The following is a 143,525-nucleotide window of genomic DNA, read 5'->3' on the forward strand; positions in this document are numbered from 1 at the left end:
AAATCATTAGTGATTATTTAAAATCAATCCTTGAAAGGGATTGATGTCTATCAGAAAAGAAAGTGAAATCATATTCCTCTACGTTTCTTTCTCGCCAAATATCTCTCAGTTCAAAGTCATCCATCATGTCAAAAAAAGGTTTGGGTAGCTTTGCTCACATCTTGGTATTTGGGCGAGAAGTCTTCTTATCTCTCTTAGTGTCTATCACGCCATTCCAGTCACCCAATAGTATACAAGACCTATAGTCCCACTGTACTAATTTGGCATGAAGATTTCTATAGAATCCGTCTTGCTGTTGATTAGGAGCATAAATTCCCAAAAGTAATGTCTTTTTCCCTTCTAGGATTAGATCTAACGCGATATATCTTCCAAAGGGATCTGCTTCAATTAATTCAGCTTTCATGTCTTTTCTTAAGTATACAACTATACCATTTTTCTTTTCCATAGCAGAAGCTACAAAATGTTGACCAAGTTTTGAGTTAATCAGATATTTTTGATCAGTTGATTTGATATGAGTTTCTTGCAAACAAATTATATCATTCTTAAACTGTTTAAGATAGTGAAATATTTTCTTTCTCTTCTGTGGAGAATTCAATCCATTGACATTCCATGTTAAGATCTTAGTTGTCATCTTTGATTAGCTGAAGCTTTTTTAGAGCTTCCTGCATGTCCTGTTTAACCTTTGGCCTAGCTCTTCCCACTGCTTCCAGACTTGTTGCTGTAGCTCTTTGATCGATGGCCGGTGATTGTTGAGGTTGTTGCCTTTTAGCTTGTTTCTCCATTCATCTAGTAATCATATGGCTAGGTCTTTGTTCCATAACACCTTGCACTTCTAGGAGAGAGAGATGCTCCATCTTATCTGATAGTTGTGTAGTTTGCTGTCTGTCCTGTCCTTCTTGTGGTCTTTCTCCAGGTCCAGATGATGCAGGATGCCCAACCTTCAAAATATTATGGTAAAAATCTCGGGCTTTCCATACAGAGTTGAGACGATATCTTTGCCTATCAAATGTAAGTATAATACCAAATGGTGTGTCCCATCTGTACTGTATCTGACGGTTTCTAAGCTCTTCGACTAAAAAAGCGTAGTCTCTCCTGGCTCTTAACATTTGAGGTGGTATCTCTTTCAAAACAGTCAGGTCTTGACTGCCAATTTGGAGCTTAGTGTTATAAGACTCTTGTAGTATCATGTTTCTGAGCTCTCTTGTAGTGAAGTATATAACGATGTCTCGAGAAAGCTGTTTCTGCTTTGCCACCCAGGAGTTAACGCGATAAACTTTGTTGATTTGCTAGTCGATCTTAGTCCCCGGTCTTCCAACCAGACGGTCAAAAGCTTCTGATAGAATCTGTTTCAGGTTCTCCTGTTTCTCTTCACGCAGCCCCCTTACTCTTAATGCCAGTTCCATTTGTCTATACTGTATCATAATAATTTCTTTTTCAGCATTTTCAACTTTTTGTTGCACCACCTCTGTTTTCGATGTCAAGTTGGTATTAGCTTCATTAAGATCCTCTAGACTATCTTCAATTCTGGAAACATGTTCTGTCAATACAGTTACATGTCCCAGCATTTCATCTTTAATTTTAACAACCCTCGCATCAATTTTATCATACAACTCCTGTTTAAGTTCTTTTATTTCCTCTTTTATTTCTTCTTTTCCCTCCTGTTTTATCTCCTGTTTTATCTCCTCTTTAAAGTCTCTAAGTTTATCTTCCATTTTAATTGTCTGAGCGTTGAGAACCTCGCTTAATTCCTTCAAGAAGAATTCTTTCGTTAGCAAGTCTCCAGCAGGGGGCGTAGGGAGCAGGGGCTGCGACTTTGTGCTAGGTATTGGGGATGTGCTTCTGGGAGTAGAGGGGGGGGCTTCAAGTTAGGATTTGGTTTTGAGGCCATTCCAAGTTTTATCTTCAAGCAGTTAATAAAACTCTACTGGCCGACTGTGCAGCTATGGGAAGAGATGCTGAATTTCTCCCTTTGTTTTGAAGTTTGAGTCTTGGCAAGGCTTTACAAAGGAATAAGCATTGTGACAAGACAGTTCAGCAGATTCATCACCATTTAAGTATCTCCAGGTAAGCAAAATTAATGAGAGAAAGGAAGTCTTGTAAAAATGAAACTAATTAATAAGTTTCTGCTGGCCGATTGTGAGGCAGGGTAATAAATCACTCCTCTCTCCTTTGAAATTTTAAAGTTCTGTAGAGTTTAACAAGGAAATTAAGAAAATAATCATTGTTACAGAAGAATCCAGCCGGCTCGGCACCATTTTAAAAGCCTCTAAATAAATAGATTTTCAGAAAAAGATCTTGTAAAAAAAATGAAGCTAGGATTTGGATAAACAATTAATGTCCTCGTAAACGGGCTCAGCTCGTATTAAAATCAAATAAATCAATCTGTGAACAGAGTGGGATAAATCTTACTTTGCACTGCGCAAGGCAGTTTGAAGTTCCCAGCACAGATGCCGTTCTGCCTCGGGCTGGCCCCCTCTCTCTGCAGACACAGAAGCTGCAAAAATCGAAGGGCATTTGCCAGCAAAACTATATCTTCTTCCCTTCTTAGCTTAGAAGAAGCTAAGATCAATGTAGAGATGTTATTAACTTTTTTTTTCATTTCTTTTTTCTCAACATATTTTAGACTGTGTTTGTTAAAAATCTATACCGTGTATGGGCTCTGGAAAGTCCGGGGGGGGGGAAAGAGGTGGGGGGTTGGGGGAGGGGGGGAGGGAGGGATATATACTACGTTAGATACGATGTGTTAGATTTCAATGTAATGTGACTTCGCATGTATACTATTTTTCTTTAATTTCTCTGTAAAAATAGGATAAGTTAAGTACATTGACATATAGTGGAAATACACCAAGGGGAGGAGGAGTGGGATAGAAGAAAGATGGGTAGAGAGGGATGGGAGAGAGGGTGGGAGGGAAGGTGAGAAGGAAGGGAGGGAGTGGATCGGGAGAGAGGAGTGCTAGAGGGAAGTAGGCTAGAGGGGGATGATGGAGGGAAGATAGAAAGTAGGAGTGGGGTGGAAGAAAGAGGTGTATGGAGAGTGGAAGAGGTATATTGGGTTTCTATTTTTTGAGGTATTGTTGTAAGTAAGTAAGTAAGTAAGATCTTTATTACGGTCAAAGACCAGCAATATACATTTGTCTTTACACTATATTAAAAATACTAACATTAAAATATAATTAAAAGTATTTACATTAAAAGTGGATAATAACATTATGGTCCAAAGATTGTTAAAGGTATGTCCAGATAATTGGTACAAGATGGTACTATACTGTAGCCAATTTTTTTCTTTTTTTCTGGGGTATTGTTGACAAGAGGAATTGCTGCGATTATTGTTTAATGTTGTATGGTGTTGGCTATGCACAGTATATATGTGAGTGTATGAAAATGAAAAAATGGAAAATAAAAAACATTATCTCCGAAAAGAAGCTTGGGAAATTTTGAAAAATGAGATTACAAAAGCTCAGTCTAGCACAATATCAATGAAGAAGAAAGATAACAGCTCCCAAAAGAAACCAGCATGGCTGCATAAAGAACTCTTTGACAAATTGAAAGTCAAAAAAGATAAGTATAAAAAGTGGAAAGAGGGGGAAATAACTAAGGCAGAATATCAGCAAATAGCCCGAGCCTGTAAAGATGAAATGAGGAAAGCTAAGGCTTACAATGAAGAAGCTTGCCACAAAAGTAAAAAATAACAAAAAAAGCTTCTTCCAACATGTTAAAAACCAGAAAAAGGTTAAGGAAACAATTGGTCCATTGCTGGGAGAAAGTGACAAGAAGGTGGCAAGCAACAGGGAGAAAGCAGACCTATTTAACTTATTTTTTTGCATCTGTCTTTACACAAAGGGATAGAACAGTCAAAAATAGCACCACAAAAATCAGATTAGGAACACAAGTTGAAATAGGGATGAAAATGATATGTGAGCACCTCTCTACCCTAGACGAGTTCAAATCACCAGGACTGGATGAATTACACCCCAGGGTTCTGAAGGAACTGGCAGACGAGATCTTAGAACCACTGAACGATATCTTTCAGATATCCTGGAGCACCAGGGAACTGCCAGAGGACTGGAAAAGAGCTGATGTGGTTCCCATCTTCAAAAAAGGAAAAAAAATAGATCCAGGAAACTACAGACCAGGAAAGATTCTGGAAAAGATAATCAAGCAGCGCCTAGAAGTAAACAAAACAGCCAAAAGCCAACATGGGTTTGTCAAAAACAAATCATGCCAGACTAATCTTATTGCATTCTTTGACAAAGTGACAAAATTAGTGGACCAGAGGAATGCCGTCGATATAGTTTACTTGGACTTCAGTAAGGGATTTGATAAGGTAGACCATAACCTACTACTAGATAAAGTAGAAGAATATGGGTTAGACAGCATCACCACCAGATGGATTCGTAACTGGCTGACCAACTGCACTCAACGTGTAGTCCTCAATGGAACTGCATCTACATGGAGGGAAGTATGCAGTGGAGTACCCCAAGGCTCTGTTTTGGGCCCAGTACTCTTCAACATCTTCATCAATGATTTGGATGAGGGAATAAATGGGGAACTCATCAAATTTGCAGATGACACCAAGCTGGCAGGAATAGCCAACACTCCAGAAGATAGGCTTAAGACACAGAAGGATCTTGACAAACTTGAACATTAGGCACTATCTAACAAAATGAAATTCAATGGTGAAAAAAGTAAGGTTCTACACTTAGGCAAGAAAAACGAAATGCACAGGTACAGTATAGATGGTATCTTGCTCAATAGTAGTAACTGTGAGAGGGATCTTGGAGTCCTAGTGGACAACCATTTAAATATGAGCCAGCAGTGTGCAGCAGCTGCCAAAAAAGCCAACACAGTTCTAGACTACATAAACAGAGGGATAGAATCAAGATCACGTGAAGTGTTAATACCACTTTATAATGTCTTGGTAAGGCCACACTTGGAATACTGCATTCAGTTTTGGTCACTATGATGTAGAAAAGATGTGGAGACTCTAGAAAGAGTGCAGAGAAGAGCAACAAAGACGATTAGGGGACTGGAGGACAAAACATATGAAGAACGGTTGCAGGAACTGGTCATGTCTGATAAAAAGAAGGACTAGGGGAGACATGAAAATAGTGTTCCAATATCTCAGGGGCTGTCACAAAGAAGAGGGAGTGCTCTAAAACACCTGAGGGTAAAACAAGAAGCAATGGGTGGAAACTAATCAAGGAAAGAAGCAACTTAGAACTGAGGAGAAATTTCCTGACAGTTAAGAACAATAAATCAGTGGAACAACTTTCCTCCAGAAGGACAACACTGGAAGTCTTTCAACACTGGAAGTCTTTAAGAAACACTGGAAATCTCCAACACTGGAAGTCTTTAAGAAAATGTTGAATACCTGTGTTTTGTTCTTTCTTCCTGCCTTGTCCTTTGTCATTTTTGTCTTTTTTTTTTGTTCTATTTTTTTTTTTTTTTTTTTTTTTTTTTTTTTGCTTTTTCTTTTTGCTTTTTTCTTTTCCCACTGGTGTGGGCAGGTATTGTTCAAGATTATTACTTGTATTAATATTTTTAAATAATAATTACAGTCAAATGAAAATGGATATATAATAATGCTTAAGTTAATATGAGTTATGTTTGTTGACAGTGGAGGATCTGTAATCGATTGATACATTTTCTACAGATGTAAAGAAAGATGCTGTACTTGTTTCAATTAAAATTAAAAAAACATTTATTATAAAAAAAAAGAAAATGTTGGATAGCCATTTGTCTGAAATGGTATAGGGTTTCCTGCCTAGGCAGAGGGTTGGACTAGAAGACCTCCAAGGTCCCTTCCAACTCAGCTATTGTATTGTATTGTATTGTAAGTGATACTTCATTTAAACAATGGCAGATGGAGATCTCTAATTTTATATTGCAAGGGGTAAAACCAAGAATTAAATATAAATTATTCCAAGACCTAAGGAACAAGGAGGTTGGGTTAACCAAATTTGTAATTGTACTTTGATGCTTGTTGTTTTGTCTGGCAAAAAGAGTGGTTGTCTCTCCAAATTAAGAGGTTACTTGAGCTAGAGGGCCATGAATTAAGATTTTGAAGGCAAAACTATTTATGATATGATATGCTTAGGGAATGATATAAAGGCAACAATTTGGGAAATATAAAGAAGAGCTTTTCATCATTTATGGTGGGCATGTCACAGAGCAAAGAAATGTTGGAGTAAGATACACATCTTAATAGAAGATAGTTTATTTTAGGCTTAATGGATAAAGAACTTTTAAAAAATAAAACAGATGTTATATATGTTGATGGAGGCAGGAATACTTTGTGAGCAAAAATGGAAGAATATTTTCATTCCCACAATGGAAGAATGGCTGCAAAACCTGATGGAGTTAGCAGAGATGGGTAAATTGGCTGCTTTGATTAAAAAAAAGAACAGGAATAATTTTGTTTGTATGTGCAAACTGCTTTTGGACTCTGTTGTTGAGATAGAGAAAAAATATTGTTTGATTTTGGGTTCTGTAGATTAGATATGTTTGTTGTTATAAAAGTGGCTAGTTTATGTTATCTTATGAAAGTAAATAGTTGAGGTTTTATGTTAGCACCTTATTCTAGTGCACCAAAAGGAGTCAGAATTCAATGCTTTTCTTTTCCTCGCTCCCCCTTTTCCTCCCTTCTACCATTATTTTCATTTTTCTTTGCACTTCTATAGCTTATATTTTGATCAATTAATAATTTTTTGTGAACAAAAACCCCAAATTCTTAGCACTGCAAAGAGTTTCTGTGAAATATATCTGGAAGTGATGGGGATAGATTATACAATTGTAGATATATGCATTCAGAGAAAAATAGAAATAAACAAACCTACAAACATATATATTTGGAAAATCTATGTGTTTTCAGCCCAAAAAGTATTCCAAAATTGTTACAGTCAAACCTTTCAATACTTTCAGAGATGTGGGGGCCTTAACTGATGAAATGATGCCTAAAGGTTCTGCAAGATTTGAAACAACCGTTTTGCCCATGAAAGTCCTGAGATCTAAGTAAGGGCAGAAAATACTTTCCACAACTACTCTGTTGACATTCCCATTGAAGCAGGCCTCACTTACTGACTGCATTTGGGACTTGCACGTGTCACTAATCAGCCTGATCGTGAAGCATGATGTCACCTGTAAAAGGCACTGTAAAAGCCAACTAAAAAGATCAATAGGACCTTTTTAGTTGAACCTGATTAATACATGGATGGGGCACCAATAGGAAATATCCTGCTTGTTGGCTAGACGTGGAAGTAAAAAAATCCAAAAGACACAGTGGCAGATCAGTCCGATATTATTGCCAAGAAAACATAACAGGGTCCATAACAGAACAAAAGAGTTGAAATTGGAAATCTTCCAGTCTACAGAAGAGGAGGCCGAGGGGTGAAATGATAGAGGTCTTCCAATATCTGAGGGGCTGCCACAAAGAAGAGGGGCTCAACCTCTTCTCCAGAGCACCTGAAGGCAGAACAAGAAGCAATGGATGGAAACGAATCAGGCAGAGAAGCAACCCAGAAACAAGGAAACGTTTCCTGACTGTGAGAACAATTAACCGGTTTGCCTGCAGAAGTTGTGGATGCTCCATCACTGGAGGCTTTCAGGAAGAGACTGGACAGCCATGTGACTGAAATGTAAAAGGTCTCCTGCTGGAGCAGGGGGCTGGACTAGATGACCTCAAAGATCCCCCCCCCCCCCAGCTATTATTCCACATTCTATCTAGTTGCTTCTCTGCTTCCAGGCCGTGGAGGGAACCAAACAGCCTGAGTGGCTCCCGGATTCTCCTCCCACCAGCCCCCAACTCACCTCCCAGCTGCTGCTTCGAACCTCGGAAGAGCCTCTCTATACGCTACTCTCCCTTCTCTTCCGTGTGTGTTTTGGATGAGAAAGTTCCTCTGTGCTTTTCTTTTTCGTCCTTTCTAGCCATACAGTACTCGATGGTTTTAACTCCTTTAAGGTCAACCGGAGAGGCCGCTATTGTACTGTTCGCTTTCCAGTCACAGATGCTGCCATCTCCTGACAGGAGGCTGAAAAACAGGCTTGTCCTATCTAACTATTGCATTGGCCAGCTCCTCTCACTTATTATGTGCTATCAGTCATGTTCAGACTCCTAGCAACCTACATTCGCAGCTGAGTCAAGAGAAATATAATAAGTACTGAAAAACTGCTATCACATCACTCCGCTCCTTCTCTCTGTTACCCAATTCCTACAACTGTTCATCGTATGTTTTACCCTCCAGTTCCCTTCATGACTTTGTTCTTCTTCTCTGCACTCTTTCTGCAGCCTAAACACTTTTGTATTCTGGTGACCAAAACTGGATGCAGGGTTCAAAGTGTAGCCTTACTACAGTATAACACAGTACTAACACTTTATATGATCTTGATACCATCCCTGTGATGTTGCAGAGGAGGACTGAATTGACTTTTTCGGCAATTACAGCGCACTGTGATTGTTTCTAGGTCCCAGACACAATTTCTGCTCTTGAGCCAAGTACAACCTCTTCTATAGATGTGCATTTAGATTTTCTTGCCTAAGTGTAAGTTCCTCCCCATTGAATTGCATTTTACTGGAAAGGGCCCAGTGCTCACATGTGTCAAGATCCTTCTGTATCTTGGGCTTATCCTCTAAAGCAGTGAGGGCAGACCTTTTCAGGGACGTGACCCAGAACAGAAGCTGCCAAGTGGGCATGCAAGCACCGGGAAATGAACTTCCTGTTTCTGACACACGCATGTGCACCAGCCAGCTTGTCTTCCAGTTACTGGCGTGCATGCGTGCACAACAATCAGCTGACCATTGCACATGCACAAAACAGAAACCAGAAGACCAGCACTTCCAGTTTCTGGGACTGCCACACACGTTAAGAAAAGCTGATTGTCACATGTGCACGTGTGCCAGAAATCCAGAAGAGAAATGGGCGATGCTGCATGTGCCAGCCGACATGGTTCCACATTCGGGCACATGTGCTATAGGCTTGTCATTACGGGTCTAAAGTATTGGCTGTTCCCCACAACTGGGTGTCACCTGCAAATTTGATGAGTTCTCTTCCAATCTCTTCATCTAAGTCATGTTTGAACAAACTGGATATACTAGATGAGGCATTCAAGCTGTTGTCCCAAACATCCTTTTCAAAATGCAACTGATGGGGTGCCGGTGGCCTTTTGCCAGCTGGACAGATATGTAGCAGGGGGGATGCCAGTGATGTTTGTCACCGAGCTGATAGAAATGCAGATGGGGGCACACATAGTGACCGGGTTTCATCATAGCACTGGGTATGGTATCCCCAATGGCAATCCTTCCAGTGCAAAACGATAGGGCTACCCAGTTGGATGTATGCCCCAAGAAGTGTGAGGCCCCCAGATATGTAAAGCTAGCCCATGTGGTATTGGTCCAGGATGCAGGGCAAGAAATGGGATGCATCAGAGAATGGTGGAAGAGTTCATTGGCAGCCGCTGGTTCGGGACACTGCTATCTACATAAAATCTGTCTAGCAGCTATTTGACATGGTGGCAGGAGACGTGCCTGTCTTTGGGTGATGATGTCGGGGAATGGAGCTATTCCACCACCCCTGGCAGTCAAACAATAGAGCTGCTTTGGGAACGGTTTGGTGAGGCCAGTTTTTCTGACGTTAGGTCCTGACAGCATGGGGAGTTGGGGGAGGAGGCAGCAGCCACACTGAGGGCCCTGTTGCAGTTCAGTCAACAGCAGGTGGGTCCACCCACCTAGTTCTGCTTGGCCAGCCTGAAACTCCGGCTAGACGATGGTCATGGCATATCTCAGGAGACCCAAGTGGTGAGGGGACCATGACCAGCCCCCTCTTTGACAGAGTTCGGCAAAGACCTGGCCAAAACCAAGGTGAGGCAACTAGACTTGTGGAGAGTGGACACCAATGGATGCCCCCTTGGCCAGCCGGCCCCACATCTGGAATAGCAGTAAGTAATGCCTAGAGGAGCTGACCAGATCCCATTGGGTCCAGGGTGGCCTCTGGGCAGAGGTAGGATTCAGCTGGTTCAGATCGGTTCAGGCAAACCAGTTGTTTAAATTCTGCCCAGTTCGGTGAACCAGCTAATCCCACCATTGGCTGGCCCTGCCCCCACCCATGTTTGTGGTCTAGAAAACAGCCAAAAATGGCCCAAAAAATTTCCCAGAAGCAGTCTGAAAAATGACCTCAAAACCAGCCTGAAAAATGATCTGAAAAACAGTCTGAAAATTGGTCCTAAAAAACAGCCCAAAACAGTCCAAATATGGCGAAGAAACCCTCCCAGAAACAGCCTGGAAAATGCCCCCCAAATAGCCCCAAACCATCCAATAAACCACCTTGGAAATGGCCCAGAAGACAGCTGAAAGAGTCCCAAAATTCAGCCCCCAAAATGGCCCAAGAAACACCCCAAAATGAGCCAAAACCCACCTCGGAAACAGCTTGAAAATTGGCCAAAAACGTTCCAAAATTTGGCCTGACAACAGCCTGAAAATGCCCCAGCAAATGCCCCAGAAATGCCCATAAAAATTGCTCAAGACACGGACAAAACAGCACAAATAAATGACCCCAAAAACAGACTGTAAATGGCCTGAGAAATGGGCAAAAATGGCCCAAAGAACATCGCAGAAACTGCCTAAAAAACAACCAACCCCCCCCCACTCAAAATGTCCACAAAAATACCACAGAAACTGCCTAAAAACAACCCCCCAAAAAATAGCCAAAAATGGCCCAAAACAGCTCAAAAGCAGCCCAAACAGTTCAAAAGACAGCCTGAAAGTGGCCTGAAAAACTGATGGAAGCGTTTGGGATTATGAGCGCACAGAAATGAATCCCTTGGTGAGCCTGAGCTCTTCCCAAGAAGCTTCCATAGGGAGCACAGCCACTTCTTAAGAGATTCCTCACCATGGTTTGGAAACTGCTGGTTGGCTGGAGAAGGTTGAAGGAGATGTGGACTCTACAGATTTGGAGTGAACAGATTTGATGTGTGATGAACAGACTTTGACAGGAAGTTGGTTGTCACTGGGAAATGGACTTGCCATATCCAACTGGAAAACTATTTGAACTAGACTGTGGTGAAAATGGATCGACAACAAAGGTTTATGATTTTGAGGAATAAAACACAATAGTTGTTTTATTGTTCTCAACCAAAATATTAAGAAAAAGTTTTATTCATTAAAATCAAACAAAGATATTTCATCCCTGACAGATCAGAGACAATTATTATGGTGATTTATGGTAAATAAAAAGCCATTCTGAACTTTATACAAATTAAAACAAAACTAGATTGTTAATGCTTTGATGTTTTAACTTTGCTGTTGGTATACTTGTTAAGTACTTTTTTAATTCTGCTTTGCAAGGAGAGAAAACTAATATTGTTCCAATATATTCATGAATAATCAACTGGGGTGGATAACCCACCACCCAAAAGCCTTTTTGAGCAATTCCACAATTTCTGAGCAACCTTTATCAAGCAAGAATTTCCACTTTATTCTCTCCATCTACTGGTCTGAAGAAACCTTCTCTGGACCCAGCCATTTTGAGCAACTATCATCCAGTCTCCAACCTGCCCTTTGTAGGGAAGGTTGTTGAGAAAGTGGTGGCCTCTCAACTCCGACGGTCCTTGGATGAAACCGGTTATCTGGATTCCTTTCAGTCGGGTTTCAGGCCTGGTTACAGCACGGAAACTGCTTTGGTCACGCTGATTGATGATCTCTAGCGAGCCAGGGATAGGGGTCACCCCTCTATCCTTGTGCTCCTTGACCTCTCAGCGGCCTTCGATACCATCGACCATGGTATCCTTCTGCGACGGTTGCGAGAGGTGGGTGTGGGAGGCACCGTTCTTCGATGGTTCTCCTCCTACCTCTCGGACAGGTCGCAGTCGGTGTTGGTTGGAGGGCAGAGATCGACCCCTAGGCCCCTTAACTATGGGGTGCTGCAGGGTTTGGTCCTGTCCCCCCTTCTATTTAACATCTACATGAAGCCACTGGGTGAGATCATATGCCGGCACGGGATTAAATACCACCAATATGCGGACGATACGCAGTTGTACCTGTCTGCCCCGTGCCAACTCAGTGAAGCGGTTGAAGTGATGTGCCAGTGCCTGGAAGCTGTCAGGGTCTGGATGGGCATGAACAAGCTTGGACTCAATCCCGACAAGACCGAGTGGCTATTGATGTTCCCTCCCAAAGATTGGCCAAGTATTCCATCTCTCAGGCTGGGGGGTGAAATTATACGCCCCTCAGACAGGGTTCGCAATTTGGGAGTCCTCCTGGATCCACAGCTGACTTTAGAACATCTTTTGTCGGCTGTGACCTGGGGGACATTTGCCCAGGTTCGCCTGGTGCACCAATTGCGACCCTACCTGGATCAGGAGGCGCTTCAGATAGTCACTCACGCCCTTGTGACCTCAAGACTGGATTACTGTAATGCACTCTACATGGGGCTGCCCTTGAAGAGTGTTCGAAGACTTCAGCTAGTCCAGAACGCAGCCACGCGAGCGATTGTGGGTGCACCCAGGTACACCCACATTACACCTATGCTCCGCAAGCTGCACTGGCTACCCATTAGTCTCCAGACCCGCTTCAAGGTGCTGGTCGTTACCTATAAAGCCCTACATTCATCGGACCTGGGTACCTGAGAGACCGCCTCCTGCCGATTACCTCCCATAGACCGATTAGATCTCACAGGTTAGGTCTTCTCCGGATTCCATCTGCCAGCCAATGTCGGCTGGCGACTCCCCGGGGGAGAGCCTTCTCTGTTGCAGCTCCAGCCCTTTGGAACGACCTCCCCGTGGAGATCGGGACCCTTACTACCCTCCCGGCTTTCCGCAAAGCCACTAAGTTCTGGCTGCTCCAGCAGGCCGGGGGGCTTTTGAAATATTCAGCCCCACGGTAACTGTGAATGTTGTGTATTTTAAAGTGTTGTTTTGTTTATTTATCCCCCTCCCTTGTTTATTGTAAGCCGCCCAGAGTCCTTCGGGAGTGGGCAGCATACAAGACCAATAAACAACATCAACATGGTCTAAATCTGAGATGTGTCAGAGTTTAAAGAGTCGATTTCTCATTTACACTCTCAATGGGAGATCAGGAATGAAATTCAAGCTTTCTCTAAATTCATTAACTTTTGCCTCCTGTGGATTTTTTTGTGTGCAATAAGGGAAGATTTATACCTGAAGTAACATCAACAGACTGGACTTTGGAAAGCTCTCTCCCATGTGAGTCCTCTGGTGTTTTACAAGGATTGAATTAAAACGGAAACTTTTCCCACAATCAGGACATCCAAAGGGTTTCACTTCTATGGTGTCTTGCGAATGGCCATTTCTAATTAATTTTTCCCACAGTCAGGGCATTCAAAGTGTTTCTTGGGGGTCCTCTGCTGTAACACCATATTGGAATTCTGACTGACATATTTGCCAAAAACAGGACACTAACATGGTTACTCCCCTGTGTGAGTCCTCTGGTGTATCATCATGTTGGAATTCTGACTGAAACTTTTGCCACAAACAGGACACTCATATGGTTTCTCTCCTGTGTGAGTCCTCTGGTGTATCATCATGTTGGAATTCTGACTGAAACTTTTGCCACAAACAGGACACTCATATGGTTTCTCTCCTGTGTGAGTCCTCTGGTGTGTCACCAGGCTGGAAGTATGACTAAAATTTTTCCCACAGACAGGACATTCAAAAGGTTTATCTCCTGTGTGGATCCTTTGGTGACTTGTGAGCTGGAATTTTCTAATGAAACTTTTCCCACAATCAGGACATTCAAAGTGTTTCCCTCCTGTGTGAGTCCTCTGATGTATCTCCAGGTTGGAACTTTGACTGAAACGTTTTTCATAATAAGGGCATTCAAAGTGTTTCTCTGCTGTATGTGTCTTCTGGTGTGTTACCAGGCTGGAATTATGACTGAAACGTTTGTCACAATCAGGACATTCAAAGGGTTTCTCTCCTGTGTGAGACCTCTGGTGTGTCACGAGGTAGTAATTTTTAATGAAACGTTTTCCACAAACTGAACATTCAAATGGTTTCTCTCCTGTATGAATCCTCTGGTGTATCACCAGGCGACAATTGTGACTAAAACTTTTACCACAGAAAGGGCATTCAAAAGGTTTGTCTCCTGTGTGTGTCTTCTGGTGACTCGTGAGCTGAAATTTTTTAATGAAACTTTCACCACAATATGGACACTGATATGATTTCTCTCCTGTATGAATCCTCTGGTGTTTTACCAGGTTGGAATTGTCACTGAAACTTTTCCCACAAACTGGACATTCATACGGTTTCTCTCCTATGTGAGTCCTCTGGTGTGTCATTAGGTGGGAATTGTGACTGAAGCTTTTGCCACAAAGAGCACATTCAAATGGTTTCTCTCCTGTGTGAGTCCTCTGGTGTATCACCAGCTGGGAATTCTGATCAAAACTTTTATCACAAAGAGAACATTCAAACAATTTCTCTCCTGTGTGAGACCGCCGGTGTATCACCAGCTGGGAATTCTGATCAAAACTTTTCCCACAAAGAGCACATTCAAACGGTTTCTCTCCTGTATGAATCCTCTGGTGAATCATGAGCTGGGATTTCTTAATGAAACATTTCCCACAATCAGAACATTGATAGGGTTTCTCTCCTGTGTGAGTTCTCTGGTGGTCCACGAGGTGGGATTTCTGACTGAAACTTTTCCCACAATCAGGACATTCAAATGGTTTCTCTCCTGTGTGAATCCTCTGGTGTTTCAGCAAGTTGGAATTCAAACTGAAACATTTACCACAATTAGGACATTCAAAGGGTTTCTCTCCTGTGTGAGTCCTTTGGTGAATCACCATGTTGGAATTCTTACTGAAACATTTCCCACAATCAGGACATTCAAAGGGTTTCTCTCCTGTGTGAGTCCTCTGGTGTGTCACTAGATCGGAATTCCGACTGAAACATTGCCCACAATTAGGACACTCATATGATTTCTTTTTTCTATGCATCTTCTAGCATATCACCAGTCCAGAGTTTTGACCGAAACTTTACCCACAATCAGAGCATTCAAAGGGTTTGCCACTGGTGTGAGTTCTCTAATATGTCACCAAGTTGCCATTCTCACTATACTGGGAGCATTTGTATGGCTTCTCTCCTACGTCATAATTGTCATATATGTGAATTAGCTGTCAAGCATCCAAATATAAAACATATTACCATGGGGATGCTGCAATAGTCATAAGTGCAAAAAATGGTCATAAGTCAGTTTTTTTCAGTGGCATTGAACTTCGAACAATTACTAAACTACTGTACGTTGAGAACTACCTGCAATGTATCCTTGTGTTCTGCGTACTCTACTATTTCCAGTTCAAAATCTCTTCTTGATTACCTGTTGGGGAAGAAGGAGAATTTTGTGGGTTTCTGAAGGAAATGGAAAATATTTTGTTGATTTGCTTTCCTTTTTAACGTTGCTTGTTATTCTCAGTTGTCCGGAGTTCTCTTAGAGGCATCTTCTTTGTCTGTAAGATTCAAAGAAAAGTATAGCTTTCATTGTTTATTAAATGGTTGCAGAAGACATAAAAAAAAGAAAAAAGAAAACCATATCCATTAAAGGTAAAAAGGAAATATTAAGCAAGATCCAAGTTCACATTTCGGTTTTGGTTTTGGTTTATTTATATGCCGCTGTATTCCCAGCGGGACTCAGGGCGGCACACAAACCCAAGGGGGGAAAGGGAAACACAAAAACTACAAATACAAGCATTTAAAAATAACCAACAGACACACAATCGAGAGGGGAAGGGAACTCATTAACCCCAGGCCTGCCGACACAGCCAGGTTTTAACGGCTTTTCGGAAGGCCTGGAGAGAGGCGAGGGTCCGAATCTCTGCGGGGAGTTCGTTCCAAAGGGCCGGAGCTGCCACAGAGGAGGCCCTCCCCCGGGTAGTAGCCAGATGGCATTGGCTGGTAGGCGGAACCCTACCCGGAGGAGGCCAGCCCTGTGTGATCTAATGGGTCTTTGGGAGGTAGTTGGCAGCAGGCGGTCTCTCAAGTACCCAGATCCAATACCATGAAGGGCTTTATAAGTGACGACTAGCACCTTGAAGCGTATCCGGAGACCAATCGGTAACCAGTGCAGCTCGCGGAGGATAGGTGTAACGTGGGTGTACCGAGGTGCACCCACAATCAATCGCGCGGCTGCATTCTGGACGAGCTGAAGTCTCCGAATGCTCTTCAAGGGCTGCCCCATGTAGAGCGCATTGCAGTAGTCCAGTCTTGAGGTCACGAGGGCATGAGTGACTGTTGCGAGTGCCTCCCGGTCCAGGTAGGGACGTTAAATGCAGCACTGCAGGCTACTGCTAGATCAGCAGGTTAGCGGTTCAAATCTCACCGGCTCAGGGTTGACTCAGCCTTCCATCCTTCCGAGGTGGGTAAAATGAGGACCCAGATTGTTGGGGGCAATATGCTGACTCTCTGTAAACCGCTTAGAGAGGCCTGAAAGGCCTATGAAGCGGTATATAAGTCTACTGCTAAGTCTACTGCTATTGCAATTGGTGCACCAGGCGAACCTGGGCAAATGCCCCCCTGGTCGCAGCCGACAAATGATGTTCTAGGGTCAGCTGTGGGTCCAGGAGGACTCCCAAATTGCGAACCCTGTCTGAGGGGCGTAGAATTTCACTCCCCCAGCCTGAGTGATGGAATACTAACCAAGTTTTGGGAGGGAAACACAACAGCCACTCGGTCTTGTCTGGATTGAGCGCAAGCTTGTTAACCCCCATCCAGACCCTGACAGCCTCCAGGCACTGCCACATCATGTCAACCGCTTCACTGAGTTGGCACGGGGCGGACAGATACAACTGGGTATCATCCGCGTATTGATGGTATTTTATCCCGTGCCGTCGAATGATCTCACCCAGCAGCTTCATGTAGGTGTTAAACAGGAGGGGGGATAGGACCAAACCCTGCATTCAACCGTGAATACAGATTCTTAGTACAGCAATTATTGGATAGAATCGCTGTAATTAAGATGAATACAACATATAACAGAATAATAGAGTTGGAAGGGACCTTCTAGTCCAACCCGCTGCTCTATCATTTCAGAAATGGCTGTCGAATCTCTTTTTGAAAGCCTCCAGTGATGGAGCACCCAAAATGTCTGAAGGCAAGCTATTCCATTGGTTGATTGCTGTAATCGTTAGGAATTTTCTCTTTAGTTCTAGTTTGCTTCTCTGTTTGGTTAGTTTCCATCCATTGTTTCTTTTGATACTTTGGAAAATAGTTTGACTTTTCTTTGTCTTTATAGGAGCCCATCAAATATTGGAACACTGCTGTCCTGTCTCAGCTAGTCCTTCTCATGAGCTCGTACACATACCTAATTCCTGTAACCAATACAATACAATACAATACAGTATAGTACAGTACAATACAATACAACAGCAGAGTTGGAAGGGACCTTGGAGGTCTTCTAGTCCAACCCCCTGCCTAGGCAAGAAACCCTATACTGTTTCAGATAAATGGCTATCCAACATCTTCTTAAAGACTTCCAGTGTTGGGGCATTCACAACTTCACCATTCTTTGTATGTTTTAGCCTCCAGCACCCTAATTATCAAAGATGCATTTTCTGTTTCAGATTTTACTAATACTTGTAAGTGATACTCCATTTAAACAATGGCAGTTGTAGATCTCTATGTTTACGGTATATTGCAAAGGGGGTGGGTGGGAAACAAGAATTAAATATAAATTATTACAAGACAGTAAGGAAAGAGGAAGTTGGGTTTTCTAGATTTCAAACTGTACTTCGTTGTTTTGCCTGGCAAAAAGAATGGGTGACTCTCCAAATTAAGGGGTTACTTGAGCTAGATGACCATGAATTAGGATTTTGATGGCGCAACTATTTATGCCATGATATAGTTGGGGAATGATATAATGGCAATGAATTTTGGAAATGTAAAGAACTTTTTATCATTTATAGCAATAACCCTTAGACCAGTGTTTCTCAACCTTGGCGACTTTAAGTCCTGTGGACTTCAACTCCCAGAATTCCCCAGCCAGCTGGGGAATTCTGGGAGTTGAAGTCCACAGGACTTAAAGTCGCCAAGGTTGAGAAACACTGCCTTAGACTGATATACCGCTTCATAGTGCATTACAGCTCTCTCTAAGCACTCTACAGAGTCAGCATATTGCCCCCAATAATCTGGGTCCTCATTTTACTGACTTTGGAAGGATGGAAGCTGAGTCACCCTTGAACCTGGTGAGATTCAAACTACCAAATGGCAGACAGCTGGCAGTCAACAAAAGTAACCCACTGTACTGCATTCTAACCACTGCGCCACCGTGGCTCTTTATGGTGGACATGTGACAAATATTGGGGGAAAAAATACAGAAGACTATTAAGGTGAATATAAAGATAAAACCAGTTATGTTTTTTTAGGCTAAATAAATAAAGAACGTCAAAAATGGACTTCTGTATTTTATATTTTGATTAATTAATAAAAGTTTTTTTGGGGGGAGGACATTCTTAGCACTTCAAAGTTATGATGAAAAATATTTGGAAGTGTTGGGGATAGATTATACAATTGTAGATATATGCAGAGAGAGAAAAATAGAAATAAACAAATCTACAAAATTATATATCTGGAAAATCCATGTTTTCAGCCTGAAAAAATGTCCCAATATGGTTTGTCAAACCTTCTGACCTAACTTTAGACATATGTGTCTATTACTGATGAAATGATTCCTGAAGCCTCTGAAAGATTTGAAGCATCCATTTTGCCTATGGAGGTCCTGAGCTCCAGAGCACAAAATACTTTCAACAACCACTCTAGTTACATTCCTATTGAAGTAGCCTCACTGACTGCATTTGGGACTGGCATCTGTGCCACTAAGCAGCCTGATCATGAAGCATGATATCATGTGACAGCGCCAACTTACATCTGGTCCACTGCAGTTGTGGGTTATTAAAGACAATTTCACCTGACTTTGGCCTGCAACCTCCTGCCAGCACCCCCACTGATTTTGCTTGGGTGAAGCCAGTTGGGAAGGTCACAAATGAGGATCAGGCTTGTGGGATCGCCACAACCGTCATAAAAGTGCAGCGGTTGGTAGAACCCAAATTGGTGCAACTCCTTTTCCTGCATATTCATAACCACAGGAACTGCTGACTTGTTCAGGTGACTGAAGAAGTGTTAGGAGGACCACAGATTTCTGGACCATGTCTGCAGCTGCTTTTACAGTGCCATAGTAAAAGACACCATAAAAGCCAAATAAAAAGGTCAATAGGACCTTTTTAGTTGAACCTGGTTAATACATGGATGGGGCACCAATAGGAAATATCCTGCTTGTTGGCTAGACGTGGAACTAAAAAAAATCAAAAAGACATAGTAGTAGAGTTGTCCAATATTATTGCCATGACAGCATAACCGGGTCAATATATACTAAGAGAGAAGATATGAAACGCAGCAAACATATTTGGGGGTTTGAGGCAAAAACATACAAAGATCCTTGCAGGAATTGGGTATCTCTAGTCTATGGAATAGGACGGGTGAAATGATAGCGGTATTCCAATATCTGAGGGGCTGCCACAAAGAAGAGGGCCTCAACCTCTTCTCCAGAGCATCTGATGGCAGAACAAGAAGCAATGGATGGAAACGAATCAAGGAGAGAAGCAACATAGAAACAAGGAGACGTTTCCTGACTGTGAGAACAATTAAGCGGTTTGCCTGCAGAAGTTGTGGATGCTCCATCACTGGAGGCTTTCAGGAAGAGACTGGACAGCCATGTGCCTTAAATGTAAAAGGTCTCCCGCTGGAGCTAGAGGCTAGACTCGATGACCTCAAAGATCCCTTCTGTTATTCCATATTTTAGTCGCTTCTCTGCTTCCACCCTGTGGAGGGAACCAAACAGCCTGAGTTGCTCCCGAATTCTTCTCCCACCTGCCCTCAACTCACCTGCCAGGTCTCCCTTTGACCCTGGAAAGAGGCGTGAGACCCTCTCTGCACGGCACCCTCCCCCCCCTCCCCGTGAGTAATCCGGAAGAGGAAGTTTCTCTGTGCTTCTCCTGCTTCCATTCTTTCTCACAATACAGTACTCAATGGTTTTAACTCCTTGAAGTTCAACCAGAAAGGCCGCTATTCTTCTGCTGGCCTTCCAGTCACAGATGCCGCCTGACAGGAGGCCAAAAAAACAGACTTGTCCCATCTTTAACAATGGCATTGGCCGGAGCTTCTCACTGATTATGTGCTATCAGTCATGTTCAGACTCCTGGCATCCTATCTTTGCAGTTGAGCCAAGTGAAATATAATAAGTACTGCTATCACATCACTCCGGTCTTTCTCTCTGTTACCCACTTCCTACAATTGTTCATCGTATGTTTTACCCTCCAGTTCCCTACATGACTTTGTGTACTTGTGACGCTTGTGAAGATTAGCTGCATGCTGAGCAAGTTCATGAACTTCTTACAAAGTTAGAGTTGGAAGGGACCAAGTCTCAAAGCAAAAGACCCAACTGCATCACATGAAATGTGTGTAAATGTTTTTGTTCTCTGCACTCTTTCCAGAGTCTGAATACCTTTTTTGTATCTTGGCGACCAAAACTGGATGCAGTATCCAAAGTGTAGTCTTCTTACCAACACAGCGTAACACATACTAACACTTAGTGTGATTGTGACACTATCCCTGGGATGCTGCAGGACTGAATTGACTTTTTTGCCAGTGACATGACATCACACTACTAACTAGCTCATATGTGAATGTTTCTAGGTCCCTGTCACTGTTATTGTTCTTGAGCCAGGTACAACCTCTTCTATAGAATAGATGTGCATTTAGCTTTTCTTGCCTAAGGGTAAGACCTAACTTTTCTCACCACTGAATTGCATTTTACTGGAAAGAGCCCAGTGATCACATGTGTCAAGATCCTTCTGTATCTTGGGCTTACCCTCTAAAGCACAGGTGTCAAACTTGATTGCATCATGTGATGTATTTTACTTTGTGGAGCTGAGGTGGGTGTGGCCTACACATGACACATCCAGTTTGTAGACTTCCAGTTTGACACCACTGTAAAGTGTTGGCTATTCCCCACAAGTGGGTGTCATCTGTAAATTTGATGAGTTCTCTTCCAATCTCTTCATCTAAGTCATGTTTGAACAAACTGGATATTCTAGCACTCAAGCTGCTGTCCCAAAGATGCTTTTCAAAACCCACATTTTGCAGGAGTAGAGTTCCACAATTACCAGCAAGGTGTCAACAGAAATCCTGAGGGCTGTGTGCTTCTCCCAAGACTTGTCTTCCTGAGACTCCAAACAGTAGGGAGCTTCAATTAGCAACCAAATAGAGGTGCCAACAGGTACAGAGATGAAAATAAGTAACAGCTGATTGAAACTTCCCTAAGCACCAAACAGGTAAATATGTTGCTGCCAATCAAACAGGAAGGAAACACTGTACCTTATGCCTTCCCCTTGATTTTCAAGATCCCCCTCCATGAAAAATCTCTGAAAATTACTGCAAATGCTGATAGTGATAGCAGTTAGGGTGCATGAAATGCCCTCATTTAGGCTGGCATTGAGATGTAGAGTTGTGGTGTCCAATGTCTCCTGTGCCTAATCCAAGAATTTTTTTCAGCTCTGACCAGATGCAGATTAACAGCTGTTGGCAAGAAATATAAATCCTTCCATTCCTCACTATCCTGTCAGAGCTGAAGAAGCTCCTTGGGGGAGAAGCAAAATGTCTTCAAATGAAAAAACAAGGAAGTCCAGTTGCCTCCTGAAAAAGCACCTTCAGGACAACATAGAAGTCGATGTAGGCAGCAGATCTCTCTGTGCTTCAGCATTGTTACAGATAGTGGCCAGCCCCACTGCTACCTGGAAGGAGATATATATGGACCTTATTATGGAGCTGCCGGAGGGTGCCAGAATCACTGATTTGGGTCAATACAGACTTATTTTCTAAGCAAGCCTACTTTCTGGTGTGTCCTAGGATCCCAATAAGATGTTTGTGTACAAAGCTTAGGGTAGGAATAATGTTTGTGTTTGTCTCTTCATAGGATTAATCCTTCTGGAGGGTTGGCATGTTATGGTTGATTTGCAGCCTGCTCACAACCGGACAACAATAACAGGAGGGAGGAGGGAAGGCATTGAATGTAAGGGTGGTTTGGGAGGGGAAATCTGGCATGCAAATGTGCCATCTGGAAGCCCAAGACAGTTCCAGCCCCAAGGTCATCAGCTCTGGGAAACATCCAAGGAAGGCAGATCGGTCTCAAAACAACACAAGTGCAACTGACTGATGTACGAAGGGCAGCGGGAGATCCAGAGGGGAAAAGAGGAATTTATCTTATGATTTTCACGTGCAAAATGTTAGAACGGCAAAAGCGAGCAAGAGCTCAGCCCAGCCGAGGCGAACTTGCCAAGAGGAAGAGGTACCTGCCTGAAAAGGAGAGGCAGTGGTTGAATTGGCGGGGGCATAGTGGAAGCCACCTTGGACTTCTGGAGGAAAGATATAAAATAAATCTAACAAACAAAGAACGTTTAGTACTTCAGGGTTGTTAGGATTGGTGCAGGATCTGTTGATACAATTATCTTTCTATGGTCCTTTGGGCTACAGTATTGCGACTACAGGGCAGAAGCGCGGGTGTGCAATCCGGGCTCTGCAATTTCCCACGGGCCCCGCCGTGCCTGGGGGTGTTTTTTGGGGTTGCAGCTGGTTACTCCTCTCCCCCTTATCCCAAGCCAGGGTCGGGTGAATCTCCTTCCCTCCCACCCCACTTGCCCAGTCCAGCACCTTTGCCTGAATTTTTTCCTATCTCCCCCCCTTTCCTTCCCATTGTTCTCTCCCCCCCCTCCCACTCGCCCATCAGATTTATAAACACAGACGTGGCCTCCGGGATGCAAAGTTGAATGCTTCGATTCCTTCTAGGAAACTTAGGGCTTTTCCACACCCTAAATCCTCCAGCGGTCTATTTGTGGGAATTTTTCCCCTCTCTTCCCACCACTCCCTTTCCTCCACCGGAGTTGCCAAAAATTTAGCCGTTTCGGCGAGTGTATGGCTTGGTAGTGGTGGGGAGGTCATGTGACTGAGTGCATGAGTGATGTCAAGTTGGCCACACCCACTCAGTCACATGCCCACTAGCCACGCCCACAGAACCGGTAGTAAACAAATTTTAAAACCCACCACTGGAGGAGAGGTCCAACACAATCAGACTTGCAAGATTGTCTTATCATTCAGTCTCAATAAAAAAAGTGTTAGTGTCTTCCTGTAGAGTTTATTTCTTGGTCTGGTCTATCCTGTGGAGCTGACACTGAGAGCCCTTTCCTCACTGGAACTTTATGTCATGAAGGGTGCCCCCATTCCTAGTCCAGCAATACCTTCACCCCTAAAGCACACTAGATGGCAAGTCTGCCATTTTGGCTAGCTGTCTTGCTAGCGTCCTGCCATCAAAAGTCTAGGCCAGAGGAATGCAGGGACAAATGGGCAATAAACCTGTATGATGTTGTGTGCAGTGACATGCGGTGAGGTTTATGGCTGGTGAGGCACTGACACAGTGGTGGGTTTAAAGTTTTTTTAGACTTGTGGACTTCAACTCCCAGAATTCCACAGCCAGGCATGCCCAGTTCTGATTTAAAGCGACAGCATTTGTTTTTCTCCTTTGCGAAAGAAGTTTCCTTTTTTCATTGTCTTTTTCTTCTCCCTTCCCCTCTTCCCTCCCTCTCTACCTCCCTTCCCCCCCCCTCTCTCTCTCTCTCACACACACACACCAGAAGTTGGATTGGACTATCTCTCCTACTCTCTTCCCTCTCTCATTCACTCTCAAACACACACACACACACAAGTTGGATTGGTTATCTTTTCCACCGGCTTGAAAGCAGCTCCTCCGCCATCCCCCGCATTCCCCTGCTGCCTTCCCCAACACCTCCACCATTGCAAATGCAACCTGATGTCTGGGTGGGAACTGCCTGAAAGGCAATAAAGCTCAACCACTCACTTCCTGCTGGCAGTCTGGGGTGAGAGGAGAGGCAGAGAACAATGTTCCCTCTAATTTTTTTTCAGTGTGAGCGGAAAAGTATAGTGTTTGAGCGGCACATTTTCATGCCTGAGCACCTGAATTTTTTTCACAGATGTCACCTAAGACAACAACGAAATCAGTATTATTTGAAACTCAAAGTTATGTTTATTCAAGGTACCCGCTTAATTAAAAGTGTTATATAATATCAGTATCACTTAACAACGGTCCTGCTTAGCAACCAAAATGTTGGCTCAGAAACTCTGGCATTGAAGCGTGCAAGTCTTAAAGCTGTCAAGTTACAAGACCCTTGCACCCCTAGCCCTTTAGGAAAAAAACCCCAGGGGTCTTCAAACCTGACAGCTTTAAGCCTTGTGGACTTCAACTCCCAGAATTCCTCCTCCAGTCATGTTGCAGCAACGTCATCTGCGTGGATCTGCTCCATCTTCGGTTTTTTCACAGGAGGCAGGGCTGCTGCTGAAGATGCCAACGAGCTCCCGCCGCCACTAGAATATGCATTTGTTTAGCATGACATAGAATAGTCTTTCAACCAGAAGTATGGAATAAAAGAGAGACTGATAAATATTAAAAAAAATAAAACCAAAAAGCAGCTATTTATTTGAGTTCTAGATAAACATTTAGTTCAGAAGAGATTAGAATAGAACAGAGAAAGAATAGAATATAGAGAATACAATAGAAATAGAATTGGAAGGGACCTTGGAGGTCTTCTAGTCCAACTCCCTGCTTAGGCAGGAAACCCTACACCACTTAAGACAAATGGCTATCCCACATCTTCTTAAAGACTTCCAGTGTTGGGGCATTCACAACTTCTGGAGGCAAGCTGTTCCGTTAATTGTTTTAACTGTTAGGAATTTTCTCCTTAGTTCTAAGTTTCTTCTCTCCTTGATTAGTTTCCACCCATTGCTTCTTGTCCTGCCCTCAGGTGCTTTGGAGAATAGCTTGACTCCCTCTTTTTTTGTGGCAACCCCTGAGATATTGGAAGACTGCTATCATGTCTCCCCAATTCCTTCTTTTCATTATACCCAGTTCTTGCAACCATTCTTCATATGTTTTAGCCTCCAGTCCCCTAATCATAGAATAGAATGACAGAAGGGACCTTGGAGGTCTTCTAGTCCAACCCCCTGCCTAGGCAGGAAACCCTACACTACTTAAGACAAACGGTTATCCAAAATCTTCTTTAAAACTTCCAGTGTTGGAGCATTCCCAACTTCTGGAGGCAAGTTGGTCCATTGGTTAATTGTTCTCACTGTCAGGAAATTTATCCTTAGTTCTAGGTTGCTTCTCTCCTTGATTAGTTTCCATCCATTGCTTCTTGTCCAGCCTTCAGGTGCCTTGGAGAATAGTTTGACTCCCTCTTCTTTGGAGCAACCCTGGGCCCTGAGATATTGGAAGACTGCTATCATGTCTCCCCTAGTCCTTCTTTTCATCAAACTTTTCCATTTTTTTCCTTATATTCTTTTCCATTTCAACATTGTCTTTGTTCCTTCCATTCTTTCTTCCTTCTTTCAATCCTTCCAATATTTTTTCCTTCATTCCCTTGTCTGTTTCAATATTAAGTACATTTCTTCCTTTCTTCCTATACGTCTTTCCATTTTCTTCCTTATATTATCTTTTCTGTTTCAACAGTCTTTGTTTCTTTCTTTCTTCCTTCCTTCCTTCCTTCCCTTCCTATACTTCTTCTTTCATTCATTATATTTTCTTTTCCATTTCAATATTAAGTGTAATTCTTTGTTCCTCCTTCCTTCTTTCAATCCTTCCAATACTTTTTCCTTCATTCTCTTTTCCTTCAATATTAAGTGCAATTCCTTCCTTCCTTCCTTCCTTCCTTCCTTCCTTCCTTCCTTCCTTCCTTCCTTCCTTCCTTCCTTCCTTCCTAAGTTATTTCCATTTTCTTCCTTATATAATATTTTCTGTTTCAACATAAAGTGCCTTCCTTCCTTCCCTCCCTCCCATCCCTTTCTTTATGTTTTCTTCATGCTTTCTTTTCTTTTTCCTCTGCTCTTTTTAAATCCCCCCCCTTCTTCTCCTCCTCTACATTTAGGTTGGATTAGTTTGTACAACGGTCATCAAACTTCTGAAGTAAAAATAAATAAATAAATCATATTTAAGAAGAAGAAGAAAAAGGAAGACGTTTTTAGTTAAGTCAAACGTTTTAATAAAAGTTTCATCTTTTAAGATTTGTCCAACACATCCAATTGTAACCTTAACAGTAAAGAATATCACCCCAGCTGCTAAAGGTTCAACCAGTCTGAGAACCATTGAAAAGACAACAGTGCAAAATCCAAAAGACACAACTTCCTCACCGCCATTGCTTTGGTACCAAATCTTTGAGGAAGGGGCTCCAGAAAGAAGGAGGAGGAGGAGGGAACCAAAGAGAGCTTTTACCGAGCCTGCGCCCCACAGCCAGGACCGTCCTTGCGCCCCTCAAGCCGCGTTTCTTCCCGCAAAGCCCTTCGGGCAACCCGAGAGTTCCGCTTGACGCCAGAAGGGCTTTGCCTTGGCGTCAAGCGGAACTCTCGGGTTGCCCGAAGGGCTTTGCGGGAAGAAACGCGGCTTGAGGGGCGCAAGGACGGTCCTGGCTGTGGGGCGCAGACTCGGTAAAAGCTCTCTTTGGTTCCCTCCTCCTCCCCCTCCTTCCACAGTCTGTGTGACGCTGCCACCAGGCTGAGAGCTGCCGCTGAAACAAGTTTGGGGAGGTCCTTTGCAGGCAGCCAGTTCTAGCCACCTGCAAAGGACTTCCCCACGTTTGCTTTGAAAGAAACCTCTGCGCGGGAGTTAGAAACCTCTGCACGGGGGTTTCTTGCCATGTGCGCGGCCGCGCGGCTGCGCACCTTAGAGGGAACAGTGGCAGAGAAGCTGGCAGGGAGCCGCTCTGAGCCTTCCAAAAGAGGCTGGGGGAAAATGTGTGTGCTACAGCATGGCTCTTTGCCTGGCTTCCTGCCTCCTCCTGTGGTCTCCTCAGTGTTTGCTTGTGCTCTCCCTCCTCAAGTATAGTTTGATTGCAGGCGGAGCATCGTTGCCTTTTCAAACTTGTAATCAGTGAAGCTGGGCTGGATTTTTATATAATTTTATCCAGCTGTGTGTGTCAGAGAGAGAAATGGGCCTGGGGAGGAAGTCACTACACTTGGGGAGGGAGAGCACCAGCGAGACCATAGGAGGCAGGAAGCCAGGCAAAGAGCCAGGCTGTAGCACAATGTTCCTCTAATTTTTTTTCAGTGTGTGCGAAAAGTATAGTGTTTGAGCGGCACATTTTCATGCCTGAGCACCTGAATTTTTTTCACAGATGTTTCACAGAGCAATTGATTTATAGGATCCAAATTGGAATGGAGAAAAATGGTTTTGTGTGTGCGTGAGTGAGCGAGGAATCCAGTAGGGAACTGCGCCTATTTGGAAAAGAAGGTAAATTATTGCAAACATAATCAGTCGAAGATAAGTATGGGGACAGGTTGGGCGGTAGAGAGAAACTGATAAAAGAGTGGGAGAGAGGAAGAAAAAAGAGGGAAGAGAGACAGAGAAGTAGAGAGAAAGTGACAGAAGAGTGGGAAAGGAGAGACAAAGAGAAAGAGGATGAGAGAGACAATGAGACAAAGAGGTGAAAGAAGGGAGAAGGAGAGAGAAAGTGACAGAAGAATGGAAAAGGAGAAAGAGAAAAGAGGATGAGAGAGACAGAAAGAGACAAAGAGGAGAGAGAAGGGAGGAAAGAGAAAGTGACAAAAGAATGGAAAAGGAGAGAGAAAGAGAAGAGAGACAAAGAGAAAAGTGGAAGAGGAAAGAGTAAGAGAGAACATCTCATTTCAATCCTGAGGTGCAAATATTCTCTTTGATTGGTAATTTTATTTATCCATTTACTATCCAATACTCTAATTTCTCCTTAAGTTCATCAAGAATTCCCTTCTTTTTATTGAATTTATCACAATACCTTGAGAACAACATTTTCAGCATAGCTTTACAGCTATTTAAAATATTTAGGTCAGGTTTTCAGAATATTAGTCTATTTATAAGTTACTAAGTGCAAAGAAACAGAATTCAGAAAGTTGACTTCCCTTTTTGTAATTGCCTATTGCCTGCTTAATTTTCTATCTATATTTTTGATAATGATATTCACTGTTGACCCAAGAAGCCCATCATAGAAAGAAACCCTCCCTATGAACTTTGTTGGGTTTCCAAGGAAAGAAGTTTGATCTTTTTCTCAACCATACAGTAGCATATTCTTTCTAAGGAGGATATAATCAAGATAGTCCATAATTGCCTATCAATCTAACAGTATGGTGATCGACAATCTCTTTATATTTCAACTCTAACTCTTTCAGTCTTAAAGGTTTGGTGAGGAGAAATCCAAAAATTATTTTAAAGAGGAAAAAAAATGCTTGCACAACTGCATCCATGGAGACATGTATATATACACAACACAGAGAGAAACAAACTTAACAAAGTGCTAAGTCTGCCCACCATTACTTTCTCTCTTTCTTTCTCTCTCTTTCTCTCTCCCCTCCCCCTCTCTCAATGAAGAGGCAGGAGAGACAAGTTCTCATGACAAATCCAAGCAGCCACTGCTGGGAGCTCGTCCCATCCCTTCTCCCAACCCCCGCATCCCTTCTCTCAGCTACTTTCTGCCTTGTGGACCTAGAACTGATTGCTGTCTCCAGGCTGGCTCTCCTCTCCTATTATCGTGAGAACAACTTTTTCAGCATAGCTTTACAGCTATTTAAAATATATAGTAATTTAGGTCAGGTTTTCAGAACATTGTGGAAGGCGTCAGTGCATGGCAATTGGGAACTGCTACGTGGTGTTTTGTTGCTATGTGCGCCGCTGCGCGGCTTAGAGAGAACATTGCTGTAGCACACACATCTTCCCCCATCCCCGGAAGGATCCACTATGTAAAAATCCAGCCCAGCTTCACTGATTACAGGTTTGAAAAGGCAATGTGGCTCTGCCTACAATCAAACTACACTTGGGGAGGGAGAGCACAAAGGCTGGAGCCAGGGTCCTTCCCTCCAGCCTTTGCCCAAAGCCCCACACAGCACCAGGAGGATGAAGTTTGAATTCCTCCCCCTCCCTCCGACCCACACGTACCTTTTCCAGCTGCTTGAGAGGACTTCAACTCTGCTCTCGCCTCAGGCCCTCTGAAGAAGCCCCGCCCAAACGAGCGGCTTCTACTATGAGGCAGAAGAACTGCGTGCCTCACCTAGTCTGAATTTTTAGGCATTTTATGATCGCTCAGCACAAGAAACATGTTCCACACAGCAATCATAAAATGCCTAAAAAGTCAGACTAAGTGAGGCAGGCAGTTCTCCTGCCTCATAGTAGAGGGCGCTTTTTTTCCCCAGTGGCTCATGGGCAACCTGGGCCATCTGCCATGCTGACTCCTCGCATCTCCATCCCATTGAACTTCTCTCTTAGCTGCTCAACTATCAGCTACCAAATATCTCCACTCCATCAACTCTTCCCACTCCACTGGCCTTTTGCTCTCCATTTTGATCCCCAGTTGAGCACTGCTCCAGCAGAAAGTAGTGGGAACTCAGCTTCAGCTGCCTTTGGCACTGCACCCCACTAAAGCTTCTTGCCAGCCCTGTCGGGATTCCCTCAGCTGCTCCCCCCTCCTCCGCTGGCTGCTTGGCTTTCTCTGCTTGGATCACCCACACCTGGGTCCAGGAGTCTGCCTGGCCTGCTGTTGGGGTTTCCTTCATTGGGCTCGCTATTGCTTTGCTGACCTGTTCCCTCTAATCTCCATACTAGACATCTTTCCATGGATCTTCACAGCCCCTCCTCGCCCCCCCCCCCGAAGACACTGGCTAAGCTGTGGGAGACCAGAGGGGTTTTCTGATTCTCTTTTGAGAGAGCTGGTTAAATGTCAACATCCTGACTGACAATCCCAACCAAAGCAAGCGTGCTCGAGAACTCCCAACGTCTCAGTGCAAAACTTTATTGAGTACATCATTTCGGCACTATTGAAGGCAAAACCAGCTCTACCCAATTCCCACGCAAACCCACATCGTTCAATACAACATTCTGCCCTCCCCCTTACAGTGCAAGTCATATCATCCAATTGTTTTTCTTATGAAAAAGTGTCTCTGGGGTCAGCTAACACTTGCAGATGTGTCCTTGGTCTCATGCCTCTCCTCCTCAAAGTTTGGAGTTCGTATTCCTTCTCACCCTTCCCTTCTTCCATACCTATTGGCCAGCAGAGAAGTGAAAATGGTTGCAATAGCATGTGCGCTTTGAGCTTGACAGTCAGCTCAAGGGAGTGATCAGGAGGAGATTAAATGCTGGGATGAGGCTTCATCCAGACCACCTTATAGAAATTAAATGCAAGACTAGATTATTAACGGCTTTGATATTTTAACTTTGCTGTTGATTCACTTATTAACAACTTTGCCTCTCTATGAAGTAGAGAGATGAAGATCTAAGCGGTGGTAAATAGAGGTAGAACTTCCTAAATTTTGGGCCTGCTTTACAAGGGGAGGAAACCAGAGATGGGATTCGTCCAGTTCTCTCCGGTTCTGGCAAACCAGCAGCGGCAGCTGCAGGAAGCTCTGCCCCCCACCCACCCGCCACCGTAACATGCTAGCATTGCACATGCACAGAAGGCCATGAGCATACACAGACAAGACGCATGCACTCACATTTACGAAATGATAGGGAATGTAAGTAAATCCCACTTCGGGAGGAAACTAATATTGCTCCAATACATTTATGAATAATCAAATGAGGGAGATAATATATGTAAATCTGTTTTTGTCTTTTGACGCACATTTCTTCTTTCTAGCCTTGTTTTATTTATTTTTTAAAATCTTTTTCTTTTTGGAGCTTGTAATTTATATTAATTTTCTGAATATTTCTTTTTTTAGAAAAGCCAATTTTCCACCCATTACTTCTTGTCCTACCGTTTGGTGTCTAAACCTGCAATGTGTTGACTAAAAAGGATCAGGCCAGTATTCAGAGTCTATTTCTCACCAACATTCTCACCGTGAGATCAGAAATGAGATTCAAGCCTCATCCAAATTCATCAACTTTCGCCTCATGTGAAATTTCTTGTATGCAATAAAGAGTTGTTTAGGCCTAAAGAATTGTCCACAGAGTGGACGTTTGAAAGGTCTCCCCCATGTGATTCCTCTGGTGTATCACCAGGTTTGAATTGAAACGGAAATATTTCCTAAAATCAGGACATCCAAAATGTTTCTCTCCTGTGCATATCCTCTGGTGTATCACCATATTGGAATTCTGACTGAAATATTTGCCAAAAACAGGACACTAATACGATTTCTCTCCTGTGTGTATCCTCTGGTGAGTTGTGAGCTGTAATTTTCTAATGAAACTTTCCCCACAATCAGGACATTCAAAGTGTTTCCCTCCTGTGTGAGTCCTCTTGTGTATTTGCAGGCTGGAATTGTATCTGAAACGTTTTTCACAATCAGGACATTCAAAGGGTTTCTCTCCTGTGTGAGTCCTCTGGTGTATCACGAGGTAGTAATTTGTACTGAAACTTTTTCCGCAAACAGGACATTCAAAGGGTTTCTCTCCTGTGTGAGTCCTCTGGTGTATTACCAAGCTATAATTGTGACTGAAACATTTTTCACAATCAGGACACTCGAAGGGTTTCTCTCCTGTGTGAATTCTCTGGTGTATCACCAGGCGGGAATTCTGATGGAAAGTTTTCCCACAAAGAGCACATTCAAAGGGTTTCTCTACTATGTGAGTCTTCTGGTGACTCATAAGCTGGGGTTTTCCAATGAAACATTTCCCACAATCAGGACATTGAAAGGGCTTGTCTCCTGTGTGAGCCTTCTGGTGCATCACCAACTTGGAATTCTCACTGAAACATTTCCCACAATCAGGACATTCAAATGGTTTCTCTCCTGTATGAGTCCTCTGGTGAATCACTAGGCGGGAATTGTGAGTAAAACGTTTTCCACAGAAATGGCATTCAAAGGGTTTGTCTGTGTGTATCCTCTGATGAATCATGAGCTGCAATTTTTTAATGAAACTTTCCCCACAATACGTACAATGATATGATTTCTCTCCTGTATGAGTCCTCCGGTGTTTCAGCAGATTGGAATTGTGACTGAAACTTTTCCAACAAACAGCACATTCAAACGGTTTCTCTCCTGTGTGAGTTCTCTGGTGTATCACCAGCTTGGAATTCTCACTGAAACATTTCCCACAATCAGGACATTCAAATGGCTTCTCTCCTGTATGAGTCCTCTGGTGAATCACCAGTTGAGAATTCAGTCTAAAACTTTTCCCACAAAGAGCACATTCAAATGGTTTCTCTCCTGTGTGAATCCTCTGGTGGTTAATAAGATGGGTTTTTCTAATGAAACATTTCCCACAATCAGGACATTGAAAGGGTTTCTGTCCTGTGTGAGTCCTCTGGTGCATTACCAGGCTGGAATTGTGACTGAAACGTTTATCACAATCAGGACATTCAAAGGGTTTCAGTCCTGTGTGAGCTCTCTGGTGTATCACCAAGTGGGCATTCTGACGGAAAGTTTTCGCACAAAGAGCACATTCAAAGGGTTTCTCTCCTGTGTGAATCCTCTGGTGATTAATAAGATGGGGTTTTCTAATGAAACATTTCCCACAATCAGGACATTCAAAGAGTTTCTCTCCTGTGTGAGTCCTCTGGTGTATCATCAGCTGGGATTTCTGACTGAAACATTTCCCACAATCAGGACATTCAAACGGTTTCTCTCCTGTGTGAGTCCTCTGGTGTATAACCAGGCGGGAATTGTGACTAAAGCTTTTCCCACAGAAAGGGCATTCAAACAGTTTGTCCATTGTAACTTCGGAAGGTCACTAAATGAATTGTTGTAAGTTGAGGACTACCTGTAATCTCTACTGGTGTTCCCCATACTCTACTCTTTTCAGTTTGAAATCTCTTCTTGATCACCTGCTGGAGAAGAAGAATTGTGTAGTTTTCTGAAGGAAATGGAAATATTTTGATTTTTGGGTTGATTTCTTTCCTTTTTAATGTTGCTTGTTATTTTTAGTTGTCCGAAGTGCTCTTATTGGCATCCTCTTTGTCTGCAAGATTCATAGAAAAAAGTAACTTTTATTGCTTATAAAATGGTTGCAGAAGATGCGAAAAAAGAAAAAGCATGTACATTAAAGGTAAAAAGCAAATATGCAACAATTGTAAAATAATATTGGATTAATTATTATTAGTAGTATTATTTAATACATTGAAGTTTACGGAAATCCAAGTTCACATTTGCACTTAACCATGAAATTCTCTTGTTGACTTGGGTCAATACAAATTCTTAATACGCAATTATTGGATAGAATCGCTGTTATTAAGATGAATACAACATATAACAGAATAATAAGAGTTGGAAGAGACCTTGAAGGTTTTCTAGTCTAACCCTCTGCTCAATTGATAGACATATCTTTTCAGACAATTGGCCGTCTAATTTCTTTTTGAAAGCCTCCAGTGATGGAGCACCCAAAACGTCTGAAGGCAAGCTATTCCATTGGTTGATTGTTGTAATCATTAGGAATTTTCTCTTTAGTTCTAGGTTGCTTCTCTCTTTGATTAGTTTCCATCCATTGTTTTTCTTTCTTTCTTTGGAAAATAGTTCGATTTGTCTTTGTAGGAGCCCCTCCAATATTGGAACACTGCTATTATGTCTCAGCTACTCCTTCTCATTACACTATACATACCCAATTCCTCTAACCATTCTTTGTATGTTTTAGCCCTCAGTACCCTCATTACCAAAGATACATTTTCTGTTTCAGACTTTACCAATACTTGTAAGTGATACACCATTTAAATAATGGCAGATGGAGATCTCTGAGTTTATATTACAAGGGATAAAAGCAAGAATTAAATATAAATTATTCCAAGACGCTAAGGAAAGAGGAGGTTGGGTTTGCCAGATTTCAAATTGTACTTTAATACTTGTTGCTTTGTCTGTCAAAAAGAGTGGGTGACTCTCCATACTAAGAGGTTACCTGAGCTAGAGGGCCATGAATTAGATGTTGAAGGCACAATTATTTATGGTATATGGTTAGGGAATGATATAGAGGCAATGAACTTTGGAAATATAAAGAAGAGTTTTTTTTATCATTTATGGTGAGCAGGCCACAAAGCAAAGGAATGTTGGAGTAAGATCCACATCTTAATAAAGAAGACCATTAAAGTGAATATAAAGATAAAAGCGTAATGGATAAAGAACTTGAAAGAAAAGGAACATTGATGTTATATCAATGGAAAAATGGAAGGACCCTTTTAGTTGAACCTGGTTAATACATGGATGGGGCACCAATAGGAAATATCCTGCTTGTTGGCTAGACGTGGAAGTAAAAAAATAAAAAAGGCACAGTGGCAGATCAGTCTGATATTATTGCCAAGAAAACATAACAGGGTCCATAACAGAACAAAAGAGTTGAAATTGGAAATCTTCCAGTCTACAGAAGAGGAGGCCGAGGGGTGAAATGATAGCGGTCTTCCAATATCTGAGGGGCTGCCACAAAGAAGAGGGGCTCAACCTCTTCTCCAGAGCAACAGAAGGCAGAACAAGAAGCAATGGATGGAAACGAATCAGGCAGAGAAGCAACCGAGAAACAAGGAGACGTTTCCTGGCTATGGGAACAATTAACCGGTTTGCCTGCAGAAGTTGTGGATGCTCCATGACTGGAGGCTTTCAGGAAGAGACTGGACAGCCATGTGCCTGAAATGTAAAAGGTCTCCTGCTGGAGCAGGGGGGCTGGACTAGATGACCTCAAAGATTCCCCCCAGCTGTTATTCCACATTCTATCTAGTTGCTTCTCTGCTTCCAGGCCGTGGAGGGAACCAAACAGCCTGAGTGGCTCCCGGATTCTCCTCCCACCAGCCCTCAACTCACCTCCCAGCTGCTGCTTCGATCCTCGGAAGAGCCTCTCTGCACGAAACTCTCCTCCGCTCTTCCGTGAATGTTCCGGAAGAGGAAGTTCCTCTGTGCTCCTTTTTCCATCTAGCAATACTCCACTCGATGGTTTTAACTCCTTTGCACTCAACCACTGGTGGCTTTCCAAGCACGGATGCTGCCATCTCGCCATAAGGAATCCGAAAAACAGGCTTATCCCATCTCTACCGATAGCATTGGCCAGATCCTCTCACTGATTTGCTGCTATCATCAATCATTTTCGGACTCCTGGCAACCTTTCTTTGCAGCTGAGCCAAGTGAAATAATGAAATACTTAGCTTGTAAATAGCCGCATGCTTCCCCTTTTCTGTGTCAGTCCTTCAAATACTGAATGACTGCTATCCTTCTCTGCGTTATCCATTCCCTACAATCGCTCATTGTATGTTTTAACCCCTCCCAGTTTCCTAAGTGTCTTTGTTCTTCTCTGCACTCTTTCCACAGTCTGAAGACCTTTTTTGTATCCTGGTCACCAAACCTATCCAAAGTGTAGTCTTCTTACCAATACAACATAAAACAATACTAACACTTCATGTGGTCTTGACACTGTCTCTGTGGTGCTGCAGATTAGGACTGCATTGACTAGGCAATTACAGCACACTGCTAACTCATATATGATTGCTTCTAGGGCCCTGTCACAATTACTCCTCTTGATCCAGGCACAACTTCTTCTATAGATGGGCATTTAGCTTTTCTTGCCTAAGTGTAAGAGCTATTGGCTAGTCCCCCACAACTGGGTGTCATCTGCAAATTTGATGACTTCCCTTTCAATCTCTTCATCTCAGTCATGCATGAACAAACTACATATACAGGTGAAACTTGAAAAATTAGAATATCGTGCTTGAACTATCTTGCTTTGCATGTAATGAGTCTTATCTCATATATTAGTTTCACCTTTTAAGTTGCATTACTGAAATTAATGAACTTTTGCACGATATTCTAATTTTTCGAGTTTCACCTGTACTAGATGAGGCATTCAAGCGGTTGTCCCAAAGACTCTTTTCAAAATGCAATTGATGAGGTGCTGGTGGCCTTTTGCCAGCTGGACAGATATCTAGCAGGGGACATTCCAGTGACATTAATCACTGAGCTGATAGAAATGCAGAAAAAGGCGCACACAGAGACTATCAATCCTCAAGCTGATCTGTCCAAACCATGTTGAGGCTTCAGTGCTGCCACACAGGGGCAAGGGATAGGGAGGGGGGATTAGAGATAGCTGGGGTTGTGTAGTCAAAATAAAATACTTTCACGTGCCCCAATCCCCAAAATGCAATGTGAGCGCCCCTGCAAAAGTGCCTCGCCCCTGCATGCACATTCTCTGCACATGCACACACACACACACACCCGCACGCATGTGCTCCCCCTGCCTCCGTTTTGGCTTCCAGGTTGGTGTAGGCTTTACCCCAAAATTGGGCAGGGGGGGGGTGTCACGATCTCCACAATTCCCCCCCCCCCGCGTGCCCTAGCTTCCTCCTGCATTCCTGCCTCCCATGACTTCTCCAATCTTTGCAGTTTCTCTCCCCCACCCCAGCACGTCCTAGCTTCCTCCTGCCGCGGAGGGTGGAACCTGCGGAGATCGGGGAAGGCATAGGCAACAGAAATGCAGGAGAAAGTGTGTTTGAGAGAGAGAGAAACTGCGGCAATCTGAGTTCCATCGCGCGCATGTGCAAAGGCCAGCTGGCCAGCACACGTGCATGTGACGGAACCCGAAAGAGAGCAGCTGGCTGTGTGCACATGCGCATCGAACTAGCTGGTCTTCCCCCATGTGTATGATGAAACCCGGAAGTGCAGCTGGCGATGGCGCGCATGCCCAGAGGTTCACTATCACGGATATAGCCTATATTCTATACATGTATTGAAAATGATAGAGGAATAAAATTTGCAAAGTAAAACAAAATGTCAGCTTAAAAGAAAAAAAAATAGTATCTCAAAAGAGATGTCCGCTTGTTAGTGTAAAAAAGCTTGTATGTATGTATGAATGTATGTTATAAAAAGATAATATGAGGTAGGCCACAAAGATCCACAAAATAGTCAAAAGTATTAGAAATTGTTAAAATATTGTTTAAAAAAATTGCAGTCTCTGACTATTTGTGAGCCACAAAAGAAGTTAGAATGATAATTGCAATTTAGGGTAATAAAAGCAGTTCTGGGGAATTTATGATCCAGTTAATAAAAATTTACAATCCCGCTGTAAAACTTTACAACAATTATAACAACTTTTTAAAAAGTTCATTCAGTTTTTTCAGGATCATTCAATATATTTTTTAAAATTGTATTCAATTCATTCATGATTATTTAGTTAGTAAAGACTAGAATCTGAATAGAATGGAATGGAATAGAATAGAATTCTTTATTGGCCAAGTGTGATTGGACACACAAGGAATTTGTCTTTGGTGCATATGCTCTCAGTGTACATAAAAAAAATACATTGATCAAGAATCATAAGATATAACACTTAGTGATAGTCATAGGATACTAAATAAAGAATCAAATAATACTAGGAAACAAATAGAATAATATAAATCGTAAAAATTCAAACAACATGGTTATAGTCATAAGTGGGAGGAGATAGGTAATAGGAAGGATGAGAATAAGGTTCCACCACAAAAGCGCGTAGGACAAAATCGCGCTCGACAAAAGCGCGCTGTGACGTCATCACAGCGCGACGAAAAAGATCGAAAAAATGTAAAAATAAAGCTAAAACCTTCCCCTAACCCCCCCAAACCTAACCCTAAACCTAACTCTTAACCTAACCCTAAACCTAACCGTTAAAGTAACGAAAAACCTAACGCTAACCCTTATCCTAACGCTAACGCTAACGCTAACGCTCTAAAGCTAACCCTAACCCTTAACCTAACCCTAACCCTAACCCTAACCCTTACCTTTATGTGAATCGGCTTGCTTTAATTTAATTTTTATTAATTTTTATTTGAATTTTTCGATCTTTTTCGTCGCGCTGTGATGACGTCAAAGGCGAGATTTTGTCGATCGCGCTTTTGCCGTCCGCGCTTTTGCCGGGTCACGGAGAATAATAGTAATACAGTCTTAGTGAATAGTTTGACAGTGTTGTGGAAATTAATTGTTTAGCAGAGTGATGGCATTCGGGAAAAAACTCTCCTTGTGTCTAGTTGTTCTGGTGTGCAGTGCCCTATAGCGTTGTTTTGAGGGTAGAAGTTGAAACAATTTATGTCCAGGATGTGAGAGGTCTGTAGATATTTTCACAGCTCTCTTTTCAATTTGTGCAGTATACAAGTCCTCAGTGGAAGGCAAGTTGGTAGCAATTGTTTTTTTCTGCAGTTCTAACTATCCATTGAAGTCTGTGTCTGTTTTTGGTTACAGAGCCAAACCAGACAATTATAGAGGTGCAGGTGACAGACTCCCTCTATAGAACTGAAACAGCAGCTCCTTGGGCAGTTTGAGCTTTCTGAGTTGGCGCAAAAAGAACATTCTTTGTTGTGCTTTTTTGATGACGTTTTTGATGTTAGGTGTCCATTTTAAGTCTTGAGATATGATACAACCTAGAAACTTGAAGGTCTCTACTGTTAATACTGTGTTGTCTAGTATTGTTAAGAGGTGGTAGTATAGGAGGATTTCTCCTAAAATGTAATCACCATTTCTAGGGTTTTGAGTGTATTTAGATCAAGATTGTTCTGGGTGCACCACAAGGCTAATTGTTCAACCTCCACCTGTAGGCAGATTCATCGTTGTCTCGAATGAGACCAATCACTGTTGTATCATCTGCAAACTTCAGTACTTTACGCGGGGGGGGGGCTGTTGGTTGGACATGCGCAGGCCCCACACACCTGAACATGTGCATGCAACAGCCCCCCCACACGGGGGAGGGCAGTTTTCACCCTCCCCAGGCTTTGGAGGCTTTCCTGAAGCCTGGGGAGTGCAAAAACGGCTACCCCCTACAGCCCTCCGGAAGGCGGAAAAAGATCGTTTCCAAACTTCCGGTTGGCCTGCTGGGAGTTTTTTGCCCTCCCTGGGCTTCAGGAAAGTCTCAGAAAAGTCTGGGGAGAGCAAAAAACATGCCCAAACTTCCAGTTGACTGGTTGGGCCTGTTTTTTGTGTGATATGTTTGATATGTACAAGTTCCCACCTTTCTGGCTCAGATCTTGCTTTTCTTTTTGCTGCTTCCAATTCATATCTAGTAAAAGTACTTTATCTCTATTCAAATGGAGTTGAGGTTTTTCTTTCTTGGGTATTGAAGGAGGCATGCCTGACAATCTGATGTGATTTTGCCTAGCTTCACCTGTTGCTTCCTGTCGGTTAGGAAGCTTATGATCCATTTACAAGTGCGGTCAGATGCAGCTAGCTGATTTACTTGTCAGGAGAATATCTGGAATGATGGTATTGAATTCTGAGCTTATAAATATGCAGAGAGAGAGAGAAAAAAGCAACCTTGCAACAGATGTGCACTTCTTTCATTAGAGAAAGAGGGAAAAAGAACATCTATGCAGTCACAGCTGTATATAATTTATTCTGCAGTTACGTCTGAGTAAGGATGGTCAGTTAATAGTAAAAAGAAAGATGCAATCAATATTGAAGAAATGCTGAAAAAACTTTGTCAGTGCTAAGGAACAAAGGAATCACAATCTGATTATGCTACCAGCAGAACTCACCAGAATTTGCATCCAAATAAATGTTTGACTTCCAACGTTTCTAAGATTTATCTTCTCTCCAAGTCATTTCCCCACTCCTTTCAACCCTACACTTGTAGTTGGATGTTTGTGCATGTTTGGGTGGCTCTAAAGATTTTTAATTAGATTATTCAGGAGCGTCCCACACCTGCATGTCTCCTCTCTGCAGCAGTGATTTTCCAGTCCTGGAATTTGAACTGCAAAATCTGAAGGACAACAAGGTAGAAGACGTAATCTCCACATGTTGGAATTCCATAATCAATATAGAAAAACCACCACCCAAAAGCCTTTTTGAGGAATTCCACAATTTCTGCAAAAAGGAATTATCCAGTTGATTTCTGCTGATGGGAAATCAGTAATGAAATCCAACCCCTCTAAACTCGTCAACGTTTCTGGATTTACTTGTATGCAATATGGAGCGATTTATGCCAGAAGTACCGTACTGTCCATAGACTGGACATTTGAAAGGTCTCTCTGGCGTGAGTCCAATGGGGTTTCACCAGGTTTGAATTGAAATGAAAATATTTCCCACAGCAGGACATCCAAAGGTTTTCTGTCCTGTGTGTATCCTCTGGTGTCTCGTGAGATGGACATTTCTAATGAAACTTTTCCCACAATCAAGGTATTCAAGGTGTCTCTCTCCTCTGTGAGTCCTCTGGTGTATCACCATGTTGGAATTCTAACTGAAATATTTCCACAAACAGGACACTAATATGGTCTCTCTCTTATGTGAATCTTCTGGTGTACCACCATGTTGGAAGGCTGACTGAAACGCTTGCCACAAACAGGACACTCATAAGGTTTCTCTCCTGTGTGAGTCCTTTGGTGTAAAACCAGGAAGTAATTTGTTCTGAAACATTTCCCACAATCAGGACATTCAAAAGGTTTATTTCCTGTGTGTATCCTCTGGTGCCTTGTGAGCTGGCATTTTTTAATGAAATTTTTTCCACAATCAGGACATTCAAAGTGTTTCCCTCCTGTGTGAGTCCTCTGGTGTATCTCCAGGTTGGAACTTTGAGTGAAACATTTCTCACAATAAGGACATTCAAAGTGCTTCTCTGCTGTGTGTGTTCTCTGGTGTATTACCAGGCTGCATTTGTGACTGAAACGTTTTTCACAATCAGGACATTCAAAGGGTTTCTCTCCTGAATGAGACCTCTGGTGTTTCAAGAGATTATAATTTTTGATGAAACGTTTTCCACAAACAAGACATTCAAATGGTCTCTCTCCTGTGTGAGTTCTCTGGTGTATCACCAGGCTGCAATTGTACTTGAAACTTTTCCCACAATCAGTACATTCAAAGGATTTCTCTCCTGTGTGTGTCTTCTGGTGTCTCATGAGCTGGAATTTTCTCATGAAACTTTCCCCACAATATGGACAGTGATATGATTTCACTTGTGTATGAATCCTCTGGTGTTTCACCAGATTGGAATTGAGACTGAAACTTTTCCCACAAAGAGCACATTCAAATGGTTTCTCTCCTGTGTGAGCTCTCTGGTGTATCACCAGCTTGGTATTCTCACTGAAACTTTTCCCACAAAGAGCACATTCAAATGGCTTATCTCCTGTGTGAATCCTCTGGTGTTTCACCAGATAGGAATTAAGACTGAAACTTTTCCCACAAAGAGCACATTCAAATGGTTTCTCTCCTGTGTGAGCTTTCTGGTGTATCACCAGCTTGGAATTCTCACTGAAACTTTTCCCACAAAGAGCACATTCAAATGGTTTCTCTCCTGTGTGAATCCTCTGGTGTATCACCAGTTGAGAATTCAGTTTGAAACTTTTCCCACAAAGAGAACATTCAAAGGGCTTCTCTCCTGTGTGAATCCTCTGGTGATTGATAAGCTGGGATTTTTTAATGAGGCATTTCCCACAATCAGGACATTCAAAGCGTTTCTTTGTTGTGTGAGTCCTTTGATGTATTACCATGTTGGAATTCAGACTAAAACCTTTGCCACAAATAGGACACTCATATGGTTTCTCTCCTGTGTGAGTCCTCTGGTGCAACATCATGTTGAAATTCTGACTGAAACCTCTCCCACAAACAGGACACTCATATGGTTTCTCTCCTGTGTGAGTCCTCTGGTGAATCACCAGGTTGGAATGCTTGCTGAAACATTTCCCGCAATCAGAACATTCATATGATTTCTTTTTTGTGTTCATCCTCTAGTATATTAGCAGGCCAGTGTTTAGACTGAAACTTTTCCCACAATCAGCCCATTCAAAGGGTTTCTCCCTGCTGTGAGTTCTCTAATGTATCACCAAGTTGCCATGCTCACTTCATTGGGAGCACATGTAGGGCTCCTCCCCTATGTTGGTCCTTCCATGAACCACAAAGAGCAGTTCTGACTAAAGCTTTGGCCACATTAGTATTGCTTTTCTCCAATGTGGATCATTTCATGCACACTCAGTTGTGAGTTGAAATACACACTTTGCCAGCAATAGCCATGTCTGTGGAGCTGCAAAAGGGGATCACATGACCCTAGAATACGGCAATCATCATAAATGTGAATTAGCTGCCAACCACTCAAATATAAATCACGTCACCATAGGCTGCTGCAATAGTCATAAGTATGAAAAATGGTCATAAATCAGATTTTTCAGTGGCGTTGTAACTTTAGTTACTAAATGAACTGTTGTAAGTTGAGGACTACATGTAATGTATCCTTTTGTTCCACATACTCTACTCTTTTCAGTTTGAAATTTCTTCTTGATCACCTGCTGGAGGAGGAAGATAATTTTGGGGGTTTCTGAAGGAAATAGAGAATATTTTTATTTCTGGATTGATTTGCTTTCCTTTTTAACGTTGCTTGTTATTCTCAGTTGTCCGGAGTGCTCTTATTGGCATCCTCTTTGCCTGTAAGATTCAAAGAAAAGAGTAACTTTTATTGTTTATAAAGGTTGCAAAAATTATGATTCATTTGACACATTGAAGATTACAGAGATCCAAGTTCACATTTGCATTCAACCACAAAATCCTCTTGTTAACTTGGGCCAATACACATTATTAGTACAGCAATTATTGGATAGAATCTTTGTAATTAAGACGAATACAACATATAACAGAATAATAGAGATGGAAAGGACCTTGAAGGTCTTCTGGTCCAACTTTGTGCTCAAGCAGGAGACCCTAAGCCATTTCAGACATAAGACCATAAAATCTCTTTTTGAAAGCCTCCAATGATGAAGCACCCAAAACCTCTGAAGGCAACCTATTCCATTTTAGCCTCCTGTCCCTTAATTACCAAGACAGAGACTTCTAAGTTTATATTGCAAGGGAAAAACCCAATAATTTAAATTATTGCAAGACTCTAAGCAAAGAATTAAATAAACCATATTCTTAGTACTGCAAAAGGGTTATTATGAACCATATGTGGAAGTGATGGGGATACAATTGCAGATATATGCATTCAGAGAAAAATAGAAATAAACAAACCTACAAATTTATACATTTGGAAAATCGATGTGTTTTCAGTCTGAAAAATGTCCCAAAATGGTTACAGTCAAACCCTTCCAGCTACTTTTAGAGGGGCTTTAACTGATGAAATGATGCCTAAAGCCTTTACAAGTTGTGAAGCACCAGGTTTGCCCGTGGAAGTTCTGAGATCCAAATAAGGGCAGAAAATACTGTCCACCATCACTCTGGTGATTTTCCTATTGAAGCAGTCCTCACTTACTGATTGCATTTGGGACACGCATCTGTGTCACTAAGCATCCTCATCAGGAAGCATGATGTCACCTGATATTGCCAACTTATCTGTTCCTCTGCAGTTGTGGGTTGTTAAAGGCAATTTCACCGGACCCTGGCTTGCAACATCTTGATGGCATCCCCACTGATTTTGCTTGTCAGAAGCCAACTGGGAAGATCACACATGGGGATCCTAAGTCTGGGATGCTTCAACCATCAGAAATGTGCACCAGTTGGCAGAACCCAAATTGGTGCAACTCCAAATTGAAGTCAGAACAAGAAACCGTGGATGGAAACGAATCAAGGAGAGAAGCAACCGAGAAACAAGGAGACGTTTCCTGACTGAGAACAATTAACCGGTTTGCCTGCAGAAGTTGTGGATGCTCCATCACTGAAGGCTTTCAGGAAGAGACTAGGCAGCCATGTGCCTGAAATGTAAAAGGTCTCCTCCTGGAGCAGGGGGCTGGACTAGATGACCTCAAAGATCCCTTCCAAGTGTTATTCCATATTCCAGTTGCTTCTCTGCTTTCAGGCCATGGAGCAAACCAAGCAGCCTGAGTAGCTCCCGGATTCTCCTCCCACCAGCCCTCAACTCACCTTCCAGCTGATGCATCGAACCTTGGAAGAGTCGCCAGAGCCTCTCTGCCCACTCTCCCCTCGTCTTCCGTTAGTGTTCCGGAAGAGGAAGTGCCTCTGTGCTTCTCCTCTCCTTCCAGCCTTTCTAGCAATACAGTCAAGTACTCGGTGGTTTTAACTCCTTTAAGCTCAGCCACAGAGATCGCTATTGTAGTGTTGGCTTTCTAGTCTATCTGACTGCCACCTCGCAACAGAAGGCTGAAAAACAGCCTTCTCAAACTGTGGCATTGGCCAGATCGTCTCACCGACATGCTATATCATCAACCATTTCCAGACCCTTAGCACCCTGTCTTTGCAGCTGACCTAAGTGAAATAGTGAAATGTGTAAATGACTTTGATGTTCTTCTCTGCACCTGGTGATCAAAACGGGATGCAGTATTCAAAGTGTAGTCTTACCAATATAGTATAACACAGTGTTGCATGTGATCTTGACCCTCTGGTGCTGCAGACTAGGACTGCATTGACTTATTAGGCAATTATAGCACACTGCTAGCTGATATGTGAATGTTTCTAGGTCCCTGTCACCCTTACTGTTCTTGACCCAGGTGCAATCTCTTCTATAGATGTGCATTTAGCTTTTCTTGCCTAAGGGTAAGACCTAACTTTTCTCACCGTTGAATTGCATTTTACTGGAAAGAGCCCAGTGATCACATGTGTCAAGATCCCTCTGTATCTTGGGCTTACCCTCTAAAGCACAGGTGTCAAACTTGATTGCATCATGTGATGTATTTTAATTTGTGGAGCTGCGGTGGGTGTGGCCTACACATGACACATCCATCTTGTGGACCTCCAGTTTGACACCCCTGTAAAGTGTTGGCTATTCCCCACAAGTGGGTGTCATCTATAAATTTGATGAGTTCTCTTCCAATCTCTTCATCTAAGTCATGTTTCAACAAACTGGATATTCTAGCACTCAAGCTGCTGTCCCAAAGATGCTTTTCAAAACCCACGTTTTGCAGGAGTAGAGTTCCACAATTACCAGCAAGCTAACAACAGAAATCCTGAGGGCTGTGTGCTTCTCCCAAGGCTTGTCTTTGTGAGACTCCAAACCGTAGGGAGCTTCAGTGCAGTGTCAATTAGCAACCAAATAGAGGTGCCAACAGGTACAGAGATGAAAATAAGTAACAGCTGATTGAAACTTCCCTTAGCACCAAACAGGTAAATATGTTGCTGCCAATCAAACAGGAAGGAAACACTGTACCTTATGCCTTCCCCTTGATTTTCAATATTTCTTTCCATTAAAAATCTCTGAAAATTACTGCAAATGCTGATAGTGATAGCAGTTAGGATGCATGAAATGCCTCAGTTAGGTTGGCATTGTGATGTAGAGCTTTGTTGTGGTGTCTGATGTCTCCTGTGCCTAATTTCATTTTATCCTCGGAGAACATGTAGCTCTTGGTGGAAAGGGGGGAGTTACGGTAAGTTGTTTTTTGGGTGCAGCTTCATTTTACAGATGAAAACCCTTAAAACAGGAGAAGGAAGGCAGGAAATGGATCCTCCTACTCAGAATAAGGGATTCTCCCTATTTTTAGGAGGAGAGCTCTGTGAGTCTATGAGAGCCCAAAACCGGATGAGTGAAAAGTGGCTAACCCTGACAGACTCCTTTTGACATAGTGCATAAGGTTAGATATTGTATTCAGCAAATGACAGCATCTGATTCCGGAGTGAAGGATGGTGGGTATTGTAGTCCAATGAGATCTGCAGCACTTTCTTTCCTCATCTTCAATAGCGATGATTTCCTAATTTGCATTTAGAGGTGCAGATTAGCACATGCGACTATCTTTTTAAAAATCTGTATCGTTTTGGGTCTTTTGGCCTTCGGGGGGGGGGGGGGATAATGGTCTTTTGCTGTCCCCGGTTGGGGGACTTAGGCATTGCTCGGCGGCGCCCCAGTCGCCCCCTCCCTGCAGCGCTTGAGTGAAGGAGTTAAAGGCAGAGAACTTTTGCCCTAGAGAGGAGGCAGGAAAGGGAGGAGGGCTTCGGAGCCAGTAGCAGACACCCCCCCCCCCCCCGGTCTCCCTTCCTGGTCTCCCGACGCTTCTTAAGCCAGGGCTGCCGAGATCTCCTCTCGGGGAGGGGCGATCCAGGGCCGCCAGGTGAGCAAGGACGCTGCGAGAGGGAACCAACAGGTGGGGAGGAGGGGGGAATCCCCAGGTGCGGGAAGGGGAGGGGGGATTCCTTGGGGGAGGGAAGGAGAACGAGGTGGGGTTTCCCCAGTTGCGCCCCTCCCCTTCCCAGTCTCCGCCTTTCCTTGCAAGGTTTTCTGCTCCGTGGTAACCGCTGCGCCGCCGCTTCTCCTCCTCCTCCACTTGCTGTCCGACTCCCCTTAAAGTCCTCCTACGAGTTCCCCTCTTTCTCTCAGTCCAACGTTTGATGCAGCCCTGCTCCCAGGAGAAAGCCGCCTGGTGTTGGGGAAGGTTGGGCACCACCGTTCCCACGTCTCCCTGTAGCTACTGGGGAGGATCCGCCTCTCAGGGTTTGGAGGGGAGGAAGAGCATCTGGGCTCAGAGGGATCGTGGCTGGAGGGGCTCCCTCCGAGGGCGTGAACCCTGCTAGGAGGAGCCCAATGGCATCTGAATGACGGGAGACCTGAGAGGTGCCCAGGTGGGCTTGGCCAATGGGCAGCCCTGTCCAGGTGGGCTTGCTTTGAGATGCAGCACCTGAATCTGCCTCTCTTACCTGCCCAGATTCCCTTTCTGGTGAGGGCTGCATCCCTGTTTCTCTGTCCTCATGTAAGGGAACAGCCCTGTCTGCCAACATTCTCAATTTTTATTTTATTTCTTTTACAGGTTATAGAATTACCCTGAAAAAGAAGCTCTCCGCTCTTTTTACAAACAGCTGTGCAAAATGATCAAGAGGCTTCTGTGAAGTATTTAGAAAGATAAGAGATTCCCAGGTCAAGGGAGAGACCTGGGAGCTCCAATAACTGCCTGCAGAACATTTTGGGGAAGAAAGACTGATGTGCACAAAAGGCAGGTTGGTTGAGCTCCAAAGAAGCTTCAGTTGTTAGAATAAAATGCCATTTGGAGAGTTCCTGTTTATATTGTATCCAGCCAATCCTTCCTCCTCCTCCTCCTTATTCCATTGCAATCTTCCCTTTCCGATTTTCCATTTTTCTCCAAATTTCATGTCTATATATATATGCCCCCCTTTGGTCCACAGATAAATCTTTCACCATGGAACCGGGCCCCGGTGCCCAAAAGGCTGGGGTCAGTGGCCTAGATTGATAATTTTTAATACAAAACAGTTCGCCAAGTTTATTGCCCACACATTACATATTCTAGTACTGTTAAAAAAATAATTTTTAAAAGTTCCTTGGCGTAGGATACAGGCAAAACAAAGAATGAACATTTTGCCCCCTTAGCGCTCCAGTTTTAAAAAGGACCTTGACCTTCACCCTGGCTCAAAAGCAGTTGTCAGACCTGCCCCCAATCTGATCGCTTAGGAAAGAAAGACCCTCAACTCCACTGGGTTGAAGCAAAAAGTTATTTTGCTAAAATGATATTGGCTCCAGTTAAGGTCAGGCTAGCTGTGGATTTTGTACGCCAAAAGATAAGAGAAAGGAATCTCCGCATCCCAGCCCTCCCACTGTGATCAGTCCGGTCTCCATCAATCGGAACTCACCAAGGTGTTTTGAGAACTCCAAGGTGTTTTGGGGGAATAGGTGCCTGGCCTTTGATTCTGACAGCAGTAACTATGAGAGGGATTTGGGAGTCCTAGTGGATAACCATCAAAGTATGAGCTTGCAGAGTGCTACAGCTGGAAAAAAAAAGCCAATGCAGTCCTAGTCTGCACCAGTTTTGGTGACCATGATACAAAAGAGATTTTGAGACAGAAACTGGAGGCTAAAATGTACTATGAATGGTTGCAGGCACTGGAGATACATCTAGTTGAACACAGAGAAGGACTAAGGGTGACCTGTTAGCAGTCTTTCAATATTTGAGGGGCTGACACAGAAAAGAGGGGGGTCAACCTATTTTCCCCAAGCACCTCAGATGGTGACTTATCAAAAAGAGACCCAACCTATAATTAAGGAGAGATTTCTGGTCAATGAGAACAATGAATCAGTGGAACAGACCTTTATGGGTGTTTCATCCCTGGAGATTTTTAAGATGAGATTGGACAGTCATTTGTTAAAAATGGTATGGTGGTCTGCCTGAGCAGGGGATTAGACTACAAGACCTCCATTGTCTTGTTGAAAGAAATGTCCTTCTGGGTTGGGCTCCAAGTGGGGGAAAAGACACTGGAGACATGGAGGCTGCTTGGAAAGATGGTTTATTGGTGGACAGGACCACATGGCTTGAGCCCTGAACAGAAAAGGTGATCATATTCTTCAATGTTGGTGGAGAAGAGAAGGGAGGACTGAGATGCTGAGTCCCTGGTTTTATGCCCTCTCTGGCCTTTGATCTTGAGCTTGTATTCTGATTGGTTGTCAGACTCCCATGAGGCCATGCAGGGGCAACTCTCTAGGCTGCGTTTTGAATCCAGGTTTGGTTGAGTTCTCAGATGCCATGTGGGGAGTTGGGTAAAGTGCCAATATTATCATCTCTTAATCCCATCCCCCTGGATCTGAAGTGGAGAACTCTTTATTACGTAAAGGGAGTAGCTTGGCCTTAATGGCCCATTGACAAAAAAAAGTGGGGGGGAGGCAGGAAGCTGCAGGAAGTTTCTCTTTAAAACATTTCTCCTTTTCACATCCAGGGAAATATAATATTCTGCCTTTTCAATATTTCCTAGGATATTTCATTTTTCTGGGTGAGGGCTGGGTGATAACTTCCTACAGTCTCTTCCAACTCTGTTGTTCTGTTATGGACCTGCTGTTTTCTTGGCAACAATATCACACTGACCTACCACTGGGATGTTTGTTTTTCTCACTTCCGTTTAGCCAACAAGCAGATTATTTCCTATTTGCGCCCCATCTATGTATTAATCAGGTTCTAATGTGCTTAACCCAGCACTTTCTCAAAAAAACAAACAAAAAAAAAACAGCTACTGAAGACCTTTGGGATGTTCCATTGTATATAGCCAGTCCTCGTTTACCATTTGTTCCCTGAGGTTCAAGTTGCAGCAACTGCAATTCGCATTTACAATGGCTGCCCACATTCATGATCCTCATTTGTGACCTTCCTGGTTAATTTCTGCCAAGCAAAATTAGTGCGGATACCAGCAGGAAATTGGAAGTCACAGTCATGTGAATTTTAGCAACCCACAGTGATTTGATTAACAAATGCAGAGGAACAGATACAAGTTGGCACTGTCATGTTACATCCTGCTTAACAATTGGGCTGCTTAATGACACAGATGCCACTCCTAACTTCATTCATAGGGACTCCGTGAATTAGGATGTCACCAGAATGGTTGCAATAAAGTATTTTCTGCGCTTACCTGGAGCTGAGGATTTCCATGGGCAAAACTGGTGTTTTAAATCTTACAGAGGCTTTAGGTATCACCAGTAAAAGCCCTCAAATCTCTAAAATTATCTCAGAAGCTTTGACTGTAACCATTTTGGGATAGTTTGCAGACTGAAAAAAACATGGATTTTCCACATATATAGCAATAGCAGTTAGATTTATATACCACTTCATAGGGCTTTCAGCCCTCTCTAAGTGGTTTACAGAGAGTCAGCATATTGCCCCCAACAATTCGGGTCCTCATTTTACCCACCTCGGAAGGATGGAAGGCTGAGTCAACCCTGAGCCAGTGAGATTTGAACAGCCAAACTGCAGAACTGCAGTCAGCTGAAGTAGCCTGCAGTGCTGCATTTAACCACTGCGCCACCTCGGCTCTAATATATATCTTTGTAGGTGTGTGTATTGGTATTTCTCGCTGTACACATATATCTGCAATTATATAATCTAACCCCAGCACTTCCAGATATATTTGATGATAACCCTTTGCACTGCTAAGGATTTGTTACTGACCCAAGACAAAAAGAGAATTTCATGACTGAATGGGTATTTGAGCTTGGATCTTGGTAGTCTTCCATGTGTCAAATGAATCCTAATTAATGTAAGAGATTATTCTTTTTTTTTAATTATTATTTATAGGCCGCCCTTTTCCCTGAGGGGACTCAGGGCGGCTTACAATTTATAGGGGGGGGGGGGGAGTACAAGACAATAAAACATAAGACAATACAAAAGTAAAAAGTAAAACACAACATTCATCATTCGGGAGGGGACGAATTACAGTCTTTATCCCCAGGCCTGACGGGATAGCCAGGTCTTGAGGGCTGTGCGGAAGGTCTGGACGGTGGTGAGGGTACGAATCTCCACGGGGAGATCGTTTCAAAGGGTCGGAGCTACTACTGAAAAGGCTCTCCTCCGTGTAGTTGCCAGTCGACACTGACTGGCAGATGGAACTCGGAGGAGGCCTAATCTGTGCGATCTAATAGGTCGCAGGGAGGTAATTGGCAGGAGGCAGTCTCTCAAGTACGCAGATCCACTACCATGAAGGGCTTTGTGGGTGGTAAGTAGCACCTTGAAGCGCACCCGGAGATCAACAGGTAGCCAGCGCAGCTCGCGGAGGATAGGTGTTATGTGGGCGAACCGAGGTGCACCCACGATCACTCGCGCGGCCACATTCTGGACTAGCTGAAGTCGCCGGATGCTCTTCAAGGGCAGCCCCATGTAGAGCACGTTGCAGTATTCCAGCCTAGAGGTCATAAGGGCCATGTATTGTGATATGTTTGGGTATTCAATGTAATGCAGACTCCTCCCCCTTTTTCACACCTTCCGTAAACATTTCATAAACAATTAAAGTTACACTTTTTTTTAAATCTTATAGACAAAGAGATAGCAATAAGAGCACTCTGGACAACTGAGAACAACAAGCAACCCTGAAAAAAGGAAGAAAATCAAGCCAGAAATCAATATATTTTCCATTTCCTTCACAAAGCTACACAAGTCTTCGTCTTCCTCAGCAGGTGAGAGAGAAACGAGAGAGAAAATCAAGAAGAGATTTCAAACTTGAAAAAGTAGAGTATATGAAACTTACATGAAAAGTTAAGGGAGACTATTTTTTTATTTGGAAAAAGGGAAATACCTGGAAGTCGCTGGGGAGAAAAGATCAATTAGGCAGCGACATGGAAAAGACAGTAACAGGCCTCACCCTGTGAGGAAAAAAGCACCACTGCGCAAAACCAAAGAAATGCTACAAATGTGACAAAGGATTAAGTTTGCTCTCTTCTTGTTGATGGACACATATAGGACAGATGCCTTACAAATGCTCTCACTCTGGTAAATACTTTAGCAAGCCAGCAGTTTGGTGATACATCACAGGACTCAGACCAGGTAGAAAGTGCGTGAATGTCCAGTTTGTGGGGAAAGTTTCATTAGATGTTCCCATCTCATAAGTCGCCAGAGGACTCAGACAGGAGAGAAACCCTTTAAATATCCTGAGTGTGGGAAAAGTTTCAGTCAGCATTCCCACACCAGAGGACTCATACAGAAAAGAAGCTGTATCAGAGTCCAGATAGTTGGAAAATTTCCAGTAGCCATTCTAAACAGATGAAACATCAGAGGACTCACACAGGAGAGAAACCGTACGAGTGTCCAGATTGTGGGAAAAGTTTTACTCAGAATTCTAGCATGGTGGTACACCAGAAGACTCACAACAGGGAGAAACCATATGAAAGTCCTGCTTTTGTGAAATGTTTCAGTCAGAATTCCAGCCTGGTGGCACACAGAGGAGTCATAACAAGGAAAAAACCTATGAATGTCCTGAGTGTGGGAAAAGTTTCATGTATAATTCCACCCTGGTAACCCACCAGAGGACACACACAGGAGAAAAACCATATGAGTGTCCAGACTGTGGGAAAAGTTTCAGTAAGAATTCCTGCCTAGTGATACACCAGAGGACAGACACAGGAGAAGAACCATATGAGTGTCCAGACTCTGGGAAAAGTTTCAGTAAGAATTCCAGCCTAGTGATACACCAGAGGACTCACACAGGAGAGAAACCGTATAAGTGTCCAACGTGCAGCAAAAGTTTCAGTCAGAATTCCCACCTGGTAACCCATCAGAGGATTCATGTAGGAAAGAAACTGTATGATTGTCCTGACTGTGGGAAATGTTTCAATCAGAATACCAGCCTGGTGGCACACCAGAGGAGTCATAACAAGAAAAAACCTTATGAATGTCCAGAGTGTGGAAAAAGTTTCACTAGGAATTCCCACCTGGTAACCCATCAGAGGACTCACACAGGAGAAAAACCATATGAGTGTCCAGACTGTGGGAAAAGTTTCAGTATGAATTCCAGCCTAGTGACACACCAGAGGACTCACACAGGGGAAAAACCGTATGAGTGTCCAGACTGTGGGAAAAGTTTCAGTAAGAATTCCAGTCTAGTGACACATCAGAGGACTCACACAGGAGAAAAACCGTATGAGTGTCCTGACTGTGGGAAAAGTTTTAGTGAGAATTCCAGCCTAGTGACACACCAGAGGACTCACACAGGAGAAAAACCGTATGAGTGTCCAGACTGTGGGAAAAGTTTCAGTCAGAATTCCAGCCTGGTGATACACCAGAGGATTCACACAGGAGAAAAACCATATCAGTGTCCAGACTGTGGGAAAAGTTTCAGTCAGAATTCCAGCCTGGTGATACACCAGAGGACTCACACAGGAGAGAAACCATATAAGTGTTCAGAGTGTGGGGAAAATTTCATGTATAATTCCTCCATGGTAAGCCACCAGAGGACTCACACAGGAGAAAAACCGTATCAGTGTCCAGACTGTGGGAAAAGTTTCAGTCAGAATTCCACCCTGGTAACCCACCAGAGGACTCACACAGGAGAAAAACCATATGAGTGTCCATACTGTGGGAAAAGTTTCAGTAAGAATTCCTGCCTAGTAACCCACCAGAGGACACACACAGGAGAAAAACCGTATGAGTGTCCTGACTGTGGGAAAAGTTTCAGTAAGAATTCCAGCCTAGTGATACACCAGAGGACTCACACAGGAGAGAAACCGTATAAGTGTCCAAAGTGCAGCAAAAATTTCAGTCAGAATTCCCACCTGGTAACCCATCAGAGGATTCATGTAGGAAAGAAACTGTATGATTGTCCTGACTGTGGGAAATGTTTCAATCAGAATACCAGCCTGGTGGCACACCAGAGGAGTCATAACAAGGAAAAACCTTATGAATGTCCAGAGTGTGGAAAAAGTTTCAATCGGAATTCCCACCTGGTAATCCATCAGAGGACTCACACAGGAGAAAAACCGTATGAGTGTCCAGACTGTGGGAAAAGTTTCAGTATGAATTCCAGCCTAGTGACACACCAGAGGACTCACACAGGAGAAAAACCGTATCAGTGTCCAGACTGTGGGAAAAGTTTCAGTAAGAATTCCAACCTGGTAGTCCATCAGAGGACTCATGTAGGAGAGAAACTGTATGATTGTCCTGACTGTGGGCAATGTTTCAGTCAGAATTCCAGCCTGGTGACACACCAGAGGAGTCATAACAAGGAAAAACTTTATGAATGTCCAGAGTGTGGAAAAAGTTTCAATCAGAATTCCCAACTGGTAACCCATCAGAGGACTCACACAGGAGAGAAACCATATGAGTGTCCAGACTGTGGGAAAAGTTTCAGTAAGAATTCCAGTCTAGTGACACATCAGAGGACTCACACAGGAGAAAAACCATATGAGTGTCCAGACTGTGGGAAAAGTTTTAGTGAGAATTCCAGCCTAGTGACACACCAGAGGACTCACACAGGAGAAAAACCGTATCAGTGTCCAGACTGTGGGAAAAGTTTCAGTCAGAATTCCAGCCTGGTGATACACCAGAGGACTCACACAGGAGAAAAACCATATCAGTGTCCAGACTGTGGGAAAAGTTTCAGTCAGAATTCCAGCCTGGTGATACACCAGAGGACTCACACAGGAGAGAAACCATATAAGTGTTCAGAGTGTGGGGAAAATTTCATGTATAATTCCTCCCTGGTAAGCCACCAGAGGACTCACACAAGAGAAAAATCGTATCAGTGTCCAGACTGTGGGAAAAGTTTCAGTCAGAATTCCAGCCTAGTAATACACCAGAGGACTCACACAGGAGAAAAACCGTATGAGTGTCCAGACTGTGAGGAAAGTTTCAGTAAGAATTCCAACCTGGTGATACGCCAGATAACTCATAAGTAGACAAATGATATGCGATTCTAGAGTGTGGGAAACACTCTAGAGGAGGAAGGGGAAAATGCTCCCATTTGGGTGAAAAATGTTGGTGGTTTTGCCTTATCCCAGCCCTGCTGAAGCCTGCAGAGTGCTCCCGGGGGCCGGAGAAGACCAAAACTTTTTTTTTCCTTACCTCTTCGAAATCTTGGTGCGTCTTATACACTGGTGGGTCTTATAGTCCAAAAAATATGTTACCTGTTTCTGGTGATCAGCAGATGTTTCTGGATATTTCCTTTTGCGGAAGTTGTGGAATTCCTCAAAAAGGTGTTTTTTGTATATTGATTATGGAATTCCCACAGATGGAGTTTCTGTCTTCTACCTATGTGTCCTCCAGATTTTGAGTGCCAGAATTCCCCAGCCACCATACAAGTAGTCCTTGAATTGTAATGAGGCCTGCCAATTATGGTTACATGTTGCAATGACCATTAAATGAGACTTTCCTTAACTAACCCCACCTCTTCTCCTCCTGGTAAAGCTATTAAACAAATGTGTGAGTTGTTAAGCAGAACAATGACTATCTCAGGGTTGGAGGCATAGCTAAGTCCCAGGCTTTCACTCCAAAGTCCTCCCTTACCCCAACTTTGAGGTCCCCCCAGAATTTTCCCTCCCCCCCAGGTCCCAACAGGCTTTTTCACTCCCACTCAGTCCCCACAGTCCTTAGGCCTGACTCCCACCCCAACAGGCCTCACAGACTCCTTCTCCTGTCCTTTTCAAGATCTCTGAATCTCACATTGGGAAAAATGGGCAAGCCACTAATCCCTGGCCAGTATGACTTGTGTTGTGAAACAACTGCTGTTTTCATTGTGCCCGGGATTCATCCCTGGGCCACGGCTGTCTCAGGGCCAAAATGTCAGCTGCTTTGGGGTCATTGTCATGTGAGAGAGGGGGAAACTGCTCTGTTTTGCTACTTGAACACTGTGCAGGCAACATTAAGGAATTGTGGGTGCATTGAAAATGACAGCAGGCTCTGGGAGATCTTCAAAATGTAAGTGTACAATGCGTGATAGGGGTGTGGGGAGTTGGTCAGTGAAAGACCCAGTGAAAAAAAGCACTGTAAAATTTCACCTGTAGAGAGGCTGTTCTCCCTTGCAGATGAGCCTGATGGAGAAGAGCTGTTGAGTTGATATTGGGTTGAGGAGAAAAGGGATTGTGGTTTTGATCCCAGCATCTCCAGGTTTATTAGCAACTCCTGCGAGGACTTCTGTTTCTTCGAAGTGCCTGTGTGTTACTCTTTGATGGCTGCTGGGTGACAGCAGCACCATATTGCTGACATATGAGTTGCATCCCTCTTGGTGGTGGCAATTTGAGAAAAAAGAATGTACACTGGAAAATGTTTCATTTTTAAAAAGTGCATTGATTAAGAATCCTCAATAGCTTTTGACAAGGAAAAATATGGGGATTGTCAATTTTGCTATAAACAATAGGGCAAGGTAAGACACTCAGAGTTACCTCAAACTGCGAGATATGCAACAAGTTTTAATAATAAATAAATTTAATAATAAAAAGGCAACATGAAGTCTTGCTTCCTTTCTCTAGACCAGCCTTTCTATACCTACCGCCCACTTTTGTACCTCTGTTAGTAGTAAAATTTTCTAACCGCCCACCGGTTCCACAGTAATGGTGATTTATAAAGTAGGGAAGTAACTTTACTTTATAAAATTTATAAAGCAGAGTTATAGCAAACCCCTACCGCCCACCATGAAAGCTGGAACGCCCACTAGTGGGCAGTAGGGACCAGGTTGACTGCCACTGTTCTAGACCAGTGGTCCCCAACCCCCGGTCCGCGGAGTACCTGGCACCGGGCCGCGCAGCGGCCGGGGGCCATGATCCCTGCAGCTGGGCGCCGTGGCTCTCCTGCTATGCCAGCCGCTCCTCTTCCAGCCGCTCGCCCAGCGCGCAAAGCTCCCGGCAGCGGCGCCACAGCTCCTCGAGGCGCCGGCGGCTCTCCTGGTTCTGCGCGCGCAGCTTGCGCAGGTCCTCTTGGCCCAGGCGGCCCCCTTCCAGCTCCTGCATCGCCCGCAACTCGGCCTCGTATCACTCCAGGCTCTGCGCGCAGCTCCAGCTCACCACCAGCGCGTAGTCGGAGGCCAGCTGCCGCTTCTCGGAGCGCCCGGCCCGGAGGACGCGTGGGGCAGACAGCAGCGCGGCTGGCCGCTGCTTGCGCGCTTCCTGCAGCCCTTCGTGCTCGGCCAGGAGCTGCTCCAGCAGCGCCTCCAGAGCGGCGCAGTCGGCCCACAGCCCCTCCAGCTGCTGCCGCCGCCGGGCCAGCTCGGGCTCCAGGCGGCGGAGACGCAGCTCTCCAAGTTGCGCGCTCAGCCTCTCCAAGCTCTCCAACTCGTGGCGCAGCGCGTCCCGCTCCAGCTCGCCTTGAGGTGATCTCAAAAAATAAGGTAGGTTGGATATGACTGGGATAAGATTTCCAGATGTTGACTTGGCTCAAGTCACCGGTTCCTTTTTCTTGCTGAATGAAAACTCCTGCATCATGGTTGTATGTAGGATGTATTTAGAAAAATTCAAGATGGGAACCATCTTGGTTTTTATGTGATACAAATAAAAGAATAAATAGGCTTTTAATTTCATAGTCATGGCTATTACCTTGACATTTTCGATGTCACTCTGACACCCCTGTCCCAGATAATTTGGTGAATGGACAGAGAGGCTACCAGCTAGTAGTAGGCTGGCTTGAATGCACTTACTAAGAAAGGATTCACAGTGAATTCAATGAATAACATTTTTGGGTGATCATCAATCTGATGGGAGCTATATATCTATTGCAGCATTTACCTGCAAATTTAAAGGAAGTCCAGAAAGCGATTGCAATCTATTTGGCATATATTTACAAATACATATTGAAAATAATGCAACATCTAACATTTTCTGATCATGGTGCTGTCATTGGTGTACTATCCTGGTAATTAAAAATGGTGTCTGTAGAAGAATAAAAATGTGGTTGTGTGTTAACAAAAGAATAGAAACTATAAGCATATAATCTTCCATTCAAATAGTTAGAAATTAACTAGAAATAGTTAGTCCAGTTTACAAGCAACAGCCTGACGGTAGATCAGTTTACTGAAATATGGATTACTTAAAGGGGTACTCCGGGCTGGGAGTTTTTTTACACCCCCCCACCCCCACCCTGCGCGCGCTCAGCGGGCCACGGTAAAATTATCACAGGCTGACTGGTCCGCGGCGATAAAAAGGTTGGGGACCACTGTTCTAGACAGTGGGTTTCTAACATCCTACATTTATTCAGCTACTGGTGATCTGTCTCTTGTACATTTTGCATCTCTATGACCAATCTGTCCTCCTCAACTTCCGTCCTTCCTGGTGATAAATTTAATTTTTTCAATTTCAATCGTACATCAGTCCAGCCACTCTGTGACTCTGATGATGTGATCTGCATTTTTTGAATAAATTATGGATGAGATAAATGCTTTGGAGATAGTATTCTTGGACTTCAGCAAAACATTTGGCAAAGTACATCACAATTTCTTGGTAGGTAGGGTAGAACAATGTGGGATACACAGTACCACCATCAGTTGGATTTGCAGTTGGTTGACCAACCATACTCGGTGTATAATCCACAATGGAACTGCATCTACACTGAGGAAAACATGCAGTTGGGTACTTCAAGGATTGGTCTTGGGCTCAGCACTTTTCAACATCTTCATAAATGATTTAGATGAAGGGATAAAAGGGGAACTGATCAAATTTGCAGACTACATCAAACTTGGGGGAAGAGCCAACACTTTTGAAGGTAGGCTCAAGATCCCAAAAGGATCTTGACAGACGAGATTGGCCTAACAAAATGCAATTCAGTGGGTGAGAAAAGTAAGATCCTGCCCTTAGGCAACAAAAACCAAAGGCACAAGTATAAAAACCATAGTACCTGGCTTAAAGGTAGTAAGTATGAGAGGGATTTAGGATTTCTGGTGGACAAGTATATGCCACAGTGGTGGGATTAAAAATTTTTTACTACCAGTTCTGTGGGTGTGGTTTGGTGGGCCTGGCATAGCTTGGTGGGCATGGCAGAAGGATACTGCAGAATCTCCATTCCCTTGCACTCCAGGGGAAGGATACTGCAAAATCACCATTCCCTTGCACTCCAGGGGAAGGATACTGCAAAATCACCATTCTCTTGTACTCCAGGGGAAGGATACTGCAAAATCTCCATTCCCTTTCACTCCAGGGGAAGGATACTGCAAAATCACCATTCCCTTGCACTCTAGAGGAAGGATACTGCAAAATCTCCATTCCCTTGTACTCCAGGGGAAGGATACTGCAAAATCCCCATTCCCTCCCGATCAGCTGGGACTCAGGAGGCAGAGAATAGATAGGGGTGGGACCAGACAGAGGTGGTATTTACCGGTTCTCCAAACTACTCAAAATTTCTGCTACCGGTTCTCCAGAACTGGTCAGAACCTGCTGAATACCACCTCCAATTACCTCCACTAGACTGATTAGATCCCAGAGATTAGGCCTCCTCTGAATTCCATCCGCCGGCCAGTGTCGACTGGCGACTACCCGGAGGAGAGCCTTCTCTGTGGCTGCTCCGACCCTCTGGAACGAACTCCCCGTGGAGATTCGAACCCGCACCACCCTCCAGGCCTTCCGCAAAGCCCTTAAAACCTGACTGTTCCGACAGGCCTGGGGCTAAAGAGCTGTTGCCCCCGTCTCGAATGGTATGACTGTTGTGTGTTTTAAATTATGCATTGTTATGTTTCGTTTTTTAATTTTTTGTCTGTATCCCCCTTCCCTGGTTTGAGTTGTGAGCTGCCCTGAGTCCCCTTCGGGGGAAAAGAGCGGCATATAAATATAATAAACAAACAAACAAACAAACCTCTGATATGCCAGTAGTGTGCTGTATCTGCCAGAGGAGCAAAAGAGATGGGACCACTTAACCCCATGCTGGTGATCACACTTAGAATATTGCACCTGGTTCGGGTAACCATGCAAGAAAATGTGTTGAGATCCTGGAAAGTATACACCCCAAAAAAGCTAAAAAGATGATAAAAGCTCTGGAAGCTAAAATTATATGATGATGGATTAAAGGAGCCAGATATGTATAGACTATCGAAGAGAAGGCATGTGGGGATGATAGCTGTCTTCCAGTACTTGGAACGACTGTCACGAAGAGGGGATTGACTTAATTTCTGGGACAGTAGTCCCCAACTTTTGCAGCTTAGTGGCCTGGCTGAACGGGGGAGAGGGGAATTGGGCCACCTGGCTGGCACTCATATTTGCACTCGCAGCGCCACTCATGCGAGTGGCAAGCTGGCGTGCAATGCATGTGCTTGCCTCTCCCGCAGCCCAATTTTGAATATGTCATGGCCCAGTAATGGGAGGCGGCCTGAGAATTGGGGAGCCCTGCTTTAGGGCACCAAAGGGCAGGAAAAGAACTAATGGATGGGTATTCATTAAGGTGAGCTCCAATCAAGAACACAAGAGATATTTTCTGATAGTAAGAGCAATTAATCAATGGAATAGCTTCCCTTCTGGGCTTGTGGGTGCTCTGTCACTAGAGGTTGACCAGCCTTGAGCAGAGGGTTGGGTTAGAAGACTCCAATGTCCCTTCCAACTCTATGATTCTGTGAATTTAGAGGCAACTTAGAAAATAGGTACAGGTAGTCTTCAACTCACGATGGTTCATTTAATGACTGTTACAATGGCTCTGAAAAAAAGTGACACAATTTTTTCGGACTTACCACAATTGGAGCATCCCCATTGTCACCTAATCAAAATTCAGACATTTGGCAACTGACTCATAAATAAGGTGGTTGCAATGTCATATCATATCATACCACCTTTTGCAACCTTCCCACAAGCAAAATCAATGGGAAAGCCAGACACCTTTAACAGCTGATCGTTGAGCTGGGGAGTTCTCCCAATCATGAACTTATTGGAAACTAAATGAGAAGCTAATAAGGCCCAGCCCATCCAACCCCTAAGTTGGTCACTGGTGTGTCAAGCGACATTCAAGGAGCTCAAACGCCTTCTTATTATGGAACCAGTCCTCAAACATCCTGACCCAGATGAGCTCTATGTAATACAAGTGTCAGGCCTGCAGCCATCATTTCTTTTGGATCTTTGGCCTGCCACATTTTCTATTATTCTACTATGCATTTTCTATTGTGGGAAAATAGGAAGGGGGAATGTAGGAGTGAGATGCAATGTAGCCATATCAAAATTCTTTCTAGAAAGCCAAGGTCATCCTTTGTCTTTGCAGCTCTGCACCTGACTGGAACTGGATGGGTGGAACTGCCAGCATGGCAGTGGAAGATTGGCCCATGTGATGGACTTGTGGGTGTGGGGGCAAGATCTTGAACTTTCAACTGGGTGGGGAAAACCGGGAAGCTTTCAGATTCGGGTTTTCCCAGATGTGCCAACATGGCTCTCTTAATAAACTGGAACTTTGAGCAATACTTTGCCTTGGACTCTGATTTACTTTTGGATGCTATTTGGAACCCTGACAACAAGGGGATGACAGTGACCAGGTTGAGGGGGTGGGAGTGTTGCTTCAGAAGAACATGAAGTGAAAATTACAGCCATGTTCTTGCACCTTCCGCAAACTCTCTGAGACTGAGAGACAATGGGTTATCTGAGAGAAGGAAGCCTATGCTCTGGTATGTGGATTTCACCCAGCGTTTCACTGTAGTTGTTAAAGCCCTTAGCCCAGCAGGAGCATCTTTGAGATTTCCCATCAAAAGACTAGTAGCGAGGGATGCAGGGGACAAATGAGCGATAAATCTGTATGCATGCTGTGTGGGAGTTCACAAGGGGAGAACGACACCTGAAGAAAGGAGATCATCGTGACACTGGTTCATGCCAGACATCTTCAAGGCTGAGGCCCTGAGTGTGGTAAGTTACTGGCTCAAACACCTCAACATTCCCAAAACATCCTGGCAGCATCTCATTGGTTGAGTTTGGACTGGTCATGGGAAGAGGGATGGGAATGAAGGAAATACTTGATGCATGGGAAACTCAGATTGTGTCTGACTTTACTGCATCCACCATCTCTTTTGTAAATGTAACTTCACAGATTTTTAGATTTAGATTTTTAGATTTTATTAACATTTGTAGGCCGCCCTTTCCCCTGAGGGGACTCAGGGCGGCTCACATAAAATCAGGGAGGGGAAATACAACAAAGACATAGACACATATTATAAAAATGATAAGCAACATACATTCATCATTCGGGAGGGGCAACTATCCTTGTCCCCAGGCCTGACGGGCTAGCCAGTTCTTCAAGGCTGTGCGGAAGGCCTGGACGGTGGTGAGGGTACGAATCTCCACAGGGAGTTCGTTCCAAAGGGTCGGGGCTACTACCGAGAAGGCCCTCCTCCTTGTAGTTGCCAGCCGGCATTGGCTGGCCGATGGAATACGGAGGAGGCCCAATCGGTGAGATCTAATTGGTCGCAGGGAGGTAATTGGCAGGAGGCGGTCTCTCAAGTATCCGGATCCACTACCATGCAGGGCTTTATGGGTGACTAATAGCACCTTGAAGCGCATCTGGAGATCGACAGGTAGCCAGCGCAGCTCGCGGAGGATAGGTGTTATGTGGGTGAACCGAGGAGCACCCACAATCGCTCGCGCGGCCGCATTCTGTACTAGCTGAAGTCGCCGGATGCTCTTCAAGGGCAGCCCCATGTAGAGCACATTGCAGTATTCCAGCCTAGAGGACACAAGGGCCCGAGTGACTGTTGTGAGTGCCTCCCGATTCAGGTAGGGTCGCAACTGGCGCACCAGGCGAACCTGGGCGAATGCCCCCCTAGTCACAGCCGTCAGATGGTGGTCAAACGATAGCTGTGGATCTAGGAGGACTCCCAAGTTGCGAACCCTCTCTGAGGGGTATAAAATTTGACCCCCCAGCCTGAGTGATGGAATATTGGTCGAATCTTTGGGAGGGAAACACAACAGCCACTCGGTCTTTTCTGGGTTGAGCACAAGCTTGTTAACCCTCATCCAGTCCATAGAAATGGAGTCAAGGGTTTTTCTTTCCTTAGTGATCTGACTGGGGCAGTGTGACATTAGGTGGAATCTACAATCGCGGTCAATCCACAGAGGACATCACCTCTACCGTGGGGACGGTGCACCAGAGGTGGTATTCAGCAGGTTCTGACCAGTTCTGGAGAACCGGTAGCGGAAACTTTGTCTCCCGAGTCCCAGTTGATCGGGAGGAAATGGGGATTTTGCAGTAACCTTCCCCTGCCACACTCACCAAGCCATGCCATGTCATGCCACTAAGCCACACCCACAGAAACGGTAGTAAATAATTTGTACCCCACCACTGCCGTGCACAAGATGTCAATGGAGGACTTTGCTTGGGAGGCAGCCAAAGTGAGATGTATCACCATGGCCCTGGAAGGGATCACAGCAGATTGGATGGTCACTCTTCATGATGATATGCCCCCCACCCCCCAGCTGAGGGATTACAACCAGTTTATGATAGCGCTCTGCACGTGATTCAAAGACCCTCTAGCTGAACGCAAGGTTAGGACTAGGAAGATGACCATAAATCACTAGCAGAATACATGCAGGAGTTTCATGAGTTGGCCTGCCACATGCAAGGCTGACCCCCAGAGGTCCTGATGGGGTGCTACAAAGATGGGCTCAACGAAGACATCAATCAGAGCTGCATCTCCCGGGGAGCCCTCAAGACGTTCAGCGCTGGTATGTGTTGGTAGCCGAGGTGGAAATCAATCTGGCTAGAGACCAGCACTGTGGACGCCGGTAGTTGGAGCAAGACTTCCCCCTCTGCCCTTAAAGAGGCCCCAAGAGCTGCCAAAGGCAGGCCAGCAATCAAACCGAGGTCCATGGCATGCTTCAAGTGTGGAAAGGAGGATCACCAAGCCAAGCCAAGCTCCAAGCTGACAACTGCTGGGGGCAGGAAGCCCAAGAAGCAGCCAGTCAAGCACTGCGAAACAGCGCTGAAAGGGGTAGAGATTGTTGAGTTTTCCCTTCCTGGCCAGGAGCTGTGAACTCTGGCCACCCGGGAGGAGAGCAAGACCGACTCCGATGACGACCCCTGGTAAGTCAGCATGTGGCCCCCATGACCATGCCAGGGGAGCTGTGGGTACCCTCGTCTGCTGCCCAGGGAAGATGCTAAATTTTGTGGACTTGGTGTGCACGAGATGCGAGATCAGCCCTGAGGTGGTGGAAAAACTGGGACTGGGACTGAGAACACTGAAGGTGCCCATAGCATTTTGCTAACTGGATGCGTCGGTAGCTGGGGGAGACCCAGGTCTCTTTGTAACCGAACCAGTGGAGATGTGGATGGGGGAATCACCAAACTGAGTTTGTTTGTAGCCCCCAGAATGCAGCAACCCCTTTTCTTTGGATTACCCTGGCTCCAAAAATGGAACCCTCGGGTGAATTGGAGGAAGGGGCTTTTACAAATCCATTCCATACAGGCGAGAAGAACTGGGGGCCAAAACTCCACCCAGAGCCAAGGTTACGAGGGAGCTAGGGCCTGTGGCGAGCAAGCGCCTAGATGGTGAGGAGGAAATTCCAAAACACTGGAGGCATTCAGTGAGAGGGGCTCGGATGTGCTCCCAACCCATCGCCCCACACTGCAACATAGAAATCCTCCCGGGGTGAAAGTCCCTAAGGTTTAGGTTTTGTTTTATTTATATGCCGCCCTATTCCCAGCGGGACTCAGGGTGGCTCACAAACCCAAGAGGGGAAGGGAAACACTACAAATACAAGCATTTAAAATAACCAACAGACAAACAATCAAGAGGGGAAGGGAACTCATCAACCCCAGGCCTGCCGACACAGCCAGGTTTTAACGGCTTTTCGGAAGGCCTGGAGAGAGGTGAGGGTCCGAATCTCGGCGGGGAGTTCGTTCCAAAGGGCCGGCGCTGCCACAGAGAAGGCCCTCCCCCGGGTAGTAGCCAGATGGCATTGGCTGATAGACGGAACCCGGAGGAGGCCAACCCTGTGTGATCTAATAGGTCTTTGGGAGGTAATTGGCAGCAGGCGGTCTCTCAAGTACCCAGGTCCAATACCATGAAGGGCTTTATAAGTGACGACTAGCACCTTGAAGCGTATCCGGAGACCAATCGGTAACCAGTGCAGCTCACGGAGGATAGGTGTAACTTGGGTGTACCGAGGTGTACCCACAATCGCTTGCGCAGCTGCATTCTGGACGAGCTGAAGTCTCCGAATGCTCTTCAAGGGCTGCCCCATGTAGAGCGCAAAGATCTACTCGATCTACTAAGCCAAAGATCTACTCGATGACCCTGTGAGACCTGGAGGAGCTGCCAGCCTTTATTGACAAAAATCTAAAGCGGTGCTTCATCCAACCAGCTAGGCCATGAGTGGCTGCCCCTGTGTTGTTTCGTGAGAAAAAGGATCCATGAGGAAATATGGCAGACATAATCTGGAGGACAACAAGGTAGAAAATGGAAACTCCACATGATGGAGTTTCACAATAAATATATATCCAGAAACAGTTACTTCACCTTTATCAAATAAGAGATTCCAATTTTTCCCCTCTCCAACTACAGGTCTAAACTTGTACAGAGTCTATTTCTCATCTACACTCTTAACACAAGTTCAGAAATGAAATTCAAACCTTCTCGAAACGCATCAACTTTTCTCTCCTGTGTGGGTCCTCTGGTGATTTGTGAGCTGCAATTTTGTAATGAAACTTTCCCCACAATCAGAACATTCCAATGGTTTCTTGCTTGTGTGAGTCCTCTGGTGCCTCTCCATGTTGGACCTCTGACAGAATTTTTTGCCACAAACAGGACATTCAAAGGGTTTCTCTCCTGTGTGAGTCCTCTGGTGTCTCACCAGTTTGGAATTGTCAACAAAACGTTTTCCACAAACCGGACACTCATATGGTTTCTCTCTTGTGTGAGTCTTCCTGTGATTTATCAGTTGGAAATTGTGACTGAAACTGTTCCCACATACAGGACATTCAAAGAGTTTCTCTCTTGTGTGAGTTCTCAGATGTCTCACTAGGTCGGAATTCTGACTGAAACCTTTCTCACAAACAGGACATTCAAAGGGTTTCTCTCCTGTGTGAGTCCTCTGGTGTTTCACTAGGGCGGAATTGTGATTAAAACCTTTCCCACAAACAGGACATTCAAAGGGTTTCTCTCCTGTGTGAGTCCTCTGGTGTACCACTAGGTCGGAAGTCTGACTGAAACCTTTCCCACAGTCTGGACACTGATATGGTTTCTCTCCTGTGTGAGTCCTCTGGTGTGTCACCAGGTTGGAATTCTGACTAAAACCTTTCCCACAAACAGGACATTCAAAGGGTTTCTCTCCTGTGTGAGTTCTCTGGTGTTTCACTAGGTAGGGATTCTGACTGAAACCTTTCCCGCAAACAGGACATTCAAAGGGTTTCTCTCCTGTGTGAGTTCTCAGGTGTCTCACTAGGTCAGAATTCTGACTGAAACCTTTCCCACAAATAGGACATTCAAAGGGTTTCTCTCCTGTGTGAGTCCTCTGGTGTATCACTACGTCGGAATTGTGACTGAAACCTTTCCCACAGTCTGGACACTGATATGGTTTCTCTCCTGTGTGAGTCCTCTGGTGTGTCACCAGGTTGGAATTCTGACTAAAACCTTTCCCACAAACAGTACATTCAAAGGGTTTCTCTCCTGTGTGACTCCTCTGGTGTATCACTAGGTCGGAAGTCTGACTGAAACCTTTCCCACAGTCTGGACACTGATAAGCTTTCTCTCCTGTGTGAGTCCTCTGGTGTTTCACCAGGTTGGAAGGCTTGCTGAAACATTTCCTGCAATCTGAACACTCATATGATTTCTTTTTTGTGTGCATCCTCTAGTATATCACCAGGCTGGAGTTCAGACCAAAATTTTCCCCACAATCAGCGCATTCAAAGGGTTTCTCCCTGGTGTGAGTTCTCTAATGCAGTGGTCCCCAACCTTTTTATCGCCGCGGACCAGTCAGCCTTTGATAATTTTACCGTGGCCCGCTAAGCGCGCGCAGGGGTGTGGGGCGTTGTTCGCGACGACACATTGATTGTTTATATATCAGATTGTTTTGATTAAACTTCCCTGGAGCCTTTACGCACGGCCCAGGAGCTTTTGCGCACGGCCCAGGAGCCTTTGCGCTGCAGCGATCATGTCCCCCGGCCGCTGCAGCGATCATGTCCCCCGGCCGCTGCAGCGATCATGGCCCCCGGTCGCTGCGCGGCCCGGTGCCAGGTACTCCACGGCCCGGCACCGGTCCGCGGACCGGGGGTTGGGGACCACTGCTCTAATGTATCACCAAGTTGTCATGCTTAGTATCTGTAGGGCTTCTCTTCTATTTGGGTCCTTCGATGAACCACAAGGGAGCTGTTCTGGCTTACTTCAAACAGTTACTAAATGAACTGTGATAAGTCGAGGACTATCTGTAATGTATCCTTGTGTTCTGCATACTCTACTTTTTCCAGTTTCAAATCTCTTCTTGATCACTTGCTGGGGAAGGAGAAGAATGTTGGGATTTTCTGAAGGAAATGGAAAATATTTTGATTTCTGGCTTGATTTGCTTTCTTTTTTAACATTGCTTGTTATTCTCAGTTGTCCGGAGTTTTCCTGTAAGATTCAAAGAAAAGAGTAACTTTCATTGGCTATAAATTATTTGCAAAATATGTGAAAAAAGAAAAGCATGTACATTAAAGGCAAAAAGAAAACATGCCACAATGCTAAAAGAACATGTTACATTAATTAGGAGTTTCCATCCATTGTTTCTTTTGGTACTTTCGAAAATAGTTTGACTTTTCTTTGTCTTTGTAGGAGCCCCTCAAATATTGGAACACTGCTGTCATGTCTCCGCTAGTCCTTCTCATTAGACTAAGGTAAAGGTTCCCCTTGTACATATGTGCTAGTCGTTCCTGACTTTAGGGGGCAGTGCTCATCTCCGTTTCAAAGTTGAAGAACCAGCGATGTCCGAAGACCTCTCCATGGTCATGTGGCCGGAGGTGCATGGAACACTGTCACCTTCCCACCAAAGGTGGTTCCTATTTTTCTACCTGCATTTTTACATGCTTTCAAACTGCTAGGTTGGCAGCAGCTGGGACAAGTAACAGGACCTCACCTCATTACATGGTACTAGGGATTCGAACCATCAAACTGCCGACCTTCTAATCGACAAGCTCAGCGTCTTAGCCACTGAGTCACTGCGTCCCTTCTCATTAGACTAGTCATATCCAATTCGTGTAACCATTCTTTGTATGTTTTAGCCTCCAGCACCCTAATTACCAAAGATACATTTTCTGTTTCAGACTTCACCCATACTTGTGATACTTGATTTAAACAATGGCAGATGGAGATCTCTAAGTTTATATTGCAAGAATGAAATATAAATTATTGCAAGACGCTAAGGAAAGAGGCGGCTTGGGTTTATCAGATTTGTACTGATGAAATTGTACTTTGATCCTTGGCAAAAAGAGTGGGTGACTCTTCAAATTAAGGTTACATGAGCTAGAGGGCCATGAATTAAGATTTTGATGGCATGACTATTTATGGTATGATATGGTTAGAGAATGATATAAAAGTAATGAATTTTGGAAATATAAAGAATTTTTTTTATAATTTATGGTGGGATGTCACAAAGCAAAGAAATGTTGGAGTAAGATGCACATCTTAATAGAAGAAGTTGGAAATCAATGCTTTTTCTTTTCCCCTTAACCCTACACTTTTCTCGCTCCCCCTTTTCTTCCCTTCTACCATTATTTTCATTTTTCTTTGCACTTCTGTATTTTATATTTTGATCAATTAATACCTGATTGGTGGTTGGATCCACCTCCCAGAATACCACCAATCAGCTGTTCCAGGATGTGGGGTTTGCTGCGCCCATTGGTGCCGCTGCCACCCATCGCTGCTGCCTCTTTTTGCCGCTTCTGCACGCCCAATTTTCGGGATCCATGCATCCCATTTTTGGCTTCTATGAGCCCATTTTTGGCCTCCAAACATCCCGTTTTTGGCCTGTTCCAGGCTGCCACCACCTATCCCCACTGCCTGAAATGGCAGCACTGATGGGCGCCAGCAATCCCCGCAGCCTGGATCAGCTGATTGTAGGTATTCTGGAAGGCAGATCCAACCACCAGTTGCTTGTGCTAAATCAGGCTGTGCTGAAGCTGAGCAGATTGTTTGCTGTTTGCTGCAAGGAGACAAATTGCTGGAAGGCAGAGGCAGTTTTTTTTTTCTTGTTTTCCTCCCCAAAACCTAGGTATGTCTTATAGTCAGGAGCATCTTATAGTCTGAAAAATATGGTACTTCTTAGTAAGCTAGAAAAAAGTGGGATAGACGGCATCTCCACCAGATGATCATAACTGGCTAACAAACCATACTCAATGAGTAGTTCTTACTGGGTCGATGTCTACATGGAGGGAAGTAAGCAGTGGGGTACCACAAGGTTCCATCTTAGGCCCAGTACTCTTCAATATCTCCATAAACAACTTAATAGGGGAATAGAAGGGGAACTTTGCAGATGATACTAAGCTGGCAGGAATAGCCACCACCATAGAAGAGAGGCTCAAAATCCACCTGGATCTTGACAGATTTGAACACTGAGCCCTATTTAACAAAATGAAATTCAATGTAGAGAAAAATGAACTCCTACCAATGTTCCCTCTAATTTTTTTTCAGTGTGAGCGGAAAAGTATAGTGTTTGAGCGGCACAGTTTCATGCCTGAGCACCTAAGAGAGCCACAGTTTGAACTGCTGTCACGTCTGCTGGACATTTGCGCAACATACCAAGCATCAAGCGCCGATTGCTAGCGAGGTTTCAGCCTGATGAATGCCAGGCATGAAAAGTGCCACTCAAAGACTATACTTTTCCGCTCACCCTGAAAAAAAAAAGGCTCTCTGCTCAGCTTTTAGATTGTTAGACTGGCTAGAGAGAGACATGGCACCAACAGGGTCCTGGCCTGGGTCCTGGCATTTTGCAGGCAACCTGTCCTCTCACATTCCTTTGGAATGCAACCCATCACATGTGAATTAGATTTTGCCAATTATCCTATTAAAAAATAACGCTATTATTCTAAAATATGACTAACTCGATATTAAAAACTGTAAATATGTAATGCTGATAAATAATAGCAGTAATTGTTATTTAGTATGATTAAAATCAGTATTGATATATCAATATAATATCTATCGAAATTGACAATATACACTAAAATAACAATACAAATATATAATGTGGAATATAAATGTAATAAATATAATATATAAATGCAACATAAATGTAATAAAATAATTTATCATGAAACTCTCCCCCTTTAAGGTAGTAAGATCAATTAAATAGTCTAGCAAGTTTGGACAATATGCTATATGTTATGTTACTTAAGAATATATATACCTCAGAATCAGATACAACATCCACATCATTTCCAACTGAGTCAATAAAATCATATGCCATGCCAAAACTATTTTAAATAAAGATATGAAATTAATCAAGTATTGCATTTATTTTTCAAAATGAATGTACAATTTTTTTATTATTTAAGTTTTGTACCCTATATTTTCTAACTAACGTTAACTTTAAAAAGACGTTACATCAGACTACAATACAAGTAATTAAATGAAGACTAAAATAAGTGTTTTGGCATATTGAGTTTTTTATATTTCTTTCTTATATTTCTTCCTTAGTTGAGAACTTGCTCTTCAGCTTACTTACGCATTAACTGTTTGTTGCTTTTATGGTTTATTCATTCACTGCTCCATCTTCAGTTTTTTTCACAGGGGGCAGGGCTTCCTTCCTCCCTCCCTTCCTTCCTTCCTTCCTTCCCTCCCTCCCTCCCTCCCTCCCTCCCTCCACTCCTTTGGCCACCAATTTTGATCCAATTCTCTCTCTCTCTCTCTCTCTCACACACACACACACACACACACGTTCTTTGTGGGGGGGGGTTAATTACTCCGCCTCACTGCGCAAAGTCGGCTCAGCATGTGTTCGGCCCCCACTTACGCCGAATCAAATCCGCGGCCGGCGGGACCAGGGGGTTGCATTTCAAAGCCGCCAGTCCTCTTGCTTCTTCTCTTTCACCAGCAAAGCTCCCGCTGGCGCCTCCGCCCATGGCAGTGGTGCCTGTCCCTCCACGCGGAGCCCCTGAGCTGGCTCCCGCGTTATCCCTCCCCCTTCCTCCTCTGCCGTGCTTTTGAGACCGCGGGAGCTAGTAGGAAAGCGGCGGAGGTGGAGGCGACGGCAGGGGTAACCCAGAGCCCAGAAAAATGTCTTTCTTTTTTTAAGTTTATAATTTAAATTAATTTTCTGAATATTTTTTTTAAGCCACTTTATGAGAGGCAAGTTGATGGGCTGCTCTATTTCTAACTCACCTCTAAATTCATGGAAACCTAGCATTATAGTCTTGGAAGGGACCCCGGAGGTCTTCTAGTCCAACCTGCTGCTCAGGGCGGGAGCTTTACACCACCCACTTAAATGGTTGTCCAGCCTATTCTTGAAAACCTCCAGTGATGGAGCACCCACAATCCCTGGAGGAAAGCTATTGCATTGATCCATTGCTCTTACTGACAGACAATTTCTCTTTACTTGAGATTGGGCCTCATTTTAACAAGCTTTCACCCATTATTTCTTTTCCTGCCATCCGGTGCCCTTGAGAATAAGTCAATCCACTCTTCTTTGTGTCAGATGCACAAGTACTAGAAGCTCATGTATCTCGTAATGACCCTTTATCACCTTTGTTGCTCTTCTCTGCACACTTTCCAGGGTCTCAACCACTTTTTTGTATCATTGTGACCAGAACTGGACACAGTATTCTGAGTGTGGTATCATCATCACCATCTAAAGCAATTCTCTCTCTTCCTGTTGTCTTGACATTATTCCTCTTTTGATGCAGCCTAGGACTGCATTGGCTTTTATTGGCAGCTGCAGCACAAAACTGACACAAGTGGTATTTGTCCACTTATCATGCACCCCGGGGATACATGGCTTGCCCTTTTGGAGATCTCCCAGACACAGCCAGCATTTTTGGTGCACCGACAACTCCGTAACACAGTCTACAAAGTGTTAAGGTAGCAAAATAGAACAGTTTGTCCAACTACCACACAACAGTGAACCAGAAACAGCCACCATATTGACATGGAGGGAGCCATGGCAAAATGGCAGCTGCTTCCACACGTCTATTGCATGGCCTTGGGATGAATGCTGAGCACAGTCAAAGTAATGGCTGCTTAGTTGACATAGTCACACAGGCAAGATATGCATATCCAGCCCTTTTCCCCACATGAGGTTCAGAGATCTTCAAGGGAGGGAGTCAGGCCTAGGTATTGCAGGCTTCTGGTAAAGTGAGGGCCCTCTGGGGGAGAGAAAGGACTATAGAGACCATGTGGAGACTCTATGGTGGAAGGAAAGACGTGTGGGGGAGAGAAAGGCCTATGGGGACCATGTGGAGACTCTATTGTTGCAGAAAATTAAGGACTCAGACTTCGGGATCAAAAGAAGTAACTTTATTTGGTACCAAGGTTCCGAGGAAGATAGGCAAGACAGCCATTTGTACAATTGAACAAACTCCTTATGGAGACATGCGTTCTTATATGTTCCTCAAAAACAGCCTTACACGGAAATACATTGTGTCTACGCTAATGGGTAAGTTGTTGTTACTATGCAAGAAGCAGATAAACATCTTGTTTCCCCTTTTCAGGTTGGGATCACAGTTAACTTGCAGGACGCGTCTAAGTTTCCAATAGTTTCTCTCCTGTGTGAGTCCTCTGGTGTGTCATCAGGCTGGATTTGTGACTGAAAGTTTTCCCACAAACAGGACATTCAAAGGGTTTCTCTCCTGTGTGAGTCCTCTGGTGTATCACCAGGTAGGAATTCTGACTGAAACCTTTCCCACAAACAGGACATTCAAAGGGTTTCTCTCCTGTGTGAGTCCTCTGGTGTATCACCAGGTAGGAATTCTGACTGAAACCTTTCCCACAAACAGGACATTCAAAGGGTTTCTCTCCTGTGTGAGTCCTCTGGTGTTTCAGTAGGTTGGAATTCTGACTGAAACTTTTCCCACAGTCAAGACATTCAAAGGGTTTATCTCCTGTGTGAGTCCTCTGGTGTCTCATCAGGATGGATTTGTGACTGAAATCTTTCCCACAAATAGGACATTCAAAAGGTTTCTCTCCTGTGTGAGTCCTCTGGTGTATCACTAGGTAGGAATTCTGACTGAAACCTTTCCCACAAACAGGACATTCAAAGGGTTTCTCTCCTGTGTGAGTCCTCTGGTGTATCACTAGGTCGGAATTCTGACTGAAACTTTTCCCACAGTCAGGACATTCAAAGGGTTTCTCTCCTGTGTGAGTCCTCTGGTGTATCATTAGGTGGGAATTCTGACTGAAACCTTTCCCACAGTCAGGACATTCAAAGGGTTTCTCTCCTGTGTGAGTCCTCTGATGTTTCACTAGGTCGGAATTCTGACTGAAACTTTTCCCACAGTCAGGACATTCAAAGGGTTTCTCTCCTGTGTGAGTCCTCTGGTGTATCATTAGGTTGGAATTCTGACTGAAACCTTTCCCACAGTCAGGACATACAAAGGGTTTCTCTCCTGTGTGAGTCCTCTGGTGTATCATTAGGTGGGAATTCTGACTGAAACCTTTCCCACAGTCAGGACATTCAAAGGGTTTCTCTCCTGTGTGAGTCCTCTGGTGTATCATTAGGTGGGAATTCTGACTGAAACCTTTCCCACAAACAGGACATTCAAAGGGTTTCTTTCCTGTGTGAGTCCTCTGGTGTATCACTAGGTGGGAATGGCTGCTGAAACATTTCCCGCAATCAGAACATTCATATGATTTCTTTTTTGTGTGCATTCTTTAGTGTATTAGCAGGCCGGTATTTAGACTGAAACCTTTCCCATAGTCAGCGCATTCAAACGGTTTCTCCCTGCTGTGAGTTCTCTAACGTATCACCAAGTTGCCAAGCTCACTTCATTGGGAGCACATGTAGGGCTCCTCCCCTATATGGGTCCTTCCATGAACCAACCACAAGGAGCAGTTCTGACTAAAGCTCTGGCCACATTAGTATTGCTTTTCTCCAACGTGGATCATTTTGTGCACACTCAGTTGTGATTTGAAATACGCACTTTGTCCACAATAGCCACATCTGTGGAGCTGCAAAAGGGGATCATGTGACCATAAAAGAGGGCAACAGTCATAAATGTCTGTTAGGTGCCAAGAATTCAAAAATAAATCATGTGACCATGTGGATGCAGCAAAAGTCATAAGTGTGAAAAATGGTCATCAGTCAGGTTTTTCAGTGGCATTGTCACTTCGAATGGCTACTAAACAGTTATAAGCCGTGGACTACCTGTAATGTATCCTTATGTTCTGCATATTCTACTTTTTCCAGTTCGAAATCTCTTCTTGATTACCTGCTGAGGAAGAAGGAGTAATAATGTAATACTTTTTGTTAACTGTTACAAGAATTCAAAACTTCAAAGGAGACAATCGGCCAGCAGAAGCTTTTTAATTAGTTTCATTTCTACAAGACTTTCACTCCCTCATTAATCTTTCTTATCTGGAAGTTAAATGGTGATGAATCTGCTGAATTGTCTTGTTACAATGTTTACTCACTGAAAGTTTTGCCAAGCCTTAAATTTCAAAGTAAAAGGGGAACTCAGCTTCTTTACTTGAAGCTGCTTAAAGCTGCATATTCAGGCAACAGAGTTTTATTAATTGCAGGCAGATAAATTTTGAAATGGCTTCAAAATTAAATATTAATTTGAAGTCATCACCCTCTACTCCCAGGGGCACATCTCCAGTGCCTGGCACAAGGCTGCAGCCTCCGCTTCCTACGCCCCCTGCTGGGGATGTGTTAACGAATTTTTCCTGAGCAAACTAAGCGAGGCTCTTTATGCACTGACAATTAAAATGGAAGATAAGCTTAGAGATAATAGAGAGGTGATAAAACAGGAGAGAAAAGAGGAAATAAAAGAAACGAAAGAAGAAATCAAAAGTGAAATAAAAGGACTTAAACAGGAGCTGTATGAGAAAATCGACGCTAAGGTTGTTAAAATTAGAGATGAAATGCTGAGACTTGTAACTGTAATGACAGAACATACTTCTGGAATGGAAGATACTCTAGAGGTTCTTAATGATGCTAATACCAACTTGACATTGAAAACAGAGGTGGTAGAACAAAAAGTGGAAAATGCTGAAAAAGAAATTATTATGATACAGTACCGACAAATGGAGTTTGCATTAAGAGTAAGGGGGCTGCGTGAGGAGAAACAGGAGAACCTGAAACAGATCCTATCGGAAGCTTTTGACCGCCTGATGGGAAGACCAGGGACCAACCTTGACTGGCAAATCGACAAAGCTTACCGCGTTAATTCTTGGCTGGCAAAGCAGAAGCAGCTTCCTTGAGACATTGTTATATATTTTACTACAGGAGAGCTTAGAAATATGGTACTACAAGGGTCTTATAACACTAAGCTTCAAATTGGCGGTCATTGTTTTGAAAGAGATACCACCTCAAATGTTAAGAGCCAGGAGAGACTACGCTTTTTTGGTCGAAGAACTCAGAAATCGTCAGATACAGTATAGATGGGATGCACCATTTGGCATTATATTTACATTTGATAAGCAAAGATATCGCCTCAACTCTGTATGGAAAGCCCGAGATTTTTATTATAATATATTGAAGGCCGGATACCCTGCACCATCTGGACCCGGAGAAAGACCGCAAGAAGGACAGGATAGACAGTAAACTACACAACCACCAGACAAGATGGAGCATCTCTCTCTTCTAGAAGTGCAAGGTGTTATGGAACAAAGACCTAGCCGCATGACTACTAGACGAATGGAGAAACAAGCTAAAAAGCAACAATATCAACAATCACCGGCCATCGATCAAGGAACTACGATAACAAGTCTGGAAGCAGTGGGAGGAGCTAGACCTAAGGTTAAACAGGCCATGCAGGAAGCTCTAAAAATGCTTCAGCCAACCAAAGATGACAACTAAGATTTTAACATGGAATGTCAACGGACTGAATTCTCCACAGAAGAGGAAGAAAATATTTCATTATCTCAAACAGTTTAAGAACGATGTAATTTGTTTGCAAGAAACTCATATCAACTGATCAAAAATATTTGATCAACTCAAAACTTGGTCAACATTTTGCAGCTTCTGCTATGGAAAAGAAGAATGGTATAGTTGTATACTTAAGAAAAGATATGAAAGCTGAATTAATAGAAGCAGATCCCTTCGGAAGATATATTGCTTTAGACTTAATCCTAGAAGGGAAAAAGACATTACTTTTGGGAATTTATGCTCCCAATCAACAGCAAGATAGATTCTATAGAAATCTTCATGCTAAATTAGTACAGTGGGACTATAGTTCCTGTATACTATTGGGTGACTGGAATGGAGTGATAGACACTAAGAGAGATAAGAAGACTTCCTGCCTAAATACTAAGATGCGAGCAAAGTTACCCAAACCTTTCTTTGACATTATGGATGACTTTGAATTGAGAGATATTTGGCGAGTAAGAAATGCAGAGGAATATGACTTCACTTTCTTCTCGGACAGGCATCAATCCCTTTCAAGGATTGATTTTATACTAACCACTAATGATTTGCTTTCTAGGGTCAAGAAGACAAAGATTGCAGCTAGAGTCCTTTCGGACCATAACCCAGTTTGGATGGAGTTGGGAAGGGTAGCGCAGGCAAGAAGGTCTTGGAGATTGAATGAAAACTTATTTAGATATGAAAAGTATATTAATGATTGTAAAAAATTACTATCTGAATATTTTGTTTTGAATATGAATAAGGGTACATGTATGGAATTCGTATGGGATGCAAGCAAAGCGTATATGAGAGGAGTGCTGATGAATATAAATAAAACACATAGAAATAAACAAGGGTTAAAACGGACAGAACTGGAAGAGGAAATTAAGAGAAAAGAGTTGGAGTTAACAATGAACCCATACGATACAAAGGTTAAGGAAGCTATTAACATATTAAAATCTCAATTTGACATGTTAATCTCTGACCAGGTAGCCACTAACTTATTATATGCAAAACACAATACTTTTTGTAATGGTTAGCTTATCAGATTAGGAAAAAAAGGAAAACTCGAAATATATCTAAACTGATTTACAGAGGGAAGGAGGTGTTTCAATAGGAAGAGATTCAAAAGGCCTTTCGGGAATTTTTTACAGAACTGTATAAAGGGGATAAAATTAATGGTTTAGATATAGACAAATATTTAGATAAAGGGAAAATACCTTCAGTTAGAGAAGAGCACAGGCAAAAATTGAATCAACCAATAACCTCGGGGGAAATCTTGCAGGTAATTAAGCAATTAAAGTCAGGGAAAGCACCAGATACAGATGGCTTGACAGCGGTTTACTATAAAAACTTACAGTTAGAAATGGTGGAACCTCTTAGAGAATTATTTAATATGATTCAAATGGAAGGTAAAGTGCCTCCATCTTGGAAGACAGCATTTATATCTTTGATATCCAAAGAAGATCAAGATACTACTCAACCTAAAAATTATAGACCTATTTCATTACTGAATGTAGATTATAAAATTTTTACTAAAATATTAGCAAATAGGTTAATGTTGGTTATTCAACAATTGATACACACGGACCAAACAGGTTTTATACAGGGAAGACAGATCAAAAGTAATGTCAGATTAATTATTAATGCATTAGAATATTTGGGAAAGAACAACCAGATCCCTGCTGCGTTTATATTTTTGGATGCTGAGAAGGCCTTTGATTGAGTTAACTGGCAATTTCTGTTGAAGATATTGCAAAAAATGCAGATAGGAGATAATTTTTTACAGTCAATTAAAGCAATATACCAACAGCAAACAGCAGAAATCATAGTCAATGGAAGTTTAACAGACTCTTTTCAAATTGGAAAAGGTACAAGACAGGGCTGTCCTTTATCCCCATTATTGTTTATTATAACTTTGGAAGTACTGTTGAATAAAATACGGGGCTTGGATGGTTTAAAAGGGATCAAGATTAGGCAGCAAGAATATAGAGTCCATGCTTTTGCGGATGATTTGGTCATAATATTGGAACAACCGCAGGAATCCAGTATGGTCTTAATGAATACGATTAATCAATATGGTCAAGTGTCTGGCTTTAAAATAAATTTAGGAAAAACAAAAATATTAGCTATAAATATGAATACTAAACAAAAGGAAGAATTAGGAGTGATGCTAGGATGTGAGGTAGTTAAAAAAGTGAAATATCTTGGAGTTAACATTTTAACTTCAAATGGGAAATTATATAAGCATAATTATGAACCACTTTGGCATGGTATACAGACGGAGATGAAAAAATGGGAGAAATTGCATTTATCTTTGCTGGGTAGAATAGCGGCAGTGAAAATGAACATTTTACCAAAATTTTTATTTCTTTTCCAAATGTTACCTATACTTTAAAAAGATGCGAATCTTTTAGAATGGCAGAAGGGTATCAACAAATTTGTATGGGCAGGAAAGAAGCCGAGGGTAAAGATGAAAATAATGCAAGATGTACGTGAGAGAGGAGGATTGAAACTACCTAATTTAAAACTATATTATGATGTAGTGGCATTATCTGTAATTAGTGATTGGACTCACTTAACCAATGATAGAATATTGAATATTGAGGGACACGATCTGGTATATGGTTGGCATGCTTACCTGTTATTCAATAAAAAACTGGATAAGAATTTTAAAAGTCATATTTTAAGAAATGCTTTACTGCGGGTCTGGAAAAAATACCAATATAAATTAAATGACAAGATACCCATGTGGGCAATTCCTAGACACGCAATTGAAAATATGAATATAACACAAAAACAGGACAGAATTACTTACAGACAGCTTCTTATCTCGGAAAGGGGGGTATTACAATTAAAATCTTTAGAGGTATTAAAAGAGAAGGTAGTTCAAACATGGTTCCAGTATGGGCAATTACAGGCTAGGTGGAAAATAGATAAAAAATTGGTTTTATCCAAGTTGAGGATAATTTGTTTAAACAAATAAGAGATCAAAGCTTAACGCATATAAAGAGGATATATAATGTATTAATACAGATAGACTCGGAAACAGAATTAGTTAAAGATTGTATGATAAAATGGGCTCAAAATATTGAAGAACCAATAATGTTGGATACATGGGAAAGAATCTGGGTAAGAAATGTGAAATTTACACAAGCTCAAAATCTGAGAGAAAATTTTTACAAGATGTTCTATAGATGGCATTTAGATCCTAAAAAGTTGGCTTCTATGTATCCGAATGTACAGCCTAAATGTTGGAGGTGTGGTTCTCTCGATGCTACATATTATCATATATGGTGGACCTGCCAAAAGGTTAAGGCATTCTGGATAAAAATATGGTGGGTTATGCAAAATATTTTTAAAAGAAGGATAAAGTTTACTCCTCAGCTATTTTTACTAGGTATATGTACTGATTTTACAGTGGTAGAGACTAACTTGATTCTGTACCTAATAACGGCAGCAAGACTGTTGGTGGCGCAATACTGGAAGAAGGAAGACTTGCCTACAATCCAAGAATGGACATTGAAAGTCACAAACTTAGCCAAGATGGCTAAAATATCGGCATATCTTAAAGATCACTCAAATGAGAGATATAAACGAGACTGGAAAAAATGGATTGACTATATACAAAATAAATACGGGACCAAGAAATTCCAGTTAGCCTATGCTTAAGATCAGAAATGATTTAAATTGTTTAAAGTTAGTTCAGCAAGAAGAAGCTAAGCTCAATGTAGAATGTCATTAATTTCTTTATTTCTTTTTCTTTCAATAGATTTTAGACTGTGTTTGTTAAAAATCCATACCGTGTACGGGTTCTGGGAAGCCGGGGGGGGGGGGGAAGGAGGGGGGTAGGGGGGTGGAGGGAGGGGCACAAAGACAAAAAAAATTGTACTTCGATGTTTTAATGATTGACAAATGATGAAATATTTGTGTTTTAAAAGAAATAAAACTTTTGAATGAGAAAAAAGAAAATGAAACAGTTGTTATATGTTGATTGAGGCAGGAATACTTTGTGCACAAAAATGGAAGAATATTTTCATTCCCACAATGGACAAATGGCTGCAAAAGCTGATAGAGTTAGCAGAGATGGGTAAATTGACTGTTTTGATTAAAGAAAAGAACAGGAATAATTTGTTTGTACGTGGAAACTGCTTTTGGACTTTGTTCTTGAGATAGAGAAAAAATATAGTTTGATTTTGGGTTCTGTAGATTAGATAAGTTTGTTGTTATAGAAGTGGCTAGTTTATATTATCTTACGAAAGTAAATAGTTGAGGTTTTATGTTAGCACCTTATTCTAGTGCACCAAAAGGAGTCAGAATTCAATGCTTTTCTTTTCCTTATCCCCTTAACCCTACACTTATCTCGCTCCCCCTTTTCCTCCCTTCTACCATTATTTTCATTTTTCTTTGCACTTCTATAGTTTATATTTTGATCAATTAATAATTTTTTTTGAACAAAACCCCCTAATTCTTAGCACTGCAAAGAGTTTCTGTGAAATATATCTGGAAGTGATGGGGATAGATTATACAATTGTAGATATATGCATTCAGAGAAAAATAGAAATAAACAAATCTAGAAACTTATATATTTGGAAATTTTTAGAATTTTATTTTTTTAGAATTTTATTAGTATTTGTAGGCCGCCCTTTTCCCTGAGGGGACTCAGGGCGGCTCACACAAAACTGGGAAGGGGGAATACAGACATTAAGACAGAAACATGTAATAAAATAGCAAGCAACATACATTCATCATTCGGGAGGGGTAACTATCCTATCCCCAGGCCTGACGAGCGAGCCAGTTCTTCAAGGCTATGCGGAAGGCTTGGACGGTGGAGAGGGTACGAATCTCCACGGGGAGCTCGTTCCAAAGGGTCGGGGCTACTGCTGAGAAGGCCCTCCTCCTTGTAGTTGCCAGCCGACACTGGCTGGCCGATGGGATACGGAGGAGGCCTAATCTATGGGATCTTATCGGTCGCAGGGATGTAATTGGCAGAAGGCGGTCTCTCAAGTATCCAGATCCACCGCCATGTAGGGCTTTATGGGTGATTAATAGCTTTATGGGTGATTAATTTTATGTGTTTTCAGCCCAAAAAGTATTCCAAAATTGTTACAGTCAAACCTTTCAATACTTTCAGAGATGTGGGGGCCTTAACTGATGGAATGATGCCTAAAGGCTCTGCAAGATTTGAAACAACCGTTTTGCCCATGAAAGTCCTGAGATCTAAGTAAGGGCAGAAAATACTTTCCACAACTACTCTGTTGACATTCCCATTGAAGCAGTCCTCACTTACTGACTGCATTTGGGACTTGCATGTGTCACTAAGCAGCCTGATCGTGAAGCATGATGTCACCTGACAGTGCCAACTTGCATCTGTTCCTCTGCAGTTGTGGGTTGTTAAAGGCAATTTCACTGGACCCTGACTGGCAACTTCCTGCTGGCATCCCCACTGAGTTTGCTTGTCAGAAGCTAGTTGGGAAGGTCACAAATGGGGATCAGGAGTGTGGGATGCTGCAACCATCATAAACGTCCGCTGGTTGGCAGAACCCAAATTGGTGCAACTCCTTTTCCTGCATATTCATAACCACAGGAACTGCTGACTTGCTCAGGTCACTGAACAAGTGTTAGGAGGACCACAGATTTCTGAACCACGTCTGCAGTTGCTTTTATAGTGCCATAGTAAAAGGCACTGTAAAAGCCAACTAAAAAGGTCAATAGGACCTTTTTAGTTGAACCTGGTTAATACATAGATGGGGCACCAATAGGAAATATCCTGCTTGTTGGCTAGACGTGGAAGTAAAAAAATAAAAAAGACACAGTGGCAGATCAGTCCAATATTATTGCCAAGAAAACATAACTGCTTCTCTGCTTCCAGGCCGTGGAGGGAACCAAACAGCCTGAGTGGCTCCCGGATTCTCCTCCCACCAGCCCTCAACTCACCTCCCAGCTGCTGCTTCGAGTCTCGGAAGAGGCGCAAGTCCCTGTCTGCACAAAAAATGTGTTCCGTCAGTATTCCGGAAGAGGAAGTTCCTCTGTGCTTCTCTCCTGCTTCCATCCTTTCTAGCAATACAGTACTCGACGGTTTTAATTCCTTAAACTCAACCACAAAGGCCGCTATTGTACTGTTGGCTTTCCAGTTACAAATGCTGCCATCTCCTGATAGGAGGCCGAAAAACAGGGTTGAGTCTTGCTGTGTGGTGGTAATGAAGGGGCTTTGGGCAATTCCTATTATGGCTTAATGGCTTTGTCCTTGTTTGGATCTGAATGAGGAGGGCTAATCCCATCACCCTGGAGCTCTTTTGTGTTGTAGATGAGATGTCTTTGTCTTTCTGGGACTATTAACAAAGGTGGGGGCTGCTTTCCAAGAGCATGTTTCTCCTTTTCTCATCCAGGGAGGTATAATATTCTGCCTTTTTAATATTTCCTAGATTTCATTTTTCTAGGAGAGGGTGGGGGCTATCTTTCTACACCCCGTTTGCATCAACAGAGTTACATGTTCCTCAAGTTTAAAATGAAATTAGGGACAGGAGACATGGGACACCACAACAAAGCTCATTGGCATGATAAAATCTTGGGGATAGACTGGTTTTGGGGAGGTGAAGGACACAATAGATGCAACGGTGGTGATGAGAGGAGTGGACTTGCTCAGGTCTCACTTTTTTTGGTGTGGCAGAGGACCCCAAACCATGGGCCCTGATCCTTCCTCCCTCCTCAAGATCCAGGACCCATCCCCCTTCAACTCCAGGATCCATCCCCCTTCTTTGGTGGGAGTAGGCAACTGGCCATGTTCACAACAGGCTAAGCTGTTGTTCAGGACCCTATCCACCAGTGGTGGGTTTCAAAAATTGTTCGAACCTACTCTGTGGGTGTGGCCTCCTTTGTGGGAGTGGCTTGCCACCCATGTGATCGGATAACTCAGTCTCTAGGCTAATGGACAAAGTTAACCCATGCTTGGATTCCCCTCGCAGCACACATAGAAGGACCGTTCAGGTAAGTCAACGGTCGATCATTGTCTCTGATCTGTCCGGGATGAAATATTCTTATTTGATTCTTACAAATAAACCTTTTTCTTAATATTTTGGTTGAGAACAATAAAACAACTATTGTGTTTTATTCCTCAAAATCATAAACCTCTGTTGTCGATCCATTTTCCCCAAAGAGTCCAGTCCAAATAGTTTTCCAGTTGGATATGGTAAGTCCATTTCCCAGCGACAACCAACTTCCCTTCAAAGTCCGTGCTTCCCCAAGCAGCACACAGGAGAATATGGTGACTTATGGTAAATAAAAAGCCATTCTGGACTTTATACAAATTAAATGCAAAACTTTGTTAATGCTTTGATGTTTTAACTTTCCTGTTGGTTCATTGTTAACCACTTTTTAAATTTTGCTTTGCAAGGAGGAAGTTGATTGTTCTAATATATTCATGAATACTCAACTGGGGGTGGGTAATATATATATATAAATCTGTTTTTGTCTTCTTGAACCCCCTTTTTTCCTTCTATTTAAATGTTGTGTCTATTGTTTTGTTTTTTAAAATTTCTTTCTTTTTTTGAGTTTATAATTTAAATTAATTTTCCGAGTAATTTTTTTTAAGCCAGTTTATGAGAAGCAAGTTCATGGGCTGCTCTATTTCTAACCCACCTCTAAATTCATGGAAACCTAGCATTATAGTCTTGGAAGGGACCCCGGAGGTCTTCTAGTCCAACCTGCTGCTCGGGGGGGGGGGAGTTTTACACCACCCCACTTAAATGGTTGTCCAGCCTATTCTTGAAAACCTCCAGTGATGGAGCACCCACAATCCCTGGAGGAAAGCTATTGCATTGATCCATTGCTCTTACTGACAATTTCTCTTTACTTCTAGGTTGGGCCTCATTTTAACAAGCTTCCACCCATTATTTCTTTTCCTGCCATCCGGTGCCCTTGAGAATAAGTCAATCCGCTCTTCTTTGTGCCAGATGCACAAGTACTGGAAGCTCATGTCCCTCGTAATGACCCTTTATCACCTTTGTTGCTCTTCTCTGCACACTTTCCAGGGTCTCAACCACTTTTTTTGTATCATGGTGACCAGAACTGGACACAGTATTCTGAGTGTGGTATCATCAGCACCGCCTAAAGCAATTCTCTCTCTTCCTGTTGTCTTGACATTATTCCTCTTTTGATGCAGCCTAGGACTGCATTGGCTTTTATTGGCAGCTGCAGCACAAAACTGACACAAGTGGTATTTGTCCACTTATCATGCACCCTGGATATACATGGCTTTCCCTTTTGGAGATCTCCCAGGCACAGCCAGCATTTTTGGTGCACCCACAACTCCGTAACACAGGCTACAAAATGTTAAGGTAGCAAAATAGAACAGTTTGTTCAACTACCACACAACAGTGAACCAGAAACAGCCACCATATTGACATGGAGGAAGTCATGGCAAAATGGCAGCTGCTTCCACACGTCTATTGCATGGCCTTGGGATGAATACTGAGCACAGTCAAAGTAATGGCTGCTTCGTTGACACAGTCACACAGGCAAGAGATGCATATCCAGCCCTCTTCCCATGAGGTTCACAGATCTTCAAAAGGTATGGAGGAGGAAGAGGCTGTGACGCCTGGTAGGGGGGTGGGGGAGTCAGGCCTAAGTATTGCAGGCTTCTAGTAAAGTGAGGGCCCTGTGGGGGAGAGAAAGGCCTATGGGGACCATGTGGAGACTCTATGGTGGAAGGAAAGACTTGTGGGGGATGGAGAGGCCTATGGGGATCATGTGGAAACTCTATTGTTGCAGAAAATTAAGGACTCAGACTTCAGGATCAAAAGAAGTAACTTTATTTGGTACCATAGTTCCGAGGAAGATAGGCAAGACAGCCATTTGTACAATTGAACAAACTCCTTATGGAGACATACGTTCTTATATGTTCCTCAAAAACAGCCTAACACGGAAATACATTATGTCTGCGCTAATTGGTAAGTTGTTGTTACTATGTAAGAAGCAGATAAACATCTTGGAGCTTGGTGTTGTTCCTGATACCCTTGCCCGCAGTCCGGCGGAGACTCTGGTTGCTGCCTGGAATTCAGCAACGGCAGAGGCTCTTAACCGGATTGCGCCTTTACGGCCGATCCGAGGCAGTGGATCCAGGAGGGCTCCTTGGTTTACTGAGGAACTCCGTGAGATGAAGCGCCGAAAGAGACGCCTAGAGCAACAATGGAGATCCAGTAAGTCTGAGTCAGACCGAGCGCTTTTAACATCCAGCATCAGAGTCTACTTTCGGGCAATCAGGACGACAAAAAGAACACACATTGCCTCTCTGATAGCTTCTGCTGAGTCGCGCCCAGCCGCCTTGTTCAGAATAATCCGTTCCCTCCTAAACAGGAGGGATACGAGTGATCCTTTGCAAGGCAGAGCTGAGGACTACGTTCAATTCCTTGTGGATAAAGTTGCTCTGCTTCGGACGGACCTGGACTCCAATTGCGCAGAGCCAGCCGAGGCACCAGGGGAGAATCTGGATGGACATCACTGGATTGATTTTCAAGCTGTTACCCCTGAGGACGTGGACAAGGCCATGGGAGCCGTAAGTGCCTCCACATGTGTGCTGGACCCGTGCCCCTCCTGGCTGGTTGCTAACAGCAGGGAGGTGACACAGGGCTGGATCCAGCCGGTTGTTACCGCCTCCCTTCGGGAGGGGTTCTTTCCCCCCGCTTTAAAGGCGGCGGTGGTGAGACCCCTTCTGAAGAAGCCATCTTTGGATCCAGCCGTTTTAAACAACTATCGTCCAGTCTCCAACCTTCCCTTCGTGGGGAAGGTTGCTGAGAAAGTGGTGGCCTTTCAGCTCCGGCAGTCCTTGGAGGAAACCAATTATGTAGATCCCTTCCAGTCGGGATTTAGGCCTGGCTACAGCACGGAAACCGCTTTGGTCGCGCTGACCGATGATCTTTGGAGAGCCAGGGATGGAGGTCATGCCTCCGTCCTTGTGCTCCTTGACCTCTCAGCGGTATTCGATACCATTGACCATGGTATCATTCTGCGATGACTGCGGGAGGCGAGGGTGGGAGGCACTGTTCTACGGTGGTTCTCCTCTTACCTCTCAGACAGGTCGCAGTCGGTGTTGGTCGGAGGGCAGAGATTGACCCCTAGGCCCCTGAATTATGGGGTGCCGCACGGTTCGGTCCTGTCCCCCCTCCTGTTTAATATCTACATGAAGCCGCTGGGTGAGATCATTCGACGGCACGGGATAAAATACCATCAGTATGCGGACGATACACAGCTGTATCTGTCCGCCCCGTGCCAACTCAGTGAAGTGGTTGACGTGATGTGCCAGTGCCTCGAGGCTGTTAGGGTCTGGATGGGGGTTAACAAGCTTGTACTCAATCTGGATAAGACCAAGTGGCTGGTGTGTTTCCCTCCTACTAATTGGCCAAGTTTTCCATCTCTCAGGCTGGGGGGGTCAAACAGTATGCCCCTCAGACAGGGTTCGCAATTTGGGAGTCCTCCTGGACCCACAGCTGACTTTCGAGCACCATTTGTCGGCTGTGACCAGGGGGGCATTGCCCAGGTTCGCCTGGTGCACCAGTTGCGTCCCTACCTGAACCGGGAGGCCCTCACAACAGTCACTCGTGCCCTTCTGACCTCTAGACTGGACTACTGCAACGTGCTCTACATGGGGCAGCCCTTGAAGAGCATTCGGAGACTTCAGCTTGTCCAGAATGCAGCCGCGCGAGCGATCATGGGTGCACCTCGGTTCACCCACGTAACACCTATCCTCCGCGAGCTGCACTGGCTGAATATTGGTCTTCGGATACGCTTCAAGGCACTAGTCGTCACTTATAAAGCCCTTCATGCTATTGGAGCTGGGTACTTGAGAGACCTCCTGCTGCCAATTACCTCCAATAGACCGATGAGATCCCACATATTAGGCCTCCTCCGAATTCCATCCGCTGGCCAATGCCGACTGGCGACTATCCGGAAGAGGGCCTTCTCTGTGGCTGCTCCGACCCTCTGTAATGGGTTCCACCACAAAACCGTGTTCGACTAAAGCGCGCTCGACGAAACCGCGTAGCTGATGTCATCACAAGGCGACAACAGCGCGGAGACAGAAGCACGCTGTAAACGCTAAACCTAAAATTAATCCCTAAACCTAAACCTAACCCCCCTAAATCTAATCCTAAACCTAACCCTTAACCTAACCCTAACCCTTACCTTAACTTGAATCGGCTTGCTTTCAAAGCGCTATTTAAAGCGCCCTTCTTTCTCCATGCTCGCTGTTGTCGCCCTGTTGATGACATCAGTGGCGCGGTTTAATCGGGCGCGCTTTAGTTGAGCGTGCTTTTGTCGTGCCATGCTGGAACGAGCTCCCCGTGGAGATTCAAACCCTCACCACCCTCCAGGCCTTCCGCAAAGCCCTTAAGACCTGGCTGTTACGACAGGCCTGGGGCTAAGGAGCTTTTGCCCCCCCCCCCCCCGAATGGTATGGTTGTTGTGTGCTTTTAAATTGTGTATTGTTCTATTTGTCTTTTTTATCCCTTATCTGTACCCCTTCCCTGACTTGGATTGTGAGCTGCCCTGAGTCCCCTTCGGGGAAAAGGGCGGCATATAAATGCAATAAATTCAATTCAATCTTGTTTCCCCTTTTCAGGTTGGGATCACAGTTAACTTGCAGGAAGCGTCTAAGTTTCCAATAGTTTCTCTCCTGTGTGAGTCCTCTGGTGTGTCATCAGGCTGGATTTGTGACTGAAAGTTTCCCCACAAACAGGACATTCAAAGGGTTTCTCTCTTGTGTGAGTCCTTTGGTGTCTCACTAGATAGGAATTATTCCTAAAGCTTTTCCCACAAATAGTACATTCAAAGGGTTTCTCTCCTGTGTGAGTCCTTTGATGTGTCACCAGATAGGAATTATTCGTAAAGCTTTTCCCACAAAAAGTACATTCAAAGGGTTTCTCTCCTGTGTGAGTCCTCTGGTGTATCACCAGGTTGGCATTTTGACTGAAAGTTTTCCCACAAATAGGACATTCAAAGGGTTTCTCTCCTGTGTGAGTCCTCTGGTGTTGCACTAGGCAGGAATTCTGACTGAAACCTTTCCCACAAACAGGACATTCAAAGGGTTTCTCTCCTGTGTGAGTCCTCTGGTGTATCATTAGGTGGGAATTCTGCCTGAAACCTTTCCCACAGTCAGGACATTCAAAGGGTTTCTCTCCTGTGTGAGTCCTCTGATGTGTCATCAGGATGGATTTGTGACTGACAATTTTCCCACAGTCAGGACATTCAAAGGGTTTCTGTCCTTTGTGAGTCCTCTGGTGTATCATTAGGTGGGAATTCTTACTGAAACCTTTCCCACAAATAGGACATTCAAAGGGTTTCTCTCCTTTGTGAGTCCTCTGGTGTATCATTAGGTGGGAATTCTGACTGAAACCTTTCCCACAGTCAGGACATTCAAAGGGTTTCTCTCCTGTGTGAGTCCTCTGGTGTATCACCAGGTTGGACCTGTTACTGAAACTTTTCCCACAGTCAGGACATTCAAAGGGTTTCTCTCCTGTGTGAGTCGTCTGGTGTATCATTAGGTGGGAATTCTGACTGAAACCTTTCCCACAGTCAGGACATTCAAAGGGTTTCTCTCCTGTGTGAGTCCTCTGGTGTATCATTAGGTGGGAATTCTGACTGAAACCTTTCCCACAGTCAGGACATTCAAAGGGTTTCTCTCCTGTGTGAGTCCTCTGGTGTATCACGAGGTAGGAATTCTGAATGAAACTTTTCCCACAAACAGGACATTCAAAGGGTTTCTCTCCTGTGTGAGTCCTCTGGTGTATCACTAGGTAGGAATTCTGACTGAAACCTTTCCCACAAACAGGACATTCAAAGGGTTTCTCTCCTGTGTGAGTCCTCTGGTGTCTCATCAGAATGGATTTCTGACTGAAACATTTCCCGCAATCAGAACATTCATATGATTTCTTTTTTGTGTGCATCCTTTAGTATATTAGCAGGCCGGTGTATAGACTCAAACTTTTCCCACAGTCAGCGCATTCAAAGGGTTTCTCCCTGGTGGGAGTTCTGTAATGTATCACCAAGTTGCCAAGCTCACTTCATTGGGAACACATGTAGGGCTCCTCCCCTATGTGGGTCCTTCCATGAACCAACCACAAGGAGCAGTTCTGACTAAAGCTCTGGCCACATTAGTATTGCTTTTCTCCAATGTGGATCATTTCATGCACACTCAGTTGTGATTTGAAATACGCACTTTGCCCACAATAGCCACATCTGTGGAGCTGCAAAAGGGGATTATGTGACCGTAAAACAGGGCAACAGTCATAAATGTGAGTTAGGTGCTAAGAATTCAAAAATAAATCATGTGACCATGGGGATGCGGCAATAGTCATAAGTGTGAAAAATGGTCATCAGTCAGGTTTTTCAGTGGCATTGTCACTTCGAATGGCTACTAAATAGTTATAAGCCGAGGACTACCTGTAATGTATCCTTGTGTTCTGCATACCCTACTTTTTCCAGTTCTAAATCTCTTCTTGATTACCTGCTGGGGAAGAAGGAGAATTTTGTGGGTTTCTGAAGGAGATGGAAATGTTTTGATTTCTGGCTTGATTGATTTTCCTTTTTAATATTGCTTGTTATTCTCAGTTGTCCGGAGTTCTCTTATTGGCATCCGTTTTGCCTGTAAGATTCAAAGAATTTTTTTATGAAATGGTTGCAGAAGATGTAAAAAAGAAAACTATACACATTAAAAGTAAAAAGGAAATATTCCACAATGCTAAAATAACCTTAGATTAATAATGATTTATTTGACACATTGAAAATTACGGAGATCCAAGTTCACATTTGCATTCAACCATGAAATTCTCTGTTTGACTTGGGCCAATACAAATTCTTAGAATAGCAATTATTGGATAGAATCGCTGTAATTAAGATGAATATAATATATAACAGAATAATAGAGCAGGAAAGGACCTTAAAGGTCTTCTAGTCCAACCCTCTGCTCTACCACTTCAGAAGTGGCTGTCAAATCTCTTTTTGGAAGCCTCCAGTTATGGAGCACCCAAAACCTTTGAAGGCAAGCTATTGCATTGTTTGATTGCTGTAATCGTTAGGAATTTTCTTTTCAATAATAGGTTGCTTCTTTCTTTGGTTAGTTTCCATCCATCGTTTCTTTTGGTACTTTGGAAAATAAATGGACGTCTTTGTCTTATGGCATGATATGCTTTGGGAATGCTACAAAAGCATTGAACTTTGGAAATATAAAGAAGAGCTTTTCATAATTTATGGTGGGCATGTCACAAAGCAAAGAAATGGAATAAGATACACATCTTAATAAATCTTAAAGACTATTAAAGTGAATATAAAATAAAACCAGGATTATTTTAGGCTTAATGGATAAAGAACTTTTAAAAAATGAAAATGAAACAGTTGTTATATATGTTGATTGAGGCAGGAATACTTTGTGCACAAAAATGGAAGAATATTTTCATTCCCACAATGGACAAATGGCTGCAAAACCTGATAGAGTTAGCAGAGATGGGTAAATTGACTGCTTTGATTAATGAAAAGAACAGGAATAATTTGTTTGTATGTGGAAACTGCTTTTGGACTTTGTTCTTGAGATAGAGAAAAAATATAGTTTGATTTTGGGTTCTGTAGATTAGATAAGTTTGTTGTTATAGAAGTGGCTAGTTTATATTATCTTATGAAAGTAAATAGTTGAGGTTTTATGTTAGCACCTTATTTTAGTGCACCAAAAGGAGTCAGAATTCAATGCTTTTCTTTTCCTTATCCCCTTAACCCTACACTTATCTCGCTCCCCCTTTTCCTCCCTTCTACCATTATTTTTATTTTTCTTTGCACTTCTATAGTTTATATTTTGATCAATCAATAATTTTTTTGTGAACAAAAACCCCTAATTCTTAGCACTGCAAAGGGTTTCTGTGAAATATATCTGAAAGTGATGGGGATAGATTATACAATTGTAGATATATGCATTCAGAGATATAAACAAACCTAGAAACTTATATATTTGGAAAATCTATGTGTTTTCAGCCCAAAAAGTATTCCAAAATTGTTACAGTCAAACCTTTCAATACTTTCAGAGATGTGGGGGCCTTAACTGATGAAATGATGCCTAAAGCCTCCGCAAGATTTGAAACAACCGTTTTGCCCATGAAAGTCCTGAGATCTAAGTAAGGGCAGAAAATACTTTCCACAACTACTCTGTGGACATTCCCATTGAAGCAGTCCTCACTTACTGACTGCATTTGGGACTTGCATGTGTCACTAAGCAGCCTGATCGTGAAGCATGATGTCGTGAAGCATGAGCCAAGGTGGCGCAGTGGTTAAATGCAGCACTGCAGGCTACTGCTAGATCAGCAGGTCAGCGGTTCAAATCTCACCGGCTCAGGGTTGACTCAGCCTTCCATCCTTCCGAGGTGGGTAAAATGAGGACCCAGATTGTTGGGGGCAATATGCTGACTCTCTGTAAACTGCTTAGAGAGGCCTGAAAGGCCTATGAAGCAGTATATAAGTCTACTGCTATTGCTATTGCTACCTGACAGTGCCAACTTGCATCTGTTCCTCTGCAGTTGTGGGTTGTTAAAGGCAATTTCACTGGACCCTGACTGGCAACTTCCTGCTGGCATCCCCACTGAGTTTGCTTGTCAGAAGCTAGTTGGGAAGCTCACAAATGGGGATCAGGAGTGTGGGATGCTGCAACCATCATAAACGTCCGCTGGTTGGCAGAACCCAAATTGGTGCAACTCCTTTTCCTGCATATTCATAACCACAGGAACTGCTGACTTCTTCAGGTCACTGAAGAAGTGTTAGGAAGACCACAGTTTTCTGGACCACGTCTGCAGTTGCTTTTACAGTGCCATAGTAAAAGGCACTGTAAAAGCCAACTAAAAAGGTCAATAGGACCTTTTTAGTTGAACCTGGTGAATACATGGATGGGGCACCAATAGGAAATATCCTCCTTGTTGGATAGACGTGGAAGTAAAAAAATCCAAAAGACACAGTGGCAGATCAGTCCAATATTATTGCCAAGAAAACATAACAGGGTCCATAACAGAACAAAAGAATTGAAATTGGAAATCTTCCAGTCTACAGAAGAGGAGGCCGAGAGGTGAAATGATAGCGGTCTTCCAATATCTGAGGGGCTGCCACAAAGAAGAGGGGCTCAACCTCTTCTCCAGAGCACCTGAAGGCAGAACAAGAAGCAATGGATGGAAACGAATCAGGCAGAGAAGCAACCTAGAAACAAGGGGACGTTTCCTGACTGTGAAAACAACCGGTTTCCCTGCAGAAGTTGTGGATGCTCCATGACTGGAGGCTTTCAGGAAGAGACTGGACAGCCATGTGCCTGAAATGTAAAAGGTCTCCTGCTGGAGCAGGGGCTGGACTAGATGACCTCAAAGATCCCCCCCCAGCTATTATTTCCACATTCTATCTCGTTGCTTCTCTGCTTCCAAGCGGTTGAGGGAACCAAAGATCCCGAGTTGCTCCCAGATCCTCCTCCCACCAGCCCTCAACTCACCTCCCAGCTGCTGCTTCGAGTCTCGGAAGAGGCGCAAGTCCCTGTCTGCACGAAAAATGTGTTCCGTCAGTATTCCGGAAGAGGAAGTTCCTCTGTGCTTCTCTCCTGCTTCCATCCTTTCTAGCAATACAGTACTCGACGGTTTTATTTCCTTAAACTCAACCACAAAGGCCGCTATTGTACTGTTGGCTTTCCAGTTACAAATGCTGCCATCTCCTGATAGGAGGCCGAAAAACAGGGTTGAGTCTTGCTGTGTGGTGGTAATGAAGGGGCTTGGGGCAATTCCTATTATGGCTTAATGGCTTTGTCCTTGTTTGAATCTGAATGAGGAGGGCTAATCCCATCACCCTGAAGCTCTTTTGTGTTGTAGATGAGATGTTTTTGTCTTTCTGGGACTATTAACAAAGGTGGGGGCTGCTTTCTAAGAGCATGTTTCTCCTTTTCTCATCCAGGGAGGTATAATATTCTGCCTTTTTAATATTTCCTAGATTTCATTTTTCTAGGAAAGGGTGGGGTTATTTTTTTACACCCCGTTTGCATCAACAGAGTTACATGTTCCTCAAGTTTAAAATGAAATTAGGGACAGGAGACATGGGACACCACCACAAAGCTCATTGGCATGATAAACTCTTGCAACCAAATGACACACTGTTGCAGAAAATCAGGAGATTTGGACTGCGGGATCAAGAAATAGCTTTATTTGGCCAAATGGTTCAGATAGAGATAACAATTTCTAACATCTGAACAGCATTCTAATCCAAACACACATTTTTATATTGTATTCAAAGCATTAAAAACACAGAAATATTTTAAAGCATTCTTATTGACTAAATTCCTTAATTCTAAGCAAAGAAGCGAATTCTACCGTATTTCCCTTTCATGTCTAGATTTGCAGAAGGCAAGCAGGAAGCGCTGGATACATGCTGGCTTTTGTGAAAGCAGATTTAGATTTTTTTTTTTTTTTACTAAAGCCCTATTTTTTGTGGTAGCCAGAAAATAAATCATATTATTTCATTAATCCAAATTTGTTTGTGAACTCTATCCAGGATGAACTAATATTTCTCTTTCTGCTTTTTGCTCCTTTTACAAAATAAAGGTAAAGTATGTGATCACCCTTTCTGTTCAGGACTCAAGCCATGTGGTCCTGCCCACCAATAAACCATCTTTCCAAGCAGCCTCCACGTCTCCAGTATCTTTTTCTCCACTTGCAGTAGAACCCAGAAAGACATTTCTTTCATCAGATGTTTGCTGTGTTTTCACTTCTATCCAGCAGGTTCTGGAGAACCGGTAGCGGTAATTTTCAGTAGTTCAGAGAACTGGCAAATACCACCTCTGATTGGCCCCAGAGTGGGGTGGGAATGGAGATTTTGCCGTTTCCTTCCCCTGCCATGCCCATCAAGCCATGCTCACAGAACCGATAGTTAAAAAAAATGAATTTCACCACTGCTTCTATTCCAGGGCTCCTTAATTTTTTAAAAAAATAATTATCCTTCAAATAAAGAGAGGAACATTATATGTAGCAGTGAAAGTGACATTTTAGTTAGTTTAGTTAGATTGTCTGACATTACTGGGATTGAAAGACACCAAAGAAATCCAAGTTTGTTGATTTCTCCAACACCATTCAAAAAGACAGGTTGCTTTTTAGTAGGTCACATTGTATGATCCCTTTGAAGGACAGGCAACAACCTGGGCCAGAAGAGGTGTGTGAACCAATAAACTCTTGGCTTGAGTCTCAAGCTCAAGTGACTTCGAATTTAATGTGCAAAATTTCTAAACTTTAAAATAGTAAAGTGATATTTAATTGTTTTTTTTTTCTTTTTCTCTTTCCTTGGTGTCATTTTTAGTGGACATGTTTATCATTCTTATGGTTAGGAGTTGGAAACCCTTGCAATGATCCCAAAGCCTCTGAATCTCTCACAGGGCTATATAAAAATATCAAGCCAAATTAAATAAAGCCAACCTAACATCAGAGCGGATGGTCTACAGGGAGAGGTCAAAAGCCATAAGTCCCCACTCAGAAAAACAATCTATTTCCTCAGAATAAAAGTCTGAAGCTCAGATGGAAAAGTGTTGTGGAAAGTTATCACCCAGCCCTCTCCCAGAAAAATGAAATATCCTAGGAAATATTAAAAAAGGCAGAATATTATATTTCCCTGGATGTGAAAAGGAAGAAACATGTTTTAAATTGAGCCTAGCTCCCTGTAGCTTCCTGCCTCCACCCACTTTATCAATGGGCCATTAAGGCCAACCAGTCCCTTTACATAATAAAGAGTTCTCCCCTTCAGCTCCAGGGGGATAGGATTAAGGCATGATAATATTGGCCCTTTATCCATCTCACCACATGGCATCTGAGAACTCAACCAAACCTGGATTCAAAACACAGCCTAGAGAGTTGCCCCTGCATGGGCCTATGGGAGTCTGAAAACCAATAAGAATACAAGCTCAAGATCAATGGCCAGAGAGGGCATAAAACCAGGGAATCAGCTTCTCTTCCGCGTCTTCTCCCCAACATTGAAGCATGTGATCATCTTTTCTGTTCAGGACTCAAGCCATGTAGTCCTGTCCTCCATTGAACCATCTTTCCAAGCAGCCTCCATTTCTCCAGTGTCTTTTTCCCCACTTGGAGCCCAACGCAGAAGGACATTTCTTTCAACAGTGTAAACTATGTGTTATTTGGAGGATACTGGATTTTGAAAGCTGCAGTCTTGAATTTGGGGCTGGGATAGCAGGAACAGCTGAATGGATAGATTTTGTGAGGAGGAAGAAGGCCCAGTTTGGTGGTCACCAGCCTAGAGCCCGAGAGACACTCATTTCCTCTCTTGCTTTAGGCACAAAGTCATCTGAGAAATCTTGGCCTGTCCTGTCCTCTCAGGCCTAGGAAAGGGGGAAAAACCTTGCCAAGGAAACTGCAGGGAAGTGGGAGTGCAGGATAACCCCCCAAAGCCTACTTTTGCAACTGAGCGAACCTTGAAGAGTGAAGCCTGACCAATTTACCTTCTCAGGATTAGTAAGGTGCTGTGCCATAAACATTTATAAAGTTCTTGTTTGTGTGCACAGCCTCTAAATGATTTCCAGCTTCATCTTATTAATAGAATAATGAAACAATGGACCATAACTAGAAACATCTATCCTCCTTGCTTCTACGCCACATCTAGATATGAGAATATATTCATTGTCTCTGATTTTGTCCCCAAAACTGGGCTCTTGCTTGGTGTTGAAGCCGATAAGTCACCAGACACAAGGTGTGATGCAGAATTATAATTTTATTTTGATACCGAGATATAAGGAGCCCGGTTTGAAAAGCTAACCAAGGGCCAAGATTAGAATCTTACAGCAGTTTTTATAGTCAAGGAATGTCGCATTCAATCCTTTGCCCTTCCCCTAATAATGCATACATAACAGATAATATGGATTGGTTATTTGGATTTCAGCCCAGCCCCCCCAAACCCTTACGCTTGTTATGTTAAATAGCTAAATGTCACTTCGCAGTTTTTACCTGAGGCGGCTCCCCCGCGGCCCCCCTCCTTCCGCAGAGAAACGTGAAAGCAATTTAAAACTTTTGTCTGAAGCAGCAAACCCCCCCCCCCCACTCCCTCTTCAATGGAGAGACAAGAAGCTCTTAATTGTCAAGGCAAAGAAATGAAGACAAGAGAAAATGTTTTGTCCGCATTCATATTCCTCACTCTCATGTGCATTCCATCCATACCTGGGTCCTATCTCCACACGTGACCCTTCCTCTGATCCCCAGGGCCTCATCTGTACATACATTCCATCATCTGATCCTTCATTTCCCCCCTCAAAGACCTTGGGAAGGCCCACTTCCCAAAAGGCCTCCTAAGATGATCAATTCTTTTGCAATCCTTATAACCAGTTGTCTGAGTAGAGGGATCACACAGGGGATGAAGGCTATTCCTGCTATCCCATAGAACAACAGGAACAGAGGTGGGTTCCTACCAGTTCGGACCTATTCGATAGAACCGGTTCGTCAAATCTACCGAACCGGTTAGAAGAGGTTCCACCAGTGGATCCAGAAAGCAGGCCACACCTACAGAAGAGGTTCCAAAAATTTTTGAAATCCACCACTGCCACACACACAAACACACACACACACACACACACACACACACACACACAGACTGAAACAGAGCGAGAGAGAAAGAGAAAGAAAGGAAGAAAGAAAGAAAGAAAAAAGTAAGAAAAAGAGTGAGAGATGAAAGAAAAAAAAGAAAAAAGGGACAGCGAGACAAAAGGAAGGAAAGACAGAGAGAGAGAAAGAGAGAGAGAGAGAGAGAGAATGGCCGGCAAGCCCCTCCCACCAGGTCACATGGCCAGAAAGCCACTCCCACAAAGGAGGCCACACCCACAGAGTAGGTTCCAAAATTTTTTGAAACCCACCACTGAACAGGAACCGTAGCTGTTTGACTCAGGCTGTGCCTGGCAACCATGAAAACCACTGGGCTCTCCCTAGTAATCTCTGTCCAATCTGGGGTGCTCTGTTTTGCAGGTCCTTTGCAGCTTCTCTGACCACTCCTGATTTATTCATATAAAAACAGCATTCTTCTCCTAAAAACAAACGAACCACCTTTCTCAGATGGCAGGAGGTCCAGGCCCCATCGATTTTGCAGGACTTACTCCTGCCAAAGAGTCTATCTGGTCTTGCACTTTGACTAAGGTCCAGGCAATCTGGCCTAGGCTATGTTGGAACTCCTCCGACAGCTGCTTAAACTGCACTGTAGGGAGTGAGCCAGGCCATCCACCGCTGTCCCAACTGCTGCGCCTATCCCCAGGATCACTAGCAGTGGGATCCCGAGTGGCACTCTTTTCTGAACATGGCCTATGAGAGGGACTGGGGGCAGGGACGTGCCTGACCTCAGCTCCTGCTTTTTCCTTTTACATTTTTTTTCTTTTCATGATGGCAGGCAAGAGCAAAGTTGAAATCCTCTCTGAAACAGCTGGAAAAGGTACGTGTGGGTCGGAGGGAGGGGGAGGAATTCAAACTTCATCCTCCTGGTGCAACGTTTTGTCTGTGTGTGTGTGTGTTTGAGAGAGGGGGGAGGGATGGAGAGAGGGAGGAAGGAGGGGAAGGGAGAAGAAAAAGAAAGAAGGAAACTTATTTAGCAAAGGAGAAAAACAAATGCTGTCGCTTTAAATCGTAACTGAGCATGCCTGGCTGTGGAATTCTGGGAGTTGAAGTCCACAAGTCTAAAAAAATTGCTGCCTCACCAGTCATGTTGTTTTGTTTTTAGACTTATATACCGCTTCATAGGGCTTTCATAAACCTCACTGCATGTCACTGACTGGGAGGGACTGTTCCCCAGCAACAACACCCCTCTTTGGGAAGAGATGTGCCAAAATAGACGTCCCAGTCCAGTTGCAAGGCAAACATACGTATGCATTCCCCCCATTCAAGAAGAAGACCCCATTTTCTTCCAAACAAACTGCCATGCTTATGGAGAAAGCGTGAAAGCGCTTGTATTCATTATTCCAGACCCCCAAAGTCCCTGCCAGAAACATGCCAGTTAGTGGCTGGAGTAGAGGTTCTTCATGTCCCTGGAATTTGTCAATGATAAAGGGAACTCCGGGCTCCAAGAAATAGCGGGAACTCTCATTTCCAAAGGAAAAGGGAGCATAGTCTGAGCCCACTTTCTTGCTGCTGAGCCAAAGTGGGAATTTGGGTGCTGCAGACTGGCTTATATATGATCCCTTCGTAGAGTTTCCTCTCTGTTTGGTAATGTGCAGCTGCGGCCAAGCAGAGAAAGTGACCTTGTTTCTGTAGAGTTTATATGTGGAAGGGGAAATGTTTTGGGTGATTTTGATATCCTAATGCTTTTTCTGAGGAGGGCTTATGGTCAATTCCATTTGGCACCCTTGCCATGGTCCCCCATCCTTTCCCCCACTGAGTGCCCTCCCCTCAAATGTAGTCCGGGTGATATCCTTCCTTCTGTCCAACTTGGGTTTGGGTTTAGGGGATAGACTGGTTTTGGGGAGGTGAAGGACACCATAAATGCAACGGTGGTGATGAGAGGAGTGGACTAGCTCAGGTCTCACTTCGTGTGGTGTGGCAGAGGACCCCCAAACCATGGGCCCTGATGCTTCCTCCCTCCTCAAGATCCCTAACAAAACTCCAGGACCCATCCTCCTTCTTGAGTGGGAGTAGGCAACTGGCCATATTCACAACAGGCTAAGCTGTTGTTCAGGACCCAAATCTGCTATTGCTACCCTATCCACCAGTGGTGGGTTTCAAAAATTGTTCGAACCTACTCTGTGGGTGTGGCCTCCTTTGTGGGAGTGGCTTGCCACCCATGTGACCGGATGGGAGTGGCTTGCTGCCCATGTGACCAGATAGTCTCAGTAGTTGCTCCGACCCTTTGGAACGATCTCCCCGTGGAGATTCGTACCCGCACCACCGTCCAGGCCTTCCGCACAGCCCTTAAGACCTGGCTAGCCCGTCTGGCCTGGGGACAAAGATAATTGCCCCCACCCGAATGATGAATGAATGTTGCTTATTATTTTACTTTATGTATTGTATGTGTTATTGTTTGTATATCCCTTCCCCTCATTTTATGTAAGCCGCCCTGAGTCCCCTCAGGGAAAAGGGCGGCCTATAAGTATTAATAAATACTCAAATACTCAAATATGAAGATGCCAAGACACTTGTCAGAACCACCTTAAATTACCTCACACACAGCACTGGCATGCATAAGAATATGATGTAAACTTGTTTTTTAAAAGGCATCTTTGGTTTGCGTTAAAACAACTTCAACACACGCAATGTTCTGATTGCACCACAAACGCAGTAGTCATCCTTACCTTTCACAGAGGCACTGAGTTTTATAAATTGAGCATGATAGTGTAGAATAATCATATCCAAGGACCAGTGGTGGGTTTCAAAAATTTTTTGGAACCTCTTCTGTAGGTGTGGCCTGTTTTCTGGGTCCACTGGTAGAATCTCTTCTAACCGGTTCGGTAGATTTGACGAACCAGTTCTACAGAGTAGGTGCGAACTGGTAGGAACCCACCTCTGCTATCCACCAGCAGGGCACACACAAATACCAAACACAGCCATAGAGAACTCATGCCTGCCAATTTGAAAATAAATCAGAGTAGTTCGATGGGTCTAGGGCCGAGAGGAAGACGATCTCTTCAGCATGAAAATCAGGAACCTCACTTCCTCCTCCTGTGGTTCAAGTTCAAGGAGTTCAGTCCAAATTCTCACTCTCAGTTGGACAGTCCATACAGACAGGAGAACAGTCACAGCTACAGCTGTGTATTGCAGTCCTACCATTCCTCGAAATGGGCCAAGTCAGCAAAAATCAAGAGGAAGGTGTTGAAATGCGAATGAGAGGTGGCCTTTCATTTGAAAAGAAACTTGAGTCCCAAGTCTCCATCGCCCCGTGGTTTTGGGAACACATTTCACTGCTCTGGCACCTCCTGGTCTGGGCACTTCTTCACGTGGGAATGATGGCTCCATGAGGACAGGCCTTTCCCCTTCAGCATAGTACGTGTGCTCAGCAGCATTTGGAATGGGCTTTCCACTTCTCCTGGACCAGGGAGTCGAGCTGCCACAATTTCACTAAGACCCAGTCTCCTGGTTGAAAGGGATCCACTGGATGGCCCAGGCCCAGAGGTTCTTTTTCGGCATGTAACGAGAAAGAGAATTCACGACCCCAGCAAGCTAGTTCACATACTGATGGAGGGTCTCCTCCCCCACCAAATGCATAGCCTCCCCAAGCATGGCCAACTTGTAAAATGTGATGAAACTCACTTAACAACGCTCTTGTTTAGCAACCAAAATTTTGGGCTCCATTGTGTTCATAAGTACTCTTTTTCTTTCTTTCTTTCTTTCTTTCTCTCTCTCTCTCTTTCTTTCTTTCTTCCTTCCTTTGTCTCTCTCTCTTTCTTTCTCTTTCCTGCTTTATTTTCTCTTTCTTTCTTTCGCTCTTTCTCTTTCTCTCTCCCTTCCTTCCTTCCTTTTTCTTTCTCTTTCTCTTTCTCTCTCCACTCTTTCTCTCTCACACATGCACTCATCCCTTCCAGTTATATTTGTAGATATATTCTTTGAACTAAAATCGATCCACAACAAATCCTATGATCACGGCCATCTGTGTCCTACAAAGCAACTCACAGAGCCCCCAATTCAGCCTCTTCCCGCTCTGGGGGTTAACCGAATATGGTTAGTCGTCTTGTTATCTCCTGGCCGCGGTTCCTGCCTTTTTAGCAGTGTGGCTAATTTTGAATGGCTTTTTTCCCACCAAATCTGTCTGGCAGCTATTTGACATGGTGGCAGAAGAGATTCCTGTCCACGTTCTGTCCGGTCCGGTCGGCCAGATTTTCACTACCCCTTCTGGTGTACTGTACCATTCTGGGAGGAACCCACCTCGGATCACATGCTTCAAAATGTTGGGTGAAGAAGAAAAAGAGAGCAAGATGCTGAAAGTCCCCATTTTATGCCCTCTCTGGCTTTGATCTTGAGCTTGTATTCTGATTGGTTGTCACACTCCCATGGGGCCATGTAGGGGCAACTCTCTAGGGTGTGTTTTGAGTCCAAGTTTGGTTGAGCATTGCTTCTTCCCAGGTGTACTGTGGTGAGATGGATAAGGGGTGAATACTATCATACCTTAATCCCATCACCCTGGAGTTGAAGGGGGAGATCTTTGTTATGTAGAATAGCCAGGCTCGGGCATTTTGAGGGCCCATTGACAAAGGTGGGGGCTATTAAGAGTGACTCTGCTTCCTTCCCAAAAACATGTTTCTCCATTTCTTATCCAGAGAAATGTAATATCCTCCCTTATCAATATTTCATTTTTATAGGAGAGGGGTGGGTTTTAACTTCCTACAGTTCATAGCCACAATGACAATGCCCATATTTTTGCTTGTCAAAAGCTATTGAGGATTTTTACTCAATGCATTTTTAAAAATGAAACATTTTCCAGTGTACATTTTTTTCTCAAATTGGCACCACCAAGAAGGATGCAACACATATGTCAGCAATATGGTGCTACTGTCATCCAGCAGCCATCAAAGAGTAACACACAGGGACTTGGAAGAAAAAGAGATCCTAGCAGGAGTTGCTAATAAACCTGGAGATGCTGGGATCAAAACCACAATCCCTTTTCTCCTCAACTCAATATCAACTCAACAGCTCTTCTCCATCAGGCTCATCTGCAAGGCAGAACAGCCTCTCTACAGGTGAAATTTTACAGTGCTTTTTTCCACTGGGCCTTGGCCAACTCCCAAGGCCCAAGACTTTCTTGCCTTAGTGTAAGACTTTTCTCACCACTGAATTCCATTTTGCTGGAAAGGGCCCAGTGATCACATGTGTCAAGATCTTTCTGGATCTTGGGCTTATCTTCTAAAATGTTGGCTATTGCCCCACACTGGGTGTCACCTGCAAATTTGATGACTTCTCTTCTAATCTCTTCATCTAAGAAGTCATGTATGAACAAACTGGATATACTAGATGAGGCATTCAAGCTGTTGTCCCAAACATCCTTTTCAAAATGCAACTGATGGGGGCCAGACTTCCTGGGCGGGAACTTGCTGATGGCGGCAGCTTAATAGAGCTGCCCCCGGGTTTTTGGTTGCGTTATCTGCCTAGATATCTGGCAGGTACCTCACTCTTCAGGCAAAGAAGAGGGGGAGAGAAGATCCAGCTGGCAAGAGCTTTTCCTTTGAAGTTTGCAGCCTTTTCGGCTGTGAAGGGAAAGGGGGCCAGCCAAGGCTGAATCATTCTCTCCGAGCCGGAAATTCCTAGCCGTCGTCTTCACGGCTCAAAGTAAGATACCTCTACTTAGGACAATATTTGATCTACTTATCTGAATTTAATGCAAGCAGAGTCCGTATCTGAGAACCTTATCTGTTTTTTTTTTAATCCTAGCTTCATTTTTTACAAGAGCTTCCTTCATGTACTTAGCTTTTTTTTTTCTTAAAAGAAACTGGCTCCTAAAATGGCGATTGTGCATTCTTCCTAACAATGCCACATTCCTAATTCTTCTGCAAAAGCAGTGATAAAAGTTCAAAGGGAGGAACAGCCAGCCAGCAGTTTCTTATTAATTAGTTTCACTTCTCTGAAGAGTTTACAAGACTTTGTTCTTATCAACTTCGTTATTTCTGATACAGAGAAGTCAAAGGGGGCACTGAATATGCCGAGCTGCTTCGTTACAGTGCTTTTTCTTCTTTTTCTTTTTCTTTTGAAATCCTTTGAAAAATCCTAATTAATACAAGGAGAGTCTGTATCTGAGAACCTTATCTGTTTTTTTAAAAAAATCCTAGCTTCATTTTTTACAAGAGCTTCCTTCGTGTACTTAGCTTTTTTTTTCTTAAAAGAAACTGGCTCCTAAAATGGCAATTGTGCGTTCTTCGTAACAATGCCACATTCCTAATTCTTCTGCAAAAGCAGTGATAAAAGTTCAAAGGGAGGAACAGCCAGCCAGCAGTTTCTTATTAATTAGTTTCACTTCTCTGAAGAGTTTACAAGACTTTGTTTTTATCAACTTTGTTATTTCTGATACAGAGAAGTCAAAGATGGCACTGAATATGTCGAGCTGCTTCGTAACAATGCTTTTTCTTCTTTTTCTTTTTTTTGAAATCCTTTGAAAAATCCTAAAGAGCTAAAAAAGGGGTGACTTAACACCCTTCTTTCTTTTTTTTTCTCGTAAGCTGCACAGTAAGCCAGTAGAGCTTGATTAATTGCCCATAGATAAGACTTATAATGGCATCAAAATTAATTCCTGGGGGGAAACTTCCTCCTAGAAGCACATCTCTGATACCTGGCACAAAGTTGCCCCCTACTGGAGATGTGCTAATGAAAGAACTTTTTTTGGAAACCTTCAAAGAATTCAGAGAGGAGATTAAGGAGATAAAGGACGAATTAAAAGAGTTTAATAGCAGTAGCAATAGCAGTAGACTTATATACCGCTTCATAGGCCTTTCAGGCCTCTCTAAGCGGTTTACAGAGAGTCAGCATATTGCCCCCAACAATCTGGGTCCTCATTTTACCCACCTCGGAAGGATGGAAGGCTGAGTCAACCCTGAGCCGGTGAGATTTGAACCGCTGACCTGCTGATCTAGCAGTAGCCTGCAGTGCTGCATTTAACCACTGCGCCACCTTGGCTCTTTAAGGCGGACTTATATGATAAACTTGATACTAGGATTGCCAAAATAAACGATGATATGCTGGGACTGGTAACCGTACTGACAGAACATGTTTCTGGAATTGAAGATAACTTAGAGGTTCTTAATGAAGCTAATACCAACTTGACATCCAAAACTGAGGTGGTGCAACAAAAAGTTGAAAACGCTGAAAAACAGATTATTATGACACAGTACAGGCAGATGGAGTTCGCATTAAGAGTCAGGGGGTTGCGTGAGGATAAACAGGAGAACTTGAAACAGATTTTTTCAGAGGCTTTTTTTTTTATTAAATGTTTTTTAATTTTAGTTTAAAACGGGTACAGCATCTTTCTTAATATATCAATCAATTACAGATAAGTTTTGGTACATCTCCTCCACAGTCAACCAACATAACTCATATTAACTCAAGCATTATTATATATCCATTTTCATTTAACTGTGATTATTATTTAGAAATATTGGTAGGAGTAATAATCTTAAACAAAAATCAAAAAAAAGAAAAAAGAAAAAAGGACAAATAGAAAATTAAAATTAAAATAAAAGATAGTAAATAATACAAAAAAAGACAAAAACGACAATCAGGAAAACAAAACAAAACACAAGTGTCTACTATGAAAAAAAAAAGAAGTATATCAACTGGTTACAACATGTTTTCTCTTCCGTTAATTCATATTAATTCAAATATCTTAACTTGAATATTTACCATATCAACATCATTATACCTTCAGTTTTAATTATTATTATTATGGGGAAGAAGGCGGGGCTTAGCAGTGAGAAGATGGAGTTTCAGGCTACTCCTGAAATTCCTCTATACCGAAGGATTTTTGGACGGGTTCTTTGAACTCTAGCTGTCCCGTAGACGACAGTGAAGGTGGGGAGAGGCCCAGGACCTCAGAGATACCCGCAAATCTCTGGGGGGGGGGTATTAACTCCTCGTGCCAATTCCTTTTTGGATTAGCTGCATGCTAACTGAAACTGCAGGTTGCCCCTAAGAATGGAAGAAGTGATGTCATCTGGTAAGCTGATTTTATTATCCAAGAGAGACTGTTCGTGTTAAAAAATTAAGCTAATTGAAACCAAAGAACAGGAAGATTTAGCGGCGAATTGGCTTATTCTAATGGATTTATGACTGGTGGTTACTTTACTTCTTAAATGCTTCAAGAAACTCCGCGACATCCTCCCCCCTCTGAATCTCCCTAAGTGGATCGTAAAACTTATCTCCTACTAATTAGCTCGTCACGATTCGACATTTTTATTACTTTACTACCTAGTTCTGTTTACAACTAGATAAGATTGACAGCCTGTAAGAGACTAAAAAAAAGTGCTTCGAAGCCGGTGGGGAAAAAAAAAGAGAGCTTCTAATTTTTAACTACGACACATCATGGCGTCCCAAAATACCTCTAAGATTTCATTTCAGGCTCTTTTTTCTGCGTGTAGAGGACTTTTAGATTCTTATCAAAAACTGGAAAGAAAATTGGATCAACTGATTATAAAATATGAAGCTAAAACTGAGATCGTTGAATGCTTAAATGTTCCTGAAACACAAATGGAAAATGTGAGAAATGGTGTCTGGTCTATCTCAGAGGAAGAGAGGAGCGGGGGAGCTATAAAGACGACTCATTTAAAGAGACAGAGTGCAGGAGGAATGGAAAATCCACCCTTGAGAATTAAAGTTAATTTGGGAAATTTTATAAGCCTAGGACAACATTATTATTTCATCACCGACATTCAGAATCCAAAGGTGCCAAAATATTTTTGTTTGGATTTGCTTATGGAAACATTTGGTAAACTTATCCAACGAATGGCTATTGGACTGAGGAAATCTCGTTGTTGGAGGGACACAGGCTGACAGATGGGAAAATACAACTTAAAATTAGCTAAATCGGATTATTTCAATTTGTAATAGATATAGCTGAATAATGACTGATATGGATAGCAATATATATAATTTGGAACTGGCTGATAGATTGATGAATACAATTGAAAACTAGTTAAACCTAATTGCTTTTTCTTGTAACAGATATAGCTGAATAATAATTGATATTGATAGTAATGTATATAATGTGGAGTTGATATGATAACTAACAATTGGATATGAGAAAACACCTTTAGACTATACATAAAGAGTATTAACTACAATAATCATCACTATTAAAAAACCAAATAAAATTCATACAATCAAATGTTAATCAATACTGGGAAAATGTTATGATATATGATATAATTGAATATTATGGATGTTTAGCTAAAATAGGATATGAGGATTTGATGATAATAGAGGATTTTACAAATAAGTAAATGAATTGCCAGCATGTGTTATGGACTAATTCTTTAGCATAGCTAAGGATGAAGGATGTTTAAATAACCATTTTTTCAGAGGCTTTTGACCGTCTGGTGGGACGACCGGGATCCAACTTTGACTGGCAGATCGATAAAATTTATCGCGTTAATTCATGGGCGGCAAAACAAAAGCAACTCCCCCGAGATGTAGTTATATACTTCGCCACAAGAGAGTTCAGAAACATGATATTACAAGAGTCCTATAACACCAGGCTTCAAGTCAGCGGCCAGGATTTGATTGTCTTGAAAGAAATACCACCTCAAATGCTAAGAGCCAGGAGAGATTATGCTTTTCTAGTGGAAGAACTCAGAAACCGTCAGATACAGTATAGATGGGATGTGCCATTTGGTATTATAATTACACTTGACAAGCAAAGATATCGTCTCAACTCTGTATGGAAAGCCCGAGATTTCTATCACAATATTTTGAAGGTGGGACACCCTGCACCCACGGGCTCTGGGAAGTCGGGGGGGAGGGAGGTGGGGTCCTAGGGGGGAAGGGGGAAGGGGGGATATATAGTATGTGCTAGATACTAAAGTAACACGATTGCACTTGTATACTGTTGCTCTTTAATTCCAGTGTAAAAATAGGACAAGCTGAATATATTAATAGATAGTAGAAATACACCGAAGGGAGGAGTAGAGGGAAAGAAGAAAGAGGGGTAGAGAGGGTGGGAGAGAGGATTGGAGGGAGGGTGAGAAGGAAGGGAGGGAGTGTATTGGGAGAGAGGTGTGGTAGAGGGGGAGGGGAAGTAGGGTAGAGGGGAATGATGGTGGGAAGATGGAAAGTTGGAGGGGGGCGAAAGGAAGGGTGTATGGAGGGTCGAAGGGGTACATTGAGTTTCTATTTTGGGGGGTATTATTCACAAGAGGAATGGCTGTGTTTATTGTTTAATGTTATATGTTCCCGGTTCTGTACAATATATGTGTGACTGTAAGAAAATGAAAATGGAAAATAAAACTATCTATGAACAAAATGCAACTGATGGGGTGCCGGTGGCCTTTTGCCAGCTGGACAGATATGTAGCAGGGGGGATCCCAGTGATGTTTGTCACTGAGCTGATAGAAATGCAGATGGGGGCACACATAGTGACCCAGTTTCATCATAGCACTGGGTATGGAAAGGCCCTTGGTACTAAGATTAGCTTGTGACCCGACAAATGCGCGCCCGCCAACAACACGCCGACAAAAGCGTGGCGATAAAACCGCGATGTTGATAGTGCGCCAACAAACGAGCACAGAAGGGTGCCGACAAAAGAGCGCCGACAGAAGTGCCATTATGATTAAGGTAAGTGTTAGGGTAAGGGTAAGGGTTAGGGTTACGTTTAGGTTTAGGTTTAGGTTCAGGGTTAGGTTCAGAGTTAGGTTCAGGGTTAGGTTTACGGTTAGGTTCAGGGTAAGGTTTAGGGTTAGGTTAGGATTAGGTTTAGGGTTACGTTTAGGGCAGTGACGTGCGGTGAGTTTCATGGCCGGTGAGGCAAGCATGAAAACCCTGCTGAAGCCCCGGCACAGCTTTAAGATTTGTGGACTTCAACTCCCAGAATTTCTCCTCCAGTCATGTTGCGATGATGTCATCTGCAAGGATCTGCTCCACTTCGCTTTATTCACGGGGCAGGGGAGGGCTGCCGCTGAAGATGCATATCTGTTGCCACCTACTCTTCCTCTGGAGCACTGCCGGATTTGAGGTGAAGCCAGCAAAGGTCCGACCAGTGCCCCTGCCTGTGGCAGCAGTGTCTCCCCCTTTGCTCGGAGCACCTGAGCTGGGCTCCACGTTACCCCTGCCCCCTCCTCCTCCGCCGTGCTTTTGAGGTGCCATGAGTCCACGGGAGGGAGCGGGAGCAGGAAAAAAGGCCGCAGCACCGGGTAGCAAATGTGGTGGTGCTGTTGGAGGAGGAGGAGGAGGCAGCAGCAATTATTCTGGTGGCGGTGGCAGCATGGACTTTGGGGCTTCACTTCAGCCGCAGTGCTGGACGCAAGCGGCTAAGACTGGCCGCCCACAAAGGACCTCCCCGGCCTTGACTTGCTGAACACGGGGCAACTGAGGCTAGTTTGAGGCTAGTTTGAGCAGGCATGGCAGGCGCAAACTACCGTCAGTCGCCCCGCACTCATCAAAACAAGTCTGGGGAGGTCCTTTGCGGGTGGCCAGTCTTAGCAACGATATATTACTAATTCTTTTTAATGTGAACTCAAGTCTCCCCCAAACTGATTGCCTCTGGCATAGAAGCAGCCACCCTTCCGAGTACGCCTCGCCTCACCGCGAAGCTTATAGCTGCAGGGAAAAATGCTGGGAAGCTGGAGGTCTTGCTGATAAGCTGGACCCCAGAGTACCTGTCAATCAGCTGTGACCAAAAAGCAGGCATTCTGTGACCCAGGCCCGCCACGCCCCTGACCCGTTTCTCCCAGCAGCGCCATAGGTACCACCATCTTGTATTTTGCTTCTGTGAATGGGCAGAGCAATTTTTATTGCTCTGTGCATGCCCATGAACAAACATACAGTAGTGACTGCTGGAACCCACCCTTGACCTAACACTTCTTGGCCATTGTCAGCATCCAGAACCTACTGAGTAGAGGAGGGGCATACAGGTGTGAAGCAGCAGTGGCTAGTGATGACTTTGACTGCAGTTACTTTGTGCTGAGTTTTCAAGCCTGCATTAAACGCATCTCATGCCAAGAATTATGTCGCTTGCCGTTTTCTGATGTTGGAAGCTTAGAACATAACAGTAAGTCAGTGCTCCGTATTCCCCTCCTCCCCCCGGTGTCTCCAGCTCTTTGCCTACTGGTTGCCTGCAGGGCATAAGAAGGCAGGGGACTATCATGTGAAATGCTGAGGGAACAGCAATGGAGGCTGCTGCCGGAGCGGGGGAGGCACCGTCCGCAGTAGCAATCCTTCCAGTGCAGGACGATAGGGCTTCCCAGTTGGATGTATGCCCCAAGGAGTGTGAGGCCCCCCAAATATGTACAGCTGGCCAATGTGGCATTGGTCCAGGACACAGGGCAAGAGATGGGACCCACTGGAGCGGTGGAGGTCATTGGCAGCTGCTGGTTCAGGACCCTGCTACTGACACCAAAACTGTCTGGCAGCTATTTGACGTGGTGGCGGAAGAGGTGCCTGTCTGAGGGCGATGATGACAGGGAATGGAGTTATTCCACCACAGTTGGCTGTCAAAGAATGGAGCTGCTTTGGAAGTGGTTTGGTGAGGCCAATTTTTGTGATGTTGGGTCCTGGCAGCATGGGGAAATGGGGGAAGAGGCAGCAGCCACACTGAGGGCCCTGTTGCAGTTAAGTCAACACCAGGTGGGCCGTCAGGGTTCCAAATAACATCCAAAATTAAATCAGAGTCCAAGGCAAAGTATTTCTCTAAGTTCCAATTTATTAAGAGAGTCATGTTGGCACATTTGGGAAAACCTGAATCTGAGCTTTGGTTGGTGAAGGTCAGGGCAGATCTCAGGAGACCCAACTGAGGGGACGAGGACCAGGACCCTCCTTGACGGAGTTCGGCAGAAGCCCAATGGATGTCCCCTCAGCCAGCCTGCCCACTGCTCCGCAGTGAGCAGTGTGCCTAGTGGAGCTGACCAGATTCCATTGGGTCCAGGGTGGTCTCTAGGTAGAGATGGGATTCAGCAGGTTTGGATTGGTTCGGATTGGTTTGGGCAAACCAGTTATTAAAATTCTGCCCAGTTCGGTGAACTGGCTAATTCTACCACTGACTGGCCCCACCCCCAAACATTTTGGGCCTGAAAAACAGCTTGGAAATGTCCCCAAAACAGCCAAAAAAGTGTCAAAAAAATGGAAAACAACCCTCCCAGAAACAGCCAGAAAAATGCCCCCAAAATAGCTCAAAACGAACCCCAGAAATTGTCTGAAAAACAGCTGAAAACAGGCCAAAAATGGGCCAAAAACCACCCTGGAAACAACCTGAAAAACACCCCCAAAACAGCTCAGAAAAGGCCTAAAAACAGCCAAAAATGTGCCAAAATACAGCCTGACAACAGCCTGAAACAGCCAAAAAATAGTGTAAAAGGCGGGCAAAAACAGCCAAAAAACCAGCTTGTAAATGGCCTGAGAAATGGCCCCAAGACACCCCAGAAACCTCCTAAAAATCACCCAAATACGGCTCAAAAAACAGCCTGGAAATGGCCTGAAAAACAGATGGAAGCTTTTGGGATTATGAGCGCCCTCAAATGAATTCTTTTGTGAGCCTGAGCTCTTCGCAAGGAGCTCCCATTGGGAGCACAGCCACTTCTTAAAAGATTCCCCACCATGGTTTGGAAACTGCTGGTTGGCTAGAAAAGGCTAAAGGAATTGTGGATTCTACAGATTTGGAGTGAACAGATTTGATGTGTGATGAACAGACTTTGAAGGGAAGTTGGTTGTCAATGGGAAATGGACTTGCCATAGCCAACTGGAAAACTATTTGGACTGGACTCTTTGGGGAAAATGGATCGACAACAGAGGTTTATGATTTTGAGGAATAAAACACCATAGTTGTTTTATTGTTCTCAACCAAAATATTAAGAAAAGGTTTATTTGTAAGAATCAAACAACGATATTCCATCCCGGACAGATCAGAGACAAGGATTATGGTGACTTATGGTAAATAAAAAGCCATTCTGGACTTTATACAAATTAAATGCAAAACTTTGTTAATGCTTTGATGTTTTAACTTTGCTGTTGGTTCATTCAATCTGTTTTTGTCTTCTTCAACCCCCTTTTTCCCTTCTATTTAAATGTTGTGTCTATTGTTTTGTTTTTTAAAATTTCTTACTTTTTCTTACTTTTTCTGCTCCGGAGATTGTCGGGTGTGAGTCTTTGCTGTTAAAGTTGGACCTCAAGGGTCAAGTGGGTCTGCTGCTAACGTACCTGCCTCCCAACAGCGTTGCAGCAGCCCTCCCCTCGCTCCTCGAGTCGGTAGCCGAGCTGGCAATTGAGTTCCCTAGGTTGATGGTCCTGGGGGACTTTAATTTGCCGTCGCTCGGTGAAAACTCTGATGGGGCGCAGGAGTTCATGGCTTCCATGACAGCCATGGGCTTGACTCAAGTAATTCGAGGCCCAACCCATTCAGCGGGACACATGCTTGACCTTGTATTTCTCTCGGAGCAGTGGATGTGTGATCTTGGTCTGAGGGGGAGTGACATCATACCCCTGTCGTGGTCAGACCATTGCCTACTGAGGCTCGACTTCCGGAGGCCAAACCCCCACTGTAGGGAGGAGGAACCGACCAGGTGGTTCCGCCCCAGGCGTCTTATGGAGCCAGCAAGGTTCCAGACAGAGCTTGGGGTTATTCCTGACACTTTCGCCCACAGTCCGGCGGAGACTCTGGCTGCTGCGTGGCACTTGGCAGCATCAGAGGCCCTCGACCGGATTGCGCCACTGCGGCCCCTCCGAGGCGGCGGATCCCGGAGACCCCCTTGGTTCACCGAGGAACTCCGGGAGATGAAGCGCCGGAGGAGATGCCTAGAGCACCGTTGGAGGTCCGATAAGTCCGCATCGAACCGAGCAATGGTTACCATCTGCACCAGGGAATATACTAGGGCACTTAGGACAGCTAAAAGATCACACATAGCTTCCCTGATTGCATCCGCTGAGTCTCGTCCAGCCGCCCTGTTTAGGATAACCCGCTCCCTGTTGAATAAAAGGGAGACGGGGGAACCCCTGCAGGGCAGAGCTGAAGAATATGCCCAATTCTTAGCGGACAAAATTGCTCGGTTTCGGGCGGACTTGGACTCCAGACCTGCAGTTCCAGCCGAGGCACAGGGGGACCAAGTAGAACAGCTCTGGGTTGAGTTTCAGGAAGTTACCCCCGGGGATGTGGACAAGGCCATGAGAGCTGTAAGTTCCTCCACCTGTGCTCTGGATCCGTGTCCCTCATGGTTGGTCTCTAACTGCAGTGAGGTGACACGAGGCTGGATCCAGGCGGTTGTAACCGCCTCCCTTCGGGAGGGGAACTTCCCCGCCGCACTGAAAGCGGCGGTGGTGAGACCCCTCCTGAAGAAACCATCCTTGGATCCAGCTGTCCTTAACAACTATCGCCCGGTCTCCAACCTCCCCTTTCTGGGGAAGGTTGTTGAGAAGGTGGTGGCCTTCCAGCTCCAACGGTCCTTGGAGGAAGCAAATTATCTAGACCCCTTCCAGTCCGGCTTCAGACCCGGTTGCAGCACAGAAACCGCTTTGGTCGCATTGATGGATGATCTTTGGAGGGCCAGAGATGAAGGACATCCCTCCATCCTGGTCCTCCTCGACCTCTCAGCGGCTTTCGATACCATCGACCATGGTATCCTTCTGCGACGACTGCGGGAGGTGGGAGTGGGGGGCACCGTGTTACGGTGGTTCTCCTCCTACCTCTCGGACAGGTCGCAGTCGGTGTTAGTGGGAGGGCAGAGATCGTCCCCAAGGCCCCTAAAATATGGGGTGCCGCAGGGTTCGGTCTTATCCCCCCTACTATTCAACATCTACATGAAACCGCTGGGAGAGATCATCCGCAGGCACGGGATTAGATACCATCAATATGCGGACGATACTCAATTGTATCTGTCCGCCCCGTGCCAAATCAATGAAGCGGTTGACGTGATGGGCCGGGGGCTTGAAGCCGTCATGGACTGGATGAGGATTAACAAGCTCGTGCTCAACCCAGAAAAGACCGAGTGGCTGTTGTGTTTTCCTCCCAAAAATTTGGCCAATAATCCAACACTCAGGCTGGGGGGTCAAATTTTACACCCCTCAGAGAGGGTTCGCAACTTGGGAGTCCTCCTGGATCCACAGCTGTCATTCGACCACCATATAGCGGCTGTGACCAGGGGGGCATTCGCCCAGGTACGCCTGGTGCGCCAGTTGCGACCCTACCTGAATCGGGAGGCCCTCACAACAGTCACTCGGGCCCTTGTGACCTCTAGGCTGGAATACTGCAATGTGCTCTACATGGGGCTGCCCTTGAGGAGCATCCGGCGACTTCAGCTAGTACAGAACGCAGCCGCGCGAGTGATCGCGGGTGCACCCCGATTCACCCGCATTACACCTATCCTCCGCGAGCTGCGCTGGCTACCTGTCGATCTCCGGATGCGCTTCAAGGTGCTATTGATCACCCATAAAGCCCTACATGGCAGTGGATCTGGATACTTGAGAGACCGCCTTCTGCCAATTACCTCCCTACGACCTATACGATCTCATAGATTAGGCCTCCTCCGTATTCCATCGGCCAGCCAGTGTCGGCTGGCAACTACAAGGAGGGCCTTTTCAGCAGTGGCCCCGACCCTTTGGAACGAGCTCCCCGTAGAGATTCGTACCCTCTCCACCGTCCAGGCCTTCCGCACAGCCTTGAAGAACTGGCTCGCCCGTCAGGCCTGGGGATAAGGATTGCTACCCCGCCCGAATGTTGTATGCATGTTGCTCATTATTTTATTATGTGTTGTTGTCTCAACGTTGTATCCCCCCTTCCCTGGTTTTCTGTGCGCCGCCCTGAGTCCCCTCAGGGAAAAGGGCGGCCTACAAATGCAAATAAACCTCTATAAACCTCTATAAACCTCTATAATTTAAATTAATTTTCTGACTAATTTTTTTTAAGCCAGTTTATGAGCAGCAAGTTCATGGGCCGCTCTATTTCTAACCCTTTAGCCTTTTCTAGCCAACTCATCTCTAAATTCATGGAAACCTAGCATTATAGTCTTGGAAGGGACCCCGGAGGTCTTCTAGTCCAACCTGCTGCTCAAGGCGGGAACTTTACACCACCCACTTAAATGGTTGTCCAGCCTATTCCTGAAAGCCTCCAGTGATGGAGCACTCACAATCCCTGGAGGAAAGCTATTGCATTGATCCATTGCTCTTAATGACAGACAATTGCTCTTTACTTCTAGGTTGGGCCTCATTTTAACAAGCTTCCACCCATTATTTCTTTTCCAGCCTAGGACTGCATTGGCTTTTATTGGCAGCTGCAGCACAAAACTGACACAAGTGGTATTTGTCCACTTATCATGCACCCCAGGGATACATGGCTTGCCCTTTTGGAGATCTGCCAGACACAGCCAGCATTTTTGGTGCACCCACAACTCCGTAACACAGTCTAAAAAGTGTTAAGGTAGCAAAATAGAACAGTTTGTCCAACTACCACACAACAATAAATCAGAAACAGCCACCATATTGACATGGAGGAAGTCATGGCAAAATGGCAGCTGCTTCCACAGGTCTATTGCATGGCCTAGGCATGAATGCTGAGCACAGTCAAAGTAATGGCTGCTTCGTTGACACAGTCACACAGACAAGATATGCATATCCAGCACCCTTCCCCACATGAGGTTCAGAGATCTTCAAGGGAGGGAGTCAGGCCTAGGTATTGCAGGCTTCTAGTAAAGTGAGGGCCCTCTGGGGGAGAGAAAGGCCTATAGGGACCATGTGGAGACTCTATGGTGGAAGGAAAGACCTGTGAGGGATGGAGAGGCCTATGAGGACCATGTGGAGACTCTATTGTTGCAGAAAATTAAGGACTCAGACTTCAGGATCAAAAGAAGTAACTTTATTTGGTACCAAGGGTCCGAGCAAGATAGGCAAGACAGCCATTTGTACAATTGAACAAACTCCTTATGGAGACATGCGTTCTTATATGTTCCTCAAAAACAGCCTGACACGGAAATACATTATGTCTACGCTAATTGGTAAGTTGCTGTTACTATGCAAAAAGCAGATAAACATCATTTCTACTTTTCAGGTTGGGGTCACAGTTAACTTGCAGGAAGGGTCTAAGTTTCCAATAGTTTCTCTCCTGTGTGAGTCCTCTGGTGTGTCATCAGGCTGGATTTCTGACTGAAAGATTTCCCACAAACAGGACATTCAAAGGGTTTCTCTCCTGTGTGGGTCCTTTGGTGTATCACTAGGTGGGAATTCTGACTGAAACCTTTCCCACAGTCAGGACATTCAAAGGGTTTCTCTCCTGTGTGAGTCCTCTGATGTATCATTAGGTGGGAATTCTGACTGAAACCTTTCCCACAGTCAGGACATTCAAAGGGTTTCTCTCCTGTGTGAGTCCTCTGATGTGTCATCAGGATGGATTTGTGACTGAAACATTTCCCACAAATAGGACATTCAAAGGGTTTCTCTCCTGTGTGAGTCCTTTGGTGTCTCACCAGATAGGAATTATTACTAAAGCTTTTCCCACAAATAGTACATTCAAAGGGTTTCTCTCCTATGTGAGTCCTTTGGTGTCTCACCAGATAGGAATTATTACTAAAGCTTTTCCCACAAATAGTACATTCAAAGGGTTTCTCTCCTGTGTGAGTCCTCTGGTGTATCACCAGGTTGGAATTTTGACTGAAAGTTTTCCCACAAATAGAACATTCAAAGGGTTTCTCTCCTGTGTGAGTCCTCTGGTGTTTCAGTAGGTTGGAATTCTTACTGAAACCTTTCCCACAAATAGGACATTCAAAGAGTTTCTCTCCTGTGTGAGTCCTCTGGTGTTTCAATAGGTTGGCATTCTTACTGAAACCTTTCCCACAAATAGGACATTCAAAGAGTTTCTCTCCTGTGTGAGTCCTCTGGTGTTTCAGTAGGTTGGCATTCTTACTGAAACCTTTCCCACAAATAGGAAATTCAAAGAGTTTCTCTCCTGTGTGAGTCCTCTGGTGTTTCAGTAAGTTGGAATTCTGACTGAAACCTTTCCCACAGTCAAGACATTCAAAGGGTTTCTCTCCTGTGTGAGTCCTCTGATGTTTCATCAGGATGGATTTGTGACTGAAATCTTTCCCACAAATAGGACATTCAAAGGGTTTCTTTCCTGTGTGAGTCCTCTGGTGTTTCATCAGGATGGATTTGTGACTGAAACTTTTCCCACAGTAAGGACATTCAAAGGGTTTCTGTCCTTTGTGAGTGCTCTGGTGTATCATTAGCTGGGAATTCTGACTGAAACCTTTCCCACAGTCAGGACATTCAAAAGGTTTCTCTCCTGTGTGAGTCCTCTGATGTTTCACTAGGTCGGAATTCTGACAGAAACTTTTCCCACAGTCAGGACATTCAAAGGGTTTCTCTCCTGTGTGTGTCCTCTGGTGTATCATTAGGTGGGAATTCTGACTGAAACCTTTCCCACAGTCAGGACATTCAAAGGGTTTCTCTCCTGTGTGAGTCCTCTGGTGTATTATTAGGCGGGAATTCTGACTGAAACCTTTCCCACAGTCAGGACATTCAAAGGGTTTCTGTCCTTTGTGAGCCCTCTGGTGTATCATTAGCTGGGAATTCTGACTGAAACCTTTCCCACAGTCAGGACATTCAAAGGGTTTCTCTCCTGTATGAGTCCTCTGGTGTATCATTAGCTGGGAATTCTGACTGAAACCTTTCCCACAGTCAGGACATTCGAAGGGTTTCTCTCCTGTGTGAGTCCTCTGATGTTTCACTAGGTCGGAATTCTGACAGAAACTTTTCCCACAGTCAGGACATTCAAAGGGTTTCTCTCCTGTGTGTGTCCTCTGGTGTATCATTAGGTGGGAATTCTGACTGAAACCTTTCCCACAGTCAGGACATTCAAAGGGTTTCTCTCCTGTGTGAGTCCTCTGGTGTATTATTAGGTGGGAATTCTGACTGAAACCTTTCCCACAGTCAGGACATTCAAAGGGTTTCTCTCCTGTGTGAGTCCTCTGGTGTATCACTAGGTAGGAATTCTGACTGAAACCTTTCCCACAAACAGGACATTCAAAGGGTTTCTCTCCTGTGTGAGTCCTCTGGTGTATCACTAGGTGGGAATGGCTGCTGAAACATTTCCCGCAATCAGAACATTCATATGATTTCTTTTTTGTGTGCATCCTTTAGTATATTAGCAGGCCGGTGTTTAGACTCAAACTTTTCCCACAGTCAGCGCATTCAAAAGGTTTCTCCCTGGTGGGAGTTTTGTAATGTATCACCAACCACAAGGAGCAGTTCTGACTAAAGCTTTGACCACATTAGTATTGCTTTTCTCCAATGTGGATCATTTCATGCACACTCAGTTGTGATTTGAAATACGCACTTTGCCCACAATAGCCACATCTGTGGAGCTGCAAAAGGGGATCATGTGACTGAAAAACAGGGCAACAGTCATAAATGTGAGTTAGGTGCCAAGAATTCAAAAATAAATCATGTGACCATGTGGATGCGGCAATAGTCATAAGTGTGAAAAATGGTCATCAGTCAGGTTTTTCAGTGGCATTGTCACTTCGAATGGCTACTAAACAGTTATAAGCCGAGGACTACCCGTAATGTATCCTTATGTTCTGCATACTCTACTTTTTCCAGTTCGAAATCTCTTTTTGATTATCTGCTGGGGAAGAAGGAGAATTTTATGGGGTTCTGAAGGAGATGGAAATGTTTTGATTTCTGGCTTGATTGATTTTCCTTTTTAACATTGCTTGTTATTCTCAATTGTCCGGAGTTCTCTTATTGGCATCCTCTTTGCCTGTAAGATTCAAAGAAATGTTTTATAAAATGGTTGCAGAAGATGTAAAAAAGAAAACTATATACATTAAAAGTAAAAAGGAAATATTTCACAATGCTAAAATAACCTTAGATTAATTATGATTTATTTGACACATTGAAAATTACGGAGATCCAAGTTCACATTTGTATGCAACCATGAAATTCTCTGGTTGACTTGGGCCAATACAAATTCTTAGAATAGCAATTATTGGATAGAATCACTGAAATTAAGATGAATATAATATATAACAGAATAATAGAGCAGGAAAGGACCTTAAAGGTCTTCTAGTCCAACCCTCTGCTCTACCACTTCAGAAGTGGCTGAAATCTCTTTTTTGAAAGCCTCCAGTGATGGAGCACCCAAAACCTTTGAAGGCAAGCTATTCCATTGTTTGATTGCTGTAATCGTTAGGAATTTTCTTTTCAGTTATAGGTTGCTTCTTTCTTTGGTTAGTTTCCATCCATCGTTTCTTTTGGTACTTTGGAAAATAAATGGACGTCTTTGTCTTCATAGGAGCCCCTCAAATATTGGAACACTGTTACCATGTCTCCTCTAGTCCTTCTCATTAGACTAGGCATGCCCAATTCCTATAACCATTCTTTGTAGGTTTTAACCTCCAGCACCCTAATTACCAAAAATACATTTTGTTTTAGACTTTACAAATACTTGTAAGTGATACTCCATTTAAACAATGGCAGATGGAGATCTCTGACTTTATATTACAAGGGATAAAACCAAGAATTAAATATAAATTATTCCAAGACGCTAAGGAAAGAGGAGGTTGGGTTTACAAGATTTGAAATTGTACTTTGATGCTTGTTTTGTTTGGCAAAAAGAGTGTGTGACTCTCCAAATTAAGAGGTTACATGAGCTAGAGGGCCATGAATTAAGATTTTGATGGCATTACTATTTATGGCATGAAGTGGTTTGGGAATGCATTAAAAGCATTGAATTTTGGAAATATAAAGAAGAGCTTTTCATAATTTATGGTGGGCATGTCACAAAGCAAAGAAATGGAATAAGATACACATCTTATTAAATCTTAAAGACTATTAAAGTGACTATAAAATAAAACCAGGATTATTTTAGGCTTAATGGATAAAGAACTTTAAAAAAATGAAACAGTTGTTATATGTTGATTGAGGCAGGAATACTTTGTGCACAAAAATGGAAGAATATTTTCATTCCCACAATGGACAAATGGCTGCAAAAGCTGATAGAGTTAGCAGAGATGGGTAAATTGACTGCTTTGATTAAAGAAAACAACAGGAATAATTTGTTTGTACGTGGAAACTGCTTTTGGACTTTGTTCTTGAGATAGAGAAAAAATATAGTTTGATTTTGGGTTCTGTAGATTAGATAGGTTTGTTGTTATAGAAGTGGCTAGTTTATATTAACTTATGAAAGTAAATAGTTGAGGTTTTATGTTAGCACCTTATTTTAGTGCACCAAAAGGAGTCAGAATTCAATGCTTTTCTTTTCCTTATCCCCTTAACCCTACACTTATCTCGCTCCCCCTTTTTCTCTCTTCTACCATTATTTTTCTTTTTCTTTGCACTTCTATATTTTATATTTTGATCAATTAATAATTTTTTTTGAACAAAACCCCCTAATTCTTAGCACTGCAAAGAGTTTCTGTGAAATATATCTGGAAGTGATGGGGATAGATTATACAATTGTAGATATATGCATTCAGAGAAAAATAGAAATAAACAAACCTAGAAACTTATATATTTGAAAATTCTATGTGTTTTCAGCCCAAAAAGTATTCCAAAATTGTTACTGTCAAACCTTTCAATACTTTCAGAGATGTGGGGGCCTTAACTGACAAAATGATGCCTAAAGGCTCTGCAAGATTTGAAACAACCGTTTTGCCCATGAAAGTCCTGAGATCAAAGTAAGGGCAGAAAATACTTTCCACAACTACTCTGTGGACATTCCCATTGAAGCAGTCCTCACTTACTGATTGCATTTGGGACTTGCATGTGTCACTAAGCAGCCTGATCGTGAAGCATGATGTCACCTGACAGTGCCAACTTGCATCTGTTCCTCTGCAGTTGTGGGTTGTTAAAGGCAATTTCACCAGACCCTGGCTGGCAACTTCCTGCTGGCATCCCCACTGAGTTTGCTTGTGAGAAGCTAGTTGGGAAGGTCACAAATGGGGATCAGGAGTGTGGGATGCTGCAACCATCATAAATGTCCATTGATTGGAAGAACCCAAATTGGTGCAACTCCTTTTCCTGCATATTCATAACCACAGGAACTGCTGACTTGTTCAGGTCACTGAAGAAGTGTTAGGAGGACCACAGATTTCTGGACCACGTCTGCAGTTGCTTTTACAGTGACATAGTAAAAGGCACCGTAAAAGCCAACTAAAAAGGTCAATAGGACCTTTTTAGTTGAACCCGGTTAATACACGGATGGGGCACCAATAGGAAATATCCTGCTTGTTGGCTAGACGTGGAAGTAAAAAAATCCAAAAGACACAGTGGCAGATCAGTCCAACATTCTTGCCAAGAAAACATAACAGGGTCCATAACAGAAGAAAAGAGTTGAAATTGGAAATCTTCCAGTCTACAGAAGGGGAGGCCGAGGGGTGAAATGATAGCGGTCTTCCAATATCTGAGGGGCTGCCACAAAGAAGAGGGGCTCAACCTCTTCTCCAGAGCATCTGAAGGCAGAACAAGAAGCAATGGATGGAAACGAATCAGGCAGAGAAGCAACCGAGAAACAAGGAGACGTTTCCTGACTGTGAGAACAATTAACCGGTTTGCCTGCAGAAGTTGTGGATGCTCCATCACTGGAGGCTTTCAGGAAGAGACTGGACAGCCATGTGCCTGAAATGTAAAAGGTCTCCTGCTGGAGGAGGGGGCAGGACTAGATGACCTCAAAGATCCCTCCCAGCTGTTATTCCACATTCTATCTCGTTGCTTCTCTGCTTCCAGGCGGTTGACGGAACAAAAGATCCCGAATTGCTCCGGGATTCCATTCCCACCAGCACTCAACTCACCTCCCAGCTGCTGCTTCGAGTCTCGGAAGAGGCGCAAGTCCCTGTCTGCACGAAAAATGTGTTCCGTCAGTATTCCGGAAGAGGAAGTTCCTCTGTGCTATTGTACTGTTGGCTTTCCAGTTACAAATGCTGCCATCTCCTGATAGGAGGCCGAAAAACAGGGTTGAGTCTTGCTGTGTGGTGGTAATGAAGGGGCTTTGGGCAATTCCTATTATGGCTTAATGGCTTTGTCCTTGTTTGGATCTGAGTGAGGAAGACTGGATTAGTCCAGTCTAATGGGATGGGATGATGGGATTCATCACCCTGAAGCTCTTTTGTGTTGTAGATGAGATGTTTTTGTCTTTCTGGGACTATTAACAAAGGTGGGGGCTGCTTTCCAAGAGCATGTTTCTCCTTTTCTCATCCAGGGAGGTATAATATTCTGCCTTTTTAATATTTCCTAGATTTCATTTTTCTAGGAAAGGGTGGGGTTATTTTTCTACACCCCCTTTGCATCAACAGAGTTACATGTTCCTCAAGTTTAAAATGAAATTAGGGACAGGAGACATGGGACACCACAACAAAGCTCATTGGCATGATAAACTCTTGCAACCAAATGACACACTGTTGCAGAAAATCAGGAGATTTGGACTGCGGGATCAAGAAATAGCTTTATTTGGCCAAATGCTTCAGATAGAGATAACAATTTCTAACATCTGAACAGCATTCTAATCCAAACACACATTTTTATATTGTATTCAAAGCATCAAAAACACGGAAATATTTTAAAGCATTCTTATTGGCTAAATTCCTTAATTCTAAGCAAAGAAGCGAATTCTACTGTATTTCCCTTTCATGTCTAGATTTGCAGAAGGCAAGCAGAAAGCGCTGGATACATGCTCGCTTTTGTGAAAGCAGATTTAGATATTTTTTTTTTTTTTTACTAAAGCCCTATTTTTTCGTGGTAGCCAGAAAATAAATCATATTATTTCATTAATCCAAATTTCTTTGTGAACTCTATCCAGGATGAACTAATATTTCTTTTTCTGCTTTTTGCTCCTTTTACAAAATAAAGGTAAAGTATAAATATTCTACATACTATTTACTGTGTATTGTGTACACATCTATTAAGAATCTAAGGGAAGCAAGTAGAGCACTTTCCCTTCACATTTTCTTCATGCTTGTTTGTTTCCTCATATGGACATATTAGTCTGAACAGGCAGATAGATTGTTCCATGCTTGATTAAGGACTGATAATCTCAGTTTTGACTGAAATATGCTCATCCACTTAAATCATGCCTTTTCTTGCCCTGTTTCTAGATTTCAAGCAGGCCTTTGACAGAAAACGCGGTAGATGTGTAGGAAGTTATCACCCAGCCCTCTCCCAGAAAAATGAAATATCCTAGGAAATATTGAAAAGGCAGAATATTTCTCTGGATGTGAAAAGAAAGAAACATGTTTTAAAAGACAGAATAGCTGCCTGTAGCTTCCTGCCCATCCCCACTTTGTCAATGGGCCATTAAGAAGGCCAAGATAGTCCATTTACATAATAAAGACTTCTCCACTTCAGATCCAGAGGAATAGGATTAAGGCATGATAATAGTGGCCCTTTACTCAACTGACCACATGGCATCTGAGAACTCAACCAAACCTGGATTCAAAACGCAGCCTAGAGAGTTTGACAACCAATCAGAATCCACCTATTCGGTAGAACCGGTTCGTCAAATCTACCGAACCGGTTAGAAGAGGTTCTACCAGTGGACCCGGAAAGTAGGCCATACCTACAGAAGAGGTTCCAAAAATTTTTGAAACCCACCACTGCCCCCCCCCCACTCACACACAGAGAGAGAGAGAGAGAGACAGACAGACAGACTGACACAGAGCGAGAGAGAGAGAAAAAGAAAGGAAGAAAGAAAGAAAGAAAGAAAAAAAGAAAGAAAGAAAGAAAAAAGCAAGAAAAAGAGTGAGAGATGAAAGAAAAAAAGAAAAAAGGGACAGAGAGACAAAAGGAAGGAAAGAGAGAGAGAGAGAGAATGGCCAGCAAGCCACTCCCACAAAGGAGGCCACACCCACAGAGTGGGTTCCAAAATTTTTTGAAACCCACCACTGAACAGGAACCGTAGCTGTTTGACTCAGGCTGTGCCTGGCAACCATGAAAACCACTGGGCTCTCCCTAGTAATCTCTGTCCAATCTGGGGTGCTCTGTTTTGCAGGTCCTTTGCAGCTTCTCTGACCACTCCTGATTTATTCATATAAAAACAGCATTCTTCTCCTAAAAACAAACAAACCACCTATCTCAGATGTCAGGAGGTCCAGGCCCCATCGATTTTGCAGGACTTACTTCTGCCAAAGAGTCTATCTGGTCTTGCACTTTGACTAAGGTCCAGGCAATCTGGCCTAGGCTATGTTGGAACTCCTCCGACAGCTGCTTAAACTGCACTGTAGGGAGTGAGCTAGGCCACCCACCGCTGTCCCAACTGCTGCGCCTATCCCCAGGATCACTAGCAGTGGGATCCCGAGTGGCACTCTTTTCTGAACATGGCCTATGAGAGGGACTGGGGGCAGGGACGTGCCTGACCTCAGCTCCTGCCTTTTTCCTTTTACATTTTTTTTTCTTTTCATGATGGCAGGCAAGAGCAGAGTTGAAATCCTCTCTGAAACAGCTGGAAAAGGTACGTGTGGGTCGGAGGGAGGGGGAGGAATTCAAACTTCATCCTCCTGGTGCAACTTTTTGTCTGTCTGTGTGTGTGTGTGTGTTTGAGAGAGGGGGGAAGGGAGCATATTGAGACAGTTCTTTAGTTTATGCACTATGTAACACTCTAATACTATGCCTTTGGGTCTTCTGAAATTTTAATTATCCAATCATAAGCAAAAACAATGTTTTCAGTAGAATGAATTTCCCCTTCTACTTACCTGCCAGCCAAAATGCTGCTAGTGGTATTGCTAACATGGGCTGTGTTGTGACTCAGCAGTTCTGCTGAGAGTTTTTTCGGGATACAAATTCAGTATTCAGCTGGGGCTTGTGGGAGGAAGTTTGGAGATAAAAGGAGGGATGCTGCCACGCCCCAGTCGCTGGAGTCAACGTCATTCCTTCGTGAGCGCCTTGGTTTGTACAACAGTGCTTGCTGATTAATCGTGATTTATTGCTTGTTACACTTGGATAAGTGCTTTGGCGTTTCATGTAAACCTGATCCATGCAGAGGGTGGAAGAACTGGAGCGTTTGTAAGAGCTTTTGTTTTGAATTCTTGTTGGATATTTGTGTTTATGTTATTTCTGGGCTCGAAGCCAGTTTGAACTGTGAACTGATAAAGAAAAGTCCTTTTAAGTTTGCCTGCCTGTGTTTGTTAATGAGCCGTGAGAAGGGGGGGACAGAACAGATTGACTACAACCCAAATCTCAGTAATTATGGAGCAGCTCATGGCGGAAAGTAGATTAATGGCGCAGCAGATATCAATGTTGTCGGACCAAATTCAACAGTTGCAGAGAGCTGCAAACCCCCCACCCCCACCAAGGAGGAAGTGCCCAGTTGCCATGCCAGATAAATATGATGGAAGTTTGGCTATGTGTACCGCGTTTCTGGAACAATGCCAGCTGTTCCTGAGCCTGAGAGTGGAGTACTTTCCCACTGACCGGACGAAGGTGGGATTCATTATCAGCTTGCTCTCAGGCACGGCTGCCCGTTGGGCCACACCCTTGTTAGTGCAACAGAGCCCTCTGTTGGATGACTTTCAGGGCTTCTGCCAGCATTTCAAACGGATGTTTGAAGATCCGATCAAAGGGGAAACAGCTGCCAGAAGTTTGAAATCCTTGCAGCAGGGTACTGGGTCCTTGCAAGAATATATGTCTGAATTCAGGCTACGTAGCCAAGATTCCACATGGAATGAACCAGCTCTAATGGACACGTTCCAAGATGGATTGTCTGAGGCCTTGCAGGATGAACTGGCGAGGGTGGACAGGCCACCGATGTTCGACGCGTTGGTCCACCTGTGTCTCCGGATAGATGCCCGGCTGCAGAGGCAAAGGCCTCGCCAGGTATTCCAGGAAACCACCAGCATGCCAGTTCAGCAAGAGACTGCAGTGGATTGGGAGGAGCCCATGGAGTTGGGTGCTGTCCGACCTCGGGTGTCACGGACAGAGATGGACAGAAGACGTGCGGAGGGATTGTGTTTTTACTGTGGGGATCTTGGACACCTGGCCGGGAGCTGCCCCAAGAAGAACTGAAGGGTTGCGCGGACTGCAGCCATCCCTCAGCAATGCACGATCAATACGGACAACCAGCACATTGGTGCGGCTGTGTTACCCCGTTTGCACAAGATAGCGTGCGTTCGGGGTGTGTAGAGTCCCAGGGCGGGCGCCCTGCCGAGTAAAGTAAAGAACTCTGACCCTGCGAACTCGCTTCCATCTCGGACTGTTCTACCCGTTGCAACCTGCACTGCCGTTTGTCATCCTGGGAGCATGCAGTCTCTGGTACGGGATGCGCAGCAGGGTGACGACTGGGTGGAGCGACAAAAGGCGGAAGTGAGGCCAGCATCCCCATGGACTTTGGAAGGGGATATTTTGAAGTGTCGGGGCCGGCTCTATGTTCCCGCAGGGCACATTCGTCGACAGGTGCTCTCGCAGATTCATTGCGCATCTGCATCAAGACATTGGGGGTTTGTTCGGACGTTGTGCCTGGCCTCCCATCAATTTTGGTGGCCCATCTGAAAGATGACGTACGGAGGTGCGTGCAGTCCTGTGCCCAGTGTCATTGGGCCAGATCTACAAGAACTCCACTGAGGGGAAGAAGGCGGGGCTTAGCAGTGAGAAGATGGAGTTTCAGGCTATTCCTGAAATTCCCCTATTCTGAAGGAAATTGGACGGGTCGTTTCTGATCCTAGCTGTCTCGGAGAGACAGTGAAAGGTTAGGGGAGATCCAGTGACCTCAGAGACGTTCGCAAGTCTCTGGGGGGCTTGGAATTTAACTCCTTTTGCCACCTCCTTCTGGATTAGCTGTAAGCTAACTGAAACTGCAAGTTGCCCCTAAGAATGGTGGAAGTGGTTTCAACTGGTAAGCTGATTTTATTACTCAAAGAGATACGGTCCGCATTTAATTTAAGCTAATTGAAGCCAAAGAACAGAAAAATCTAGCGGCGAATTGTTTTTTTTAATGGATTTATGGCTGGTGGTTACACTATTTCTTAAATGCTTTTAATGATATTTACGTGGATAAAGGAGAGATTACTCCAACATTCCCTCTGACTCTTCTTAAGTGGGCTGTAAACCAATTTACTACAATTTGGCTTTTCATAATCTGACACTTTTATTGCTTGGCTGTGTTGGTCTAAGATCAGATAAGATCGCACACTCCCAGCGTGTTCTTACTTGCAAATATCTTAAAGCTTCTAGCTGCGTCACAACATGGCGTCTATACATGCTCCAAAAGGTTCGTTTCAAATGATTTTCTCTGCATTTCAAAAGTTGTTTGACTCATATGAAAGATTTGAAAAAAAGCTGGACTATTTAACATTAAAATATGAAGAAAAAAGTGAGAACGTTGAATGTTTGAATGTTCCTGAAATACAAATGAAGAATGTTAGAAATGAAGTTTTTCAACTTGCTGACACGCCGGGCGTCTGGTTTACTTCGGAGGGAGAAGAGATGCAACACTTGAAAGGGGGGCAGCCATACAGAAGATTTATTTCAAAAGACAGAGTGCAGGAGGAATGAGAAGCATTAAAGAATCTATACTTTATGAAACATCATTTGCAGAATTTTTGATACCACCCTTGAGAATTAAAGACAAACTGAAAAGTGTAACAAGCCGAGGACAACGTTATTATTACATCAGAGGCATCCTGAGCAAAAAGGTGCGAAGATATTCCTGTTTGGACTTGCTTATAAAAACATTTGGTAAACCTGTTCCGCGAATGGCAATAGGACTAAGGAGGTTTTGTTATTGGAGAGATATAGGCTGATAGATGGAAGAATAGAATTTAAAATTAGCTAAATCTAATTACTCTTATTTGTAATAGACATAGCTGAATAATAATTGATATTGATAGTAATGTATATAATGTGGAGTTGATATGATAAATAATAATTGGATATGAGAAGGGAAGGTTGGAAATATTTTTGGACCATATACAAAGGTTATTAATCACAATAATTATCACTATTAAAAATAGAATAAAATATATACAGTTAAATGTTAACTAATATGGGGAAAATGTTACGATATACGATATAATTACATAAAGAAGGGAGAATGATAATAAACTATACTGCATGGAAGATGGAATTTTTGGTATTAAATATTATGGATGTTCAGCTAAAACAGGATATGAGGATTTGATGTTAATAGAGGATTTTACAAACAAATAAATGAAATGTCAGCATGTGGTTATGGATTAAATCTTTGGCATATTTAAGGAAGAAGGATATTTAAATAACTGTAGTCAACTAAAAGTGGAGGTATAATGATGTCAATATGGTAAACATTTGAGTTGATATTTGAATTAATATGAATTAATGGAAGAGATGCACCAAAACATGTTGTAACCAGCTGATATACCTTTTTTTTAATAATATATACCTGTATTCCTTTTTTGTTTGTTTGTTTGGTTTCTCTTTTGATTTTTTCTTTTCCCACTGGTGTGGGCATGTATTGTTTAAGAAACAAAAATTATTATTATTATTATTATTATTATTATTATTATTATTATTATTATTGTCAAATGAAAATGGATATATGATGGTGATATGTATGAATATTTGAGTTAAAATGCTCGAGTCAACATGAATTATGTTTGTTGACTGTGGAAGAGATGCACAAAAGTCTATTTGTAATCAACTGATACACTTTCTATAGCATGTAAAGAAAGATGTTGTATTTGTTTTAAATTAAAAATTAATTTTTAAAAATAATAATAATAATAAAAAAAGAACTCCGCCGAGATTCCAGTCTTTGTAAACTACGGTTCCCGCAGCACTGGACTTTGTCTCTGGTTTCCCGGTGGGGTGCCGGGGTCTGGAACTGTGTTTTGGGGAGGCCGTCACCAACCCTTCTGGGCCACACCCCGATCATCGAAACCGGGGGAAGGGCTCTGCGGGAGGGGATTGCGTGGTGGCTGGTGGGTCGGCCGTGCAGGGGGGTAGAGGACCCTAAACAGGGAGTTAAGGCTCGGCCAAAGTCGGTAGAGCTGCCGTCAACCTCCAACGGAAAGGGGGTTGGTGGGTCACCCTTGCAGGGGGTGGAGGACCTTAAACAGGGAGTTAAGGCTCGGCCAAAGTTGGTAGAGCTGCCATCAACCTCCGACGGAAAGGGGGTTGGTGGGTCGGCCTTGCAGAGGGTGGAGGACCCTAGACAGGGAGTGAAGGCTCGGTCACAGTCAGTAGAGCTGCCATCAACCTCTGACGGTAGGAGGTTGGTGGGTTGGCTTTGTGGATGGTGGATGACCCTAGACGGGGTGTCGACGCCGGGAAGGGCGGAAGGAAACATGGTGGCCACCGGATACCGAAAGAGTTCCGATTCAAGGGGGCTATGCCTCCAGAGGTTTGGGATTCATGAAAAAGGCACCAAGGGAAATGGGTGCGGATCATCTTGGTTACACGTCATCCCAACCATCGGACCCCGAGGAAAGGGCCCTGCGGTGGGGGATAGTGTTGTGACTCAGCAGTTCTGCTGAGAATTTTTTCGGGATACAAAATTCAGTATGCAGCTGGGGCTTGTGGGAGGAAGTTTGGAGATAAAAGGAGGGATGCTGCCACGCCCCACGTCGTTCCTTCGTGAGTGCCTTGGTTTGTACAACAGTGCTTGCTGATTAATCATGATTTATTGCTTGTTACACTTGGAGAAGTGCTTTGGCGTTTCATGTAAACCTCATCCGTGCATAGGGTGGAAGAACTGCAGCGTTTGTAAGAGCTTTTGTTTTGAATTCTTGTTGGATATTTGTGTTTATGTTATTTCTGGGCTCGAAGCAAGTTTGAACTGTGAACTGATAAATAAAAGTCCTTTTAAGTTTGCCTGCCTGCGTTTGTTAACGAGCCGTGAGAAGGGGGGGGGCAGAACAGGCTGAGGAGGAAAACCTAAATTTTCTAATCCTGGTGCAACTTTGTGTATGTGTGTGTGTGTGTGTGTGAGTGTGTGTTTGAGAGAGGGGGGAGGGAGGGAGGGAGAGAGGGAGGAAGGAGGGGAAGGGAGAAGAAAAAGAAAAAGAAAGAAGGAAACTTATTTAGAAAGGAGAAAAACAAATGCTGTCGCTGTAAATCGTAACTGAGCATGCCTGGCTATGGAATTCTGGGAGTTGAAGTCCACAAGTCTAAAAAAATTGCTGCCTCACCAGTCATAAACATCACTGCACGTCACTGACTGGGAGGGACTGTTCCCCAGCAACAACACCCCTCTTTGGGAAGAGATGTGCCAAAATAGACGTCCCAGTCCAGTTGCAAGGGAAACATACATATGCATTCCCCCCATTCAAGAAGACCCCATTTTCTTCCAAATAAACTGCCATGCTTATGGAGAAAGCGTGAAAGCGCTTGTATTCATTATTCCAGACCCCCCAAGTCCCTGCCAGAAACATGCCAGTTAGTGGCTGGAGTAGAGGTTCTTCATGTCCCTGGAATTTGTCAATGATAAAGGGAACTCCGGGCTCCAAGAAATAGCAGAAACTCTCATTTCCAAAGGAAAAGAGAGCACAGTCTGAGCCCACTTTCTTGCTGCTGAGCCAAAGTGGGAATTTGGGTGCTGCAGACTGGCTTATATATGATCCCTTCGTAGAGTTTCCTCTCTGTTTGGTAATGTGCAGCTGCGGCCAAGCAGAGAAAGTGACCTTGTTTCTGTAGAGTTTATATGTGGAAGGGGAAATGTTTTGGGTGATTTTGATATCCTCATGCTTTTTCACAAAAGGGCTTATGGTCAATTCCATTTGGCACCCTTGCCATGGTCCCCCATCCTTTCCTCCACTGGCAGGGGTGGGTTTCAAAAATTGTTCGAACCTACTCTGTGGGCGTGGCCTCCTTTGTGGGAGTGGCTTGCTGCCCATGTGACCGGATGGGAGTGGCTTGCCACCCATGTGACCGGATGGGAGTGGCCTGCCACCCATGTGACCTGGTGGGAGTGGCCAAGACGATGTTATTACTAGATATTACTAATTACTAGATATTATTAATATTACTAGATCATTATTAATGCATAGATAACTGTGGGACATTACACACCCACCCACACCCACAAACTATGACAGTGCTAGGAAAATACCAAAAAAATACCCCCCCCCCCAAAAGACTGCCAATGAAACCAGTTTTTTTTTCCTAAGCCTAAGAACAGGAAAGACAAAGTCACTGGAATAAAAACCATCAAGGCAATGTGGAAAATTATAAAGGACAGGCACTCACAGAACCATCAACCACCTCAGAATTACCTAAACAAGTAAGGTGACCAGATTTTCAGATTGGTAAAGAGGGACACCACTGACCGGGGGGGGGGAGCTAGGCCGCGGCAGTTACTGCCAGGCCGCGACCTCGCTAGGGACGTCTGGTCACCTTAATTATATACATCCTCTCTCTCTCTATCCATCCATCCATCTGTCTGTCTATCTGCCTGCCTATCTAGTTATGGTATCCCTCTCCCTCTTTCCCCCTCTCTTTCTCCCTCCATCTATCTGCTTGCCTACCTATCTCTCTCTCTTTCTCTCTATCCATCCGTCTATCTGCCTGCCTATCTGTCTATCTAGTTATGGTCTCTCTCTCTCTCTCCCTCTCCCTCCCTCATCTCATTATCATCTATCTCAGTGTTTCTCCACCTTTTTATAAAAATAATTTTTTTATTTATTTTTTGTTACATAGACGACACATACCCACAACAATAAAAACAAAACAAAACAAAAAGAAAAAAACCCATCATCACATACAGCATGTCGTTTGGTTACAAGTGTTTTAACATTTATCATTCTTATACATTTATTATTTCATTTAATAGGTTATAATATACAGTTTGGGTTGCTTTGTTTACCATCCCTTCCTCCTGTTATAACACCACCTTATTTTCCCTTTCTTTTCTCCCTTCCTCCCTTCTCTACTTTCTTCCTTCCTGCTCTCCTTCCCCTTCCTTCTTCCCGTACCTTTCTCCTACTCCTGCTCTTCCTCTTCCCCTTTCTACCCTCTCTCCCCCTCTTTCTCTCCTTTCCATCCTCCTCTCCTCTTTCTTCTTTCCCCCATCTTCCTTTCATTCGCTCCTCCTTTCTCCCTTTCTCCCAACTCCCTTTCTGGGAGTTGAAGTCCACACACTTTCAAGTCTCCAACGTGGAGAAACACTGATCTATCTAATTAATATAATTATTTCTCCCTCTCTTTTTCACTCTCTCTCCAGCCACACATGCAAATGCATAGGGCAGCCCACCTCACACACAGGTAACTCCGGGCGGCTTACAACATTATGATGCATGTCTCCCCATAGCAGAGGAGATGGGGAAGCCGGGGGCCCGGAGATGACCCAGGGGATGCCGAGGATGCCCCAACTCAGCCCTCTTCCCGCTCCAATCATGTGCCGCTACTTCCTCCGAGCGCGGCGCTTTACTCACTCCTCGGAGCGTTCGCAACTTCGCTCCTTCCAATTTCTCGGCCCGGGAGGCTCGCCGGGCTCCGCCTACCCCGGGCCCCCATTGGTTCAGCGGGCCGAAGAACGCGAGAGGGGTGCGGTTGGGAGGGAAAAGCGCTTGGCGCGAAGGACTTTCTTCCAACCAGCGGAACCCCCTGGCGCAATTGAATCTAATTCAAGAGATATTAATCTTGACAGCGTTGTTGGGATCTGCGGTGAAGAAATTACTTTAATCAGTGGGGTAAAGTTCTTTCTTTCGCTCGCCCGAGCTCTGATGAGGGGGAAAGAGAGGACTTTTCTTACGCCTGCATCAGAGCTGGGGGGGGGGGGGGAGAGAAAGGATTTTACCCCACTGATTAAAGTAATTTTACCCGCAGATCCCAACAACGCTGTCAAGATTAAGATCTCTTGAATTAGATTCCGGCTGATGTGGCAGGGGCTGCGCTGGCGGGGACGGGCGGAGGGGATGGAGTCCTACGATCTTGGCGAGTGGGGAGTCCCATCCCACCCCGCCCGTCCCCGCCAGCGCAGCCAGGCTGCAATCGGTGGTCATCCCTGCTACAATCCGCGCTGCCCGCCTCATCAGCGGAATCTAATTCAAGAGATCTTAATCTTAACAGCGTTGTTGGGATCTGCGGTGAAGAAATTACTTTAATCAGTGGGGTAAAGTTCTTTCTTTCGCTCGCCTGAGCTCTGATGAGGGGGAAAGAGAGGACTTTCCTTACGCCCGCATCAGAGCTGGGGGGGGGGGGGAAGAAAGGACTTTACCCCATTGATTAAAGTAATTTCACCCGCAGATCCCAACAACGCTGTCAAGATTAAGATCTCTTGAATTAGATTCCGCTGATGAGGCGGGCGGCGCGGATTGTAGCAGGGATGACCACCGATTGCAGCCTGGCTGCGCTGGCGGGGACGGGCGGGGTGGGATGGGACTCCCCACTCGCCAAGATCGTAGGACTCCGTCCCATCCCCTCCGCCCGTCCCCGCCAGCGCAGCCCCTGCCGCATCAGCCGGAATCTAATTCAAGAGATCTTAATCTTGACTGGTCTATCTAATTAATATAATTATTTCTCCCTCTCTTTTTCACTCTCTTTCCAGTGCACACACACAAATGCATAGGGCAGCCCACCCAGTGGTGGGTTTCAAAAAATTTTCAAACCTACTCTGTGGGTGTGGCCTCCTTTGTGGGAGTGGCTTGCCACCCATGTGACTGGATGGGAGTGGCTTTCCGCCCATGTGACCAAATATGAAGATGCCAAGACACTTGTCAGAACCACCTTAAATTACCTCACACACAGCACTGGCTTGCATAAGAATATGATATAAACTTGTTTTTTTAAAGGAATCTTTGGTTTGCGTTAAAACAACTTCAACACATGCAATGTTCTGATTGCACCACAAACCCAGTAGTCATCCTTATCTTTCACACAGGCACTGAGTTTTATAAATATGAACATGATAGTGTAGAATAATCATATCCAAGGACCAGTGGTGGGTTTCAAAAAATTTTTGGAACCTCTTCTGTAGGTGTGGCCTGCTTTCAGGATCCACTGGTGGAACCTCTTCTAACCGGTTCGGTAGATTTGACGAACCAGTTCTACAGAATAGGTGCGAACTGGTAGGAACCCACCTCTGCTATCCACCAGCAGGGCACACACAAATACCAAACATAGCCATAGAGAACTCATGCCTGCCAATTTGAAAATAAATCAGAGTAGTTCGATGGGTCTAGGGCCGAGAGGAATGAAAATCAGGAACCTCACTTCCTCCTCCTGCGGTTCAAGTTCAAGGAGTTCAGTCCAAATTCTCACTCTCAGTTGGACAGTCCATACAGACAGGAGAACAGTCACAGCTACAGCTGTGTATTGCAGTCCTACCATTCCTCGAAATGGGCCAAGTCAGCAAAAGTCCAGAGGAAGGTGCTGAAATGCGAATGAGAGGTGGCCTTTCATTGGAAAAGAAACTTGAGCCCCAAGTCTCCATCGCCCCATGGTTTTGGGAATACATTTCACTGCTCCGGCACCTCCTGGTCTGGGCACTTCTTCACGTGGGAATGATGGCTCCATGAGGACAGGCCTTTCCCCTTCAGCATAGTACGTGTGCTCAGCAGCATTTGGAATGGGCTTTCCACTTCTCCTGGACCAGGGAGTCGAGCTGCCACAATTTCACAGTCTCCTGGTTGAAAGGGATGCACTGGATGGCCCAGGCCCAGGGGTTCTTTTTCGGCATGTAACGAGAAAGAGAATTCACGACCCCAGCAAGCTAGTTCACATACTGATGGTGAGGGTCTCCTCCCCCACCAAATGCATAGCCTCCCCATCTATAGAACGGATAGGCATGTCTCTACAGGAGTTCAAAGGGGCTAAGGACGCTACGTTTTCGTGGGGCAATTCTGAGCTGTAGCAAAGCTGTGGGAATGGCCTGCAGCCAGTGCAGCTGGGCTTCCTGACAGAGTGTGGATATGGGCTACTTCTTTAGCCTTGTTTGGATGGCATGGAAAAGCCTCAACCCACCCAGAAAAAGTACACACAAAACCAAGAGATATCTAAATCCTAGTTTCCGAAGAAATTCAGTGAAATCTACCGTATTTTTCGGAGTATAAGACGCACCTTTTCCCCCCACTAAAGGAGCGTGGAAATGTTGGTGTGTCTTATACACTGAATACAGCCATTTTTGGCCTCCCGAAGCCCCGCCCCTGCATCCGGTTTTTTTGAAAAAATGGGCTGTTTTTTCACCAAAATGGGGATATTTTTGCTTTCCCTACCCCCCCAGAAGCACTCTGCAGGCCTCAGCAGGGCTGGGGGAAGGGAAAAATGCCCCCTCTGAAGCCTGCAGAGTCCTCCTGGGGGGTGGGGAACAACTTCAAAATCTTGGTGCATCTTATATACCGGTGTGTCTTATAGCCCGAAAAATACTTTATTTGCCACACAGCACCTGGTTATGAGCCCAGTATAAGCACCCCCAAAGGAGGTTTCTGTGCTATCTTTGGGTTGCTTTGTGCACAATGGAAACTGTTAAGGTAAGGGTTAGGTAAGGGTAAGGGTAAGGGTTAGGGTTACGTTTAGGTTTAGGGTTAGGTTCAGGGTTAGGTTTACGGTTAGGTTCAGGGTAAGGTTTAGGGTTAGGTTAGGTTTAGGGTTAGGTTTAGGGTTAGGTAAGGGTAAGGGTTAGGGTTACGTTTAGGTTTAGGGTAAGGTTTAGGGTTAGGTTAGGTTTAGGTTTAGGGCAGTGACATGCGGTGAGTTTCATGGCCGGTGAGGCAAGCACGAAAACCCTGCTGAAGCCCCGGCACAGCTTTAAGATTTGTGGACTTCAACTCCCAGAATTCCTCCTCCAGTCATGTTGCGATGATGTCATCTGCATGGATCTGCTCCACTTTGCTTTATTCATGGGGCGGGAGCATTATAGTCTTGGAAGGGACCCCGGAGGTCTTCTAGTCCAACCTACTGCTCAAGGCGGGAGCTTTACACCACCCACTTAAATGGTTGTCCAGCCTATTCTTGAAAGCCTCCAGTGATGGAGCACCCACAATCCCTGGAGGAAAGCTATTGCATTGATCCATTGCTCTTACTGACAGACAATTTCTTTTAACTTCTAGGTTGGGCCTCAATTTAACAAGCTTCCACCCATTATTTCTTTTCCTGCCATCCGGTGCCCTTGAGAATAAGTCAATCCGCTCTTCTTTGTGTCAGATGCACAAGTACTGGAAGCTCATGTCCCTCGTAATGACCCTTTAGCACCTTTGTTACTCTTCTCTGCCCACTTTCCGGGGTCTCAACCACTTTTTTGTATCATGGTGACCAGAACTGGACACAGTATTCTGAGTGTGGTATCATCAGCACCGTCTAAAGCAATTCTCTCTCTTCCTGTTTTCTTGACATTATTCCTCTTTTGATGCAGCCTAGGACTGCATTGGCTTTTATTGGCAGCTGCAGCACAAAACTGACACAAGTGGTATTTGTCCACTTATCATGCACCCCGGGGATACATGGCTTGCCCTTTTGGAGATCTGCCAGACACAGCCAGCATTTTTGGTGCACCCACAACTCCATAACACAGTCTACAAAGTGTTAAGGTAGCAAAATAGAACAATTTGTCCAACTACCATGCAACAGTGAACCAGAAGCAGCCACCATATTGACATAGAGGGAGCCATGGCAAAATGGCAGCTGCTTCCACACGTCTATTGCATGGCCTCGGGATGAATGCTGAGCACAAAGTAATGGCTGCTTCGTTGACACAGTCACACAGGCAAGATATACATATCCAGCCCTCTTCCCCACATGAGGTTCAGAGATCTTCAAAAGGTATGGAGGAGGAAGAGGCTGTGACGCCTGGTAGGGGGGTGGGGGAGTCAGGCCTAAGTATTGCAGGCTTCTAGTAAAGTGAGGGCCCTGTGGGGGAGAGAAAGGCCTATGGGGTCCATGTGGAGACTCTATGGTGGAAGGAAAGACCTGTGGGGGAGAGAAAGGCCTATAGGGACCATGTGGAGACTCTATTGTTGTCAAAAATTAAGGACTCAGACTTCGGGATGAAAAGAAGTAACTTTATTTGGTACCAAGGTTCCGAGCAAGATAGGCAAGACAGTCATTTGTACAATTGAACAAACTCCTTATGGAGACAAGCTTTCTTATATGTTCCTCAAAAACAGCCTAACACGGAAATACATTATGTCTGTGCTAATTGGTAAGTTAAACATCTTGTTTCCCATTTTCAGGTTGGGGTCACAGTTAACTTACAGGAAGCGTCTAAGTTTCCAATAGTTTCTCTCGTGTGTGAGTCCTCTGGTGTGTCGTCAGGCTGGATTTGTGACTGAAAGTTTTCCCACAAACAGGACATTCAAATGGTTTCTCTCTTGTGTGAGTCCTTTGGTGTATCATTAGGTGGGAATTCTGACTGAAACCTTTCCCACAGTCAGGACATTCAAAGGGTTTCTCTCCTGTGTGAGTCCTCTGGTGTATCATTAGGTGGGAATTCTGGCTGAAACCTTTCCCACAGTCAGGACATTCAAAGGGTTTCTCTCCTGTGTGAGTCCTCTGGTGTACCACCATGTGGGAATTTTGACTGAATCTTTTCCCACAATCAGGACATTCAAAGAGTTTCTCTTCTGTGTGAGTCCTCTGATGTATCATCAGGATGGATTTGTGACTGAAACTTTTCCCACAAACAGGACATTCAAAGGGTTTCTCTCCTGTGTGAGTCCTCTGGTGTATCACCAGGTTGGAATTTTGACTGAAACCTTTCCCACAAACAGGACATTCAAAGGGTTTCTCTCCTGTGTGAGTCGTCTGGTGTATCACTAGGTGGGAATGCCTGCTGAAACATTTCTCACAGTCAGGACATTCAAAGGGTTTCTCTCCGGTGTGAGTCCTCTGGTGTGTCATCAGGATGGATTTTTGACTGAAACCTTTCCCACAGTCAGGACATTCAAAGGGTTTCTCTCCTGTGTGAGTCCTCTGATGTCTCATCAAGATGGATTTGTGACTGAAACCTTTCCCACAAATAGGACATTCAAAGGGTTTCTCTCCTGTGTGAGACCTCTGGTGTTTCAGTAGGTTGGAATTCTTACTGAAACCTTTCCCACAATTAGGACATTCGAAGAGTTTCTCTCCTGTGTGAGTCCTCTGGTGTTTCAGTAGCTTGGAATTCTGACTGAAACCTTTCCCACAATTAGGACATTTGAAGAGTTTCTCTCCTGTGTGAGTCCTCTGGTGTTTCAGTAGGTTGGAATTCTGACTGAAACCTTTCCCACAAATAGGACATTCGAAGAGTTTCTCTCCTTTGTGAGTCCTCTGGTGTTTCTGTAGGTTGGAATTCTGACTGAAGCCTTTCCCACAGTCAGGACATTCAAAGGGTTTCTCTCCTGTGTGAGTCCTCTGGTGTTTCAGTAGGTTGGAATTCTGACTGAAGCCTTTCCCACAGTCAGGACATTCAAAAGGTTTCTCTCCTGTGTGAGTCCTCTGATGTCTCATCAGGATGGATTTGTGACTGAAACCTTTCCCACAGTCAGGACATTCAAAGGGTTTCTCTCCTGTGTGAGTCCTCTGGTGTATCATTAGATGGGAATTCTGACTGAAACCTTTCCCACAAACAGGACATTCAAAGGGTTTCTCTCCTGTGTGAGTCCTCTGATGTATCCATAGTTGGGAATTCGCACTGAAACCTTTCCCACAGTCAAGACATTCAAAGGGTTTCTCTCCTGTGTGAGTCCTCTGGTGTGTCACCAGGCTGGAATTATAACTAAAGCTTTTCCCACAGATAGGACATTTAAAGGGTTTCTCTCCTTTGTGAGTCCTCTGGTGTATCACTAGGTGGGAATTCTGACTAAAACCTTTCCCACAAACAGGACATTCAAAGGGTTTCTCTCCTGTGTGAGTCCTCTGGTGTATCATTAGGTGGGAATTCTGACTGAAACCTTTCCCACAAACAGGACATTCAAAGGGTTTCTCCCCTGTGTGAGTCCTCTGATGTACCACTAGTTCGAAATTCTGACTGAAACTTTTCCCACAGTCAGGACATTCAAAGGGTTTCTCTCCTGTGTGAGTCCTCTGGTGCATCACTAGGTTGGACCTGCTCCTGAATCCTTTCCCACAAACAGGACATTCAAATGGCTTCTCTCCTGTGTGAATCCTCTGGTGTATCATTAGGTGGGAATTCTGACTGAAACCTTTCCCACAGTCAGGACATTCAAAGGGTTTCTCTCCTGTGTGAGTCCTCTGGTGTATCACTAGGTGGGAATGGCTGCTGAAACATTTCCCACAATCAGAACATTCATATGATTTCTTTTTTGTGTGCATCCTCTAGTATATTAGCAGGCCGGTGTTTAGACTCAAACTTTTCCCACAGTCAGCGCATTCAAAGGGTTTCTCCCTGGTGGGAGTTCTGTAATGTATCACCAATTTGCCAAGCTCACTTTGTTGGGAGTACATGTAGGGCTCCTCCCCTATGTGGGTCCTTCCATGAACCAACCACAAGGAGCAGTTCTGACTAAAGCTTTGACCACATTAGTATTGCTTTTCTCCAATGTGGATGATTTCATGCACACTCAGTTGTGATTTGAAATACGCACTTTGCCCACAATAGCTGTGGAGCTGCAAAAGGGGATCATGTGACCGTAAAACAGGGCAACCGTCATAAATGTGAGTTAGGTGCCAAGAATTCAAAAATAAATCATGTGACCATGGGCAATAGTCATAAGTGTGAAAAATGATCATCAGTCAGGTTTTTCAGTGGCAATAGCAGCAATAGCAGTAGACTTATATACCGCTTCATAGGGCTTTCAGCCCTCTCTAAGCGGTTTACAGAGAGTCAGCATATTGCCCCCAACAATCTGGGTCCTCATTTTACCCACCTCGGAAGGATGGAAGGCTGAGTCAACCCTGAGCCGGTGAGATTTGAACCGCTGAACTGCTGATCTAGCAGTAGCCTGCAGTGCTGCATTTAACCACTGCGCCACCTTGGCATTGTCACTTCGAATGGCTACTAAACAGTTATAAGCCGAGGACTACCTGTAATGTATCTTTGTGTTCTGCATACTCTACTTTTTCCAGTTCGAAATCTCTGCTTGATTACCTGCTGGGGAAGAAGGAGAATTTTATGGGTTTCTGAAGGAAATGGAAATGTTTTGATGTCTGGCTTGATTGGTTTTCCTTTTTAACGTTGCTTGTTATTCTCAGTTGTCCGGAGTTCTCTTATTGGCATCCTCTTTGCCTGTAAGATTCAAAGAAACTTTTTATGAAATGGTTGCAGAAGATGTAAAAAAGAAAACTATATACATTAAAAATAAAAAGGAAATATTCCACAATGCTAAAATAACCTTAGATAAATTATGATTTATTTGACACATTGAAGATTACCGAGATCCAAGTTCACATTTGCATTCAACCATGAAATTCTCTGGTTGACTTGGGCCAATAAAAATTCTTAGAATAGCAATTATTGGATAGAATCGCTGTAATTAAGATGAATATAATATATAACAGAATAATAGAGTGGGAAGGGACCTTAACGGTCTTCTAGTCCAACCCTCTGCTCTACCACTTCAGAAGTGGCTGTCAAATCTCTTTTTGGAAGCCTCCAGTTATGGAGCATCCAAAACCTTTGAAGGCAAGCTGCTCTATCTTTTGATTGCTATAATGGTTAGGAATTTTCTTTTCAGTTATAGGTTGCTTCTTTCTTTGGTTAGTTTCCATCTATTGTTTCTTTTGGTACTTTGGAAAATAAATGGATGTCTTTGTTTTCATAGGAGCCCCTAAAATATTGGAACACTGTTATTGTGTCTCCACTAGTCCTTCTTATTAGACTAGACATGCCCAATTCCTATAACCATTCTTTGTAGGTTTTAACCTCCAGCACCCTAATTACCCAAATTGCATTTTGTTTTAGACTTTACAAATACTTGTAAGCGATACTCCATTTAAACAATGGCAGATGGAGATCTCTAACTTTATATTACAAGGGATAAACCAAGAATTAAATATAAGTTATTCCAAGATGCTCAGGAAAGAGGAGGTTGGGTTTACAAGATTTGAAATTGTACTTTGATGCTTGTTTTGTCGGGCAAATAGAGTGGGTGACTCTCCAAATTAAGAGGTTACATGAGCTAGAGGGCCATGAATTAAGATTTTTATGACATGACTATTTATGGCATGATATGCTTTGGGAATGCATTAAAAGCGGCTTCTGGGGAGGGACTTGGCCGTCGGCAGCGGCTTAATTGAGCCGCCCCCAGATTTCTGGTCCGTTATCTAATTAAACATCCTTTAGATATCTCAAAACTTCAGGCAAGAAGATTGCAGAGAGCGGCTCAGCCGGTAAGAACTTTTCCTTGTAGTTTGCAGCTTTTTTTTTCTGCTGCAAACGGGGGGGAGAGATACCAAAGCTGAGTCATCTCCGGCCAGATTTCTCTGCTGTATTAACGGCACAAGGCAAAGAACCCCCTCTTAGGACAAACTTTGAAATTATTTTTTTATGAAATTAATACAAGCAGAGCCCATATTTGAGAACTTTACATTTGTTTTTTAGGAAAACTCAAGCTTCAGTGTTATAAAGTTTCTTTTGTGTAATTATTTTCAAGATGGCGATTCTCCAGCTTTTGTATTTGCAATGATGGTATATTTTGGCAGCCTTTCACGATCTAATTAGCCTCACTCCTTTGAAGACTCTCCCTTATCTAATTAAAAGTTCTCAAAGACTCTTTGTTGACACAGAGACATTCCAAACAGGGGTTTTCTCTGTTTTTTGTTTTGTTTTGCTGAACTGTTTTGGTGTAATGCCAGCCTTTTGAAATCCTCCGTAAAATTCTTGGCAAAAAAAGGGAGGATTTTTTTTTCTTTTTTCTTCTCGGCATAGTGGTTTAGTAAAATTTGATTAAGTGCTTGAAGCAAAGATATTATGGCATCAAAATCGAATCCTGAGAAATTACTTCCTAAATCTGTGTCTCCCATACCTGGCACAAAGTCGCAGCCCCCACCTTCTATGCCCCCTAGTGGAGATGTACTAACGAAAGAATTTTTGCTGGAAATGTTCAGAGAATCAAGGGATCAGAATTTGGAAGCTCTCAGAGAGTTCAGAGATGAAATAAGGAATGAGATAAGCAATGAGATAAAAGTCTTATATGACAAATTTGATACCAAGATCACCAAAATGAATGATGATATGATGGGAATTGTAAACGTATTGACAGAATATGTTGCTGGAATGGAAGACAACTTAGAGATTCTCAATGAAGCTAAAACTAATTTGACATCTAAAACCGAAGAGGTGGATCGAAAAGTTGAAAATGCTGAAAAACAAACGATTATGATACAGTATAACCAGATGGAACTTGCATTAAGAGTTAGGGGGCTGCGCGAAGAGAGACAGGAGAACTTAAAGCAGATGTTTTCTGAGACCTTTGACTGTCTGGTGGGAAGACCGGGATCCAATTTTGATTGGCAGATTGATAAAAATTTTCACCTCAATTCTTGGGCGGCAAAACAAAAGCAACTCCCCCGAGACGTGGTAATATATTTTGTTACAAGAGAATCCAGAAATAAGATATTACAAGAGTCCTACAATACCAAGCTTCAAATTGGCGGACGGGGTTTGATGGTTTTGAAAGAGATACCACCTCAAATGCTAAGAGCCAGAAGAGATTATGCTTTTTTGGTGGAAGAGCTCAGAAGGCACCAGATACAGTATAGATGGGATGCCCTGTTTGGCATTATTGTTACATTTGATAAGCAAAGATATCGTCTCAACTCTGTATGGAAAGCTCAAGATTTCTATCATAAGATTCTGAAAGTGGGGCACCCTGAACCATCGGGATATGGAGAAAAACCACGAGCAGGACAAGAGAAACAGCAAACTACACAACTACCAGACAAAACGTATCATCTCCCCCTCCCGGAAGGGCAAGGGGTTAAGGAACAAAGATCTAACCGTACGACCACCAGACAAACAGAAAAACAAGCTACAACGCAACAATCTCCACAATCATCGGCCATTGATCAAGGAGCTATAGCAACAAGCTCAGAAGCTGTGGGAGGAGCCAGACCAAAGGTGAGACAGGCCATGCGGGAGGCTCTAAAAAAGCTTCAGGCAACCAAAAATGACAACTAAGATTTTGACATGGAATGTTAATGGACTGAATTCTCCACAGAAGAGAAAGAAAATATTTCATTATCTTAAACAGTTTAAGAACAACATAATTTGTTTGCAGGAAACTCATATAAAATTAACTGATCAAAAATATTTGTTCAATCCCAAACTTGGTCAACATTTTGTGACCTCTGCTACGGAAAAAAAAATGGCATAGTAGTATACTTAAGAAAAGACATTAAAGCCGAGCTAATCGAAGCAGATCCCTTTGGAAGATATATCACATTAGATTTAATCTTAGCAGGGAAAAATACATTGCTTTTGGGAATTTATGCTCCTAATCAACAACAAGATGGATTTTATAGAAATCTCCATGCTAAATTAGTACAGTGGGACTTTAAGTCGTGCATATTATTGGGTGATTGGAATGGCGTGATTGACACCAAAAGAGATAAGAAGACATCCCGCCCGAATACTAAATTCCGAGCTAAGTTACCCAAATCCTTTTTTGACATGATGGACGACTTCGAACTGCGAGACATTTGGCGTGAAAGGCATGCAGAAGAATATGACTTTACCTTCTTTTCCGACAGACATCAATCTTTTTCAAGGATTGATTTTATACTAATTACTAATGATTTACTTTCTAGGGTGAAGAAGACAAAGATTACGGCCAGAGTTCTTTCGGATCATAACCCAGTTTGGATGGAGCTGGGAAGGGTAGTTCAGGCAAGAAGGTCTTGGAGGCTGAATGAGAATTTATTCAGATATGAAAAATATGTTAATGATTGTAAAAAATTGTTATCTGAATATTTTGTTTTTAACATGAATAAGGGTACATCTATGGAATATGTATGGGATGCAAGCAAAGCGTATATGAGAGGAGTATTGATAAATATAAACAAAATACATAGACATAAACAAGGGCAAAAACGTAAAGAATTGGAAGAGGAAATTAAAGGGAAAGAGCTGGAATTAACACTGAACCCAGGTGATATAAAGACTAAAGAAGCAATTTCCATATTAAAATCTCAATTTGATATGCTGATTTCTGACCAGGTAGCCACCAGTTTATTATATGCCAAACATAATACTTTCTGCAATGCAAATAAACCCGGCAGGTGGTTGGCTTATCAGATTAGGAAAAAAAGGAAAACTCGAAATGTATCCAAATTGTGTTACAGAGGGAAGGAAGTGTTTCAACAGGAAGAGATCCAAAAGGGATTTCGAGAATTTTTTACAGAGTTGTATAAAGGGGACAAAATTAGGGACTTAGACATAAATAAGAGAAAATCCCCCTAGTTAGCGAAGAACACAGGCATAGGTTGAACCAACCAATAACCTCTGGGGAAATTCTGCAGGTAATCAAACAATTAAAGCTAGGGAAAGCACCAGGTACAGATGGCTTAACAGCTGTTTATTATAAAAACTTACAGTTAGAAATGGTAGAACCTCTTAGAGAATTATTTAATAAAATTCAATCGGAAGTTAAAGTGCCCCCTTCATGGAAGACAGCGTTCATATCGTTGATACCCAAAGAAGACCAAGATCTTACTCAGCCGAAAAATTATAGACCTATTTCATTACTTAATGTAGATTATAAAATTTTTACTAAAATATTAGCAAATAGGTTAATGGTGGTTATCCAACAACTGATACATACTGACCAAACAGGTTTTATACAGGGCAGACAGATGAAGAGCAATGTCAGGTTAATTATTAATGCTTTAGAATACTTGGGAAAGAACAATCAAATCCCTGCCGCATTCATATTTTTGGATGCCGAGAAAGCCTTTGATCGAGTCAATTGGCAATTTTTGTTGAAGATACTGCAAACAATGCAGATAGGAGATGGCTTTTTAAGGTCAATCAGTGCAATATATCAGCAGCAAAAAGCCCAAATCATAGTCAATGGAAGTTTAACAGATTCCTTTCAAATAGAAAAAGGTACAAGACAGGGCTGTCCTTTGTCCCCACTATTGTTTATTATAACTTTGGAAGTATTGTTGAATAAGATACGGGGCTTGGAGGGTCTAAAAGGGATCAAGATCAGACAGCAAGAATACAGAGTCCGCGCTTTTGCGGACGACTTGGTTATAATATTGAAACAACCGCAAGAATCCAGTAAGGTCTTAATGAATACGATTAATCAATATGGTCAAGTCTCTGGATTTAAAATTAATTTAGGAAAAACCAAAATATTAGCAATGAATATGAATATCAAACAGAAGGAAGAATTGGGAGCGATGTTAGGATGTGAGGTTGTTAAAAAAGTCAAATATCTTGGAGTTAATATTTTAACTTCAAATGGGAAATTATATAAGCATAATTATGAACCACTTTGGCACAGTATACAAACAGAGATGAAAAGGTGGGAGAAACTGCATTTATCTTTGCTGGGAAGGATAGCGGCAGTGAAAATGAATATTTTACCAAAATTTTTATTTCTGTTTCAAATGTTACCAATACTCAAAAGAGATGTGAATCTTTTAGAATGGCAGAAGGGTATCAACAAATTTGTATGGGCAGGAAAGAAGCCGAGGGTAAAGATGAAAATAATGCAAGATGTACGTGAAAGAGGAGGATTGAAATTACCTAACTTAAAATTATATTATGATGCAGTGGTCTTATCTGCAATTAGTGATTGGATCCATTTAACCAATGACAGAATATTGAATATTGAGGGACATGATTTGCTATATGGTTGGCATGCTTATTTGTTATTTAACAAAAAATTGGATAAGAACTTCAAAAATCATATTTTAAGAAATGCCTTATTGCGGGTTTGGAAAAAATATCAACATAAACTAAATGACAAATTGCCCATGTGGGCAATTCCTAGACATGCAACTGAAAATATGAATATAGAACAAAAACACGATAGAACCACTTATAGACAACTCCTTATTATAGAAAGAGGGGTGTTGCAATTAAAATCCTTAGAGGTACTTAAAAAAGAGAAGGTAGTTCAAACGTGGTTTCAGTATGGCCAATTACAGGCCAGGTGGAAAATAGACCAAAAAACAGG

General features: G+C 43.7%; 8 protein-coding genes and 1 long non-coding RNA gene across 11 annotated transcripts in view; 2 read left to right on the plus strand and 7 right to left on the minus strand.

Annotated features, from left to right (window-relative positions):
- Positions 1-13,003: 13,003 nt before the first annotated feature.
- On the minus strand, positions 13,004-19,947 carry LOC106553471 (uncharacterized). The gene is made up of 2 exons (XM_087711516.1): positions 19,879-19,947; positions 13,004-15,452 (listed from the first exon to the last, which is right to left on the minus strand). The coding sequence occupies exon 2, from the start codon at positions 14,940-14,942 to the stop codon at positions 13,413-13,415; it is 1,530 nt and encodes a 509-aa protein (XP_087567642.1). The 5' UTR covers positions 14,943-15,452; positions 19,879-19,947; the 3' UTR covers positions 13,004-13,412.
- Positions 19,948-29,849: 9,902 nt separating this feature from the next.
- Positions 29,850-42,338, minus strand: LOC148047535 (uncharacterized). Its single transcript, XM_087711604.1, is given in 2 exon segments — positions 29,850-32,339; positions 40,756-42,338. Coding segments are annotated over 2 exon segments (2,232 nt in total). The 5' UTR covers positions 41,649-42,338; the 3' UTR covers positions 29,850-31,000.
- Positions 42,339-45,819: 3,481 nt separating this feature from the next.
- On the plus strand, positions 45,820-74,369 carry LOC148047536 (uncharacterized). 3 transcript variants are annotated; one of them, XR_015696142.1, is made up of 4 exons: positions 45,820-45,905; positions 46,599-46,785; positions 50,593-50,731; positions 73,292-74,369. It is a non-coding gene; the product is annotated as an uncharacterized LOC148047536 (long non-coding RNA). The 3 variants fall into 3 exon arrangements; XR_015696141.1 differs by lacking the exon at positions 73,292-74,369 and adding an exon at positions 66,730-69,190; XR_015696140.1 differs by lacking the exon at positions 73,292-74,369 and adding an exon at positions 60,204-60,399.
- On the plus strand, positions 51,316-55,487 carry LOC148047537 (uncharacterized). The gene is given in 2 exon segments (XM_087711422.1): positions 51,316-53,818; positions 53,821-55,487. Coding segments are annotated over 2 exon segments (2,415 nt in total). The 5' UTR covers positions 51,316-51,457; the 3' UTR covers positions 53,875-55,487.
- Positions 61,904-65,854, minus strand: LOC148047538 (uncharacterized). The gene has a single exon (XM_087711541.1). The coding sequence runs from the start codon at positions 65,765-65,767 to the stop codon at positions 64,568-64,570; it is 1,200 nt and encodes a 399-aa protein (XP_087567667.1). The 5' UTR covers positions 65,768-65,854; the 3' UTR covers positions 61,904-64,567.
- On the minus strand, positions 71,389-80,958 carry LOC148047539 (uncharacterized). The gene is made up of 2 exons (XM_087711544.1): positions 80,888-80,958; positions 71,389-73,316 (listed from the first exon to the last, which is right to left on the minus strand). The coding sequence occupies exon 2, from the start codon at positions 72,751-72,753 to the stop codon at positions 71,629-71,631; it is 1,125 nt and encodes a 374-aa protein (XP_087567670.1). The 5' UTR covers positions 72,754-73,316; positions 80,888-80,958; the 3' UTR covers positions 71,389-71,628.
- A 5,221-nt stretch (positions 80,959-86,179) lies between these two features.
- Positions 86,180-88,582, minus strand: LOC148047540 (uncharacterized). Its single transcript, XM_087711537.1, has one exon. It carries the CDS (start codon positions 87,886-87,888, stop codon positions 86,596-86,598), a length of 1,293 nt encoding a protein of 430 aa, XP_087567663.1. The 5' UTR covers positions 87,889-88,582; the 3' UTR covers positions 86,180-86,595.
- A 24,831-nt stretch (positions 88,583-113,413) lies between these two features.
- LOC148047541 (uncharacterized) lies at positions 113,414-119,439 on the minus strand. The gene is made up of 2 exons (XM_087708369.1): positions 119,361-119,439; positions 113,414-116,329 (listed from the first exon to the last, which is right to left on the minus strand). The coding sequence occupies exon 2, from the start codon at positions 115,698-115,700 to the stop codon at positions 113,652-113,654; it is 2,049 nt and encodes a 682-aa protein (XP_087564495.1). The 5' UTR covers positions 115,701-116,329; positions 119,361-119,439; the 3' UTR covers positions 113,414-113,651.
- Positions 119,440-134,441: 15,002 nt separating this feature from the next.
- LOC148047542 (uncharacterized) overlaps positions 134,442-143,525 on the minus strand; it is a 37,086-nt gene continuing 28,002 nt past the window's right edge. Inside the window, 1 exon segment of the mRNA XM_087708370.1 lies at positions 134,442-136,787. Within this exon segment, the coding sequence (XP_087564496.1) occupies positions 134,665-136,787 (2,123 nt within the window). The 3' untranslated portion in view covers positions 134,442-134,664.

The sequence above is a fragment of the Thamnophis sirtalis genome, unplaced genomic scaffold (genome assembly GCF_051295495.1).
Source record: "Thamnophis sirtalis isolate CommonGarterSnake01/CBP01778 unplaced genomic scaffold, rThaSir2_p1.2 scaffold_3, whole genome shotgun sequence".
Taxonomy (NCBI): domain Eukaryota; kingdom Metazoa; phylum Chordata; class Lepidosauria; order Squamata; family Natricidae; genus Thamnophis; species Thamnophis sirtalis.

Coding starts and splice junctions, on each gene's coding strand:
- LOC148047540 (XM_087711537.1), bottom strand. CDS start 87,888: ATGCACACAAAAAAGAAATCATATGAATGTTCTGATTGCGGGAAATGT.
- LOC106553471 (XM_087711516.1), bottom strand. CDS start 14,942: ATGCATAGAAAAAAGAAATCATATGAGTGTCCTAATTGTGGGCAATGT.
- LOC148047539 (XM_087711544.1), bottom strand. CDS start 72,753: ATGCACACAAAAAAGAAATCATATGAATGTTCTGATTGCGGGAAATGT.
- LOC148047541 (XM_087708369.1), bottom strand. CDS start 115,700: ATGCACACAAAAAAGAAATCATATGAATGTTCTGATTGCGGGAAATGT.
- LOC148047538 (XM_087711541.1), bottom strand. CDS start 65,767: ATGCACACAAAAAAGAAATCATATGAGTGTTCAGATTGCAGGAAATGT.